Source organism: Pseudophryne corroboree, chromosome 3 (genome assembly GCF_028390025.1).
Source record: "Pseudophryne corroboree isolate aPseCor3 chromosome 3, aPseCor3.hap2, whole genome shotgun sequence".
NCBI classification, from domain to species: domain Eukaryota; kingdom Metazoa; phylum Chordata; class Amphibia; order Anura; family Myobatrachidae; genus Pseudophryne; species Pseudophryne corroboree.
This window is the reverse complement of record NC_086446.1, coordinates 659759562-659903740: the sequence shown is the minus strand read 5'-3', so window position 1 is coordinate 659903740 and position 144179 is coordinate 659759562. Positions and strand designations below refer to the sequence as shown.

General features: G+C 44.2%; 1 long non-coding RNA gene across 1 annotated transcript; it reads right to left on the bottom strand.

Moving 5' to 3' along the window:
- Positions 1 to 46548: 46548 nt before the first annotated feature.
- On the bottom strand, positions 46549 to 110463 carry LOC135058136 (uncharacterized). The gene is made up of 3 exons (XR_010244627.1): positions 110043 to 110463; positions 49662 to 49841; positions 46549 to 46992 (listed from the first exon to the last, which is right to left on the bottom strand). It is a non-coding gene; the product is annotated as an uncharacterized LOC135058136 (long non-coding RNA).
- Positions 110464 to 144179: the final 33716 nt, after the last annotated feature.

Sequence of the window (144179 nt, the reverse complement as noted above, 5' to 3'; positions counted from 1 at the left end):
AAGGCCTGGTTCTCATCTTGTTTTTTTTTACTTAAGATTTCTGCATAGAGATTCACTTAATGTTATCGTATGGCCCTTAAGTTGTTATCTATTCATGTAAACAGACTCAACACGCCCAAAAAACGCACCATAATGCTGTGTGCTTGTAGAAGGGAGAGGGCCGATATTGTGTTTCTCCAAGAGACTCACTTTACGGGCCTCCACTCGAAGCTTCAGGGTAAACAATTCACTCAAACCTCCTTTGCATCTGCTGACTGTAAAAAAACCGGGGAGTAGCCATTTTAATTCATCGTTAAATCCCTTATGTGCACATTAAAACTGTGATTGACCCGGAAAGGCCCAATATAATGGTTGTTGGCACTCTCCGCTCAGAGACCCTGACCATGATTTCAGTCTATGCTTTTAATCAGGATCAATCCCAGTTCTTTCAATCTTTATTTCGACATATTGGTAGGGTCGCTCGGGGACACATTGTCTTAGGTGGAGACTTTAATGCTGTAATTGACCCACTTGTTGATAGATCTACCCCCATTCCTCGTAAAACGGCTACTCCCTTAGTCAAGGCCTCTCGTACCCTTCTCTCCTCCCTCTGACAGTATAATTTATGTGACTCCTGGCGCCTGAAACATGCTCTAGCCAAATATTATACTCATTTCTCTGCCACACACCAACTTTATTCATGTATTGACATGATACATTTATCCCAATCTCTAACGTCCCTGGTCACAGATGCTGGGATTGCACCATTCACATGGACTGATCACTCAGGAACGTACATTTTCCTAGACATCTATGACACTCCCAGAGGAGATCGACAATAGCGTCTAAATGACTCTTTTAAAACATCCATCCACTCAAGCTGAAATAAAAGTAACCATTCAACACTATTTTGAAGACAACGCCTCTCCTGACATTTTCCCTGGAATTGTCTGGGAGGTGCATAAAGCCACTCTTAGGGGTCACTTAATGGCCGGGTCCTCTGCTGTTCGGAGACAAGCTGCATGGGAAATAGCGTTACTTGAATCTCGAATTGCCACTCTAACTTCTCAACATAAACAATCTCCCTGCGTCACTTTGCTCCAGCGTATAGACAATCTTAAAGGCCAATTAAACGCTCTCCTATCCCATCGCACAGCAATTATTTTACAAAAGTTGCACCAGCATTTTTATGACAAGGCTGACAAGATTGATACTGTTTTGGCAAACAAATTGAGACATAAACAAGCATTAGGTACAACTGATAAATTATAATCTGACAAATTGGGGTCCTTTACTTATGACCCTAAGGTGATGGGGGACGAATTTAAGGACTACTATGACTCACTTTACAACCTGTCAGACCCTACATCTTCCTCCTCCACTGGATATGAGGGAGTGTATTCATATCTTTCCACGGTTCCCCTACTCTGTATTACGGATGACCAGCTTTTAGATTTAAACAAAGCTATTTCGGAGGACGAAACTAATGCTGCTATTAAGTCTATGAGATCCTCAGCTGCACCAGGCCCTGATGGGTTTACAGCCCAGTATTACAAACTATTTGCCACAGACTTAGCCCCGCATCTTACTTCCCTCTTTAATAATGTTCTATTATGCTCCGGCTATGACCCAGGCTGATATCCTGGTAATCCCTAAATTTGACAGAGACCCCACATTATGCCAAAACTACAGACCTATTTCTTTGCTAAATGTTGATCTAAAGATATACGCCAAGATTCTAGCTTCTCGACTGGCTCCTCTTCTTCCCCACCTGATTCACCCGGATCAGGTGGGTTTCATTCCAGGACGCCAAGCGCCTGACAATACAAGAAGAACCATTGATCTAATTCATGCTATCCATAAACAAAAATTACCTAGAGTTATACTGGCATTAGATGCCAAGAAGGCATTTGACCGAATCTCATGGTCTTTTGCCTTTGAAGTTCTACGAAAATTATTATTTTCTGGAAGAATCTATGAGGGGTTTTCAGCATTATATCGTTCCCCTACAGCAAGGGTCTCAGTCAACCAATCTTCTTCCCCTATTTTCGGGATTGCCAATGGTACTAGACAGGGTTGTCCACTCTCGCCACTAATCTTTGCCTTAATAATGGAACCTCTAGCAGCAAGGGTCCGCTATAATGCTGCGATCACAGGGGTAAAGACGGGTCTTAAAGATAATAAAATAGCATTATACGCTGACGATGACCTCATTTCTCTTTCTGACCCTGCTCAATCCATGGCACCACTCTTCTCTGAAATCTACACCTACTCTACACACTCGGGTTATAAAATCAATACTAGAAAGATGGAAGTACTATTTTTATGTTCCAGCTCCAATTAAACATACTCTAGAAGTCATGTTTCAGTTTGCATGGAATAAACAAAAAGTCAAGTATTTAGGAGTTTACCTGATTCGTAATCATCACAAGCTAATTTTCCTCGATTGTTAGACCAAATTAAATTAGATCTTCAATCATGGTCTAACCAATTTATCTCCTGGATTGGCCGCGTGAACTCTGTGAAGATGAACGTACTCCCTCGGCTCCTGCACCTTTTTCAAACCCTCTCTATATACATCCCTCCTTATGTATTTAAATTCCTGCAATTTCATATATCTCATTTTGTCTGGGCCGGTAAATGCCCTAGGGTAAAACTGAGTGTTTTGCAGCATCCTTCTCGGAGTGGAGGCTTCGGTATTCCCGACTTTAAAAAATATTATTTAGCAGCTCAACTTGCTTATGGTGTGCAATGGTGCAATCCCGAGGATAGAAAGGTCTGGGTTGATAATGAGATGGATGATCTGGGCCTCTCCTCGATCTCTTCCTTGCTATGGCTCCCTAAGACACGTCGCCTCAGATCTGTGCTCTCTCACCCGATAGTATCACGCACCTTGTCTATTTGGGATTATGTCAATAGAAAATAAAAATTAACTCCCAGCCTGTTTTCTTTAATCCCTTTATTCCATAATCTTGATTTCCCTCTGGGTTTGAATAGATCAGCTTTTTCTCACTGGAAGAGGGGTAATATTCTGTATCTAAATGATATTACTAAAGATTCTGGCTTCCCCCAATTCTCCCAAAATTCAGGAACGGATTGAGTCCCCCTCCACAGATTTTTACCAATATCTACAGAAAAGACACTTCCACTCTAAGATGGGAGTTCTCCTTACTCAGAGGCCACTTACGGACTTAGAGACACTTTGTTGGAGGCGCTCCTCAACCAAAGGCTTAATATCTACACTTTCCGCACTGATGGTCGGAGAGACATCTACCATGGGGTACTCCCATGAGATTGCCTGGGGGAAGGACTTGGGCTTTGACCTGACTCCTGAAGAGTGGTCGGAAATATGGGATAATGCTGTCTCTAGCTCAATATGTGTTAAAACTAAGGAAAACATATACAGGTTGGTCTACAGGTGGTATTATGTACCCTCCCGGCTACGAGCTATGTTCCCAGATACCTCCGATGGATGTTGGAGGGGATGTTCTGCAGAGGGTACATTCATGCATATCTGGTGGCAATGCCCTAAGATCACCAGGCTCTGGATGGAAATTATATCCCTCATTTCACAAGTTCTTGAGGTCCCCGTACCCTGTGACCCTAAATACTTCCTTCTTCCACTAGGTTTGCTGATCTACATAGATATCAAAACAAACTAGCGCGACACATTATAAATGCTACAACTTGTCAAATAGCAGCTGATTGGAACAAGCCTTCTGCTCCATCTTTAAACTCTGTTAGGTCTCGTATTTGGTTTAATTATAAGATGGAATACATGACGAGCGTAATTAAACACTCTGCTAAATCTTTTGACAAAGTTTGGAGCCCTTGGTTGGCATCTCAGCTTGCCCCTTACCCTTTTTTCTGTTGATAATTTACATGTGGTCGAAGTGTGTATGTCTGTATGTATGTGTATGTATGTGTATGAATGTATATACTGTGAATGCCAAATTGCTTTCTCACAAATATCTAAAATGCCCACTCTAATATATATTTTAAACGCCTGCACCTCTTATTACCATATCCCATGAATGTGCGCTATATATCGCAAAACACTGCATCCCATAAGAGAAAAACAATACACCCACACATAATCTGAGTTAGAAAGCTCATTGATGTATATATTTGTTATTAAAAGGATATGGATTCAATATATTACAGAGTACAGTATACCTATAATTACATGATTACAACTCACACAGTAAGCAGTTAAAACATACAGTTACAGTTACATACGGTTACAGTTACATACGGTTACAGTTACATGCCAGCATACAATACCATTCCCTCAATGTATCTTATATCTCTCTCTCTCTGTAAAGTAATGCTGATACTCCATCTTCCTCTGAGACCAAAACAGGAACTAACCTCCTGTGTGGTCAGCAGTGTGTTATCTAGTTTCTGGGGGAGGGGGCTCACTCATTCATGATGAGTCACTAGTCTCTTTGTATATGCTGAACAGGTTCAGCCTTGGGGACGTCCAAAGGGGCTGGCCTGAGCTTCCTGTCCACTGTCCTAATAAGAGTGATTTTAGCTTTTATACATTTAATCATAATTATCCACTGCAATGTCCCACAACTTCACAACAAGCATCAAATGAATCTACACATCAATCGGGTTGCTTCAATAGTAAACATGACCGGTCTATCTTGTTTCGTTCAAATAATACACATACATGACATTACTTCATTATATATAATTTTAAATCATCATGATATCTTGCGCTTGATATTATTATAGTTATGTACTGTATGAAATAAGTGTCGAATCCATCTCTGTGGAATGTCCGTGTTAATGCGTGTGTTACCATATATTGCTGTGCTCGCTGCGCGTATTTGCAAGTATAGCGACTTATATGTGTGTAGTTTGTATGTTCTTTTTATGTAATATTTTTTTTGACTTCGACAGTCCACCCTTTGCCATCAATTATTAACATAAGAAAAAATATTTCATACCATAATCGGTGACCTAGACACAAGTGTGTATGCATTTCGCAAATCAGACACTAGACTATATTTGGGGAAGACAGGGAGGAGGACGAGACATACTCTATATGCACTCGGTGGTCACGGGACCACTGGTTGGTTGTGGGACAGCATTCAACCTATAGAGTATGCTGGGACAGTGCTTTGGCCTATCTTGTCTGATTTGCACGAACATTTCACACATACATGTACCTACGTCTTTGTGCACTGATGTTTGGATTCGATTGAGGTTCTGCTGGGTAGATGAAGAAGACACAAACAAATCGTGACAGTGACATATAAAATTTTCATGATCTACATATTTCTATGATTTTCTGAACAAGGGTTATAAGGGTGTCCTTCCTAAATAACATAAACCTTCGGAGTTCGGGGAGAGCCACTCATAAACCTTTCTTCCACATATATTAATGAGCTCTTTATCTGCAATGTGTGAATAGCCATTGTCTGATTGTTCCTGATTACCTCTGAACTCCATAACTACTAGAACTTTGATTTTTCTCTGACTTTAACAAACTGATCGGCTAATCCTGGGATCCTATAAGGAAATCACTCCTTCCTCCAGAACCAGTTCCAGTCCCACACTCGACTCCTCATAAAAAACCTCGCAAAAATAGAATATCCTGAAAGAAAATGTTTGTCAGCGGGAAAGAGAGAAAAGAGAAATAGAACAAAACAACTCTTGTTCATAACAAATGAATTACAATGACTGGTCTTTCTGCAATCCTTTAGTACGCTCAGGTAGTGTTCAACAGTACCGCCTCTCAGTCTTCACGGAACAGAGTCTCTGGTGATACTTTTGCGATCTCTTTGCCTTGCTCTTTGAACACACAGTTCACTTGGAACACACAAACTCGATGAATGTGAGTAATAAACTACTTTGTCACGAGTTCTCTCCGGGTCAGCGACCTTCTTGCAGTGGGACGAGTGGACCCAAGTCTCTCTTTCGGCGACCTTTAGTGCTGTCAACAAAACTTGGTATGGTCCTTCCCACCTGTCTGTTAGGCAACCTGAGCGTAAGAACAATCACACAGTCTCTTGGTTCACAATCAAGACAGTTAGCATTTGGCATACCAGGAATCAACAGTTTCAAGTTCTTTTGTCAAGTTCTCAAATGCTGGCTCATCTCAATAAAGTACTGTACTGTCACCTCATTGGTGTATTTCTGATCATTCTGATTGTTCCTGATTACCTCTGAACTCCATAACTACTAGAACTTTGATTTTTCTCTGACTTTAACAACCTGATCGGCTAATCCTGGGATCCTATAAGGAAATCACTCCTTCCTCCAGAACCAGTTCCAGTCCCACACTCGACTCCTCATAAAAAACCTTGCAAAAATAGAATATCCTGAAAGAAAATGTTTGTCAGCGGGAAAGAGAGAAAAGAGAAATAGAACAAAACAACTCTTGTTCATAACAAATGAATTACAATGACTGGTCTTTCTGCAATCCTTTAGTACGCTCAGGTAGTGTTCAACAGTACCGCCTCTCAGTTTTCACGGAACAGAGTCTCTGGTGATACTTTTGCGATCTCTTTGCCTTGCTCTTTGAACACACAGTTCACTTGGAACACACAGTTCACTTTGCTCTCCACCTTGCTCTTTGAACACACAGTTCACTTGGAACACACAGTTCACTTCGAACACACAAACTCGATGAATGTGAGTAATAAACTACTTTGTCACGAGTTCTCTCCGGGTCAGCGACCTTCTTGCAGTGGGACGAGTGGACCCAAGTCTCTCTTTCGGCGACCTTTAGTGCTGTCAACAAAACTTGGTATGGTCCTTCCCACCTGTCTGTTAGGCAACCTGAGCGTAAGAACAATCACACAGTCTCTTGGTTCACAATCAAGACAGTTAGCATTTGGCATACCAGCAATCAACAGTTTCAAGTTCTTTTGTCAAGTTCTCAAATGCTGGCTCATCTCAATAAAGTACTGTACTGTCACCTCATTGGTGTATTTCTGATCATTGTGCGGATCAATCATGACATGAGGTTGTCTTCCAAAAACAACAGAAAAAACACAAATACCAAAACCAAAACCAAAACAAATTTCGAAGAGGGTGATTCGTTGAGTGAAGATCTGGGAGTGGTTCCGAAGCTACATAATTCTAGTGGCAGTATCTGTGATCACAATAGTACAATTTCAAGCTTTGCTCCTACTTCTAGGGGTACCATTATCTACACACAAACTTCTGCGCAATTTTTCTTTGCGGTAAACACAGCAGCATCCATGGCGGTAGGAAATGCCTCTACCCAGTTTGAGAAAACATCAGTGCACACCAATACATAACAATAATTCCTAAAGGGTGTTAACTGTACGAAGTCGATTTGTATTTCCTGAAAAGATCCATCTGCAGGAGGGATATGGGATTGCTCTGTTGGTATTCCTTTACCAATATTCTTCCTCAAGCAAGCAAGACAGGTCATTGCTCTCTTACCTGTATGAGAATAGAATCCTGGCGCACACCAGTAGACTCTCATCAGCCTGCACCTACCCTCTTTGCCTAGATGAGTCAGACCGTGTGCCACCTCAGCTAGACTTGGAAGGTATGATCTGTGGGCTACTGGCTTACCGTGTCCACCTGCCCACAGTCCTGAGGACTCCTGGCCATACCCCTTTGTCCTCCAGACTGCCTTTTCCTGTAGGAAACACACATTTTTGTATCTTAATTTACTATCGTGTGTTTGCAATGTAGAGTACCATGAGCATAACTCAAAAAAAAAAAAAAAAATAAGAAAAAGGAAACATCTCTAGAGGAGAGAAAGAAGAAGAAAATGAAAAAGAAAATGTCAGGTTTGCCATTTACCAACAGGCATATCAGTGTCTATACAAAATTTCCCTTCACCAGTATTCCCATTCTCCACCCTTTGTGCATGACAAGGCACACTGCAGTAATACTGATGTCATCGTGCTGTTGAGATATACTGGGTTCGGGCAGAACTCTGAAGGACCTAGGCATGTGGAGTTTGAACTGTACTTGGGTCCATGTATTGTACTACCCTGTGTGAACGCAAAAGATGAAGAGGAAAACTGTAGAGAAACAGAATAGAGGTTGGTGACAGATGGGTTTGTAGCAGTGAAGATTATAAAAATTTGACAACTGGATTGGACACTACGGGGAAGTGATTCTCTACTTGGTCTATACCCCTAAAAAAAAAATCTGTGTGTCTTATCTCTACTGGGACTATCCCAGCCATCAATCCAGTGTCCTGTCCATCCTAAGTTCATAGGGAACCCGGTATCTGTGAGATAATTTGTGAGATAATTTCCTCTACCTGTGATGGACATACATCTAGAACAGTAGAATGCGACATTAGTCTTCAAGTTTTGTCAAAGGGTAATGTTGCATTTATTTTCTTCTTCCCATTAACCGAATCTGTGTTTTCTATATGGCTTATGATTCCTTACTATATGTCCCTTGGTCCCGTCTATGTGTTTAATAATGTGGCTTGTGTTTTCTGTCTAGGGGATCTATATTGACTATGTGTCCTACTACTCCTACAATCTCTGGCAAAATGCCCTTCCTTCCTACATATTATTGACCATTAGGGATCTGGGGTTTGGACTGATGGGTCTTTCCTGTATGTGCCAGTATACTTACCGTCCTCAACCTCTCCACCTGTTGTTCTCTGCGCCTAGCACTATTCTTGTGATGTTCAATAGCACACTATCTAAGATTAGCTACTGTGACCCCTTTCCAATTTTGCAAAGAAGTCTGCACCCTGACACTCAATGCCTTATTGAGCCCATCCATTTGCACAGAGACAGCCACCTCCCTTTTTGCCGAATTAGTGTTTACCAGTGGTCTTATCCAGATGGAGAGTTTTCTATTACTGCAAGAGACAAAAACAAAAAAACCAAAAAATTTTAACAAGCTTCTAGGTCATGCAAAGTATTTAATTCAATCCTTCTCATCCCATATTAAGGATCTGTACATGGTCCAACAAACATTTCCGAGCTCATCTTGACTAGGGGCATTACTAGGAATGAATACTTCTTATATGGTAACTGAAAGAAATATCCGGGGGTTACCTTGTCTCTGTCCGCTTTCCTACTGGCAAATACTAATGTGCGGACAGGTTTTTCTCCATTTCTGACGTTACTTTCTTGATTTTTTTGTTTTATTTTTGGGTTTTACTATATATGTACACGAATGATACCATACTTACCTGTTCCACTGGTCTCAGCCACTTCCCCCACAGGCTACTGCTCTTCTTTTACCGGTTGGATATTCCTCTGGGTGCATGAGAAATGGCTGAAAACAATCAGGTCACCTTCTCCTCCTAAATAAAACTTCAACATTCATTAGTATATATATAGGTTACAGTCATATTTTTCATATTTTTATTATTTTCTATAGTTTGTATGCTGGCTGTAACTGCTTCCACATCTACATATGGCGGTGTACTTGCATTCTCTTTTTTTTCCCCTACTTGTTTATTGTTGCTACAAGTTCAAACAGTTCTTATATTTTCATTTTTGTCTTATATGACTTTGGTTAAACATACCACCTGCAATACCTTAGGATCAAACTCACCAACCCCTCTTCCTGCCACAGGTTTAAACAATTTGTATGTCTGACCCTTTGTTTTTGGGATTTTATTAGACATATCCTTATCCTTAAGTTCTGCAATACCTCTGGTTCAAAGCTGCTCACCCTAGGGAATGGTACGCTATTTTTGTCATTCATACATTCCCATTCAGACAAAAAGTCTTCAGCGTGTGGACCATATTTCCCACACATAATACTTTTTCCTTTAAACTTCGTTGACCCCCTGGCCCACGGCTCTTCAACCTGAACCCTGGTTAAATTTCCCTTACTTGAGCAACTGGCTCCCATAATTGTGGGCCTTCTCCCACAAACACCAAAATACTCAATATAAGGTGACGGTGAAAGTTCTCCGAGCGCTCTTCACCCACTCATGCCCACGTTGGCCAGTACTACCATACACTGTCGATAGCAAAGGCAATGTACCCAACTTAGGGCCCCTATTGACCTATATTTACTGGAAGTTTTTAGGAATAACTTACCCTTTCCAGTAAAGTATCTGTCGTTGGAGATTTTCCTGAGAGACCAGCGAAAACTCCCTATGCGCTTTATTATCCACAAATCACGCTTGTGTATGCTCTATGCAGCGCTAATGATACAGTGATTTTACGCAAAAGCTCGTAAAAAGGATATCACGTTGCGCTATATATCGCACCCACAAACGCGCGGTCCAAACGCACAGCATATAGGTACTTGTTACTTATCTGCCGTACGACCACTGGAATCGAATCACAAGCTGCGAAACCTCAGCCGGAGCGTATCAAAAACTATATGGGTCACAGCACAATTCACAATTCCCTACCATGCTCCTGTGTAAGTCTCCTCACAACTTACGTATTAAACCTTATACTAACGTGAGTCAGCCGCCTCACGCCACCAAGCCTCCACTCACTCGGTGTACCACATGACGGGATCCCGAATTCCCTGGGTTTGAATATCCACTCACTCCTACGTTCGCTCACTCAAATACACTTTGTTTTTTCTGTAAAGAAAATTTTAATTCATTCAGATAGGTAGCTTTACCCCAGAGGCAATATAGTTTTTAAACTAAATTTTTTTTATACTAATCTGCTTTTGAACTCTGATAGTTATGTGCTATTGTATTAAATGTCTACTATCCCACCTTCGAACTAAATGACACTATTGTGTAATTTGTACTTAGCGCCTGCATTCTTACCCACTTTTTGCGTAAACACGCGACCGTGCGGGTCTCTTACGCTGCGTGCGCAGTCCTTTACTTTGTACGAGACACGTGTACAAAACCCTGTGTCCGCAATAAAACAAATGACACAGCTCTATAAATGTGAACAATACTAATTACTATTGCCCACTAGACACAACTTGTTCTGTACAAATTTTTATGCAGACCTGCGTTTGTGTCTTTACGCTTACTTCCTTAAAATACTGTTATTTCAAATTTACCTATAAATTTACCTATATAGCAACAAATGTATCCTATTTCACACAGATCTATAATGACTCTAGCAATAATCAATAATTTAAATGATATGATTCAGATTGGATAGCTATCTTGCAGAACATACACTGATATAAATATACACATAATTATAATAATATTATATATAATATATATTTATATATATATATATATATATATACCACTTGACTCTCATAGAACCCCCACACAGTACACACATACTGAATGAATGCATTTCCTTCAAAGTCTCTAATTTGCATATCAACAGAGGTTCATATGCCTGTTCAAGAGGGTAGTGGGACAGGTTAATTAATATTTCAATGGCTATCCTAAACTAGCAAGCAGATTTAACTAAATCCTGGAGGAAAAAGAAAAAAAAACTTTTTTTTATATCTGTGTGTAATTCTTACATCAAGTATTAATCTCACTATTAACTCTCACTAGGCCCAATTGAAACTATTTGTAATTGACTATGGCATGGGTTAAATAAATGGATTGGTAACTCATAAATGGTGCTTGATGTGACCAAGGAAACTGATTATTCTGAGCAGAGTGAAAATCAGCCATTTAGAAAATGACCTTCCCAAAATGGTCACTGCTCCTCCCCCTTCCACATCCATGAGGGTTACACAAAATGGTGGACAGGCCATGTGGCTAGTCCAAAATGGAGGACAGACCATGCGGCTTCCTTTGTCCCAAAGAAATCACACACCATACATGCACCAGAAGTTATTTTAGGCCTGAGTTAAAAAAAACACTATATCAAGGCTATGCAGCAACTTTTAAATGTACTTTTAACCCTACTTAGCAGATAAGCAATCCAATCTGAATCAAACACAATATGACTTATTTGAACTTTGTTTTGCAACAATAAAAATACATTTTAGCATCTTAAATATTATGAGAAACGCATTGTCCCTTGAAATTTCATATCATTGGCTTACTGATACCACTACAATACACGTGGATGTTATTTTCATCAGCTTCGCGATGCGTCCATCGGAGCCGGTCAATTACAGCTGCGTTTGTAATGTACAGTGCATCATTAAGACCCTGATATCCCGGACGAGCCCCATCTGTGAATGCCAAATTGCTTTCTCACAAATATCTAAAATGCCCACTCTAATATATACTTTAAATGCCTGCACCTCTTATAACCATATCCCATGAATGTGCACTATATATCGCAAAACACTGCATCCCATAAGAGAAAAACAATACACCCACACATTATCTGAGTTCCAAAGCTCATTGATGTATATATTTGTTATTAAAAGGATATGGATTCAATATATTACAGAGTACAGTATACCTATAATGACATGATTACAACTCACACAGTAAGCAGTTAAAACATACAGTTACAGTTACATACGGTTACAGTTACATATGGTTACAGTTACATGCCAGCATACAATACCATTCCCTCAATGTATCTTATATCTCTCTCTGTAAAGTAATGCTGGGACTCCATCTTCCTCTGAGATCAAAACAGGAACTAACCTCCTGTGTGGTCAGCAGTGTGTTATCTAGTTTCTGGGGGAGGGGGCTCACTCATTCATGATGAGTCACTAGTCTCTTTGTATATGCTGAACAGGTTCAGCCTTGGGGACTTCCAAAGGGGCTGGCCTGAGCTTCATGTCCACTGTCCTAATAAGAGTGATTTTAGCTTTTATACATTTAATCATAATTATCCGCTGCAATGTCCCACAACTTCACAACAAGCATCAAATGAATCTACACATCAATCGGGTTGCTTCAATAGTAAACATGACCGGTCTATCTTGTTTCGTTCAAATAATACACATACATGACATTATTTCATTATATATAATTTTAAATCATCATGATGTCTGGCGCTTGATATTATTATAGTTATGTACTGTATGAAATAAGTGTCGAATCCATCTCTGTGGCATGTCCGTGTAAATGCGTGTGTTACCATATATTGCTGTGCTCGCTGCGCGTATTTGCAAGTATAGCGACTTATATGTGCGTAGTTTGAATGTTCTTTTTATGTAATTTTTATTTTGACTTCGACAATACAATACAATACATACATATATATATATATATATATATATACGTATATATATATATGTTTTTGTGTGTGTATGTATGTATGTATGTATGTGAATATGTATTCTTCTTCTTTTCTTCTTTCCCTCTCTCTTTCACTACTTGCTTTCAATACCTTGTCCTCTTATGGTTCACTTCGCCGTCATGTATGAGGACACTCTCTATAAATAAAATGGATCACTCGGTTGATTGTAATGATTTAGTTTTATTTGCAAATTTTCTTGATATGTGAATATATGTAACAGTTTTACATATCTTTCTGTATCGTACTGTGATTTTTTCAATAAAAAGTAAAAAAAAAAATGCGGTAAACCTCCCAAAAACTGAGATTTTAACACATTTTCCCTTTAGTACATCCTGCCCAGGGAGTGAGAGAGGAAGTGTATTGCTCCTGTGATGCCCTACTAAGGTTTTCCATTCATCCTGCTCCTGTAATAAAGGGATAAAACTGCTATTCACTGCTATAGAACTGAATGTGTCACCTGCTTGCTATCCACTGCTATGGAATTGTATTTAGTTACTGCCATTCGCTAACATTAGCCGGCTTACTTCTGCTTGCTTCCTTAATAAGGGGACTGAACTGTAACATTGCATGCTTGCCTACCTGTAGGAGGGACTGAATTGTAAGCTACGTTCTTCTCTAACACAGAACTACTTAGCTTACTACTGCTTAATAACACATTGCCTGTCCCTTATTAGATGCCAAAGACATTACCTTGCTATTGCTTATTAATACTTTGCCGGTCAGCTATTGGATATCAGGGACCGAGTATAGTTACCAATAACCTGCCACCTGGTGGACATTGAGTATATTACTGTATTATTTAAAAAATACAAATAACAGCAAATGGTATGTTACATATTGCACCATTTGCTAAATGATATGCAAACTTGTTTTTACCTTACTCTAATGTGATTATGTATGTTTAGGAAGAATTAATTATTTTAACCCCAACTACGTAACCAAGTGAAATGCACAGCGGGGACCAGTTTTGTGCCAGTTAAATAAATATTCAGTCATCGTCCTAACGCCTTTTTTTTTTTGAGGTGGGGCCTGATCCTTTTGCCTAAACCCCGTATGTGAGGTCTGTAAGAGTTCGACATCGATGTTGACATGGAAACAGGTACGACCACCGACAGCACAACACCTTCACCCACACTTTACCTGTTATTACACATTCATACACAAACTTCATATACAGTATATATACTGTATATTTTATACATACTACCAGGGTCTGGGAGGTAGAAGCGGACTGGCGGCACTGTGAGGACGGATGGAGCTGCTGTGGCTGAGCATGTGTAGCCAGCAGCTTCCCCTGAACATTATAGCTACATAGAGTAGCTCTCTGTTGCTGCAGCAGCTCCGCGGTCGCGACTGAGATCGTGGCTTTTGCTGGAACGGAGACTCTACTGTCTCCATCTGAAAAATAAAAAAATTTGCTCACTGGAGAGGTCCAGATAATCCCATGCGTGCGCCACTGCATTAAGATGCATTCTAGATAGTTTAGAGAAAATCATTAATAGACAGAGAGGTAAGAGGGTCCTGCTCGCAAGTTTACAATCTGTAAGATAAAAGGAGTTTGATGAAGATTGCAAGAGCAAAAAGTGCTTAGTGGGCTACAATACACAGTCACACAGCAATGTTTGTCTGGGGCTAGAAAGTTATTTGAATATGAAAGAGAACATATGTAAGTTTTGTATCAACTGTGTAGAGCTCAGTTATTCAGATAGAAAAGCTGATGGTACTACTTACATAGGTTATTTTTGGATGTCGCAAAAAACGTCCTCTAAAGAGAATGTGAGAAGGTGATGAGTGTGGATGAGAGACGCAGATCTTGCACAGAGCGGAGAGGTCGAGTTGGGAGAAAGTTTGAGACAAGTGAAGAAATGTATGTTGTAATAGTGTTGTTAATGGCTTTGTATGTCAGTAGAAGTACAGATACTGTATGTCCTCACACATCTTTGTCCAAAATTGCAATATGGCGTGGCGTTGCCACGATGTGTACATATCACAGGACTGCGCACTGCCACCATCCCTTTTTATAACCTAGCATTCATGGGGTGTGTGCTCATGCACCCGTGATTGCCGCTGCAGAAATCCATCTGTAACTATGGCCATCGGGAGCTTAACATCCCGCTGCTCATATCCATACACTGCCGCTAAGTACACCTCCACCCGTATGGCAGCAGGAGCGTGCTAATCCCGCTGCCATGGAACGCACTAAGCATATAGTAGTGGGTGCGTGCTTATGCATTCACCCATGAACGCCATGTCGGGAATCTTTACCTGCGATGCATTTGTATCACAGGCAAAAATGTATGAGGACACATCTGTACTTTATATTGGATCCAGTAAAATACAGAGGCAACCAATGTAAGGACTGGATTGTAGGGTTGAAAGCCTGATTACAGAGGACCACAAAGGATGCTATTGCAATAGTTAATGCGGGTAATAATAAGTGCATGAATTCAGGGCCGGTTCTGGGGCTTTGCGCGCCCCAGGCGGCGTGGCTTCGTACAGGGGGCGTGGTCATTTATGCCCCCTGTACAGACTACTGTAGCGCTCTGAAATGTGCCACCCGCTGCCCGCTGCCCCCCGCTGCCACTGGCCGCTGTGAAGCCCTTCGTGGAGAGGTCCTTTAATGTGCGGTGCGCGATGACGTCATCGCACGCCGCACAGCAAAGGTCCTCTCCACGAAGGGAAACTAGACGCCAGTGGCAGCGGGGGGCAGCGGGCAGCAGGGGGCACAGCAGCAGCGGATCTTGCCCTGGTGCAGCGCCCTCCAGAAAGGCGGCGCCCCGGGCAATAGTCCTGCTTGCCCGTGGCAAGATCCGCTACTGCATGAATTGAAGATTTTGCAATAATAATTGAATACTGTCTTTTATTTACTGCGGTTGGGTAATCAGTAGGAACAGTCAAAAAGCTGCACACTAAAAGATAAGGTTCCCAACTATCCTCTGTAACTAAAAGCCTAGATTAAGCATGTTTGTGTATTTCTCAATTTCTGTTACGTCCTAGAGGATACTGGGAATCCATTTAGTACCACAGGGTATAGATGGTCCACTAGGAGCCTTGGGCAATTTAAGAATTTGATAGTGTGCGCTGGCTCCTCCCTCTATGCCCCTCCTACCAGACTCAGTTTAGAAAATGTGGCCGGAGGAGCCGGTCACGTCGCTGGAAGCTGCTGAAGAGTTTTCTGTATTTATTTTATCTGTTTGTTATTTTCAGGAAGGCTGGATTGCACCAGCCTGCCTGCTTCATTGGACTTAGGGTTGGGGGAACGGGCCAACCTCTTGATGGCTTAAAGGTCCCGTTCCCCACTGACAGGACATAGCTCCGGAGGGAACTATTCGCATGCCCCACCACGGCAAGCGTACAGTCCCGCAGCACGCCACCACCCCTAACAGAGCCAGAAGATAGAAGAGTGGTGAGTACTAAGCTGGCGTCTCGGTTAGCGGGTCACCGGTCATTATGGTGGCATGAGGGTACGGAGACGCACGGCTTCTACAGGGGCGGCGGAGTCTCCAGACTCAGTACACAGTGCGGACGCACCGCTTCTGAGGGAGCAAACTGAGTCTAAGTACACTACAGTTGTACACGGTACCCAGACTGACATTATAGACTTAAAAGGCGGCTGACTCCATTTTAAGCACTAAAAATCACCTCAGCCAGTATAAAAAAGTGGGAAGACTGTGCACCATTGAGGGGGCGGGGCTTCACTATGAGTGGATTCAGCAGCTCATCAGCACCATTTTCCCTCTGCAGTAGACACAGACGCTGACTGACAGGGACGTGCAGCTCTTCCGGAGAGACTCCAGTTACCTCAGTGGTACCAGTGGGTCATAGCAGGGGGGAAGCGCTTACTAGTGTACTATGGGGGTCATTCCGACCCGTTTGCACGCTGCTGTTTTTCGCAGCGGTGCAAACGGGTTGGTTCTGCGCATGCGTGGCTGCCGCAATGCGCAGGCGCTTCGTTGCCCAGCGACGGCTGTCGTCGGTCAACTACAAGAAGAACGAAGAAAGCAATCATTGCCACGATCGCAAGAAGATTGACAGGAGGAAGGTGTTCTGGGGCGTCAACCGACCATTTTTTTGGGAGTGGTGCTGTGAATGCAGGCGTGTTCAGGCGTTTGAAGGGCAGATGTCTGACATCAATTCCGGGACCTGCAATGCTGGATTCATTGCACAGGGTAAGTAACTCTTACCCTGGTATTGTTCTACACAAAACTTTTTTGCATAGCAGGGCTGCACAAGCATTTGCAGCCTAGCTATGCAAAAAACTCCTCCCCCGTAGGCGGCGTCTAGTTGATTGCATGGGCAGCAAAGAGTTGCTACATGCGATCAACTCGGAATTTCCCCTACAGATGTAGCCACCTTTATCTTAACCGATTCTCCGCCTAGATGTACGTTTAGTCACGCTAAGGTGATAGCTGAGTTTAATCACAGGCAGGCGCGTTGAGGTGATTCTAAATACTCAGCATACATTACACATCTCCACCACTGGGTGGCTAATGCTCCACTAATCCAGTACTTTCGATCGTACAGTATAGCGGCGGATTGATCTACAGCTCTGGCAATTGGTCAGTGATGACTGTAATGTTAATACTGTAGGCGTAAGGGGAGGTGGTGGAAAAATATGGTGACCTACTGTATGTGTATGGAGACGCAACTAATTGTGTAAAAGGAAGAATGTATAGTACAATGTATAAACACCGTGCTTTTAAAATACATGTACAGTACATGAGCGTCTGAGTTCCCTAAGGCATAATGGAAATGGTGGGCTAGCGGTGGAAAATACCGTGCTTTAGAAATGCGAGCGTCCGAGTCCCCTAAGGCATAACCAACACCAAAACAGCAGTTGTTGGATGGGATAAAGAAATTTTGGCTAGAAGTACTCACACCTGAACATTGTAATAATTATATAAATCACCTGTATAAAGTATTACCTGTTATAGTCGAAAGAAATGGTCAAGCCACAAATATGTAGTTCTGTACTGTATTTTCTGTTTAAAATTTAAAATTGGTGCATTATTAAAAATGTTTATAAAATTGCCTTTGTCTGATTATTGCATAAACTAATGTAGAATATTATACAGTAGTAATGTTATTGATGTGTATGAACAGTTATTTTCTGTTTTATAAGTCCTGAATAAGAGTACTGTACATTTTGATCAGTACAGTACATGCAATCGGATGTAGTAATAAATACTTTTTTTTACATTAATATTTATGCTTTTTCAATAAATATTCCATTATACAGTATGGTACGGTACAGTACATGGGGGTAACTGTACAGTATGATGTGCCGTTATGGGTGAGAAATACTGTATCCACTAAATGTACAGTAAAATGTTTTTTTTATTATTACAAACACACAAATGCATCCCAGATGGAAATCTGCTATACACAGCAGACAGCTTATGGTGACAGAACTTACCTACTGTATCCCCACCCATAGTCGTGGTATATTTTAGATTGCCTAATGAGACACTCCTGCAGCATTGCCAATGAGTCATGGAAAACCTGTGTGCAAACAGTATCTCTATTGAATGCAAAGTACAGTAAGAGTACAGTATACAGTATTATCAGAGCAATACCTGACCAACATGATGCCCTAGGCTAGATTTTAGCTGATGCCCTCTTGCACAGATGCTAGTTCCGACTCTAACCCTGCACCCCTTTCCCAGCACCATCACCCATTTTTGCGCTCCTACCCCCTATAATTTAAATAGGAACAATGTGCACATTTAGTGCCAGCCCAAAACAGTGCATGTTCTTGCTGGGAAGGGGCATGGTAACACAATAATACCCAAGATGAAATGACACAACACAGTACTGAAACTTTATTCACATTATATCATGCAGTAGTGTCTCTTATTCTCGTTACATCATATGATAGTACCACATTACTCCTAACAGTATTGCCCCTTATTTACATTACACCCCACCACATTGATCTTTATTTACATTAGACCACAGGTTCTCAAACTCAGTCCTCAGGACCCCACACAGTGCATGTTTTGCAGGTCTCACAGAATCACAAGTGAAATAATTAGCTCCACCTACTGTATGGACCTTTTAAAATGTGCAGTGAGTAATTAATACACCTGTGCACTTGCTGGTTTACCTGCAAAACATGCACTGTGTGGGGTCCTGAGGACCGAGTTTGAGAACCACTGCATTAGACCATGCAGTAGTGCCCTTTCCTTATGTTACGCCAGAAAATATTGTAGTACACCTTATACACATAATGCCGCACATTAGTAATAAATTTCATATTTACATTTTCAGATTTCATTTCATAGAGCCGCAGTCACACACAGAATATAGGCATGCACTGTAGCATCTCATTTTATTCAGCAGAAGCTGATTATTCCCGTTTGGCTAGTTTGCCACCTCTGTATATTACAATAGAAAAAAATAATAGTGTCAGTGAAAAAAACACCTCATGACAGATACTGTACACAAGCTCATGTCTAAATATACTGTAAGCAGTGATATTAAGCCTTAATGGCTAGGGGACTTGGCCGCTGACTTACTGTACTGTACCACATCCCTGACTTTCATGAACCACACTGTTGCTTAAGCTCCTTGTTTTGGGTCTGTATACTGTACATTATACAGCATTCATTATTTGATCATTCTACGGGACCTCATTGCCTCTGTGTACTGTTATTTTAGCGAGGGGATTGTGACGCTCCTTCAGCATTGCCCAGTAGCCTTCAAGACTTCTGCTATCTATCACTCGATCTCAGAGCGCTGCCTGCCACGTGGTGGGGGTTCAGGAGCGACGGCCATTTTGACAGTGTGCTATGCGATCGAGTCCGACATACCGTAATGTACATACAGTAGACCTCGCTTATCCCTATCGCCCCTGTGTATTTTAGCGATGGGGTTGTGACGCTTTTTCAGCATTGCCACGTAGCCTTCAAGACTTCTGCTATCTCCCACTCGATCTCCGAGCGCTGCCTGCCACGTGGTGGGGGTTCAGGGGCGACGGCCATTTTTTTTGACAGTGTGCTATGCGATCGAGTCCGGTGTACCGTAATGTGCATAGACATCGCTTATCCCTATCACCCCTATGTATTTTAGCGATGGGTTTGTGACGCTACTTCAGCATTGCTCCGTAGCCTTTGACGCCCTTGTGTGTTAGCAAGGGGATTGTGACGCACCTTCAGCACTGCCCCGTTGTCCGCAAAATATATGTCGTCACTCACTCCATAGCTGAGGGCCTCCATGGGGCAAGGAGTCACAGGCGCAGAGGCGTAACTCTGGGAGGCAATGGAGTCGGCTGCCGCCGGGCTCCTGCCCTGCAGGGGGCACCACTCCTCAGGGATGTTGGGTCCCAGCAGGCATTTGTAGCCATGGAGAGATAGAACCACTGTCATACCTTAGTGGTGCAAGCTGTCTCACTCTTCTGTGCCCCCTTCCCCCGGCAAGTACTACAATCACCTGTTGCTGGCCGTTGGCTGCCGCTATGCAGGGAGGATGGAGGTCTCTGCTGGTGGTTTCTGGCTCCTAAGTCTCCTCTGTGTGTTGTTCTGCTGCTGCCTGTCCCTCCTCAGACCCTGACCATCGAAGAAACCCTGACGGCTCCCATCACAGACACCCAGACCCCAAAATACAGGATGGGTGTTACTGTGTGAAAGTGTGGGGAGGGGGGGAAGGCTGTTTCAGACATAGGTTGCATGTTACTGTGTGTGTGTGTGTGTGTGTGTGTGTGTGTGTGTGTGTGTGTGTGTGTGTCAATCTCTATCTTTCTAAGGGGGGGCACCAACATTTATCTTGCCTCCAGGCGCCTGCGACGAACTTACGCCACTGCACAGGCGGTAGCCATTTCGATTGAGTCTGCCCTGCTACAGAATTGTATGTGTACCGTATGGTGCATAGAACCTTAACAGTACATCCGCTCCTGCAGCTTTGCCCTGGTTTATGTGAATAAAAAAAATTATAAAGTGTCTGGAAAAAACTAACATGCGTTCGTACTGTACAGTACTTTAGGAATCGAACACGGGACCCTGAGTATAGGAAGCGGAACACTTCACCACTTCGCCGTAGACAGATGAATAAATCCATTAGTTTTGATTAAGCCATAATGGCTACGGGATTAGGATGCTAACATACTGTACAATATTCCTAATATCATTAGGCAATAATGAACTTCTAACACGTCCATTTGCCTCAGTGTACACTACTGGGTTTATGTTGCTTTGTCTGCGGGATTCAGCGTAACGAGACGCACTAGTAAAGTAGTCCTTACTATCCAGTATTTCAGTATTGTATTTTACGGGAGCCCACACGCATGCGCAGTGGTGATTGTAAAAAGCGGCATCTGGTGAATGATCGCAGGTATTACACATAAAGGTAATGCCAAACACCAAACATCTGTCTCTGTGCGATTAGATAACCTCTCTGTGACTAGGCGAGCCTCCCTACGCCCCAGTACGCTGCGTATGCTCGATCAGGACAAACGCCTCAGCCACTCAAGATAAAGGTGGCTACATCTCAGTGACGTGTGGTGGGGTGAGGCTGGTGAGGCAGAGTCTTTCCTGTCATACTTACGTTTAAACCAGAGTTTTGACTGAATAAAGTATATGAAAAATACTGATAATTTGTTTGAAATATCTTCTTTGCATTATTTTAATAACTTTTATAGCCCAAACTCTGGAGTAAAAAGTCTATGGCAGGTGAGGCAGTGCCTCACCTGTGTATCCTTTCCACACATCTCTAATCAAAACTCACGAAATTTCCAGGAATTAATACTGATGTACATGCATATAATGCCCAGATGTACCCTTTGGCTTATATATTGCATATAAATCTGGCTCTGGGGTTAGCCAGTGCCTCCTGAGCCATTTAGCTCACCGCACGTCCCTGCTGCCATCTGTAAGTCCCCAATCTGGGTACTTAGTCTGCGACCCGGCTAAGCTTGGCATTAGCAGTAAAGGCGCTGTGTGCTGGCTCCAGACTATCTCTGTGTCTCTCTTGAAGGGCTCTTTGTAGGTTAATTGTGCATTTAACCTGTTCCTGTGTGTGCTGTCACTGTCAGACAAAGAGTGTGTTTCATGTAAGGCACAGTGTTCCTCCTCTCCAGGGGGTTCACTACAGTGTACTCAGTGCAGTGCACCCTCCCAGGCTAGCGGGGCAGAACCTGTTTGGCTGGATTCCATTAGGGGAAAGATCTCCAATAATTTTACTAAATTGTCCTGTAATGAGAAAGAGACTCAATACATAAGACAATCGATGACTGAGTTTATGAACAGAGACTCAGTCCCCTACCATTTGTCTGCAAAAACATCCTTTGGCCCATATGCTGCAATCTGACTCTGATGATGAGGGGTCAGACATGGAAGAGGGGGAGGTGGACGCAGAGATGGGGGAGGCTACTCTGTCACAGCGAATAGAGGCTCTCATATATGCTATCAGAGAAGTTCTACATATCCCTGATAAAATAACAGAGGAGACTGAGGAATCTTATTTTAATATAAAAAAGAATTCCTCAGCCACTTTTCCTGTGTCAAAAGAACTAAATACCCTATTTGGAGAACCGTGGGTTAATCCTGATAGGAAATTTCAAATCCCTAAAAGGCTGATATCATCTTTTCCCTTTACTCCTGAGGCTAGAAAAAAAAATGGGAAAATCCACCGATAGTGGATGCATCAGTATACAGGCTATCACGGAAAATTGTATTGCCTGTCCCTAGTGCAGACTCTCTAAAAGCTGCTGGGGTGGAACAGAGACCCACTATAGCATGTGGGTGGATTACTAAGGCCATCGCAAAATGCTCGGGTAACCTAATTGGGGGCTAAGGTACCTTGCCTAAGGGGGAGATTATCTTACTCCTGCAACATATACAGGACTGCAAATTTTATGGTGGAAGCCATAAAAGAAATAGGCTTGCTTAATGCATGCACCACTGCTATGGCAGTGTCAGCGCACAGCAGTGGCATGCAGTGAGGTCAGTGGCTGGTGAGGCATGCCCGCTAAAGCCGCCGCTATGGCAGCATGGGGACAGACTCTGCTCAGCTCCATTCTCTGCCAGCAGCAGCAGGTCTCCCAATAGCTGCGCTGCAGCTTGTGGTGGAGGCTGGACACAAGCAGAGTCATCCCTGGCCAGCAGTAACAGTTTAGGATTGGGCTCTACCTGGCGCAGTTAGGAACAGGCTGCAGGCAGGGAGGGTTGGGGGGGGGGGGGGGGTTGTCGGGATCCTGCACATCGGGATGATGCTGTCGGTATTCTGACCGTCGTCATCTCAAGCACCAGGATTCTGATACCATCTCTCACAGTGGTCAAAGTGGAAATTTTGAAGTGGGGGTATGGAAAAGTGAAGGTTGCAAGTATGTGCGCGCTCTGGAAAAGGGGGAGTTGCCACTGAAAAGAGGTGTGTCCCTCAGTATGGTTTTCCACAACATATACCCCTTATACACATTGGGGGTTATTCCAAGTTGATCGCAGCAGTATTTTTGTTAGCAATTGGGCAAAACCATGTGCACTGCAGGGGAGGCAGATATAACATGTGCAGAGAGAGTTAGATTTGGGTGGGGTGTGTTCAATCTGCAATGTGCAGTGTAAAAATAAAGCAGCCAGTATTTACCCTGCACAGAAATAAAATAACCCACCCAAATCTAACTCTCTCTGCACATGTTATATCTGCCTCCCCTGCAGTGCACATGGTTTTGCCCAATTGCTATCAAAAATCCTGCTGCGATCAACTTGGAATTACCCCCATTACGCACCACAATAGTAGGACCCCTTATACTATCTAGTACTGGTGCCCCTTTCACATTATAGCACACGGTATGAGCCAAAATTCACATTATAGCACACGGAATGAGACGAAATTCACATTATAGCACACGGTATGAGCCAAAATTCACATTATAGCACACAGTATGAGCCGAAATTCACATTATGCCACATGGAATGAGACAAAATTCAGGGAAAGTTACAGCAAGGACATAGGGACAGGGAGAGTGACAGAGGGACAGGGAAAATGACAGCAGGGACATAGGGACAGTGAGAGTAAAAGAGAGAGGGACAGCAAGGACATACAGTAGGGACTAGGGAGAGAGAAAGATAGCAGGGTAAGATTACCTCTTTAGCAGCGGCGGTGCTGAGGATGCTGTGGTCTGCGGTGCGGTGGATGAGGAGGCTGTGGTCGTCACGGTGCGGAGGAGGCGGAGGTGCAGAGAAGGACAGAGGGCGGCAGTGGGGCGGCGGAGCGGCTGAGGGCGGCGGGGCGCAGATGAGTGTAGTGGCGGTGTACTGAGGAGGAGGCAGAGGGTGGCAACGGTGCAAGGAGGAGGAGGCTATTGTCTGCGGCACTGCGACTCCTATGACGAGGCGCTACTATTTAAAATCTGCTGTGGACCAGCAGCCAATCAGGAGTGGCTGTGTGGCAGATTTGAAATGTGTGTGCTAAAAGTGTGTGCTATAATCTGCGGCAGATTTGAAATGTGTGTGCTATAATTTGCCGCGGACCGGCAGCCAATCAGGAGCGGCTACGCGGCAGACAGTGTATGCTACACTGATCATTTGTTGTGAGGAGTGAGCTATAGCTTACCATGTCCTTCCATGACCCCACAATGTCTCAGTGCAGCCAGGTCCCTACAGTGTCCCTCTATGTCGCCACACTTGTCTTCTGCTGCAGCTCCTCTGTTGTCCTGCTACATTGGGTGCGGGCGGTGTGGCGCTCAGTGACGTCATGCACCGCAATAAACAATAAAAACTTTATTTCACTGCCGCTGCCTGTGCAATAAGCACAGCTGCTCTCGGACCGGACCCCGCAGCTGCCGTGCTGATTATACTCAGTCCAGGCAGCAGTCTCGGCTAGGTTTGCCCACCGCTGGGGCCCCCTAGAACCTTGGGGCCCATCACATCTGTACCCTTAGTCCCCTCCTGTCGCCTGCCGGCAGTTGTCAATTGACTTCGATGACAGCCTGCTGGCAACGATGTATGCACACATGCACCAGCTAGCCGATTTGGCCCCATGGTGGTGTTAAATCCACTACTAGCCGCTGCCGCCACAGCCACTAATTCCCATTCGACTACTGTTGTCAATGCACATGAAGTCAGGGGAGCAGGAGCCGCCAGGGTCTCACCAGAAGTGCAGAGGGTCTGGCCGAAGGAATGGAAGTGGGACTCAGAGGTGTAGCGTCTAGCCACGGCGACCAGAGAATATGCGTGCTATACCCCCCCCCCCAGTGTGCATGTGGGGTTAAATTAAAGGGGTGTCTCCCCATGGCTACCTCACCCCTGTATCGCCCCAAGACTGCCTCCCCCCTGTATCTCCCTAAGACTGCCTCCCCCCTGTAACGCCCCAAGACTGCCTCCCCCTTGTGTATCCCCAAGCTGCTTCCCCCTTATGTCCCCATGGCTGCCTCCCTCCTTAAGGTCCCCAATGCTGCTTCCCTCCTGTGTATTCCCAAGGTTGCCCCCCTCCCCGAGTCCCCGCATGGCTGCCTCTCTCCCCTGTCTCTTCGACACCCCCCCCCCCCCATGTCTGGTCTCCGGCCCTCCTTGCTTGTCTGGGGTCACTGCTGGGGTCGCTGCTCACTCCCCTGTCTCTTCTCCCCTCTGTCTCCTCCCCCATGTCTGGTCTCCAGCACTCACTTGCTTGTCTTGGGTCATGCCTCCCGTCCCGCAGCGCGGCCGCCGAACTACAGCTGCAGCTACTGGCCGGCGGGACTGTGGCGCCCTTGCCAGAGAGAGGCGCCTGGAGCATGAGCTCCACTGATGCCGCCCTGGCTACGCCGCTGGCCGGGACTCAAGTCGGGAGTAAAGAAGCAGGCCGGTCAAGATGAATAGACAGCAAAAGTAGGCTGGACTCCAGGGTGGGCTCAGGATCTGGTGCCCAATCATATTTGCATCAGTGACAGGGGCGTGCTTTTATATGGGCTTGAAAGCACGCCCCTGTCACTGAGGCACTCATACTGGTGCCGCTTATACTTTTTTTTTTAATGGGCTGTTACAGCCCGCTCCTTGCCCCCCCCCCCCCCCGCTTCCAACCCTTTGTCATTAGCCACAGGAGGCACCGCTATCGGTGCCTCTAACACAAATTTAAACCTGGTTTCTCAAGTAAAAATTATTGCAATCATATAAAGCATATACTTATGACACAGAATACGTGTCATAAGTATCGTCTTTACATTATTATAATCATTAATGACAGGGGAGAATGACAGGGGAGGCACTTCCTCCCCTGACTGCACGTCCCTGGCGTGCAGAGGCTTATGGCTACACCACTGGACTGCTGACGCAGACTCCAGGAAAGTTGTGGAAGGCCTACCTCTCACAGGAGATGCCTTATTTGGAGATGAACTAGACAAATGGATCTCCAAAGCTACTGCGGGTAAGTCCACATATCTTCCTTCTGCATCTCCCCCAGCCAGGAAGGCTTACGCAGGACTTAATCCTTTCAGACTGCCAAGTTTGCATAGCTCGGCTGCACAAAGGTTCGTAGGCCCATAGGCGGCGTCTCGTTGATCGCACGGGCAGCATAAAGTTGCTATGTGCGATCATCTCGGAATGACCCCCAATTAGGACCCTGCAGTAAAAGGATTTTTGTTTTCCCTATCTACAGCGCAGAGACTTGTTGCAGATGCAGTGGCACACCGTCCAGCTGTAGCTTTTTGGCAGGTACAGGACCTTTTTTTTAATGGTCTGTACCGATTTTTGGCTCTCCAAAATTCCATTGAAAGTATCAGAAAAGGGGTGTGGCCACACCACTGTACCCGTGGTCACGCCCCCTTTTCGCATTTGTAGCGATTTTTATGTGTAAATTGTTGGAGGGTATGTTGCTGCAGATGCAGTGGCCCTATCTCGGGTTGTGGACCTGAAGCTGCAGCTCCATCAGCCCCATTGTTAATCCTGCTCTGTGAACACACAGCAGCCAAATGGCAGAACCTCCCATTGGATGTAACCTGTGTGGGAGGGCGTTTCTCGCCCAATCAGCTGTGGGCTGGGTGTGATAGACCTGCTGCTAACCCAATGAGAGCTCCTAGCCATGCCCAGCGTTATCCACACAGTCACAGAGTGACAGATCTGGGCTATTATATAGGAGATACCTATGCCTGATGATAGAATACTCAGTGTTAGAAATTACAATCAATGTACTAATATTGCATGCTGACAGTAGATAATCCCTACTGACAAGGAAATTCCACTGAATGGTAGAGAACCAAATAGGTATATATGATGATAGGATAGTTACACTAATGTCCGCTGACCACTTTCATTTATATCACCGAATCTGATTTACTACATTTGAGCCAGTGAAAATAGTGACAATTAGAACCCTGTCACAGATCCTAAACTCTGTGTCAATTATCACAGATACTGACTGCATTATGTAGGTCATATTGTTTCCATACAATGTAGTTACATTGAAGACATGTTTAGAAAATCAAGTGGCTGCAATAACAATAACATAAATGTATCAATGTTGTAGCAAGTGAATTGGCAACATTTAAAACCAGACAGCAGCTGTGTGATCAGAATATTGAAACAGTAACTACTGGGAGAGTGTGTATAATAACAAAGGCTGCAAAGTTTATCAGTATTGAATAGATATCCAACAAATATACAGCCAAAGTTAGAATACACACTACAGCACCACAAAAGACATTATTGAGATATTTATAATTCTCTATTATATGTTGAACTACACAGTGGTAATTACATATTATAAAGGGCTAGGATGCATTGGGGTTGCTTTATACTCTTATACCCCTTTTACACTCGCACTCCCGGGTCACTCCCGGGTTGCTTCCCGGGATGCGTCCCAGGATGCCTTCCCGGGACTGACCCCTTTCACACTGCACTAAGACCTGGGATCGACCCGGGACAGCCCCATTTACACTGATCCCGGGATATCCCTGCAAATGCACATGTATGTCATTAGAAATGGCCTTTTCTGGCTCACATTGATGAGGTCACACTAGTCAACAAAGGGAGGGGTGGTGCCTGCACACACCATTGCTGCAGTCATGGCCGGAGTACCAGTGTGTATGCCTGAGCTCATGATTCTTTCTGCTTTGCAGATGTTTCATACAGCCACTGACAGCATGATGCAGCTTGTCACACTGTGCAGTATACTGCACATATATTTTATGAGGAGGAGGAGGGCGCAATTTATGCTGGATAGGGCTGCTAGTCGCCGCCAATATTTGCGCAGGAGGAGAGCCCTCATATCATCCAGGATGAGTACCATACTGAGCGTGAGTATGGGCCCTAACCGCTCATTTTGGTCCAGAGATCGCCGGCACGGAGAAGCCTTTATGAGGACCGTGGAAGCTTACCAGGATGAGGAGTGGATGGCTAATTCCGTGTGTCTCGTGCAACCTTTAACTACTTCCTGGAATTACTTACCCCAGCACTTGACATGCAGACCACCAGGCTTAGGAGACCCATCAAGGCACGCAGGAGATTAGCTATTGCATTGTGGTGGTATGCTACCCCAGGAGAGTACCGCTCAGTCTAATGCTTGTTCAGTGTTGCGATCTCCACCTGCTGTGTCATAGTCCACCAGGTGACTAAAGCAATTGTATCTACCTTATACAAGCGCTTCATATCTCTACCACAAGGACAGCGCTTACAGGATACCATCATTGGATTTGTGAAGCGAGGCTATCCGCAGTGTGGAGGAGCGATTGATGGGACACACATCCCCATTATTGCCCCACGTGACAACCATGCTGACTATTTTAATAGGAAGGGCTGGCACTCCATCATATTACAGGCTGTTGTGGACCACAAACTATTGGTAAGTGTTTATTTTTGGGGTGGTGAGATGAGTTGCATGTGTGAGTTTTACATTCTAACTTTTTTCAATTTTACTGTTCTTTAGTTTCCTAGATGTGTTTATTGGCTGGCCAGGCCGATCTCATGACTCCCGAGTACTTGCCAATTCTGACCTGTACAACATCGTAGAGGAGAAGCAGGGAGGCTGGCTGTACCCCAAAGAGTGTGCAAAGATTGTGAATGGGGTGGAGATCCCTGTCCACATCATCGGGGATGCTGCATACCCTTTACGCCCCTGGATTATGAAAGGCTACACCCAACAGGTCCAGTTAACCCCAGAGCAACAAACCTATACTCACCAGGGCCGAAACTAGGGGGGGGCTAAGGGGGCAGGCGACCTGGGCGCCGGATTGGAGGGGGCGCCGAGACCCCCTAACACCCGCCGCGGCAATTTTATAACTTTGAAACCCCCTTCTCCCGAGTGCCCAGCTCAGGGGGCGGGGTTTCGCGGAATGACGCAATTGCGTCGTGACGTCACGGCGCAAACGCGTCATTCCACGAAACCCCGCCAGAGGAGGGAGAAGGGGGAGCCGCGCAGACCGGACGAGGAGGGAGAGGCGGCTGAAGAGCGGCGAGAACCGCTTCAAATGTAAGTCAGCCCCTCTCCCTTCCTCTCTCTCTCTCTCTCCCTCCACCACCTGCCGCAATGTGTAAAATGGGAACCTGTGCCTGCCGCAATGTGTAAAATGGGGACCTGTGCCTGCCGCAATGTGTAAAATGGGGACCTGTGCCTGCCGCAATGTGTAAAATGGGGACACTTTTTCCTGCCGCAATGTGTAAAATGGGGACACTTGCCAGCGTACTGTGTAAAATGGGGACCTGTGCCTGCCGCAATGTGTAAAATGGGGACACTTGCCAGCGTACTGTGTAAAATGGGGACCTGTGCCTGCCGCAATGTGTAAAATGGGGACACTTGCCAGCGTACTGTGTAAAATGGGGACCTGTGCCTGCCGCAATGTGTAAAATGGGGACACTTGCCAGCGTACTGTGTAAAATGGGGACCTGTGCCTGCCGCAATGTGTAAAATGGGGACACTTTTTCCTGCCGCAATGTGTAAAATGGGGACCTGTGCCTGCCGCAATGTGTAAAATGGGGACACTTTTTCCTGCCGCAATGTGTAAAATGGGGACACTTGCCAGCGTACTGTGTAAAATGGGGACACGTGCCTGCCGCAATGTGTAAAATGGGGACACTTTTTCCTGCCGCAATGTGTAAAATGGGGACACTTGCCAGCGTACTGTGTAAAATGGGGACACGTGCCTGCCGCAATGTGTAAAATGGGGACACTTTTTCCTGCCGCAATGTGTAAAATGGGGACACTTGCCAGCGTACTGTGTAAAATGGGGACACGTGCCTGCCGCAATGTGTAAAATGGGGACACTTTTTCCTGCTGCAATGTGTAAAATGGGGACACCTGTCTGCCGCAATGTGTAAAATGGGGTCACCTGTCTGCCGCAATGTGTAAAATGGGGACACTTTTTCCTGCCGCAATGTGTAAAATGGGGACACTTGTCTGCCGCAATGTGTAAAATGGGGTCACCTGTCTGCTGCAATGTGTAAAATGGGGAATGGGGACACTTGCCTGTCGTACTGTGTAAAATGGGGACACTTTTTCCTGGATATGAAATTTATGTTAGAAAAGGCAATCTTTCAGGTAAAAAAGTTCTGAAAGAGATATATATATATATATATATATATATATATATATATATATAAAATATTTTTATTCATGTATTTATTTATTTTATTTTTTATTATTTTTATTTATTTATTGTAAAAGATTTTTATTTTATTTTTTGCGGGGGGGGGGGGGGGGGGGGTGTCAAATGACTACCTTGCCCCGGGTGACAAAAATCCTAGTTTCGGCCCTGTACTCACACCCTGAGTTCAGCAAGGATGGTGGTTGAGAACGCCTTTGGCAGGTTAAAAGGAAGATGGCGTTGTTTGATAAAGCGCAATGATGTGGACCTAAAGAATATGCCTAATGTAGTAGCTGCGTGCTGTATACTGCACAACATCTGTGAACTGAAAAATGAGCTATTCCTTCCTGAGTGGACTGTGCAGGACCCTGAGGTTATAAACCCACATGTGGAAGGTGCTTTGTTTGGGACTGCCTCAAACTCCGCTGCAGAACAAATACGCCACACTATTATGTCCAACCTTGCAGCACTGGTACAATAGTGTTTAAGAATCAGCACAACATGTTTGGTGAATTAAATTTTTTTTATTTTGTATTCCACCTTTGATCTTTGGTTTCAATATTTGTTTTTCCAAAAAAACCACATTGCCACAAACTTTGTATATATGCAGAAACAATGTAGAAAACACTGCAAACATGGTCTACTGTTACGCACAAATGGGAATGTTATGCATAGATTTGCAAACAAGTTTTGTTTGGCATAAAAAAAAAAAAACAACACTGGTAGGCTTGTAGATACAACACCATAAACCACAGTGTCCCTGCAGTATATTATTACTGTGTAAAAAATAAATAAAAAGTGCTTTAATGTAGACACTATACAAAACAGAACATAAAAAAAAGAAAGAAGGCACAAACAGTTGTGCATAAACAATGACCACACTGTGGTTATTTAACAACAAATAACAACAAAAAAAAGAAATTCACTGTGTTTCACGGCAAATTGCGCAATACAGTAAACTCTGTGCTTTGCGCACTAGATGGTGCAGTATTTGGGGCATAGTATGGACCAGGAGTAAATGATGAAAAACCCTGCTCAGGGGGGTATTGTGAGTTGTGGTGTTGGATAGGTGCTCTTGAGGTATTGGTCATACGCTCATAGAACGCCATGTTCATTTGGTGCAATTCCCTGTGGTGGTCATACTGCTCTCTACTCATGCGTTCCTGCATTGTCATGACTTGGGAAAGGAATGCATCATGCATTTGGCGTTCTGCCTCTAGAAACCTGTCGAGCCTTGCATCCTCCTGTGCGGACATTGTAGCGTCCATCTCTCGGAGTTGGTCGACAAGGACATTTGACATGGCTTTAGCCACTTGCTCCGCTCTGTTCAATTTCTTCCTTCTAGGCGGTACGGTGTAAACTGTGAAGAGAAGAAATACAAAATGAGCGTATATAAAAATAGCAGCGTTAGCAAACGTGTTTGTGGCATTATAATCCACCTACACACTAGCTACTCTGCAACATTGAACTATTTATAAAAATGCAAAGCCCCCCTGGGTGGGGGCAGAAATTGCAAAGCGTGCCACCGTGCCAGCAGCGTGCTGAGCGCAGTGATCCTGCAATGGGCTCATTTGCGCTCGCCACGCTGCCGCCACACTGGCCACTCATACTACACACATAACCGGATGATTAACAATTGTGGATTTGTGCTATGAGTAAACATGTACTTACTGTTTTTCTGTAAAGTTGGGGTGACGGTGACGGCACTTTGTACAGTCCCACTGTCACTGGTCTGAGCTTCCACAACGTCTTCAATGGTTGCAGTTATGCTGTCGTCGTTTCTGGATGTGTTTATGGACGGCTGGGAGGATGTGTCGCTGTCCTCAGGTGTGTCGTCAATTAACAACGGGGATGACGGACAGACGTCACTGCTTGTCTGTGTCTCTTCTGGAGTGCCTTCTGTAGCAGTGTACTGTGAACTGGAAGACAGACTAACCGAACTGCATATAGCTGTGTTTCCAAAGATATTGGCACAGATGTCATAGTACTGCCAGTCGATACGGCCAACACAGCTCTTTTTCCTGTTGTTGTCATGCACCTTCAGAAACTGCTTTTTAAGAGTTTTCATTTTGTTTAACACTTGCTGCTGTGTGCGGATGATTCCCCTGGCTTCCAGCATCTTGGAGATGTTTTTATAAATGACTGCATCTTGTATATTTTAGCAGTGTATGTAATTGTATTTGTAGAATATTAGTACTTGCTTATAGCTGATATTATCTCTTGTATAGATGTGGGTCAGTGGAGTGGAGTTTATTAGCATACATGGCCTGGTGTTTACTTAACACAGGGTAATATAATTCCTTTGATTAGATGTCCAATTAGCTTCAGCTGAAGCCTTTGTAAATTAGAACTAGTATATGTTAGCATTCAGTTATGGGGCAGTTGTCTACGGGGCAGTTGTCAGAAGTTTAGAAATATACGAAGTTTGGAAATTACAAAGTTAGGAAATTTTAAAAAGAACAGTTAAACCAACAGTTAGTCAAACATTGAAAAACATTGGAAAGCAGGTAAATCTACCATTTAATTAACAATTTCCATAAGTATTTTCCTATCTATACTTTACTCTTTATAAACACCATGCTCCACTAACTGTTTTTCTTCATAGCACTTCATGGTATCCTCTATAAAATGACATCGTCCTTCACTATTCCTGTTATTTATCGCTCTGTACACATTGCAGCCTCATTAATCCACTCCCCTCTTATTAACACTCATGAGCTTTTAACCTATCTATATACACTAACTGTCACATCCTCTACCTGTCACCATAAGAAACTATCACACACCTCCCCTAACTATACCTATCTCTCTCTTCTTCTGCTTCTACTAGCTGGTGACATATCCCCAAATCCAGGTCCCATCCACATACCACGCTCACATTCAGCTGATTCACAACAGAATATAAAATCAACAAACCTTATCAACATCACTTGTCTCCCATCTACCTCCAAGTCACTAAAATGTGCTTTATGGAATGCACGCTCTGTTTGCAACAAATTAACAGCTATTCATGACCTTTTCATAGCAAAAAAATTAAATATGCTGGCTATAACAGAAACCTGGCTCACACAATCAGACACTGCCTCCCCTGCAGCACTGTCACATGGTGGCCTCCACTTCACACACACCCCCAGGCCTGGTAACATCAAAGGAGGGGGTGTTGGAATATTACTATCCAAATGTTACACGCACATTGTTTTACCACCTGTTCCCTCACTCACATTTACATCCTTTGAAGTACACTCTATTAGGATTTTCACCCCTTTCTCTCTGCGTGTTGCAGCTATCTATCGCCCACCTGGGCAACCCAAAAAGTTTCTGGAAGATTTTTCTGCATGGCTCCCTCACTTTCTATCCTCTGACATCTCCACCATCATTATGGGTGATTTCAATCTCTCTATTGACAGTCCACAATCTCCCCATGCCTCTAAACTACTTTCTCTAACCTCCTCTCTTGGCCTCTCCCAATGGACTGACTCCCCTACTCATCAGGAGGGCCACTGCCTTGATCTTGTATTTACCAGACTATGCTCTGTTTCTGAACTCACTAACACTCCTTTCCCTCTCTCAGATCACAACCTTATCACATGCATGCTCTCCTCCATTACTTCAAACTCCATGTCCCTAAAGTCTACAAGGACACCTCTTACCCGCAGAAATATTAACGCTATTAATTTTCAACAACTATCTACCTCTCTGCAACCACTGCTTTCACCAATTTCTACATTCACCTCTCCAGAGACTGCTGTGTCACACCTTAACCAAACTCTAGTAACAGCACTTGATGAAGTGGCTCCAGCTACCCATCACACTCCACGTAGACTTAGATGTCAACCGTGGCACTCTAAATACACTAGACACTTACAAAAACTCTCAAGAAAAGTTGAACGCCAGTGGCGTAAATCTCGTAGTTCAAGTGACTTTCTCACATATAAGACCACCTACCACTCTTATCGTACTGCTCTGGACACTGCCAAACAAACATATTTTCAATCTCTCATCTCTGCTCAAGCCTCTAACCCCAAGCGACTTTTTAATACATTTAAATCACTTCTTGTCCCTCCCTCACCTAACCCACCAGCCGCTGTCAGTGCGCAAGATCTTGCTTCCTATTTCAAGGACAAGATTGACAAGATCCGAAATGAAATGGTATGCTCTTCCACAGCAAGTGACCTGCTCAATTCCCTGCCTGAACCCTCTAACACCTTCTCTTCCTTTGATCCTACAAATGAAGATGAAGTATCTGCACTCTTTTCATCTGCCTACTCTAATACCTCTCCCTTTGACTCTATACCCTCACAAATTAGTAAAGCTCTGTCTACTGTGCTCATCCCAACCTTAACGAAAATCAGTAATCTCTCCCTGTCTACTGGTATCTTTCCTTCTCTATACAAGCATGCAGTGATTACTCCCATTCTGAAAAAACAAAACTCTGACCCGAACTCTCTCTCTAACTACTTCCCATCTCTCAGCTCCCATGCCCCTCCAAGCTACTGGAGAGACTTGCCTACACTCGCCTCACACACTTTCTTAACTCACACAGCCTACTGGACCCACTTCAGTCAGGATTTCGTGCCCAACACTCCACAGAGACAGCACTGACTAAGGTAGTGAATGATTTGGTCACTGCTAAATCTAAAGGACATTTCTCTCTCCTTATTCTCCTTGATCTCTCTGCTGCTTTTGACACTGTTGACCACTCTCTTCTCATACAAACACTACAATCCCTAGGTATTCAGGACACAGCCCTTTCTTGGTTCTCATCCTACCTATCTAATCGCTCCTTCAGTGTTCGTTTCTCTGATTCCACCTCTACTTCGCTACCTCTCTCAGTTGGAGTACCGCAAGGCTCAGTCCTAGGTCCTCTGCTTTTCTCTATCTATACCACATCTCTTGGCAAACTAATTAACTCTTTCGGATTTCAGTACCATCTGTATGCGGATGATACTCTAATCTACCTATCCTCCCCTGATTTGTCACCATCTGTATTGGGCCGTGTCACTTAATGCCTTTCTGCCATTTCATCTTGGATGACATCTCGACACCTCAAACTTAATATTTCCAAAACAGAATTAATTATATTTCCACCGGCAAATAGTAGTTTCCAACCTGATATCTCTATCACTGCTGAGAACTCTGCAATCACCCCTACCCCACAAGCTCGCTGCCTAGGTGTCATTCTTGACTCTGAACTGTCCTTTGTTACCCACATTCAATCTGTCTCAAGATCATGTTACATACATCTAAGAAACCTATCCAAAATACGCCCTTATCTTACACAAGACACAGCAAAAACTCTAATCCATGCTCTCATTATCTCCCGCATTGATTATTGTAATAGTCTCCTGACCGGTCTTCCCAAACATAGGCTCTCACCACTACAATCCATTTTGAATGCAGCTGCGAGGCTAATCTTCCTTGCCAGACGTTCATCGTCTGCAGATCCGCTCTGTCAGTCCCTCCATTGGTTACCGGTATTCTGCTCTGCACAAGATCTACGTCTCTCATCCACACGCATTACTTGTTCACACTCAAAATTACAGGACTTTATCCGGGCTTCACCCACTCTGTGGAATGCCCTCCCAAGCACAGTAAGACTCGCCTCTAGTCTCAAAACCTTTAAATGTTCCCTGAAAACTCACCTCTTCAGACAAGCCTATCAAATTCCAGACCCACCCACATAACCTTCAGTGCTTCCCTATCTAATTACATCCTCTGTAGAGTATTCATAACATCACATATCTTGTCTTTCTTTAGTCTCACACCCTCCTGACACTTGGATAACTTTGTGGGGTATCATCATACAACCCATTAAGAACCTAGCAATCTGGTGGACCATTATGCAATAGGTAGCATCTATCCTTGTGTATCTATGCCTATTTCCCTATAGATTGTAAGCTTGCGAGCAGGGCCTTCCTACCTCTATGTCTGTCTGTTTTTACCCAGTTTTGTTCTATTACTGTTGTTCTAATTGTAAAGCGCAATGGAATATGCTGCGCTATATAAGAAACTGTTAATAAATAAATAAATAAATAAATAAATCTTTAACTGTGCCTGTGATCTGCCTCATTATTTCCTCCTCTCCCCTAATGCTGAGCAGCTCTCTCACCTCCTGGTCTGTCCAGGTCGCCATGCTGCCTTCCTCACACGCATCAAGGACGCTCCCCAGGGCTCTGAAAGATGACATCATCTTTTCTGAGCCCATGAAAGCTCCAATCGGATGCCTTTTAACAGTCCCGGGTAGTGAATCCCTGGACGGGCCCTTTCACACTACCCAGCTTCCCGGGACGGTCCCGGGTTCAACCCTGCTTTAGACCTGGGATGAAATCCCGGGATGCTCGACCCGGGAAATTGTCCCTGTACCCTTTCACACTGACAGAAATCCCGGGATGATGCGCGTTCACGTGCAATATCCCGGGATTTTCATGCGAGTGTAAAAGGGGTATTACTGGGACTGCTATATCCCTGAATTCTGTATACTTTCTAATGAAATTAATAACATACAGTGAGTTCAATCTGTTCTGATATAGGAAAGTGTATATTCTAGTAGAATGTAATCCTGGTTCATACAGACAAGTATTATATAATAAGTGGGGTTGCTATACCCCTAAGGGAAATAATAGTCTCTATACTCTGTCTGTTAAAATAGGACCAATAAAGGTTTGAAACATATGTGGGTTTCTAGATATTAAAATTGGGATTTCTATATCCCTTAAAGCTCCACACTATTATTGGGACTGCCATATCCCTTAAGCAACCTTCCCCTACAAGCATGGTTGAACTATCCACTGTAATTTATGCAATAATATAGATAGCGAGTGTGAGATATCTGTGTTACACAGAAATTCATTTTCCAGCTGATTCCTATCTAGGACCACATACATCAGGGATATACAGTGGTAATAATTGGCGACATAAGCAATTGAAGTAACTCTTAATTGGAGTCAATCTATATACTGTACTTACACTTATTTATACTCACAGTCTCTATATGTGGGGTGGTTTCCTGGGAGATATTTCTGCTGAGTAAATGGCGTATAAGTGATAGGACTAATTATTTAAAATTCCCAATTTGGACAGAGAGATCCACTAGTATTAACTGCGACAGCCGATATATAATTAATTTAAAACACTATAAGTGACTGAATTTTGGTAACACTGGAATAGGTATAGTAATCTTATAAGTGCTATAGACAGAAAACACACGCGGACACGGTTTTTAATTCTTTATTCACATTTTTCAATCTATTAGGATTCACATATATGTTAGTCTGTCTGATTTTAACTCTTATGTTTCACTGTAGTCTGGGTCGATTAAACATAATACATTTTAATATATACTCAATAAAGGTTATATTTTATGATTAATTAATTTCTCTTTAGTGAGTCAACCATACAGTTTCTTTCTAATTTTTCCTCCCTATTTCACTGAGGTAGAGGGAAAGGGGAAGTTGATCAGTGGGATCGCCCCCCAACCCCCTCCTGCATACTGTACCTCTCAACTGTCCCGATTCCAGCGGTACAGACCTGCTATTCGGACACTGTCCCGCTGTCCCACTCACAGGTCGCAGTGTCCTGCGGGTGGGAGGTGGCAGTTGGGAGATACTTTGATCACCCACTGATTTGCTCTGCAAAGCAGCAAGTGATCACTGAATAGATGTCGTGCGCATGTGCATGGCATCTGTTCAGTGCTGGGAGGTGAGCAGGTTACTGCCCAGCTGCTGTGGGAATGCTGGGCATGTCCCTAAAAGTATAGAAAATGGGTCCATTTGACGAGGCCAGTCCCACTCAGCTAAGGCTACACCCCTCCCGCTTGAGGTCACGCCCCCAGTCTGGTTTGCACATAGCTACACCGTGCAAGAGTCCCAGAACCATGATTAGAAAAGCTGTGCCAGCAGAGGAGACTGCTGCTGATTAGTGGCAGCAGCCTTCCTGACCTACTGCAGCCCAGTACACAACAGCGTATTCTGGGCTAGAGAAAGGCTGGCGCTGACAGGTAAGGGAGAAGCAATAGCCCTGGACCCCTCCAACAAGCTTGGGACTGGGTAATAAGCCAGTTTCCTAAAGGTTAAGGTTCTTTACAGCGCCCCTCTCGGAGTCCATGTAGAGAACCTTAACCTTTAGGAAACTGTCACTTTTTCTGGCATTTCCTTGCCGGTACATTGGTTCAGATAATGTAATTAGCTAAAGACAGGTACTGTAATTCATTATTTAAAATAATCAAGACAATATAAGATCTAGAGATGAGACTTAAAGAACTTTGACGGAATATTGGACAGAGCAGAGCAATGGTGTCATTGTGTCCCCCCAAACTCCCCCCTCCACTGTCCATGAGACACTGTCGCCCATGGGTGGGACTGCAGGATAGTGCCTGAAAAGCAGGATTAGCCTACAGAAATGGGGATTGTTGAGAGGTATGTGTTTTCACAGCATAACCTTTCAAAGTAGAGGGAAAAAAATTCTGTGTCCAAATACAGTGTCAATGATCTATCTGTATCAATATCTGATCAGTGTCAGCCTTTGTCCAAAGTCAGCATTGTCACTGCTGTAATATACAGCTGTCCTAGCTTACCAAAAAAACTCCTAACTTAGCATGTTTTTCTTTAAGAATTAAATATACTGTCAAGTGTTATCTTTGTGAGGTGCATTAGTTCCAATCACAGTTGTATAAGCAAGTGGCAAAAAAAGGTGTCATATAATTTATTAAACTGAAATCCTATCTCCCACTACTATACCACCGTGTTTCTTAGGTGTCGTATATGTTATTAAACTGTCATGTGTTTGCGCTGCAGCTCGGTCCTATTTTTAGCTAGCCAGCTCGCTCAGCCTTTCACTTCTATATAAAAAATAAATAAAAAAAATGACAGTTGAGAGGGGGTCATTTGAAAATGTACTTTAAATTACTTTTAATGACTATAAATGAATACTAATGGTAGAAATACTAATGTGGCAATAGAAAGAGACCCAAACTACATGATATTACAGGTATTGCAGATAATTATGCCAGTAATGGTACTGGACTGGCATGTGTTAATCCTGCATGGAGGCAGTTCCATCTAGGCATGCCTGTTCCTCCTGCAGCTGCTCTGCTTAGGTGAATGATCCTTCATATGACTTCACACCTTCCCCCCCACCTCCGATCCAATGCCTCACCACCACCCCGATCCTCCGCATTCCCTCTCACCTTCCCCTTATTCTCCTAATTACCTCTCACCTTCCCCTGAGGTTCCGCATCACCTCTCACTTTCCCCTGATCTTCCACATCACCTCTCACCTTCCCCTGATGTTCCGCATCACCTCTTCCCCTCCTCTGATCCTCCGTATTGCCTCTCAGCCTCCCCTGATCCTCTGAATTGCCTCTCACCCTCTGACCAGCCGAATCACTGGGACAGGAGGGAGCCACTAGCCGCCACGGAGAGCACTGGACTGCAGATAAGCAAACACCAATTATGGAGTCCACCGGAGTCTCCCAGAGGGTGTAGAAAGAGGTAATCCACCACTGCAGCCAAACTGGAACAGTTACTTTCACCAAAAACAGGAAAAATCAGCAGGATAAGTGCAGCAGAGCTGAAAAGCACGTCTTACACACCGCTACTCCAGGCCATGCACCCTAGAACAAATTTAGTACAATAACCCCCTCTGGCAGATCATCTCCCACTAGCACAGAATAAAGGTCAGTACACCTATCCCACCGCTCAGCACAGTGCGATGTGTGCTGAGCGAGGGGGGGGGACACGGGGGGACGGACGGGTCTGCTCATTTCCCCCAGCAGGTGAAATGAGCGATGTGCTAGATCTAGCACAACAATGTGTCAATCTAGCACCGGCAATAGCAAAGTGTGGGGCCACACATCGCTATCGCTGGGGGGCATACACACGAGAGATCCGTGCTTAACTTCTAAGCAATCTAGGCAGATTGCTTAGATTTTAAGCACGGATCTCTGTGTGTGTACCCCCCTTAACTCCTCCAAAATAGATCATCTCCCCGTAGCACTAAACAACCCCCTCCCCCTCAGGCAGATCATCTCTCCCTAGTACAGAATAACTCCTCCCCCCGCAGGTAGCTCTCCATCTCCCTCTATCAGCCAGTGCAGCTATGCAGGCAGACTGTCAGTCTTAAAAAAAATGTCCTGCAAGTAACAGGTGCCGATGACAGCGCTGGCCTGCAAATTGTTAGACAGTGGATCACTCTGTGGTCTGTCTCCGTTCCCAGCACTAGAGGCAGCTTCACCTCCTAGTGTTAGCTCAGTGCAGGAGGAGGTACTTAGTGCACAGTCTGAGATCGTTCTTCCTGGAAGAGACAACTGCACTGAAGTGCAGCATCTGCTTTCCTTAGTGTGTGACCTTGTCTACCCTGTGTGTATGCATCTGCATCCTGTGTGTACTGAGACACTGTGTCACCATGTAATGCATCACATGTATACTGTGAGTTCCTGCTGCTGCAGAACATCTATATACTACAAGCTGTAATCTCTGTTATATGAATGAACCAATCATTCTGGTTAAGTGCCGTTGTGTGGACTAACTTCCCTATCCAACACCACAGCACTCTGCCAACAGGTTATGGGCCCAGGACCTCAAGTCGGAAAGGCATTCTAAAACAGAGGTACATAAGAAATAAAAGTGCAGCTGACTGAAAAAGGAGTACTTTTATTAAATATAGAGAAGAATGTACAGTACAGGGAACAGTGTGAACTTTACAAAACTAGAAGGCTCAGAGAATTATACAAAGTGGAAATTCGCCATGGAGATGCAGCTTTAGCGGGAAAAGTTGTGTAAAGTCACAATTGAGCCAGGAGCAGACCCAAACCCAGTTGAAGTGGATAGAGGCATCGGGACGATAGACTTGGCCATGGAACAATACGTCTACTCCATTATCAGTGGGAAAGTGTCAGCTAAAGACATGTGGGCAGCTCTGCAAATGAGGACAAAGGTCTGATGTGGAGAATAAACTTGAGGAGTATGCGGTATGGGACAAAGTTAAGTGCCTGTAAAGACATGAACGATCATGTAGATAAAATACTGTCAATATCTCAGCAGTTGGCATCTGTGGGGGCACTGGTGTACGACGAGGAAGTGGCGGTGGTGATGTTATAAAGTCAGACTCCAAAGCTACTACCAGGAAGTCAAATTCTGGTGTCAAATGATACCAAGCTGACAACAGAAATTGTAAGAGCCAAGCTGCTGCAGTTCCAAGAACGTATTCCTGTTGAGACTCATGCTGATGGTTCTGCCTTATTCACAAAAGGTACTAAGTCCAGAAAGCTCAAGTTCAAGTGCTTTATATGTCACAAGGTGGGGCACAAGGCCTCAGATTGCAGACTGAGAAATTGCAGTGGTACGCAGAAGAAGCATGACAAACCAAATGAGTCAGCATTGAATGTAGCAGATAGTCACAAGAAGGATTGCTGGTACATTGACTCGGGGGCCACGAGACATTTCAGTTGTAATCAGGAATGGTTCAATTTACTGACAGCATGTGAATCCATTACAGTAAAAGGGATTGGAGACAATGTCCTTATTGCTTCAAAATTTGGGACAATCACAGTGCATCTAAGAATTAACGGTCAAACAGTTATAACGGACATCCAAGATGTCTTGTTAGTGCCAGAATTGGGAAGCAATCTCATTGCTATAAGCGTTCTGGAGAAAAAGGGTTACAGATTCCAGTTTGCAAAGGGAAAATGTATTCTGCAATGGTGGCTTCTGATTCAAACCAGTTGATGGAGCTGTGGCACAGGCACCTAGGTCATCTGGGATATGACAACATCCAGAAACTACTCAATGGAATGGCAACTGGAATCACTGTGAGTAATACTGAGAGACCTGTGTGTGAGAGTTGTATAAAAGGAAAGCTGTCTCGCACCTCATTTCCTAAGTCTAATTGTAGAGTGGAAATACCACTAGCCCTAGTGCATACTGACGTATGTGGTCCGATGGAGATGAAATCAATGAGTGGCTACAGGTATTTTTTTTTTATTCTTTATTTTCTGAAAAAGGTTTTTCAGAACAAATCAATCATATAAAAACATACAATATGATAATGCAGACATGCACCTTACAGTTGAATAAATATAGAGACTTAAGAACACAAAGTACAGTCTCCCGATATACAGATCCATAAAAGACAAAAAGAAAAAATCACTAACGTATATGAGTCTCATAAGAACAAATATAATAAAAAAAAAACATCAGGTGCTAGAAGATATAAAGATAAAGAGAAAAAACAATTAGAAGCGGGAAAGAAGAAGAAAGTGAGGGGTGAAACCAAGAACAAGGGGAGGTATGAAAAGGGATAGAGAGAGAAGAGAAAGAGAAATCCACTCGGCTGAAGGGAGCCATCAATAAGGGTATAGTTAAATCAATAACTAACAATGCTAAGAGTACATAACCAATCACAAGAAGGGGATGAGGGAGAGAGTAACAGGGTCCCAAAATTGAACTAAAGACATGGTAAACCACAGCCTAAACTACAAACGAGGTGACTCAGGAACTATAGCCAGAAAGGACGGCGATCGTTTAAATTCCAACCAGTTGAGCCACACAGCCACATATGTACCATGTCTTTCGAGTGTTGAATAATATATTTCATCCATGGACATATAAAAATTAGTGATGTGCACCGGAAATTTTTCGGGTTTTGTGTTTTTGTTTTGGATTCGGTTCCGCGGCCGTGTTTTGGATTCGGACGCGTTTTGGCAAAACCTCCCTGAATTTTTTTTGTCGGATTCGGGTGTGTTTTGGATTCGGGTGTTTTTTTACAAAAAACCCTCAAAAAAAGCTTAAATCATAGAATTTGGGGGTCATTTTGATCCCATAGTATTATTAACCTCAATAACCATAATTTCCACTCATTTTCAGTCAATTCTGAACACCTCACACCGCACAATATTATTTTTAGTCCTAAAATTTGCACCGAGGTCGCTGGATGACTAAGCTAAGCGACCCAAGTGGCCGACACAAACACCTGGCCCATCTAGGAGTGGCACTGCAGTGTCAGACAGGATGGCACTTCAAAAAAATAGTCCCCAAGCAGCACATGATGCAAAGAAAAAAAGAGACGCAATGAGGTAGCTGTGTCACTAAGCTAAGCGACCCAAGTGGCCGACACAAACACCTGGCCAATCTAGGAGTGGCACTGCAGTGTCAGACAGGATGGCAGATTTAAAAATAGTCCCCAAACAGCACATGATGCAAAGAAAAAAAGAGGTGCACCAAGGTCGCTGGATGGCTAAGCTAAGTGACACAAGTGGCCAACACAAACACCTGGCCCATCTAGGAGTGGCACTGTAGTGTCAGGCAGGATGGCACTTCAAAAAAATAGTCCCCAAACAGCACATGAAGCAAAGAAAAAAAGAGGCGCAATGAGGTAGCTGTGTGACTAAGCTAAGTGACCCAAGTGGCCGACACAAACACCTGGCCCATCTAGGAGTGGCACTGCAGTGTCAGACAGGATGGCACTTCAAAAAAATAGTCCTCAAACAGCACATGAAGCAAAGAAAAAAAGAGGCGCAATGAGGTAGCTGTGTGACTAAGCTAAGCGACCCAAGTGGCCGACACAAACACCTGGCCCATCTAGGAGTGGCACTGCAGTGTCAGACAGGATGGCAGATTTAAAAAATAGTCCCCAAACAGCACATGAAGCAAAGAAAAAAAGAGGCGCAATGAGGTAGCTGTGTGACTAAGCTAAGCGACCCAAGTGGCCGACACAAACACCTGGCCCATCTAGGAGTGGCACTGCAGTGTCAGACAGGATGGCACTTCAAAAAAATAGTCCTCAAACAGCACATGAAGCAAAGAAAAAAAGAGGCGCAATGAGGTAGCTGTGTGACTAAGCTAAGCGACCCAAGTGGCCGACACAAACACCTGGCCCATCTAGGAGTGGCACTGCAGTGTCAGACAGGATGGCAGATTTAAAAAATAGTCCCCAAACAGCACATGATGCAAAGAAAAAAAGAGGTGCACCAAGGTCGCTGGATGGCTAAGCTAAGCGACACAAGTGGCCGACACAAACACCTGGCCCATCTAGGAGTGGCACTGCAGTGTCAGGCAGGATGGCACTTCAAAAAAATAGTCCCCAAACAGCAAATGAAGCAAAGAAAAAAAGAGGTGCAATGAGGTAGCTGTGTGACTAAGCTAAGCGACCCAAGTGGCCGACACAAACACCTGGCCCATCTAGGAGTGGCACTGCAGTTTTCTAGCAAGAGGATGAGTGCTTCCATCCTCATGTGAAGCTGAACCACTAGCCATGAACATAGGCCAGGGCCTCAGTCGTTCCTTGCCACTCCGTGTCGTAAATGGCACATTGGCAAGTTTACGCTTCTCCTCAGACGCTTTTAATTTTGATTTTTGGATTTTACATGCTCTCTACTATGACATTGGGCATCGGCCTTGGCAGACGACGTTGATGGCATTTCATCATCTCGGCCATGACTAGTGGCAGCAGCTTCAGCACGAGGTGGAAGTGGATCTTGATCTTTCCCTATTTTACCCTCCACATTTTTGTTCTCCATATTTTAATGTGTGGAATTATATGCCAGTATCAATAGCAATGGCCTACTACTATATATACTGCGCTCAACTGAAATGCACCACAGGTATGGATGGATAGTATACTTGACGACACAGAGGTAAGTAGAGCAGTGGCCTACTGTACCGTAATGCTATATATTATATACTGGTGGTCAGCAAACTGTGCAAAACTTAAATGCACCACAGGTATGGATGGATAGTATACTTGACGACACAGAGGTAGGTAGAGCAGTGGCCTACTGTACCGTACTGCTATATATTATATACTGGTGGTCAGCAAACTGTGCATAACTTAAATGCACCACAGGAGTGGATGGATAGTATACTTGACGACACAGAGGTAGGTAGAGCAGTGGCCTACTGTACCGTACTGCTATATATTGTATACTGGTGGTCAGCAAACTGTGCAAAACTGAAATGCACCACAGGTATGGATGGATAGTATACTTGACGACACAGAGGTAGGTAGAGCAGTGGCCTTCTGTACCGTACTCCCATATATTATATAGTGGTGGTCAGCAAAATTATGCACTGTACTCCTACTATATACTACAATGCAGCACAGATATGGAGCGTTTTTCAGGCAGAGAACGTATTATACTGGTGGTCACTGGTCAGCAAAACCCTGCACTGTACTCCTCCTATATAATACTGCTGGTCCCCAGTCCCCACAATAAAGCAGTGTGAGCACAGATATATGCAGCACACTGAGCACAGATATGGAGCGTTTTTCAGGCAAACAACGTATACTGGTGGTCACTGGTCAGCAAAACTCTGCACTATACTCCTCCTATATAATACTGCTGGTCCCCAGTCCCCACAATAAAGCAGTGTGAGCACAGATATATGCAGCACACTGAGCACAGATATGGAGCGTTTTTCAGGCAGACAACATATACTGGTGGTCACTGGTCAGCAAAACTCTGCACTGTACTCCTCCTATATAATACTGCTGGTCCTCAGTCCCCACAATAAAGCAGTGTGAGCACAGATATATGCAGCACACTGAGCACAGATATGGAGCGTTTTTCAGGCAGACAATGTATAATACTGGTGGTCACTGGTCAGCAAAACTCTGCACTGTACTCCTCCTATAATACTGCTGGTCCCCAGAATAAAGATATGCAGCCCCTTGAAACAAAGTGAGAGGACGCCAGCCACGTCCTCTCACTATCATTTCCAATGCACGAGTGAAAAATGGCGGCGACGCGCGGCTCCTTATATATAATCCGAATCTCGCGAGAATCCGACAGTGGGATGATGACTTTCGGGCGCGCTCGGGTTAACCGAGCCATACGGGAGAATCCGAGTATGCCTCGGACCCGTGTAAAATGGGTGAAGTTCGGGGGGGGGTTTCGGATTCCGAGGAACCAAACCCGCTCATCTCTAATAAAAATGCATGCATAGGCACCAGTCCCATACAGTAGGGAGAGGGCTAAAGGTATTTTAAAACATTTATTGATGATGCCACAATGATGACACATGTATATTTCATGAAAGCTAAAAGAGAAGTTGTCAATAAAATTGGGGAATACAAGAACCTGGTTGAGACTAAAAACAGGTCTGAAATTAAAAGTCTTGAGATCCGACAATGGCAGAGAGTATGACAACAAAGTTTTAGCACAGTTCCTGGAAAAATATGGTATACAGCATCAACTAACAATTGCTTACATGCCAGAACAAAATGGTGTGAGTGAGTGTGCAAATCATACAATTGTTGAGAGAGTACAGACAATGTTGAGTGACGCAGGCATGGAAAAAAGCTTTTGGGCGGAAGCAGTATCTATTACAGTATATCTTAAAAACTGTGTGCCCACTGTAGCCATAAAAGTTAAGATGCCCCTGGAGGCGTGGTCCAAGAAAAAGCCAGCTCTCAATCATCTCCGTGTCTTCGGCTGTAAAGCTTATGCACATATACCTAAGGAGAAAAGACGTAAATTAGATCCAAAGTCATTGGAATGTATTATGCTAGGATACTGTGAAGAAAGCAAATGATACAGGTTTTGGGACATTACAAACAAACATCTTCTAAAGTCTAGAGATGTGGTGTTCCTTGAGACAGCAACAATCACTGGAACAGTGGAATAAGAATTCAATAACAAAACAAAATAACCTCATCCTGATGAAGCCTGCTTAGACAGGCGAAACTAGTTGATCTGAGAGCACCATACCACGTCTGCCGGCGGACGCTTGATGCTTTGGTTTACTCTGATACACGGATATACAAGTTGTGGTGAATCCCAACTTCCTAAACTGACTTCTAACCCTTGTTCATTAATGACTTGGAATAATTTATGGACTTTTAAGAATTTAATCTGATATAAGTTCAAAAAGGACACTTCAAGATATTTTGGACATATATTTTACATCGTATAATGGATATAATTATCTGGCATTGAAAAATCTGTTGCCATTTATAGGTGAATAATTCGCTAAGGCGTTTCACCTACCATATTAACTATATGTTATATGTTGTTTTATCTATATGTAGTATACCGGTACTAGGACTCACTATTTCATATACTTTGATATTTTTAAGATCATTTATGCAATTAATAAATGATCGACTACGGAGAGATCTTTTCGCCTGTCGCAAGGTACAGCACCTTAAAGTTAGTTATTGCCATTGCTACACTTCATGATTTATTGTTATACCAGTTAGACTTTGATTCTGCATTCCTAAATGGTGAACTAATTGAGGATATTTATATGGAACCACCTGAGCATTATGACGAGTGTATGTTCCAAGAGGGAAAACTTTGGATCTTAAAGAAATCTTTGTACAGCCTAAAGCAAAGTGGTCAATGTTGTTATGTAAAGCTGGATGCTGTGCTGCTAGAGATGAACTTTCTTAGGTCAGAGACTGACCACTGCATATATCACAAAACTATAGTAGAAAAGCGGTTTATCATAGTTGTGTATGTGGATGATCTATTGCTAGCAGCTCAAGAAGAGTACATTACTGATGTAAAACAGCAGCTGAAATAAAGATTCAAGCTAAAAGATTTAGGCCCTGCAAATCATTTATTAGGCATGAGGATTGTACAAAACCTGAAAGATGAGACTGTTACAATTGATCAACAGACATGTATGGAAGCAATACATTGCAAGTAACATTGCAAGTATGGAGTGTCTGATGCAAATCCAGTGATCACTCCTATTGACAAAAGCATAAAGATGGTAAATGCCATGTCACCAACCAGCCAGGAGGAGATAGAGGAAATGAGAGAGGTTCCTTATCAAAATGTTGTTGGTAGCTTAATGTATGCAAGTATTGAGACTCGTCCTGACATCACATATGCAGTGAGCCGGGCAAGCCAGTTTGCAGATAACCAGGCAACACTGGATTACAGTCAAAAAAATATTAAGTTACTATACTTAAAAGGTACAAGTTCATTAAAGTTGGTGTTTACAAAGTCAAAAGGTACGACTTTGGAGTTTTCTGTGATGCTGATTGGGTATCAGATGAGGATGACCGTCGTTCCTACATGGGATACTTGTTCATTTTGGGCGGTGCAGCCATCAGCTGGGCGAGCAGAAAGCAACTCACTGTTGGCCTATCCACCACTGAGGTAGAGTACATGGCACTTACAGAAACTGCAAACAAAGCTTTATGGATAAAGGAGATTTTATGTGGGCTTAGCTTTCTTTATCACAGTGAGACTATCAACATTGCGTGTGATAACAAGGGAGCAATTGATTTGTTTTCCAGCACCAAGCATTATGGACTGTCCAAACACATTGCCATTAGACATCACTTTATCCGTGAGTTAGTAGAAAACAAGTTTATCAATGTGGATTACATAGCAAGCGAGAGCAATGCTGCTGACATGTTGACAAAGGGACTGTCATCACACTTGCTGAATATGTTAATGACAAAATGTGGACTGGAATACTTTTGAGAAAGTTGATTTGTTGTACTGTTTGCTTACCATGCTTTATTAATGTGTTTTTGGTTACAGGAAAACTTTATTGAGAAATGTTTTGATAAAGTGTATGTAATTGGAGACAGACTTGAGCGAGGGGGGGGGGGGGGGGGTGTTAGACAGTGGATCACTCTGTGGTCCGACTCCATTCCCAGCACTAGGGGCAGCTTCACTGTACTAGTGTTTTCCCTTCTAGTGTTAGCTCAGTGCAGGAGGAGGTGGTGCTTTGTGCACAGTCTGAGAGAGTTCTTTCTGGGAGAGACAACTGCACTGACATGCATCTTCTGCTCTCCTCAGTGTGTGACCTTGTCTAAACTGTGTGTATGCAGCCGCATCCTATGTGTACTGAGACGCTGCGTCACCGCTGTACTGCATCACATGTATACTGTGAGTTCCTGCTGCTGCAGAACATCTTCTATTTACTACAAGCTGTTATCTCTGTTATATGAATAAACCAATCATTTTGGTTAAGTGCCGTTGTGTGGACTAACATCCCTATCCGACACCACAACACTCTGCCAACACAAATTGCAATCAGACTCATTAACTCTTGCCCTGTCTGAGTCTCCCAGCCAGCCCCGATTGTCTCCACTCCCTGCACACTGGCTGATGGCGACCCGGGGAGCACAGTGCAGACCGAGGCTGCGGAAGTTGAACTTACCTTTGCTGCTGGGCGCGTACTAAATCTTCCTCCAAGATGCATGACGTAATCGCCGTTTGTGGAACACGTAGCCCTCTTTCAGCTGGGGGACTTTTCCCTGGCCATGTCCGACTCCTCCTCCTTAAGCTGGGCATACACTATACAATTATCTGGCAGATAATATGTGGATGGAATGAAAACCTGGTAATGGATGAGAGCAATTAACAATTAACCATTTGCTACCAAACACTGGAAATTGGACAAAACTTTTATACAAATTGTATAGTGTATGTCCAGCTTTAGTCTCAGTGTTCTTATGCCACTGCGCGATGACAGAGAATCTGACAAGCATAGTAGGCATTTTAAGGATGCTGAGAGAGGCTCGTCAGGGCGCTGTTTTTTACAGCAGAGTGGCGGAACAATGGAGGAGTGCTTCCTTGAATGCCCTGGCCTGCTGGCACACTGTTTGTCCTGATCTTGAGCCCTCCCTGAGCCTGAGGTGTGTGGACTGAGAAGGCTGTGAGTGACAGTGACTCTGTGTGAGGCCGAGAGCATATTATTATCATTTATAGGGGCCTGCTGCCCGGTGGTGGGGGAGATCTGGTCAGACAGACTGAGACATCATGTGATGATGTGGAACAGCCATACAGTATGCCATATTTTTGGTGGAGAGAGAGCTACAGTGCAGTCTTGCAGGCAGAAGATATTATGGGGCAGTCTGGTCTGACTGAACCTGGACCTGGTGCATATTATTTGCTATTTTTTATTTATTTTGACCTATTTCTTGTTAATGAATATTCTGGTTTTATTTTACAATATTTGTTGAAAATGGGAGAGGCATAACAAAGTGGGAGGAGCTATGTGTGGAGGGGAGGGGTCAGTATTATTGAACCGCCCCCATAATAGTAACGTCTAGATCCGCCACTGCTCCAGTATACAATGGTAGAATGTGCTATTTATACCAATATTATTTCCAAAAGCAGAACTGATTTTAATATGGATTAGTTGCATTCATTATACAGTAAATATGTTTCTTACATATATGTGAATAATTGTTATTTTTTTTTTTTAAATGAAAGGACATTTTACAATGTTATTTTTTTTACATATAAAACTTGTTCATACTGGCCCAGCGTGGGACCAGGTATTTCCACGGCGGTCTCCCTGCTTTAAATCTCTCTCTACTAATGTAGGGAAAGGGGTTCCATGCGGCAGGTTGGTGCCTGGTGGGAGAAGCATCCGACTGTCACTGCAGAGAAGAAACCAGTATCTAACAGGACATGCCACGGGGTGGAGGAGGCGGAGCCCAGGATGAGTAATAGATATCCTTTGATTTTGTGTCTGGAAAGTGATGATTGCTGGGAGTATTGGTAAGGGCTTCCACACAATCATTTGTGCATCACAGTGTTATCTGTCCATTACCCCTTCATTGTCAACTGCTTTTGTATCAGGACTGTGGAATAGAGGAATTTAGCACAAGGCTCAGAATAGATGAAAGACAGCTAATTACTAGGCATTATCACAAGGTGTGTGTCTGTAGCTAAGCTTGGCTATTAAGATCCCTTTTCCACAAGCTAGCACAGGTCGCAGCCGGGAGCCTGACACGGCTGCGACCCGTGCTAGAGCCCCCTTCTACGCTGAGCTCACCAACCCGGCATATTGCCGGCTTGGTGACGCTGCTGCTGACGTGGCAGGGGCTGCGCTGTGAGATCACATGATCTCCCAGCGCCGACCTTCCATACACTGTGAATGGGAGCCGTGTCCCATCGACATGGCTTCCGTTTACACTATACAGCTTACCGGGTTGAACATGTGTTCAATCCGGCAAGCTACCCGGTTAGGATTCCTGGATCACTTGATCCGGGAATTTGCAGGGGGGACCGTTTCCACTAGAAAAAAACACGGGTAAATTTGTGCCCCCGCGCATTTAACCGTGTTTTTAGAGCTAGTGGAAAAGGGGTATAAATGTGCAGAGATCAATGGGGGTCATTCCGAGTTGATCGCTCGCTAGCTAGTTTTAGCAGCTGTGCAAACGCTATGCCGCTGCCCACTGGGGAGTGTATTTTAGCTTAGCCGAAGTGTGAACGCATGTGCAGCCGAGCTCTGCAAAAACAGTTTGTGCAGTTTCAGAGTAGCTCTGAACCTACTCAGCGCTTGCGATCACTTCAGCCTATTCGTGTCCGGATTTGACGTCATACACCTGCCCAGCGAATGCCCAGCGAACACCTGCGTTTTTTCAGACACGCCTGCATTTTTGCAAACACTCCCTGAAAATGGTCAGTTGACACCCAGTAACGCCCCCTTCCGGTCAATCTTCTAGCAGCCGCCAGTGCAAAGTAAAACTTTGCTAGAACCTGAGCACAACCACAAAGGGCTTTGTATCCATACGTCGCTTGTGCGCATTGCGGGGCATACGCATGTGCAGAAATGCAATTTTTTCACCTGATCGCTGCGCTGCGAAAATCGGCAGCGAACGATCAACTCGGAATGACCCCCAATATCTGACAAATGGATTTAAAATAACAGATACGATCTTCCTGTTCTTTTAATTAATTTCGGGATGGGTTAAATTTGCTGGCGTTTGGGATGCCGGCGGTCAGAATACCGACCACGGCATCCTGATGGTCGGATTCCTGACATGGGAAAGTAAGTATACTTACCTTCCCCTACTGGTCCCCTAACCCACCCTCCCTGCAACCTAAACCTTGCCTCCCCCCCTCCTCCGCAACCTAACCCTAACCCTCCCTGGTAGCGTCTAAACCTACCCCTCCTCCCCGCAGACTAAACCTAACACCCCCCTGCAGCCTAAGCCTAACCTCCCCCCAGGCGCAGCCTAACTCTAACCCTCCCCCCGCAGCCTAAACCTACCCTCTCCCCTCCCCTCCGCAGCTTACCTCTCTGGAAGCCTGGTGCCTGCTCATTCGGCATCCCAGGGAAACTATTCAGGATACCGGTGTCGGCATTCTGAATAGTGTCAGGATTCCGGTGTCTGTATTCTGACTGTTGGGATCCTGACAGCCAGGATTCTGACTGGATCCCTTTATTTCTTTATGTAATTACAATCCAGTGCGACCTACATATATAGCTAGTAGTCTATTACAGAATTACTCACCTACAGTATGTACCCACTATGTATTGACCGTGGAAAGGTAAGTAAAAAAAAATGTAGGGGTACTAGATGGAGGGGGGATTCAGAATCATTGATACTGTACTTATGTACTTAAGAACAGCAGTAGCAATTCTTCAGCAGCAGGGCAATGTCCATACATTGTCCACTTAGGAGTCTATTTACTAAGCCTTGGATGGAGATAAAGTCGCTGGAGATAAAGTACCAGCCAATCGGCTCCTAACTGTCATTTTTCAAACACAGCTTTTGGCATGGCAGTTAAAGTACCAGCCAATCGGTTCCTATCTCCAGCGACTTTATCTCCATCCAAGGCTTAGTAAATAGACCCCTGTGGGGGCAGATTTATTAAGTTCGGTGAAGTGATAAAGTGGAAGGTGATAAAGGACCAGCCAATCAGATCTTAACTACTATGTCACAGGCTGGGTTTGAAAAATGCCAGTTAGGAGCTGACTGGCTGGTACTTTATCACCTTCCAATTTATCACTTCACCGTGCTTAATAAATCTGCCCCTGTGTTCCTTACAAGATAAATCTCTCACCTGTAACAATCATTGATAGATTGATATGACTTTCTACGGCACGCACAGTCTCCCTAACCAGGTGTTTTCGTCGTCCTTAGTGTCCATCAATTACCTATCTGACGTTCAATTACCTGTATCCTCCAACCTTTTAAACCTGTTTTATATCACGTTTATTATTTAGTAATTGACTTGATCTTTAGAATGAGTTTTGTTGGCTTTCTGTAAACACTACATAAAATATGGAAGGAAAACTATTATAACAAGAGCACAAGCTCTGGAAAGTTTTCGTTCCGGAGCTTGATGTATACCGGCGCATCTCAACCCCATAGCTTTCTATACAAACTGCAGTACCACCGCTGACCACTTTAATGCATATGGGGATTACAGCAAACTTCCATGGTTTTACTGCATTTTGGAGTTTAGTAAATCCCTCCCATAGTCATATTTCCCCCAGTAGAGCGCAGATTATATTGGCATTAAAAAACAGATTGAAAAGGTTTCAGTGAATCTACAGAGATTGGTAGAAAATATTGCTAGAAGTCAGTTAGACGACCGCGCATGCACAATAGGAGTCCCGGGTCATAAACCCAGAAGTCCTTTCTTCACAAAGAACACCTGTTATTGGAAGGACTGTTCCTTGTGTAATTATTCATGCGCATTATAAATCACACTCGCAGGTTATTGCTTATTGATGAACCTTTTTATCTTACACTGAAAAATGAAAAACCAAATTTCTAGCCTTCCTGTAACCATACTATTGGACCTATTTTTCAATAATCGTGACTTGCTCTAGTTAGCAATACATTTCAATGTGTGTCACATTGACAATAATTTTTTTTTTGCTATTTATCATTGGCTCAGAGCTGGAACAGTACTGAAAACCTGTTTATCCTGTTTATCCCATGCCTACAGCAGAAGAGGAGCCTTGTGGATACAAAGACAATCCAAAGCTTGATCCCCAATCATGCAACATCTCCAGTCTCCCAAACGTAACACCTGGTGTCACAACACCATTCAGTGTTGTCCCATGATGTACAGTCCCATGATAAATAAGGAAATCCTTATTCTCTCAGCCACTGTCTCTCCATCAATAACATAATGTTCTTGGTGCAGTAGCATCACCGTCACCACCATCACCACAGCCATCACCACCATAGAATAGACTTGATGCCTTAAAACAGATGAAGCATTATTCCAGCCATGGCTATCCCATGGTAAGCAATTTACTGTAGTCATGACTGAGCATGGCAACTAACAAAATGCCTCTCCCACAAGTCTCATTGTTTATGAGCTGATGAGTATGCATTTTCTATTTTTATTTAGCATTATTAAATTTCAACAGATACAAGTTGCAGACTTTGGATGGTATGTAATGAAGTCCGAGTTCGGACTGGCATCCCGCACAGCCACCAAACTTGGGCATCATTACATCCTGCTATCATTAGAGCAGAGTCTTAATTCCATAAATCTAATCATTCCTTTGAGAAAGTACCTCAAGATAAATCATTTCATGACTCAAAATTAATCCTCTAGGTAGAGGTTCTGTTATACACAAATAATACAATTAGCAAGTAACACTACCCTATTGTTGCATTCATTATATGGACCAAGCGTCTATAACTTTCCAAAGTAGCTGCCCTACCACCTAGGTCAATGGCATATCTACATTGGTTACAGGTTCTGTGGGCTCATTGGTCAAAGAGAAGGCCCCATACCATACACGTTACAATAAAAACAGGCCCAGCTGGTGCTGTGCAGTGGATCACCCACTCTGTGATCTGCAGGCAGCGCCGTTTTACCGGTGATATCTTCAGAAACATGGCTTTGGCGCAGGTCTAAACAAAGACTCTGGCACTGTGGGAGAACCTTTGATATCTTCTGCACATGCGCCTTCTTCCCTGAAAATATGACGGGACTGATGTTAGGGGAGGGGGTCTATGCTTCAGACCTTTGTAAATGATTCGGTTTACAGCGCTTGCCAAAAATTGGGAGATCCAAGTAACAGCTGCATAGGTCAGAAGCTGCTGGGTGTTTCAACTTTATGTAATCGGCTGTTGCTTTGTGTGATGGAATTAAATCCCTGGGTGTATGTCACTCATTAAATTTATTAAGCATCTCCCACCCATTGGTGTCCTAGGCCATCACCAAGGTTCGCCTAATGTTAGCACCAGCCCTGGTTATTCCTCTTTATTATCACCAGTTCCTTTCAGCTGCTAAAATTAAATTTTATTCCACAACTTTAAATTCTACAGCCCAAAACAGTGCTGCACTGGCACACACAAAGGGTAGCTACACATCAGTTTGTTCCTATGGGGTCTTTAAACACTTTTGCCATAAATAGCACCTGGTAAAAGTGATGACACACTCTCGCATGTACAGCACAGCCATTTTAAAGCTGGCAATGCCTACTATTAATTTGCTAGGATGACTACAAAGGGTTACCTGTGTTAGAAAGGTGATGGGACCCATTCAGCAGACTGCATTCTGCAGAACTGGATGACATCTAGCTACAAGCTTTGGCTTCCCAATAAAACAGTACAACAATCCTGATATAATTACTACTATTGAACTGGGTCTAACTTTATGGTGCTCCAGTTGACTCAGTCAATTGATATTGTAGCTGCTGATATTGAATAAAGACACGCTCCAGTTTAATTGAAGCGCCGTTATGTTGATTCTAGGGAAGGTAAGCAAACATCTATTTTCTCTGTGCATTTCAAGTAGGTTTCTGTATACCCTCAGGGTCCTATCCTGCTCAGGTAGAAAGCAAGCAAGCTGTAATGAGATGTTTTATAATGTGATAAAGTTTTTCTGCCAGAGAAGATATTAAACATATTGATTTATTACTCACATCCATATACCAAGTCTGTAATGAAAGCATTTTACTGCACATCAATATCTACCCACAGGCAAAAGAAGACTAACTAATAACAAGCATAGCTTTATATAGTACCCCCTGGGCATCACTGGTGGCACCTACTGTATGCCCATAGATGTGCACTCATGGGCAAAGTGTTACTCTGGTCCAGCAGATTTGGGAGAGGGGTGGTGGTGCTAAAGACAGGGAGTACCCGATAAACAGATCACAAGGATTTTATTAGTAGCTTCAATTTATTTAAACTAAAATACAGTATACAACCTAAACAACAAGGCCCAGTAAGCTCTAAGGCAGGGGTGGCCAACCAGTCAGTGACAAAGAGCCAAAAAACCTTGTTAGGTACGTCAAAGAGCCGACATCAAGCCGATGGCGCGCATGCAAAAATGGAATGTGGCCTTGTGCTTGCTAGACCACGCCCCTGGTATAAAATACATTGAAAAAGCCAGAACGACATAAAATAAATTTTTTAAAGCCATATCCATTAAAAAAGCCACTTTCACATAAAATAATTGAAAAAGCCAGATTCACATAATAAACTTCAGCTCCCCCATGTGTCACTCCAGCCAGCTCCCCCATGTGTCACTCCTTCTAGAACGCTTCTGTCACTCCAGCCAGCTTCCCATGAGTCACTCCTGCCAGCACCCCCCCTGTGTCACTCCAGTCAGCTTTCCCACATGTCACTCCAGCCAGCTTTCCCATGTGTCATTACTGCCAGCGCCACCGTCACTCCAGCAAGCTTCCCATGAGTCACTCCTGCCAGCACCCCCGTCACTCCAGCAAGCTCTCCCATGTGTCCCCCTTGCTAGTACCGTATTATGTCACTCCAGCCAACACCCCCCTGTCACGCCAGCCAGCTTCCCATGAGTCACTCCAGCCAGCTCTCCCATGTGTCCCCCTTGCTAGTACCCTATTATGTCACTCCAGCCAACACCCTGCTGTCACTCCAGCCAGCTCTCCCATGTCTCACTCTTGCTACCACCCTCCTATGTCACTCCAGCCATCTCTCCCATGTGTCATTACTGCCAGGACCCTGCTGTGTCACTCCAGCCAGCTCTCCCATGTCTCACTCTTGCTACCACCCTCCTATGTCATTCCAGCCATCTCTCCCATGTGTCATTACTGCCAGGACCCTGCTGTGTCACTCCAGCCAGCTCTCCCATGTCTCACTCTTGCTACCACCCTCCTTTGTCACTCCAGCCATCTCTCCCATGTGTCATTACTGCCAGGACCCTGCTGTGTCACTCCAGCCTGCTCTCCTATGTTCCACTACTTCCAGCACCCTCCCACGTCACTCCTGCCAGGACCCTCCTGTGTCTCTCCAGCCAGCTCTGCCATGTGTCACTCTAGCCCACCCTCATGTGTCACTACAGCCCCCCCATCAACTCATGCCATTGCAGCAGCCCCTAATGTGTTCTCTGTTTGCTGATGGGTGTCTCTCACCTCTAGTATCTGGCTCCTTCAGTTTTCAGTCCCTGTAGTGCTGCTGCATGTCTGGCTGGAGTGCAGTGGATTCTGTATCTGTTGTGGTCACATGATTTTGAGTGTTGGGAGCCACATTTGAATAAAGAAAGAGCCACATGTGGCTCAAGAGCCACTGGTTGGCCACCGCTGCTCTAAGGGACTTATTTTCTAAGCCATAAACGTCAGTTTTCATAGTATTATGTGAAGTTTAAGCTTCACTTCCATCAACTACACCACTAGCACTTGAGATATCACAGATATCTCCATCACTTACTACAGTAGCGCCAGCCGCCCCCCCCCCCCCCCCAATTTTTGTAATAGGGACATAAGGTGCATGCCCCTTGGGGGATCTATCGATCTATCTATCTATCTATCTATCTATCTATCTATCTATCTATCTATCACACACACATTTGTAGAACACTGCAATCCTGGGCACATCAGTATCTCGAAATGCAATAAAGGACAGTGCGACTGAGCAACAAAGAGCTCTCAAGTCAAGTCCATGAATGCTGCATAGGTATTAGTGACAAAAGAAGTTGAGGTAGGAGACAGAGGTGGTCAGGAGATGCTGGGCTTCAAAAAAGGGGGAAGCTGCAAGTGAATGTAATTAAATTATTCATAATTGACGAGCGCTGCCAACAGTGCCCCCTATCCTGCAGCGCTATTTGCAGCGCACACTCCGCACACACCTAGTTACAGCCTTGAGTAGCGCTATTCCCATAGTTCTCTATGGGGACAATATAATATTGGGCTATTTAAAGTTATCTTTTTGGAGTTTAGCCCCAATAGCTATCTTTAAATTGCAAAAGACATTGTGGGCCTAGTTCAGATAAAATCGCTGGGCTGCTAACCCAGGACTTACTCCTCCAGTGCGATGAGAACGGGCTGATCGGGGGCGGAGCTGACACCAGACACCCTCCCTGAAAACGCTTGGGCACACCTGCTTTTTCCTAAACACTCTCAGTAACTACTCAGTTGCTACCCACAAATGGCCTCTTCCTGTCAATCATCTTGCGAAAGACCGCGCAATCTGATTTTTCACACCATCCCGTCACTGACTGACGATGCTCAATGTTGCTGTCCGATGCGCGTGCGCTTTGCAGTGCATATGCTTGCACACTTAGGATCTGATCTGTGTGAAAACGCACAGCAGCGATCAGATCTGAATTACCCCCTGTAGCTTGTAGGGTACATTTTCGCCAGAGGCGGGGTGTGCAATAGGCAAAATCTGTCCCTTGAGATTAGCAGCAAAACATCACATTTTGCCTTTCAGTGCATGTGTCCTGACGTGAGCAGATTGCTAAATTGCCTCAATAAAACATCTCTTATGCCTGCGTATCGTGTTGATAGAAAACACTAGTTATCAGTGGAAACAGTTATAAAGAGTTTTACTGAAAAATACCTTAATCATTTTTAATGTAACAATATGTATCCTTCCATTCCAGAAGGATGAGGAAGGATTGAAGACGTGCACATCTTTTTAGAAGGCAATTCATTACTATTTTTCCACAGAGCCAGATTAATATCTAATGAGGTACATTTTGGTCACCTTCTTTTCCTTCTCTAGCCTCAGGGTCACACATCCATTCATCAGCACATAATTAGCAATCTGCTGAGATGCCCAAAAACCATGGCAGCCAGAAGAGTCTATGAACAATAATGGAGTCCCGATCCCACAGGCTGGGAATGACTGGTCACTGGATAGAAGAGGCAATGTTCGTTGCTGAGCAATAGGTGACATCAGTGTGACCACAAATGGTAAAGTGGTAGAGGAAACAAAATCTCAATGCTGGCATGAGAAGCCCTGGGTCCAACAAACAAGTGCAACGGGTAGTCGTGTCCTGGCCCTTAACACCTGCTGGATCATATGTTCTTGCCTAGGTTGCCTAATGTGTCCTCCTGCCCTACCTTTCTTACTAACTGGCCACATGCTAGGTATTCACTTGTACACGATACACGAGTAAACTTACAGTAAGCCTGATTCAGAGTTGTGCGCAAACCGGATGGTGGGTGGACTGCACATATACAGAATGGCTCCTGCATTGTTGCATGCAGTGCCCCCTAAGTCACAACCCTGTTTGACAAGGCTGCCGCTGTTTAGGGGTGGGAATGTTGTGGTGCCGGGCAGCATTCCTGAAAACGGGGGATGGAGGGGCAGGGTGGAATTGGGGTGGAGTTTGGGGGGAGTTGTCATCTCCGTTTTCTTGGAGTACCAAGGCGAGGGTCTGCATCTTGCGGCACAGATTTCCTGGCCCTACCTGAGTAAAAACACCGGCCATGCAGTGTAACCTGAAGGTCACTCAGATGGCTGATGTTTTTGCTGATGCAGCAATGGACCACAAAGGCCGGCAAGATGCGTCTATTTATACAAGATGTCTCCTATAGCATTCGCTTATTTTCACATATCCACTGCATACGTGACTGCAGCTGCGAATGCATTACCATACATCTCTGAGCAAGGCCCACATTTCTGAAACTGTGCATCTCATTCACAACTGTGAGTACACACACCGTGGGATGCATGCGCAGAACAAAGGTTTAGGGATTTTGTGCAGTATTAAACAATTGTTAACTCTGTCACTGGCGTGCGACTCAGAATAGGGACCTGAATTATCTGATACAGGCTCCAGAGCCTATTTAATGGCTTTTGTAGGCTCTGTGCAAAGCAATGCACTGTGGCCCTATCCCAGCCATTCAGAGGATTAAATAAAAAACAATATAATTTACCCCTCCTGTGGTCTCATGCTGTCTCTCCATGCTTCCATACAGTTAATGGCTGTCAGCAAGCCAACAGCCATTGACTTTCTAGCTTTGTGCTTGTAGGCAGGTAGAGAATGCTGCACTCTTACTGGCGGATAGCTCCAGTCATCCACCAATCAGCATGCTAACAGCCATTGACGGCTTGTAGTGAGGTAGAGAATGCTGCACTCTTACTGGCGAATGGATCCAGTCATCCACCAATCAGCATGCTAACAGCCATTGATGGCTTGTAGTCAGATAGAGAATGCTGCACTCTTACTGGCGGAGAGCTCCAGTCATCCACCAATCAGCATGCTAACAGCCATTGATGGCTTGTAGTCAGGTAGAGAATGTTGCCGGGCCACTCTGATTGTGTGCAATCCTCACCCTGCCTACCAAGAGGCTCCAGAGGCACCAGCCCGGGGGGCAGATGCCCAGCCCACTCTTGTTCGGTGGCCTCTAGCATTGTGGGACCCTAGACAGCTACCCATTGTGCCTATATGTTAAGATGGCCCTGAGAGGCATTTGGCTCCACATATATGTTTCAGGTTATGCATAGGATCAAACATGGGGGGTCATTCAGACCTGATCGCTCGCTAGCTGGTTTTTGCAGTCCTGCGTTCGCATAGTCGGTGCCCACCGGGGAGTATATTTTAGCTGTGCAAGTGTGCGATCGTATGTGCAGCCGAGTGGTACAAAAAAAAAACTTTGTGCAGCCTCTGAGCAGCCCAGAACTTACTCAGCCGCTGCGATCACTTCAGCCTGTCTGGAGCTGGAATTGATGTCAGACACCCGCCCTGCAAACGCTTGAACACGCCTGCGTTTTTGAAACCACTCCCTGAAAATGGTCAGTTGCACCCACAAACGTCTTCTTCCTGTCAATCTCCTTGCGATCGGCTGTGCGAATGGATTCTTCGTAAAACCCATCACACAGCAACGATCCGCTTTGTACCCATGCGACGCGCCTGCGCATTGTGGTGCATACGCATGCGCAGTTCTGACCTGATTGCAGCACTGCAAAAAATGCTAGCCAGCAATCAGGTCTGTATGACCCCCATTCTTTCCTGTTCTTGTAGCTCTACAGTCAATGAGTAATATATAAAAACAAATCACAATAATAGTCACTCACAGTGGTTAAGACCAGCACCTCTACCAATATAGCAAAGTTTATTCTTAAATATTGTATTTAATAATAATCCACAGTAGGGGTGCAGTATAGTATATACTCATGCTTCTTATTATATCGTAGAGTGACATTAAGCTTTACTTATGTAACACCAGGCATTGGAGTTCACTCTGATTCCACTGTGTACTCTCATAACAGTTTGGTTCACAGTGTAAATCATAATCCAATCAATACAATTCATGACCAGTGCTGACATTTTAATAGGCAGACACTGAATGTAAAATTGGTGATCAAAAGATGTGATCTAGAGTGATTAATACTGAGCCTGGGAGCTGAAGTGTTGTTTTCCTGGAAAGGGAGTTTGTGTAGACCACCTCATGCATTCTAGGGATAGATTACTCTCAAAACTAGAAACACTTACTTTACAGGCAAGAAAATGATTTTTCAGTAATCATAGAGACCTTCATTAGTTCTTCAGCGGAGTTTACGCCATTTCATACATCTCTATAGTCCCGACTGTGGCAGGAGTATTACTGGACTGGACACTGAAAGGAACATTGATTATCGTAACAAAAGGTGCCTCACAATTAAGGTTGCAGCTGTCTAGATTTAAGATGGGTTTGGGAAGCGACAATGATAAGGTCTCCATGTGGGCGATACTTTCCATACATACTATGGAGTCTTTGTAAATTCGATATAAATAAAATTGTTTGCTTATTTTGGCCCATACAGATATGTACACATATACCTTTTCTATGTTGCTCTATTTGGCATACCATGCATTGCATGGCTAATTTTTTTTCTACGAGTAGCAGATGGATTTATTTTAAAATTGAAGTCTGCCATAATAGAATACACTATGTATAAAGTAGCATATTAAAGAAGAAAATTAAGAAAAATCACAACGCATGGCTAAATCTCTAGTCTTTGCCAATTTACAGCATGGATTCACTGGGGGTAGATCATGTCAAACAAATCTTATTGACTTTTTTGACTGTGTGACTAAAGTGATGGATAAAGGTGGAGCCATGGATATAGCTTATCTAGACTTTTGTAAGGCTTTTGACACTGTTCCACATCGCAGACTGCTAAATAAACTTGGAATCTTGGGATTGGATACTAGGATTATTGAATGGATAAAATCTTGGTTGCAGGATAGAAAACAGAGAGTTGTGGTAAATGGAGTGCATTCACAGGAGGGAAATGTTACCAGTGGAGTACCCCAGGGATCTGTACTTGAACCAGTTCTTTTTAATATCTTTATTGGTGACATTGCAAATGGCATTAAAGGGAAAGTATGCCTTTTTGTCGATGACAGAAAGGTATGCAACAGGGTAGACACACCAGGTGGGGTAAAACAAATGACTGAGGATCTAGGTAGACTAGAGAAATGGTCAAGAGTGTGGCAATTACAGTATAATGCCCAAAAATGCAAAATCATGTACTTGGGTATCAAAAATCCAAAGGCTAAATATAGTATTAATGGCACTATACTGGAACTACTGAGGAGGAAAGGGATCTAGGAGTCACTATTTCAGGTGACTTAAAGTAAGCAATGTAACAAAGCAATGAGGAAGGCTAGTCAAATGCTTGGCTGCATTGGGAGAGGAATCAGCAGCAGAAAGAAAGAAAGAAGTAATAATGCCATTGTATAGGTCATTGGTACGGCCTCATCTATCTAGAATACTGTGTTCAATTCTGGAGGCCATATCTTCAAAAGGATATTAATGCATTAGAGACTGTACAATGAAAGGCAACTAAAATTGTGCATGGCCTGCATTACAAAACACACCCAGAAAGACAAAAAAAATCTCAACATGTATAGTTTGGAGCGGAGAAGGGAAGGGGGGGGGGGGGGGGGCATGATAGAAACTTTCAAATATATCAAGGGTTTTAACAAAGTCCAGGAGGGAAGCATTCTCCATATTAAGAGAAGCAATAGGACACAAGGACATGCACTGAGACTGGAGGGGGGGGGGGGGGGGGTGGAGGTGCAGGAGAAATATGAGGAAAAATTACTTCACAGAAAGGGCAGTGGAATGGTGGAATAGCCTTCCATCAGAGGTGGTAGGAGCTAAGAAAGAAATAAGGATCAAATAAGTTTTGAGATAAAAATGTGGCTAAAAAAAAAAGGGGCACCGCAATGCGCACGCACTTCGGACAGCAACAATGGGCATCCCCGGGTCAGTGACGGGATGGTGCAACAAAAATACGATCGCATGGGCATTCACAAGGTGATTGACAGGAGGAGGCTGTTTGTAGGTGGTAACTGACCATTTATTGGGAGTGTCCGGAAAAATGCAGGCGTGCCCGAGCATTTTCAGGGGAGGGTGTCTGACGTCAGTTCCGGCCCCGATCATCCTGTTGTGATCGCACAGAGACTGCACACACTTGCACGGTGACTATACACTCCCCCTGTAGGCAGTGACTATCTAAACGCAGGACAGCAAAATTAGCAGCTCAGCGATCAGGTCTGACTCACCCCCTAAGTGTGTTAGTTGCACACTGATGCTGATGATGACTGTGACTGATTACAGATGCGCGCTCATGCACCATTGCGGCAGTCGCACCAAACAATCTTTCTCAATGCAATAGGTCCCGCTTGACTTGACCTTGCTGAGCATCTTATTTGCTCCAAATTTGTGTCTTACTGTAGTCTCACTATAAAACAACTGGAATTAACAAAACTATGTAGCTAGTCCGCACTGATCAGGCCTGACTCACCCCGTAAGTGTGTTAGTTGCACACTGATGCTGATGATGACTGTGACTGATTACAGATGCGCGCTCATGCACCATTGCGGCAGTCGCACCAAACAATCCTTCTCAATGCAGTAGGTCCTGCTTGACTTGACCTTGCCGAGCATCTTATTTGCTCCAAATGTGTCTCTTATTCTCACTATAAAACAACTGGAAGTAACAAAACTATGTAGCTAGTCCGCACTGATCTATTTTAGAGATGTGCGGCGGGCACTTTTCGTGTTTTGTGTTTTGGTTTTGGTTCTAATTCCACTTTCGTGTTTTGGTTTTGGCTTGGTTTTGCCAAAACCACCCTTTCGTGTTTTGGTTTTGGTTTTGGATCTGGATGATTTTTGAAAAAAACATAAAAAAAGCTAAAATCACAGAATTTTGGAGTCATTTTGCTCCTGCGGTATTATTAACATCAATAACAATCATTTCCACTCATTTCCAGTCTATTCTGAGCACCTCACACCTCACAATATTGTTTTTAGGCCAAAAGGTTGCACTAAGGTTACTGGATGACTAAGCTAAGCGACACAAGTGTGCGGCACAAACACCTGGCCCATCTAGGAGTGGCACTGCAGTGGCAGACAGGAGGGCAGATATAAAAAAAGGCCCCTAATGGCACATGATGCAAAGAAGAAAAAAAGGTGCACCGAGGTTCCTGTATGACTAAGCTAAGCGACACAACCACCTTGCCCATCTAGTAGTGTCACGCAGTAGCTGAATGTTGAGAGTGGACTGCAATTGTTCGGTCCACTGACAGCATCTCCAGCACGCTCCAATCATTTAAAAAAAAATCTGCAATTGGTGGACTTATACGGCAGTACCCCAGGACTAATACAGCAGTACCCCTGGACTCATACGGTAGTGTCAGACAGGATGGCACATTTCAAAAAGTAGGCCGCAAACAGCACCTCATGCAAAGATGTCGAAGAGGTGCAATGAGGTAGCTATATGACTAAGCCAAGTGACACAAACAATTCCAACTGGAATTATACGTCCAAATCACTGGAATTATACGTCCAACTCAGTGGAATTAATTGGCAAGATCACTGTAATTATACGTCCAAATCACTGGAATTAATTGGCAAGATCACTGGAATTAATAATTATACATCCAAATCACTGGCATTATACTGCAAAATCACTGTAAATATACGTCCAAATTACTGGAATTAATTGGCAAAATCACTGTAATTAATATTTATACGTCCAAATCACTGGAATTAAATGGCAAAATCTCGGTATCGCCTGCCTAGTGAAGTGGAATCTAGGGCACATAATACCTTCATCGATTGTCTAAATCCCACTGCACTAATGGCGGATACCGGACGCACGTCTAACACCAACATAAGTGTCAAGGCCTCAGTAATGAGGGCTCCATTGTCATGTGAAGCTGAACCACTAGTCATAAACATAGGCCAGGGCCTCAGCCATTCCTTGCCACTCAGTGTCGTAAATGGCATATTGGCAAGTTTACGTCAGACCATTTAAATTTATTTTTTGGGGTCTTTTTACTGAACTTTGGCTTTTTGGATTTTACATGCCCTCTGCTATCACATTAGGCATCAGCCTTGGCAGACGACAATTGTATTTCATCGTCTATGTCATGGCTAGTGGCAGCAGCTTCAGCACTAGGAGGAAGTGGTTCTTGATCTTTCCCTATTTTATCCTCAAATTTTTGTTCTCCATTATGTTTCACTTTCTGGAGTTATATAATACAATATGCAGCACAGGAATGACTGATGGTCAGGACACTACCACTGGTCTGATGCAGCACAACACAGCAACACTGTGAGGGACTTGTTGTTGTTATTATTATTATTATTATTATACGTCAGCAGTGGAAATATAGCAGCAGCAGCAGCGTACACCCCTGTGACTGCCTGGTTACTGGAATGACTGGCCAGGACACTACCACTGGTCTGATGCAGCAAAACACAGCAACACTGTAAGGGACTTATTATACAGCAGCACTGGGCATATGGCAGCAGATGACACCACCACTGTGAATGGTTACTGGACTGACTGTTGGCCAGGACACTACCACTGGTCTGATGCAGGACAACACAGCAACACTGTAAGGGACTTATTATACAGCAGCACTGGACATATGGCAGCAGATGACACCACCACTGTGAATGGTTACTGGACTGACTGTTGGCCAGGACACTACCACTGGTCTGATGCAGGACAACACAGCAACACTGTAAGGGACTTATTATACAGCAGCACTGGACATATGGCAGCAAAGGACACCACCACTGTGACTGATGCAGCACAACACACCACCACTGAACTGATGCAGCACAACAAAGCACCACTGGACAGCACTGGACATATGGCAGCAGAGGACACCACCACTGTGATTGATGAAGCACAACACACCACCACTGAACTGATGCAGCACAACACAGCACCACTGGACAGCACTGGACATATGGCAGCAGAGGACACAATCACTGTGACTGGACAGATTGAGCACCAGTCACAGACACTGAGAGAACGGAGACACATCCTCTCTGTACACACTCCAATGCCGGAGTGAAAATGGCGGGGATGCGCGGCTCCTTATATGGAATCCAAATCCCACGAGAATCCGACAGCGGGATGATGACGTTTTGCCTCGTTCTGGTTTCTGAGTCAGGCGGGAAAACCTGTGCCTGGCTTGGAAGCGGACTCGAATGGTGAAGTTTGGTACGGTTCGGTTCTCTGAGAACCAAACCCGCTCATCTCTACTATTTATGTGCCAAATTTGTACTTTTGTGTGCATCTGAATCTTTATACAAAGTACTACGAAGCAGCCACCATGGTTCTTACTCCTGCCAAGCTCCATTGTGCGTCAATTGCATCTTTGTAGTACATGGTTAAAACTAATTCCTGTTTGGTTAAAGTCGCAGCCCAGTGTCTAAAGTTCAAACTGAGCTGAGTTTTGCTGCATGTAAAGAAATAGTCGCTATCCTATACAGCACAGTGTGGCTCAGTCATGCCAGGTGTATCATGCTTTATGATATACTGAAGCGAGGTGTATGAGGACACAGCTTTAGTTACACATGTTTCAAATACAGGTTGAGTATCCCTTATCCAAAATGCTTGGGACCAGAGGTATTTTGGATATGGGATTTTTCCGTATTTTGGAATAATTGCATAACATAATGAGATATCATGTTGATGGGACCCAAGTCTAAGCACAGAATGCATTTATGTTACATATACACCTTATACACACAGCCTGAAGGTAATTTTAGCCAATATTTTGTATAACTTTGTGCATTAAACATAGTGTGTGTACATTCACACAAATCATTTATGTTTCATATACACCTTATACACAAAGCCTGAAGGTCATTTAATACAATATTTTTAATAACTTTGTGTATTAAACAAAGTTTGTGTACATTGAGCCATCAAAAAACAAAGGTTTCACTATCTCACTCTCACTCAAAAAAGTCCGTATTTCGGAATATTCCGTATTTCGGAATATTTGGATATGGGATACTCAACCTGTACACCCTTTTATACAAAAGCACTGAAACTGTTGCAGGTGGGTTTTAAGAGTTATTTTACACTACACAGAACACTTATTTTACACAAGTAAAGAATGCTTCATACTCATTTGGGAATCCGCTCCCCGATGGTCGGGATCCTGACTGTCAAAATAGCTTTGCCGGGATCCCAACACAGCTACAAAGAACGGCGCTGGAATCCTGAATGAGATCATAATCCTGGAGCCGGAATACGACACCCGGCGTCCCAATTGCTCCTCTCCCAGCATGCAGGACAGGAACGTCCTGGGCGGAGTGTGTGTGTGCTAGGTTTAGGTGGTGGGAGCAGTGTTAGGGTTAGGCCGCGGTAAGGGGGGGGGGTAAGGTTTAGGCTGGGGAGAGGGGGGTTAGGCCCCACCAGGGAGGGATGGTTAGGCTCTGGGGTACTAGGTTTAGGCTTTGGCAGTGGGGGGGGGTTTAAGATGCTCCACTCAAAAGCACGTGGTAACTTGTTATTTGCCAATCAGTCAGTAACAGTACTGCATTGTGTACTGCAATTTTTAGCATTTTAAGAACTCACCCTGGTAACACACTTTTAGCCGTGCTCCAGCTGCATCATACCCAGGTATGTGAGGGGGAGGAGACATATCTACAGATTTGTGAAAACAACCGACTCTGAATAGGTCCCAGAACTGCAGTTTTTTTGCAGATATAGGGGTATATGCAATTAGCGGCGAATCGCGGCAATTTTTCGCCCGTTTTTTAATTCGACACAATTCGACCGTCTAATTTCGGCAAGTGGGTGCCGAAATTGACCATATTCAATAAAAAACGGATTCGACAGTCCCGCTGTCGAAAAACGGACGATTTGACGGATTTTGATCCGATTTTTAAAAAACGGGAAAAAACGGTAAAAAACCCGAAAAAAAATGGCGTGGGGTCCCCCCTCCAAAGCATAACCAGCCTCGGGCTCTTCGAGTCGGTCCTGGTTCTAAAAATCCGGGGGGGAAATGACAGGGGATCCCCCGTATTTTTAAAACCAGCACCGGGCTCTGCGCCTGGTGCTGGTGCAAAAAATACGGGGGACAAAAAGAGTAGGGTCCCCCGTATTTTTTACACCAGCATCGGGCTCCACTAGCTGGACAGATAATGCCACAGCCGGGGGTCACTTTTATACAGCGCCCTGCGGCCGTGGCATTAACTATCCAACTTGTCACCCCTGGTCGGAGTACCCTGGGGGAGTGGGGACCCCTTCAATCAAGGGGTCCCCCCCCAGCCACCCAAGGGCCAGGGATGAAGCCCGAGGCTGTCCCCCCCATCCAAGGGCTGCGGATGGGGGGCTGATAGCCTTTGGAAAAATGAAAGAATATTGTTTTTACCAGTAGTACTACAAGTCCCAGCAAGCCTCCCCCGCAAGCTGGTACTTGGAGAACCACAAGTACCAGCATGCGGGAGAAAAACGGGCCCGCTGGTACCTGTAGTTCTACTGGAAAAAAATACCCAAATAAAAACAGGACACGCACACCTTGAAAGTACAACTTTATTTCACACCTGCCGACACACACATACTTACCTATGTTGACACGACGTTCGGTCCACTTGTCCAAGTAGAATCCGGGGTACCTGTGAATAAAATTATACTCACCTCAATCCAGTGTCCAGGTTATAACCCACGTACTTGGCAAAACAACAAAACGGCAACCCGGACCAAATGGACTGAAAGGGGTCCCATGTTTACACATGGAACCCCTTTCCACGAATGCCGGGACCCCACGTGACTGCTGTCACAGAAGGTCCCTTCAGCCAATCAGGAAGCGCTACTTCGTGGCACTCACCTGATTGGCTGTATGCGCGTCTGCTGTCAGACAGCGCATCGCACAGCTCCCTCCATTAGTTTCAATGGTGGGAACTTTGCGGGTAGCGGTGGGGTTACCCGCGGTCAGCCGCTGACCGCTGGTGACCTCACCGCTGACGCAAAGTTCCCACCATTGAATATAATGGAGAATATAATGGTCCCGGCAATTTTTCTCCCGCATGCTGGTACTAGTGGTTCTCCAAGTACCAGCTTGCGGGGGAGGCTTGCTGGGACTTGTAGTACTACTGGAATAAACAATATTCTTTCATTTTTCCAAAGGCTATCAGCCCCCCATCCGCAGCCCTTGGATGGGGGGGACAGCCTTGGGCTTCACCCCTGGCCCTTGGGTGGCTGGGGGGGACCCCTCGATTGAAGGGGTCCCCACTTCCCCAGGGTACCCCGGCCAGGGGTGACTAGTTGGATATTTAATGCCACGGCCGCAAGGCGCTGTATAAAAGTGACCCCCGGCTGTGGCATTATCTGTCCAGCTAGTGGAGCCCGATGCTGGTGTAAAAAATACGGGGGACCCCTACTCTTTTTGTCCCCCGTATTTTTTGCACCAGCAACCAGGCGCAGAGCCCGGTGCTGGTTTTAAACATACGGGGGATCCCCTGTCATTCCCCCCCCCCCCGGATTTTTAGAACCAGGACCGACTCAAAGAGCCCGAGGCTGGTTATGCTTTGGAGGGGGGACCCCACGCCATTTTTTTTCGGGATTTTACCATTACATAAAAAAAAAAAAAACATTTTTAAAAATATATAAATAATACTTGTGCCTCCAAAATAGACAAACCAAGTACCTAATCCCTTCTAATATAAATAGATATGCTATTACCAATTAAAAAAACATGTTTTAAATTTTTTTTATTAGATTCCCCCACCAAAGTGTGGCGGATTGAAAATGACGAATTTACTGTCTAAAAGCACTGTTGTCGAATTTCCAATCTTCAATTGAATATACTTTTGGCGAATTGCTGCATTTGTACCATTACAGAAATGTCGAATTTGACAAATGTTGAATTTCAAAAAGTCGAATTTTGAAAGTCCGTTTTTTTGACGAAAAGTACTAAATTGCATTGTCGATTTTTTTTTTTGGGCGAAAAAGTCCAGTTTTTCGACAATTTCGGGAATTCGACCGCAATTGCATATACCCCATACTGTATTACGGAATTACGATGGCTTGCACTAAGGCCCATAATGAGAGCAAACTGCATTCTAAGATCATTAGTGGCTTTAACTAATTTAACCAATTAATTATCGCACTTGTTGCACTCAAAAGCACAGAGTTTTTGCCACTGCTTGCCACCACAGGAGGGTGCAAACATATACTGTATATGGGTGTCAGCAGCATTGACCGAACGTGTTGGGGCTGTGTTACCAGCCCGGCAGTCAGCATCACAATGCCGGGAACTCCGTCGCAAAATAGCGGGGGGCGAGTGGAACAAAGACCCTTGTAGGCTTGCTGCGCTCGCCACAGGATCTATACCCACTCTATGGGTGTTGTGGACTCTCGGTATTGTGAGGGTTTGGGATGCAGGGGAAGTTATTGTGACCGTCGGTCACATAACTACATCCCGCCCAACCACAGCAAAAATTCAATTGCTCCATCGGCACCCATTAGTTAAAGCTGCAATAAAATCCATTTAATTCCCCTCTAGGGTAGTGTTTTCATGATTTATTTTTGAAATGGGTGATGTATAAGCAAAGATTTAACAAAATAAAACACAATTCTGCTACAACATATATCACTGCCAGTGCCAACAGAGCAGTTTGTTTAATGATCTAAAATTAGATCCGAACAAAGCATATGGCAGCACACAGTGACCAAATTACTCCTTATTAACATTTACATAACACCAGCCTATGACACAGCACTCTACAGAGAATGCTTAACCATTCATATCAGCCCCTGCTCCTGTGGAGCTTACAATCTATGTTGCCTACAACACCAACTCGTACAAACACTGGTGTACATTTAGTCAGAAGCCAATTATCCGTACAGGTGCACTCACAGGATGACCACACAAACATGGGAGGGAATAGAAATGCCACACAGAGGGCCCTGTATGGAATTGAACCAATGACCCCAGTGCTGTGAGGCAGTAATGCTAACCACTGTGCTACCCATATCATTTTGCAAACAAAAGAGACATTAGGGCAGGGGTTCTCAAACTCGGTCCTCAGGACCCCACACAGTGCATGTTTTGCAGGCAACCCAGCAAGTGCACAGGTGTATTAATTACTCACTGACCCATTTTAAAAGGTCCACAGGTGGAGCTAATTATTTCACTTGCGATTCTGTGAGGAGACCTGCAAAACATGCACTGTGTGGGGTCCTGAGGACCGAGTTTGAGAACCTGTGCATTAGGACATTCAAATATTGGAAAATGGGGTTTAAATTTGCCAGCAATTACAGTACTTCTACTATTGTTGAATGATCTGTGGCGCAGTTCCATTCTACCTGGGGTTTTCTTTCAAAAGACAAACCATAATCAAAATACTGTTTAACATGGTGTGCACATTACATATAGTTGTAGTTTCCAATGAATTTCATTACAGATGGCCTTATGTGCTTAGTATTACATTGATTGGGTTGCTGCACTGCCCCTCCTCTTCGTATAGTGTGGCTTTCAGTCACTGACTACGCTTTCGTGAGAAGTCGTCAGTGCCTGCAGGCTATAAGAAAGAACATAACACCCAAATAACAAAAACGGATAAGCACCACAAGGAAGCATTTAAATAAACACATTAAGGTTATTTTTCTTATACTTTGAAAAGGTCAATTATGTTTAATTTTACACAAACTTTCGCTTTGTGAAAATTGTCCTTTAAATGGGAAACACGTTTATTTTTCAGTTACTGATTGGAAAGCTGGCAGCATTTTTTTGTTTCATGAATTTTTAATATCATCTACTTTAGTTAAATCTCTGGTGTTACATTTGATTCGCTTTGGGCCACAAAATCCCAATATAGTGTTTCAGTAATTGTCTTTTAAAATTTAATAGGGAAGAAGGGGTATTAAACAAATCTGTCTTTAACTCTTCCAATTACGCCACTGTACAGAACAGGTACAAAGAGCAATAAAATAATGTCAACCAAGGAATAATAGTAGAAAGTACTGGACTGAGGGGCCGGATAAGTATTACAGCAGTTTTTCTTAAGAATGGTTATCAATATTTTGCAATTGGGTTTCACTGTACTGTACTGTTATCAGATATATAAAAATTACATAACAGTGATAAAACAAATGCAGTCAATCATTATGATATTAATACAAATCACACTTAGGAAACATTTTTGAGTGAGCCCAAGGATATCTAGTTAAGTGAGCCCAAGGATATCTAGTTAAGTGAGCCCAAGGATATCTAGTTAAGTGAGCCCAAGGATATTTAGTTGAAAGCCACACGGAATTGTTTACAAAAGGTGCATAAAGACTTTACTTTCTTATATTCTTTTAAAGGGCTTGTCCATGACACAGAATGCTTTTAGGCTGAAGACAAGCCCATGGATACATTCAAAGACTTAAAGATTAACAGAATTCTAAGTTGTATACTCCTTGCTCGGTTCTTTCATAAAATTCATCCCACACAAAGAAAGGGCGAGTGATCATTTTGAACTGCTTGAATACAGATCTCTATATGCAGAGGCATAGCGTGGAGACATGACATCACGGCGCCCCCACCCACCCACCACCACACATACATACAAACATACATACATAGATTCACACACATTTAGGCACAGACATACATAAATAAACACACAAATATACACAGATATATACACACACACACACACACACACACACACACAACACACAAATACACACACACAGATATACACAGACATACACATATACACACACAGACATATATAAACACACACATATACTGTAAACAAAGATATATATATATATATATATATATACATACACATAAACACACACATACATGTATACACATTAGCACACACACTTTTACACACAAACACAGACATATACACATAAACACACAGTATACACACACACATAAACACACAGTATACACACATTAATTCTCACCAAGTGGGCAGCAGCAGAGCAGCTCCTCGTTACAGCCTGGAGGGGCGGAGCTTCTATGTGATTGACAGGCTGGACCTCGTGGGTAGAAGGAAAGGACTGAGGAAGGGGAAAGGGTGGCCACTACACTGCTTGCATGTTCCAGATCACTGAATGCAGATCCCTAACAGCCAGGAAAGTTCTTCTGACAAGCTTGCAAACCTCCCCACTTCCCTAACAACACACCACACTAGACTGCACTGCACTGCACTAGACTCTCTGTCTGTACTGTGCAATCAGTGATATGAAACATGCAGGCAGTGTGGTGGCCACCCCTTCCCTCCCTTCTAGTCATCTCCTCCTACCCCTGCCCGAGACCCGGCTCTCAGCTGTGCAGTGAGCCGGCGCCTTCTGTCCCCAGCGGTGCCTGGAGCTCAAGCTCCACTTGTTCCACCCTCCCTATGCCCCTGTCTATATGCACTTTGTCAAAGTCGGAAAAATATCATGCTACACGTTGCCATATATTCACCTCATGCGCTTGCCCGCTGCACGTGCACATTCTCTCCCGTGCGTGCGGATACTCGCAGCTGCGTGATGGCGCCTCCTCGGCCATGCGCTCGAGCGCGTGGTATGTGCATTTACGGTAGAGTTTGTGTGCGTCTAGCGGGCGACTCAATCGTTACATAGTAAATCCAAATAGTATGTTTTATAGATAATGTTCCCCTTAATAATAACTGAAAGTTTGTTTATTGTGACTGGTCCCTGGACAGAGGTATTCCTCTTTGCATGATACGAAGGGTCAGATAGGATTTGAGCAGTGGTGTTTGGTACCTAACTAAAGAACATTTTATTAGAAACAATCCGGTGCTGGTTAGGTAAAGATTAATCACTCCTGCGTATAGTTATGTCTATTAGTAGATTCTGGACATTTATTCATTGTCCATGTGTTGGAAATCCTGAGTTTCCCTCCCACCTGAGCAGTCTGAAATAGTCACAGCCCACCTGTTCAAACAAACCTATGACCTTTTGTTGTAATATGAAGACAGATTCCTGTGTCCAATGAACAATGAGATTATAGGTCCCTTTGTAGTGTACTGTACGCAGTGTATATAAGGACAGCCAGCCTGGCCAGCTCAGTCTCTCACTCCACAAACGGTTTTCATCTTGACTAACTCGAAGCTGGTACCAGGACTGCGCAGCGAATCATTCCCCAGTGTGTGTAAGTTATTCTCTGTAACCAACTTATTCCCTGTTTGTATTTGCCATACTCTCTCTCTCTCTGTTATTGTATAAGATTGTGACGCTATTGTATATTTATGTGTAGTTATTCTGCTTAGATATTGATGTTAGTTTGTAGTGTATGCATTGTTAACTGTTTTCTCCTTTTTACACAGCTAGATATTGTTAGTAAAGGTTTTGGAACCTTAGCAAGGTATTGTGTGTTTATTACATTGCTGAGAGTATTCAGAGCGTCTCAATCGCTCAAGAGGCTTTCATACAATAGAGGTTAATTAGCATTGCATTGTGCTCACATTACAAAACCAAGGTTTACAGTATAGGCTCAGCCTTTCATTGAGTTGCATACAAGGTTTACTGAGTGTCATCCCGTGAGCATCTGCGCCGCTCCTGTTCCCCTCATGGTCACGAGCGTCCATTACGCTGGTAGCGTAGCATTACGGCAGTCGGCCGCCTATAGCGTGCTCGACACCAAGCGTTAAGCTGTGAGCGAGCGTGCCGCATGTGCGTCTCGACCACGGCTAAGCGTCTGTTACGCTAAGTGCGTATCCTTACGGTACCCCATACGCCAATTGCGTACTGAGTCTCTTACCCATATATTGTGAATGTTATAAGATAAATATTTAGCTTTATCAATTGGGGCCTCGTCCTTCCTCCACATATCCGCACTAGCGAACACAAGCAGACTTTATCTGTCAGCAAAGGGGGAAGGTAGTATCCCTTGGTATCCGTGTTGGTGGTTGGGGATACAGTAGTGCTGACTAGATAAGCGTCTGCATCGCTACGTTGTAGGAGTGCTGGTGGAATCCGGGAACCGAAGAAGGTAAGAACATTAAGCTATTGTCTTTGTAAATCTGTTTTTTATTTCTATTTGGTGCCAACTGCACACGCAGATTGGATGGCTTGTCTGTTTAAATAGGTTTAAAAGTATTTTTAATCGCTCTGCATAGCGTGATAGTTTTTACCCAGGCTTAAAAAAATAACTTCAGGGGCTGGCATGATGATTTTCTTTGTGACAAAAGGAGCCGCATGGTCTGTCCTCCATTTTGTGTAACCCTCATGGATGTGGAAGGGGGAGGAGCAGCAGCCATTTTGGGAAGGTCAAAAAAAATTTTTTTCTAAGCAGCTGATTTTCAGTTGACTCAGGAAATAATCAGCCATCCATTGTCAAAAAGAAATCATCATTTAATGAGTTTTTAATGCATTTGTTTAGTCCATGTCATGGTCAATCATGAGTGGTTCAGATAGAGTTTGATATAAGTTAATAGTGGAATGAGTATTTGATTTAAGAATGATACACAGATAAAACAAAGTTTTTTTTTTTTTCTTTACCTCCCTATTCTAGGATTCTCTGCTTGGTGTAGGATAGCCATTGAAGTGCAAATTAACCTGTATAACTGGGTTTTGGTTTTTTTCCCTCTCCCAGCAGTGAAAGAAATTGCACATTCATATGCAAATTAGAAGCACTGAATAGGGTCTCATATATGTAATAGTGATTAGTACATATATGTAATATCTATATGTGCGTGCTTACATCAATGTATGTTATTAGATTAATTTAGAATTGCATTTTCATTTGTGTATTTTCACATATCTCACTTTCCTGTTTGCCATTTATAATTGATAACGGGCTGAGAAAGATTTGTTGCTATTAGTAGTTAAAAGTAAAAATAATACGTTAAGGGGTAAATTGTAAAACATGCACACGGCTTTGCCTAAAGATACAAGGAAAGATCTGTGTGGTGCTTGGTAGATGATTACAGTTAAAGATCATTTACATTGATATAAACGTGTTAGTTGTGTTACTGTGGACATATCTGCCCTGCGTACACGTGTCTCTAACAAGGGGCAGAACGAGCGTACGCGACGCAAGGGCCGACGCACGGAGCGTATATTACGCAACGGAGCGTCTGGGTATGCCCACGTGATACAAATCACACGATAGTATTGTTTTAGTTAGGCGATAAGGAGGCAACGCGATAATAGCGCAAGTCAAATCTCAGTGTCCAAAATTTTAAGCTAATAGATCCTTCTCTAGTTGCAACTCCTCGGGATTAGCCTGCGATACTGAATGAAAGGGATTTCTGCGCAGAAACGAAAGTAAAGAGTATATGAGGTGAAAGTGTGTGTATACATATATATAAGTTTCTAATTTTTGGGTGGAACCACAGGAAATCATCGAGTTCTCGTGAGGTACATACGTGTAAGTGACGGCACAGTGGCTTGGGAGGCATCCCTTGTTAAACATATTAAAAGAAGAGCATTAGAGTATAGCAGACCAGGAGGTCCAGAAACAGACCAGGAGGTCTAGGTACAGCAGACTAGGAAGTCCGCTATAGATAAAGGAGCACAACACCAGGAAGGGTTGGTGCAGTACCCATATAGGCCATTAAGCTCTGGCTGAAGGAATTCGCAGCCACAATTTTCGATTCCACTGGTCGCTCCGCACATAAGATTAGTTGCTTATGTGCAGAACGATTGTACCGCACGTAATTGTGTGCATTAGTTAGTAACTTGACCCAGTACCATTTGCGTACGCTAGAGGGGTCATAAACGCTATTTGTACATTCTAACGTGATTTGTGTAATTTTTTTTATTTTAAGGGAGGTTCGCTGGTCACTCGGGAATTCTCTAACAACCAATAGTTACTGGAAAGGGTTAAGTGCTCTTCGGATCACACCCACATGTTCCAGTAAATAAAGGTTCATAGGGGCCCTAGGTTGGGTACAGCAGCTCTGAGTCAGTGATTGCAGTACTGGCCAACGTGGGCGAGGAGTGAGTGGAGGTACTCGGTAAACTTCCGCCACCGGCCTACCCCGGACATCTTGGTTTTTGTAAGGGTTCGCTGAAGACCCTGATTTGAAGGTCAGAGGTAGTGAAAGCAACACCTGCAAAGATGGGGGCCAGTTGTTCAGGTAGGGGGCGATCAACCTCGGTTCAGGTTGACTTAGTAAACCGACCAATCGGGTCGGCAAGGTATGTCATGTGTGAGAAATACGGTTCACACACAGAGGTTTTGTGCGATGAATGGGAAAGAATGACTGTGCATGATGGGGAAAAGTTCCCACGGGTAGGCAGTTTTAGTCCCGAGGTGTTACAAAATCTAAGGAGAAGAATAGGTCTCATTAAATCTGCAAAGAGACGGATCAAACATTATGATTATTTACAGTCATGGCAACGGGAAAGTGCGATACAAAGGGAATTAGCTTACACAGCTGACTCTCACTTTGGTAAGAAAAGTATGGCAACAGGAGAGAGGGTGGTTACAGAGAGTGGCACACTGGGGTATGATAAACATGCACTTAGCAACTGTATTATTAATGATAAAAGTAACAAATGTGACAAAGATAAAAGTAAAACTGTTAAATGTACAATTGTTAACCCGTGCAAGTTGCACTCCATGTTAAACTTCCCTCAGGATTACCAGCAAGAAAGTGAGCCCAGCACGATGTCGGCACCTTTTCCAGCAGCCATCATACAAGACATCCAGGTGGACGCGACCAAATCGGTAAAGGCAGTAATCAAACCCCCTAACGGAGGGTCAGGTGAGGTCGTGTCCACAGGTACGTACGGTGTTATATATCACGCACAAACAAATGTACCTCATATTGTAGAACCAACACAAGATGATGTAGTTGAACTTAACCCTGTCAGGGTGATCACAGACCCAAATGGACAGACTGACGCTCAGGGAGTCATTCCCGCCAGGGACAGTGCAATGCGCCGTCCCTGGTCCCGGACAGAATTAAGGACAATTATGTCTGAATTCCCTGATCCTAGGAAAGAGCTAGTTGCATGTCAGAGGTTTATTAAAGAACTAGGAAACTCCACAGAACCCACCAACAAAGAGTGGCGGACAGTGCTGAGGGCATGTTTGCCCTCCAGTATTGACCCTGCGAAGTTTATTACTGATTGTAAGTTAAACACAGAAGTACCTCGTACGGAGGAACACAATCAGGAATGTATTAAGCACATCAACCGACAGTTAGGAGTATATTTCCCAGCCGTTGTCGAGTGGAACAAAATCTTCTCCATAAGACAAAAAGAAGGGGAAAGTACTTCTAATTATTTCAATCGAGCACTGCAAGTAATGGCTAGAAACACTGGGATCACGGACATCAAAACAAATGTACATCATAGGGAGGTAGCTGTGTCCGTATTAATGGACGGCTTAAAAGACACACTAAGAATCAGGGTACAGACCTCTCTACCTAACTGGAGAAATATCTCGGTGGCTGCATTAAGAAAGTCCGCTGTTGGGCATGAGCAAAACATCACCAGACACAGGGAGTCGCAGAGTGATAAGCTGATGGCTGTACGTATACAGGCCCTGACCACAAGGCCACCTCAGTATAAGTCTCCGACCCCTGTGGGTAAGTCAAATGTGGTAACTTGTTATTACTGTCATAAAGAGGGACATTTTGCACGAGACTGCAGATTGAAAAATGCACAAAAGTCATATCAACCCCCTAGACAAAAACATGAGCAAAGTCATGACACACGAAATTGTAATCAGGGATCACATAGGAAGAAGTTTGGGCAGCACCTGTAATATGCAATCAGGAAAGGTGATCATTAGGGCTGATAGTAAGCCTGAGGTTACAGTTAATGATGTTAGGAGGTCATTCCGTGTAGACGCAGGAACGGCCGGGTAAACTTTGTAATTTATCTGTAAATGTTTCTTTCTCCCCATCTCTGACGTTCATCGGCAGAACTCAAACATCACATAGCTACTTGGTCTTTGCAGAGGTCTACCTAACCCCAGTGTGACCTACCGACATCGGTGTGTCCTGGCCAGGCACAAAAGGGTGGAGTGTGGAAATACTGGTGGGGAGAGGACTTCGCAAAGATACCAGTGGATGTGTTGGTGTGACAGCCTGATGGTGAACGGAAGATCTGACAATGGTTTTTTGTTTGTTGTTTAATGTAAAATGTGATGAATTGTTCTCTCTCTCGTTTGTTTTTGTTTGTTTTCTCTCTTCTCTCTCATGTTCTTATGTTTTAAAGATGGTATGTCACACATCAGTTAGACAAATTGTAATGCAAGATTTTTGCTCCTTACAGAAAGATCGCAGATTTGGAAGAAATATTGTATCACCGGAATGTTCGTTTGGAAGACTGAGAGACAGCACCTTTGAGATGACAGCAGAGCAAGAGGAACAACAAGACTAGAGGACATAAGACATCGTAACATTTTTCTTTCCCCTCAAAGTATTTTTTTGTACCCCCATTACAAATTTCTCTTTCTCCTCCTGTAAGATGGACTCGCCCCAAGAGACTGCAGTCCGTGTTTTCCTGTTGACCATGATGTTGACCAGAGCAGTCTGTTTCGGTGAGAGTACCAGTGAGGTCGAGAAAGGATCTGGAATGGGTTCTGATGACAGAGACGGAGGTGTAAATTTCCAATAGAAACACAATCACCGAGCAAAGGCGAGTACCAGAAAACGATCTAGCAGCCATGTTATTTATAGACTGTCAAAGTCGGAAAAATATCATGCTACACGTTGCCATATATTCACCTCATGCGCTTGCCCGCTGCACGTGCACATTCTCTCCCGTGCGTGCGGATACTCGCAGCTGCGTGATGGTGCCTCCTGGGCCATGCGCTCGAGCGCGTGGTATGTGCATTTACGGTAGAGTTTGTGTGCGTCTAGCGGGCGACTCAATCGTTACATAGTAAATCCAAATAGTATGTTTTATAGATAATGTTCCCCTTAATAATAACTGAAAGTTTGTTTATTGTGACTGGTCCCTGGACAGAGGTATTCCTCTTTGCATGATACGAAGGGTCAGATAGGATTTGAGCAGTGGTGTTTGGTACCTAACTAAAGAACATTTTATTAGAAACAATCCGGTGCTGGTTAGGTAAAGATTAATCGCTCCTGCGTATAGTTATGTCTATTAGTAGATTCTGGACATTTATTCATTGTCCATGTGTTGGAAATCCTGAGTTTCCCTCCCACCTGAGCAGTCTGAAATAGTCACAGCCCACCTGTTCAAACAAACCTATGACCTTTTGTTGTTATATGAAGACAGATTCCTGTGTCCAATGAACAATGAGATTATAGGTCCCTTTGTAGTGTACTGTACGCAGTGTATATAAGTACAGCCAGCCTGGCCAGCTCAGTCTCTCACTCCACAAACGGTTTTCATCTTGACTAACTCGGAGCTGGTACCAGGACTGCGCAGCGAATCATTCCCCAGTGTGTGTAAGTTATTCTCTGTAACCAACTTATTCCCTGTTTGTATTTGCCATACTCTCTCTCTCTCTCTGTTATTGTATAAGATTGTGACGCTATTGTATATTTATGTGTAGTTATTCTGCTTAGATATTGATGTTAGTTTGTAGTGTATGAATTGTTAACTGTTTTCTCCTTTTTACATAGCTAGATATTGTTAGTAAAGGTTTTGGAACCTTAGCAAGGTATTGTGTGTTTATTACATTGCTGAGAGTATTCAGAGCGTCTCAATCGCTCAAGAGGCTTTCATACAATAGAGGTTAATTAGCATTGCATTGTGCTCACATTACAAAACCAAGGTTTACAGTATAGGCTCAGCCTTTCATTGAGTTGCATACAAGGTTTACTGAGTGTCATCCCGTGAGCGTCTGCGCCGCTCGTGTTCCCCTCGTGGTCACGAGCGTCCGCTACGTTGGTAGCGTAGCATTACGGCAGTCGGCCGCCTATAGCGTGCTCGACACCAAGCGTTAAGCTGTGAGCGAGCGTGCCGCATGTGCGTCTCGACCACGGCTAAGCGTCTGTTACGCTAAGTGCGTACCCTTACGGTACCCCATACGCCAATTGCGTACTGAGTCTCTTACCCATATATTGTGAATGTTATAAGATAAATATTTAGCTTTATCAACTTGTATAGATATTATGAGGGAGATGTACTAAGCCCTAAGAGAGCTCCTGTCATGTTACAAGTTTGAAAAATGACAGGAGCTGATTGTTTGGTACTGTACTTTGGGCCTAATTCAGACCTGATGGCACATCTGCGAATTTGCAAAGGTTTGCAATCAGATAGTCGCCGCTGCAGTGCAGGAAAGGCAGATATAACATGTGCAGAGAGAGATAGATTTGGGTGGGGTGTGTTCAAACTGAAATCTAAATTGCAGTGTAAAAATAAAGCAGCCAGTATTTACCCTGCACAGAAACAAAATAACCCACCCAAATCTAACTCTCTCTCCACATGTTATATCTGCCCCCCCTGCAGTGCACATGGTTTTGCCCTTTAGCTAACAAATTTGCTGCTGCGATCAGATCTGAATTAGGCCCTTAATGACCACAGTAGTAGTGCCACACATAACACCCACAGTAGTAGTACCCCTTACACATAATACCACATAGTCACAGTACTTACTTATCCGAAGCCCTGCTCCTGCTCTAGCCGCCATCAGACAGCTCCTCGCGCTTGGCACCACAAATAGCAGCAGCAGCCCAGCACATAGAAGACTTTCCCCACAGCAGCCTCTCTCTAGACCACCCACCCTCACAGCTGCGTCTATCACCCCCCCCTGCCCCCATCACAGCTGCGGTTATTTCTCTCCAGCCCTCCTCGATCACAGCTGTGGTTAGTTCTCCGCTCCCCCTCCCCAATCACTGCCGTGGATATCTCTATCACCCCCACCTCCCCAGCTGCCTATGGCAGGGAGCAAGTGGGCTGCACAGGCAAAAGTGGGCCCAGCAGCTCCCTGTTTAGGGGACCGCTGCTGGCATAGCTGCATGTCATACAGTGTGATAGGTGCAGCAGCGGCCAGAAGCATTAGATAGTAGCAGGCTATGGAGTGGGGAGAGCGCCTCTCATGCCAGACGCCTCCCTTCCCTGCATCACCTCGCTGAACGTGTTGCACCAGGCTTGGCCGTGGGGATATCCGTTTGTTATTATCATTGTAGGAAGGCACACCGGCACATTAATAAGGTTTCCGGAGTGTCCTTCTACATGCTTTTATATATATATATATATATATATATATATATATATATATATATACACTGCTCAAAAAAATAAAGGGAACACTAAAATAACACATCCTAGATCTGAATGAATGAAATATTCTTATTAAATACTTTGTTCTTTACATAGTTGAATGTGCTGACAACAAAATCACACAAAAATTATCAATGGAAATCAAACTTATTAACCCATGGAGGTCTGGATTTGGAGTCACACTCAAAATTAAAGTGGAAAAACAGACTACAGGCTGATCCAACTTTGATGTAATGTCCTTAAAACAAGTAAAAAATGAGGCTCAGTAGTGTGTGTGGCCTCCACGTGCCTGTATGACCTCCCTACAATGCCTGGGCATGCTCCTGATGAGGTGGCGGATGGTCTCCTGAGTGATCTCCTCCCAGACCTGGACTAAAGCATCCGCCAACTCCTGGACAGTCTGTGGTGTAACGTGGCATTGGTGGATGGAGCGAGACATGATGTCCCAGATGTATCGTACTGGGTGTATACACAACCGCCCCCACACTGGAATTGTGTGGACAGGTGTGTATACTCTCAGGCGCCAGTTACTGCCGGACTGAAGGAGATTTCAATAATAGCAAGGACTGCTGCTCCTAATTATAGGGATAATTGCAATCCCTATATTTAACAAAACACACAAACTACCCACAAGGGTGTGACCCCCTGTGGAAAATCAGGAGCGCTGACCCTACTAATTATTTATTTGTCTCCAATAATTAGTAGGGTCAGCGCTCCTGATTTTCCACAGGGGGTCACACCCTTGTGGGTAGTTTGTATGTCCCAGATGTGCTCAATTGGATTCAGGTCTGGGGAACGGGCGGGCCAGTCCATAGCATCAAGGCCTTCGTCTTGCAGGAACTGCTGACACACTCCAGCCACATGAGGTCTAGCATTGTCTTGCATTAGGAGGAACCCAGGGCCAACCGCACCAGCATATGGTCTCACAAGGGGTCTGAGGATCTCATCTCGGTACCTAATTGCAGTCAGGCTACCTCTGGCGAGCACATGGAGGGCTGTGCGGCCCCCCAAAGAAATGCCATCCCACACCATTACTGACCCACTGCCAAACCGGTCATGCTGGAGGATGTTGCAGGCAGCAGAACGTTCTCCTTGGCGTCTCCAGACTCTGTCACGTCTGTCACATGTGCTCAGTGAGAACCTGCTTTCATCTGTGAAGAGCACAGGGCGCCAGTGGCGAATTTGCCAATCTTGGTGTTCTCTGGCAAATGCCAAACGTCCTGCACGGTGTTGGGCTGTAAGCACAACCCCCACCTGTGGACGTCAGGCCCTCATACTACCCTCATGGAGTCTGTTTCTGATCATTTGAGTAGACACATGCACATTTGTCGCTTGCTGGAGGTCATTTTGCAGGGCTCTGGCACTGCTCCTCCAGTTCCTCCTTGCACAAAGGCAGAGGTAGCGGTCCTGCTGCTGGGTTGTTGCCCTCCTACGGCCTCCTCCACGTCTCCTGATGTACTGGCCTGTCTCCTGGTAGTGCCTCCATGCTCTGGACACTACGCTGACAGACACAGCAAACCTTCTTGCCACAGCTTGCATTGATGTGCCATCCTGGATGAGATGCACTACCTGAGCCACTTGTGTGGGTTGTAGGGAGGTCATACAGGCACGTGGAGGCCACACACACTACTGAGCCTCATTTTGACTTGTTTTGAGGACATTACATCAAAGTTGGATCAGCCTGTAGTGTGTTTTTCCACTTTCATTTTGAGTGTGACTCCAAATCCAGACCTCCATGGGTTAATAAATTTGATTTCCATTGATAATTTTTGTGTGATTTTGTTGTCAGCACATTCAACTATGTAAAGAACAAAGTATTTAATAAGAATATTTCATTAATTCAGATCTAGGATGTGTTATTTTAGTGTTCCCTTTATTTTTTTGAGCAGTGTATATATATATATATATATATATATATATATAGAGAGAGAGAGAGAGAGAGAGAGAGAGAGAGATTGGCGCCTAGGGGCTCAAGCTATACCCAATTGATTGTCACACCCTCAGATGGATTTCCATATGTACAGAGGTGAAATAAAATCTTTAAATGAGGAGTAATGGTATACAGTGTATCTGTCTGAAACATTTTATTAAAATTCTCAAAGAATAAAAAAACAGTGTGAATGGCTTATCGCCGAATACTGTGAAAATCAGAGGCGCTGCTATGTATAGATGTCCACGGCGGCTCATCTCGGCAGAAACCTGGGACATAGAATCATTTCAGTGCCTCTGCCTTCCTCATCTCCTCCCAGTCTTCCAACCCCCGGCGCCTCTTTGCCATTCTCAACTCACTCCTCTGCCCACCTCCACCTCGTCTCCCTTCTTCACTCTCTGCTCTTGACTTTGCCACTTACTTCACATCCAAAATTGACTCCATACGTCAGGACATCACATCACACCAGACCATCAATAACCAGCCTCCTCCCATCCCTTACCACCCCTCCCCATCCCTCCCACCAACTCTGACATCTTTCGTCCATGCATCTGGAAAGGAAGTCATGGCCCTCATTTGTTCCTGTCCCCTCACCACCTCCCCACTTGACCCTATCCCCTCCCGCCTCCTCCGCTACCTCTCTCCTTCTGTCTGTTCCCATCTTTCCCACCTTCTCAATCTCTCCCTCTCATCAGCACTGTCCCCTCTGCCTTCAAGCATGCACTCATCTCTCCCAATCTTAAAAAACCCTTGATCCAAACACTCTCTCAAGCTACCGACCCATCTCTCTCCTCCCTTTTGCTTCCAAACTCCTTGAGCGTATTGTCTACAACCACCTTACTTCCTTTCTTTCCGCACACTCACTGCTTGACCCATTCCAGTTTGGCTTCCATCCTTTCCACTCCACTAAAACTGCCCTTACAAAAGTATGCAATGACCTCCATGCTGCTAAATCTAAGGGACACTACTCTCTACTTATTCTACTTGATTCTGCCCTCTCTTATCTGTCTTCCTACCTCTCTGCCCGTTCATTCTCTGTCTCCTCTCATGACTCCACCTCCCTCTCACTTCCACTAACTGCAGGTGTACCCCGATGTTCTGTCCTTGGTCCTCTTCTTTTCACTCTCTATACGTCCTCACTAGGTAAGCTCATTAGTTCTTTTGGTTTCCAATATCATCTCTATGCTGATGACACCCAAATCTATATTTCCTCTCCAGACCTCTCCCCTGCTCTCCTCACTCGTATCTCCAACTGTCTCTCTGCTATCTCTTCCTGGATGTCCCAGCGCTTTCTTAAACTTAACATGTCTAAGACCGAGCTGATCATCTTCCCTCCCTCCCGCATAACCTCACCTCCTACAATCTCATTATCTATTGATGGCACTACTATCTCCTCTAGCCCCCAAGTGCGCTGTCTTGGAGTAATCCTTGATTCCTCCCTCTCCTTCAAACCACACATTCAGCACCTCTCACAAACCTGCCGTTTTTATATAAAAAATATTTACAGGATCAGACCCTTTCTGACCCAGGATGCTACTAAGACTCTTATCCACTCACTGGTCATCTCCAGACTGGACTACTGTAATCTCCTCCTGACTGGCATTCCTGACAAATACCTCTCTCCACTCCAATCTATACTCTATGCTGCTGCTCGGCTCATTTTCCTCACCAAACACACAACGTCCACCTCTCCTTTCTTACAAGACCTTCACTGGCTCCCCTTCCCTTTCAGAATCCATTTCAAGCTTCTCACATTCACTTACAAAGCCTTCACCCACTCCTCTCCCATCTACATCTCTGACCTTATCTCCCTTTACACTCCCACCCGTCCTCTTCGCTCTGCTAATGCACGCCGACTCTCCTGCCTACAGATTACTTCCTCCCACTCCTACCTCCAAGATTTTTCAATTGCTGCACCACTTCTCTGGAATTCCCTACCTCTCCCCCTCAGACTCTCCACCTCTCTACAAAACTTCAAATGGGCTCTCAAGACCCACTTCTTCACCAAACCCAGCCAAATTTTATCCTAACCCTCTGTTCTGCGCTCTCTATGTACCCCATCTGTGTCACCCGTCTGTCTACCCCTCCTCTTTAGAATGTAAACTCTCACGAGCAGGGCCCTCTTCCCTCATGAGCTTATCCTTTTTCTTTCTTTAATAATCTTCAACTGCATCAAATCCAGCAGTCTTCTGCCACCTGATACTTATTTCAGTGTCATCTGCTGATGTAGCTATGTTTATTTACCCTGTACTTGTCCGTTATTGTCATCAACTGTAAGTTGCTGTTTTTCTGTTTGATTATTTGTTTATGTACTCTGTAATTGGGCGCTGCGGAAACCTTGTGGCGCCATATAAATAAAGGCTAATAATAATAATAATAATAATAATATTAATAATAATAATAAAGTTCAATTATCGGACTATCAAGGTTTTTATTTTGCTTATTAATATTGCAATTAATATTGTGTCTAATTTCAATCCTTTTCATTATGGTAATCTCAAACCAATCAAGAGTTTTGATAGGGGGTAACTGATAAGTTCAATTTACTTCACAGTTTACCATAAAAATTGCTATTTTTAAGGTAGCCTGTGTTTATTTTATCTTTATGTTGGACATAAATAGAAGTTCTTGATTTAGGGCCTAATTCAGCATTGTTATTCTGAGAAATTGCATTTGTCTGCAGGTAGAAAGGCACCACCCTGAGAAGAAGAAACCCCCCCTGCAAGTTTGCGAATGCATCACAAATCGCTATGCACTTGCAGATGCATACGCAATTTCCACAACATTGAAGATTTTTTGCCATCTGAGCAAATGTGAGTAGGTCTGAGGCTGCCACTAATCTGCAACTGAGACGGCCTGGAACTGGTCTGCGCTAATGTCAGAGACCCTCCCCAAAACACCTGGGCACGTCTGTGGTTTTTCTGACACACCCAGAAAACAGCAGGTTTCCGCCCAGAAACGCCGGCTTCCTGTCAAACAGCGACTACATTGCGATTATGATCTGTACGCAATTTTTGTCACTATTACCCCATGCACAGTCTTTCGATAAATGCTCAAATTGCAAATTTTCTAATCAGTTATTTTTTTTTAGATATTAGCCGGCTAGGTGTTTAAAACCACTTTGGGGCTGTTATGAATTTTCATGAAAAAAATTATGCTACATTACCTTATAACTACATTATACCAAGATTATAGTACGTCTTAAATTAATAATGCATTTCAACACTATTTTAATTAATTTTTATTATCCAGATATTGTCTTTATGAGCTGAATGTTGCATGCTCCGATTTATTTCCCCCCCCCACCCCCCTCCCCTGGCTTAGTGGGTTAGATGGAAAAAATCTATAAAGGATGGTGAAAGGACAGTTAAATAAAACATCACGTAATGATGATTGAATGAAGAATGTTGCATTAGTTGTCCATTGTTCCTGAGTAAATGGTAATTATGTGTGTAATCTACATAGACAGCGTTGCATAACGAATGTCTCACCATCATAGGAGTGCCAGCTGTCCTTCCATGGCAGGCTTCACCTTCACAAATAATAACAGAGCAAGACTAAAATAAACCACATTAGCGGAGAGGATTGTAGAGTCTTCAGAAATCCCCAGGCATCCTCACCTTTTGTTGGCATAATGGAAAGTACAGTAAGTCCTGCATTGTCCCTTACTCCCGCCAGTCTGTGCATTTAACCTTGATATTTAGTGAAGGAATTTTGGGATTCTTCAATCTTCAACTAGTATGTTTTCATCTATTTATTGGAAAATGTTTTACAGTATTACTGCTTTATTTTCTGCCAATCACAGTGGATGTAAACCATATGCACTACAAGGAAACAATCTCCAAACAACAAGTCTCATTATAAAGTGTCACAAATAAAAGGACCACAAAACCTAAGATATCTTATAGAAAATAGCTAGTAATAAATAACTATCAGATACTGTATATATTGTAAGTAAATGTTTCTGCATTTTATCAGAATGGATGATATTTCAGGACCTGATCACAGGAGGAGATTTTTTCCTGCACAGCCCCCTTACTGCCATTAATAATAACAGCCCTACTGAAGGACACAGCAGCCCCTGACTTATAGCAGAAAGCGGCTGACAACAATACAATGGCTGTGTAGCACATTTATCAGATGCCACAAATACTGTACAAGTTAAATGTTTACATATATAAAAGAGCTTCTAATAATAAATACTCACAAATGTACAAGGCAACTTTTATTTTGGTATTAATATTTTGGTTTTGATATTCTTTAAACGCAATATATATTAATTTAGAACTTTATCACAAAACACTGTATGCTAACAAAAATCTATCATCATTTTTTATTTTACTGTACCCGCTAAAACATATATACTGTTATGGTGGGTTATAAGTAGAGATGTGCGGCGGGCACTTTTCGTGTTTTGTGTTTTGGGTTTGGATCTGGACCCCAGCTCGTGTTTTGGATCTGGATTGGTTTTGCCAAAACCACTCTTTCGGGTTTTGGTTTTGGATCTGGATGATTATTGAACCCCCCCCACACACACAAAACAGCTAAAATCATAGAATTTGGGGGTAATTTTGATCCTATGATATTATTAACCTCAATAACAATCATTTCCACTCATTTCCAGTCTATTCTGAACACCTCACACCTCACAATATTGTTTTTAGGCCAAAAGGTTGCACCGAGGTAGCTGGATGACTAAGCTAAGCGACACAAGTGTGCGGCACAAACACCTGGCCCATCTAGGAGTGGCACTGCAGTGGCAGACAGGATGGCAGTTTTAAAAAGTAGGCACCAAATAGCACATAATGCAAAGAAAAAAAAGGAGGTGCAAGATGGAATTGTCCATGGGCCCTCCCACCCACATGTTGTAAAAACAGGACATGCACACTTTAACAAACCAATCATTTCAGCGAAAGGGTCTGACACACAACTGTGGTTGAAATGATTGCTTTGTTTGGGACCCCACCAAAAAAGAAGCAGTTAATATCTAGTTGCACAAACTGGCTCTACAGTGGCAAGATGTCCTCATCCTCAGATCCCCCTTCAGTGTTTACATCCTCATCCTCACATCAAAATAATATTCAAACAAAACCACATCATTTAAATGTCAGTGGACTGCTTATGCTATTACCCAAAGTTTCTGAACTTGACACTGACTTATGATGAATGTGCTGCAGGTGACGTATAAGGGAGGATGTTCCTAGGTGGTTAACGTCCTTACCCCTACTTATTATGGATTGACAAAGCTAACAGATCGCTAGACACCTGTTGACCGGATTTGTGGAGAAATAATTCCACACTGAAGAGGTGGCATTTTTGGTATTTTGCCCAGGCATGACATTGGGCTTTTTCATCCCATGGCTAACAACTGTCTCCACTGGTGCCTTATTCAAACAAACCACATCACCATCAGAATCCTCATCGTCAACTTCCTCCGCAACGTCAGCTACACCCATAGCCTCCTCATCCTGGTGTACTTCTACAGTGACATCCTCAATCTGAATATCAGCAACTGGACTGGCGGTGCTCCTACCAGCACTTGCAGGGGGCATGCCTCCTCTTCCCATACAGTGTTGTGAAGGTCAGGCCTAGACAACGCAACCGCAGACAGTGCCAGCACCCTTGTATTTTCACAACACCCCTGTAATTTTACAACATACAAGACAGGGCCAGTGTACATTGATTTTCACTGCACTTTAGAATAATTACAGCATACAAGACAGGGCCAGTGTACATTGATTTTCACTACACCCTAGAATAATTACAGCATACAAGACAGTGCCAGTGTACATTGATTTTCACTGCACCCCTGAATTTTTGCAACATACAGGGACAGTGTAATGTAATTTGAACAGCAACACCCCTATATTTTACAGCATACAGCAGTGTGCTTTTAATTTTTAACAACTGCACCTCTGAATTTTTACAACATACAGGGCCAATAGTACCCCTATATTTTCCAGCATACAGCAGTGTGCTTTTAATTTTTAACAACAGCACCCCTGAATTTTTATAGCATACAGGGTCAGCGTAATGTTAATTGAACAAAAACACTCCTGTATTTTACAGCATACAGCAGTGTGCTTTTAATTTTTAACTGCACCCTACATTTTTACAACATTCAGGGCCAGCAGCACTCCTATATTTTACAGCATACAGCAGTGTGATTTTAATTTTTAACAACTGCACCTCTGAATTTTTACAACATTCAGGGCCAGTGTTATGTTATTTGAACAGCATCACCCTTATATTTTACAGCATACAAGAGCAGTGTGCTTTTAACTTTTCACAACTGAACCTCTGAATTTTTACAACATACAGAGCCAGCAGCACCCCTATATTTTACAGCATACATCAGTGTGCTTTTAATTTTTAACTGCACCCCTGAATGTTTACAAAATTCAAGACCAGCAGCACCGCTATATTTTACAACATACAGCAGTGTGCTTTTAATGTTTAACTGTACCCCTGAATGTTGCCAGCAGCACCCCTATATTTTCCAGCATACAGCAGTGTGCTTTTAATTTTTAACAACTGTACCCTTGAATTTTTATAGCACACAGAGTCAGCCTAATGTTATCTGAACAACACTCCTGTATTTTACAGCATACAGCAGTGTGCTTTTAATTTTTAACTGCACCTCTGAATTTTTACAACATACAGGGCCAGCAGCACCCCTGCATTTTATAGCATACAGCACTGTGCTTTTAAGTTTTAACAACTGCACCCCTGAATTTTTACAACATTAAGGGCCAGTGTTTTGTTATTTGAACAGCATCGCCCCTATATTTTACAGCATACAAGAGCAATGTGCTTTTAATTTTTAACAACTGCACCTCTGAATGTTTACAACATACAGGGCCAACAGCACCCCTATATTTTACAGCATACAGCAGTGTGCTTTAAATTTTTAACAACTGCACCTGTGAATTTTTACAACATACAGTGCCAGTGTAATGTCATTTGAACAGCAACACCCTTAAACTTCACAGCATACAGCAGTGTGCTTTTCATTTTTAACTGCACCCCTGAATTTTTACATTATTCAGGGCCAGCAGCATCCCTATATTTTACAGCATACAGCAGTGTACTTTTTATTTTTAACAACTGCACACCTACATTTTTACAACATACAGGGCCAGTGTAATGTCATTTAAACAGCAACACCCCTATATTTTACAGCATACAGCAGTGTGCTTTTAATTTTTAACAACTGCATTTCTGAATTTTTACAACATACAGGGTCAACAGCACCCCTATATTTTACAGCAAACAGCAGTGTGCTTTTACTTTTTAACTGTACCCCTGAATGTTTACAACATTCAGGGCCAGCAGCACCCCTATTTTTTCCAGCATACAGCAGTGTGCTTTTAATTTTTAACAACTACACCCCTGAATTTTTATAGTATACAGGGTCAGCATAATGTTATTTGAACAACACTCCTGTATTTGACAGCATACAGCAGTGTGCTTTTAATTTTTAACATCTGCACCCCTGAATTTTTACAACATTCAGGGCCAGCAGCACTCCTATATTTTACAGCATAGAGCAGTGTGATTTTAATTTTTAACAACTGCACCTCTGAATTTTTAAAACATACAGGGCCAGCAGCACCCCTATATTTTACAGCATAAAGCAGTGTGATTTTAATTTTTAACAACTGCACCTCTGAATTTTTACAACATTCAGGGCCAGTGTTATGTTATTTGAACAGCATCACACCTATATTTTACAGCATACAAGAGCAGTGTGCTTTTAACTTTTCACAACTGAACCTCTGAATTTTTACAACATACAGAGCCAGCAGCACCCCTATATTTTACAGCATACATCAGTGTGCTTTAAATTTTTAACTGCACCCCTGAATTTTTACAAAATTCAGGACCAGCAGCACCGCTATATTTTACAACATACAGCAGTGTGCTTTTAACTTTTAAAAACTGCATTTCTGAATATTTACAACATACAGGGCCAACAGCACCCCTATATTTTACAGCATACATCTGTGTGCCTTTAATTTTTAACTGTACCCCCTGAATGTTGCCAGCAGCACCCCTATATTTTCCAGCATACAGCAGTGTGCTTTTAATTTTTAACAACTGTACCCCTGAATTTTTATAGCACACAGGGTCAGCCTAATGTTATTTGAACAACACTCCTGTATTTTACAGCATACAACAGTGTGCTTTTAATTTTTAACTGCACCATGAATTTTTACAACATACAGGGCCAGCAGCACCCCTGTATTTGACAGCATACAGCAGTGTGCTTTTAAGTTTTAACAACTGCACCCCTGAATTTTTACAACATTAAGGGCCAGTGTTTTGTTATTTGAACAGTATCACCCCTTTATTTTACATCATACAAGAGCAGTGTGCTTTTAATTTTTTACAACTGCACCTCTGAATGTTTACAACATACAGGGCCAACAGCACCCCTATATTTTACAGCATACAGCAGTGTGCTTTTCATTTTTAATAACTGCACCTGTGAATTTTTACAACATACAGTGCCAGTGTAATGTTATCTGAACAGCAACACCCTTAAACTTCACAGCATACAGCAGTGTGCTTTTCATTTTTAACTGCACCCCTGAATTTTTACATTATTCAGGGCCAGCAGCACCCCTATATTTTACAGCATACAGCAGTGTACTTTTTATTTTTAAGAACTGCACACCTACATTTTTACAACATACAGGGCCAGTGTAATGTCATTTAAACAGCAACACCCCTATATTTTATAGCATACAGCAGTGTGCTTTTAACAACTGCATTTCTGAATTTTTACAACATACAGGGTTAACAGCACCCCTATATTTTACAGCACACAGCAGTGTGCTTTTACTTTTTAACTGTACCCCTGAATGTTTACAACATTCAGGGCCAGCAGCACCCCTATTTTTTCCAGCATACAGCAGTGTGCTTTTAATTTTTAACAACTACACCCCTGAATTTTTATAGTATACAGGGTAAGCACAATGTTATTTGAACAACACTCCTGTATTTGACAGCATACAGCAGTGTGCTTTTAATTTTTAACATCTGCACCCTGAATTTTTACAACATTCAGGGCCAGCAGCACTCCTATATTTTACAGCATACAGCAGTGTGATTTTAATTTTTAACAACTGCACCTCTGAATTTTTACAACATTCAGGGCCAATGTTATGTTATTTGAACAGCATCACACCTACATTTTACAGCATACAAGAGCAGTGTGCTATTAACTTTTCACAACTGAACCTCTGAATTTTTACAACATACAGAGCCAGCAGCACCCCTATATTTTACAGCATACATCAGTGTGCTTTAAATTTTTAACTGCACCCTTGAATTTTTACAAAATTCAGGACCAGCAGCACCGCTATATTTTACAACATACAGCAGTGTGCTTTTAACAACTGCATTTCTGAATATTTACAACATACAGGGCCAACAGCAGCCCTATATTTTACAGCATACAGCTGTGTGCTTTTAATTTTTAACTGTACCCCTGAATGTTGCCAGCAGCACTCCTATATTTTCCAGCATACAGCAGTGTGCTTTTAATTTTTAACAACTGTACCCCTGAATTTTTATAGCACACAGGGCCAGCCTAATGTTATTTGAACAACACTCCTGTATTTTACAGCATACAGCAGTGTGCTTTTAATTTTTAACTGCACCATGGATTTTTATAACATACAGGGCCAGCAGCACCCCTATATTTTACAGCACACAGCAGTGGGCTTTTAATTTTTAACTGCACCTCTAAATTTTTATAGCATACAGGGTCAGTGTAATGTCATTTGAACAGCAACACCCCAATATTTTACAACATACAGCAGTGTGCTTTTTATTTTTAACTGCACCCCTGAATTTTTACAACATACAGGGTCAGTGGAGTGTTTTTTGATCAGCAACACCCCTATATTTTACAGCATACAGCAGTGTGCTTTTAATTTTTAACAACTACACCCCTGAATTTTTACAACATACAGGGCCAGTGAAATTATATTTGAACAGCAACACCTCTCTATTTTATAGCATACAGCGGTGTGCTTTTCATTTTTAACAACTGCACCTCTGAATTTATACAACATGCAGGTCCAGCAGCACCCCTATATTTTAAAGCATACAGGAGTAGTGTGCTTTTAATTTTAACAACTGCACCCCCGAATTTTTACAACATACAGTGCCAGTGAAATGATATTTGAATTGCAACACCTCTATATTTTATAGCATACAGCAATGTGCTTTTAAATTTTAACTGCACCTCTGATTTTTTTTTACAACATTCAGGGCCAGCAGCACCCCTCAATTTCACAGCATACAGCAGTGTGCTTTTAATTTTTAACAACTGCCTCTCTGAATTTTTACAACATACAGAGCCAGTGTAATGTTATTTAAACAGCAACACCCCTATATTTTACAGCATACAGCAGTGGGCTTTTAATTTTTAACAACTACACCCCTGAATATTTACAACATACAGTGCCAGTGAAATGTTACTTGAACAGCAACACCTCTATATTTTACAGCATACAGTGGTGTGCTTTTAATTTTTAACTGCACTCCTGAATTTTTTACAACATTCAGGGCCAGCAGCACCTCTGAATTTCACAACATACAGCAGTGTGCTTTACATTTTTAACAACTGCACCTCTGAATTTTTACAACATACAGGGCCAGCAGCACCCCTATATTTTACAGCATAAAGTAGTGTGCTTTTAATTTTTAACAACTGCGCCCCTGAATTGAACCAACATACAGGGCCAGTGTATTGTTAATTGAAAAGCAACACCCCTATACTTTACAGCATACAAGAGCAGTGTGCTTTTAATTTTTACCAACTGCACCTCTGAATTTTTACAACATACAGGGCCAGCAGCACCCTTACATTTTACAGCATACAGCTGTGCCCTTTTAATTTTTAATTGCACACCTGAATTTTTACAGCATACAGTGCCATCAGCACCCCAATATTTAACAGCATACAGGAGCAGTGTGCTGTCAATTTTTAACAACTGCACCCCTGAATTTTTACAGCATACAGGGCCAGCACCATCCCTGTATTTTAAAGCATACAGGAACAGTGTGCTTTTAATTTTTAACAACTGCACCCCTGCATTTTTACAACATACAGGGCCAGAAGCATCCCTATATTTTCCAGCATACAGGAGGACAATGCCCCTGCTCCTTGTACCACACAGTGACAGCCAGGACAGCAACACCCATGTACAGCTGCAGCAGTACATAAAACACCAGAGATAGCCAGTGATACCCAGGACAGCACCCCTAACACAGCACAGGTACACCACAGTGACTGCAGCAGCACCCGTCTCCCTCACTCTCCAAGTCCGAAGTGAAAATGGCATCGACGAGCGGCTGTTTATATGGGATCAAAATTCCGTGAGAATCCGACAGCAGGATGATGACGTTTTGCCTCGTTCTGGTTTCCGAGTCTGGCAGAAAGTCCCGAGTCAGACTCAGATCCGGGCTCGGAGCATGAAGTTCAGGGGGGTTCAGTTCTCAGGGAACCAAATCTGCTCATCTCTAGTTATAATTATTTGATGCTACAGACGGCACCTTAGGGCTGCATAAACCTTTGTAACAGGAACCAGTATGGGAATATCGGTCATACAAGCAATGGGTTCATACGACATTGACTAGTACATTTGCTACTGCTTCCATGTCCAGCAGAGCCACAATTAGAGGTGTGCAAGCAGTGCCACTGCACAAAGCCAGTATCACTGCTGCCATCCGAAGCGTCCTTTGGATGCTCCAGACATGCACACTGCATACTGTGCAGCCCCCGGAGTATCCTGAGGATGCTTCAGCAGTGCTTTTCTTCTCTGAGGCTGTCAGCACAGTCCCCTTGGCATGACATCAGGTGCTGAGGGGGCGTGGCTAGCACAGTCCTGTTACAGAGATGATGTCCAGTGCATACATAGGTCCAAGTCCCAAATCACATAAAACTGCTCCTCTTGCCATGTGAGCTTCACTCTGCTGCCCTGAGAAATATGGGGAGAAAATTTCAGTCAGGATTTCGTGCCCAACACTCCACAGAGACAGCACTGACTAAGGTAGTGAATGATTTGGTCAATGATAAATCTAAAGGCCACTACTCATTACGTATTCTCCTTGATATCTCTGCTTCTTTTGACACTGTTGACCATTCTCTTCTCATACAAACACTATAATCCCTAGATCTTCAGGATATAGCCCTGTCTCCTCTTTCTCATCCTACGTATCTACTGTAATCGCTTCTTCAGTGTTCGTTTCTCTGATTCCACATCCTCTTCGCTACCTCTCTCAGTTGGAGTATCACAAGACTCAGTCTTAGGTCCTTTGCTTTTCTCTATCTATACCACATCTCTTAGCAAACTAATCAACTCTTTTGGATTTCAGTATCATCTGCATACAGATGATACTTAAATCTACTTATCCTCCCCAGATTTGTCATCATCTGTATTGGGCCGTGTCACTGAATGCCTTTCTGCCATTTCATCTTATATTTAGTGCTTTTTAATATATTTATTGGTGACATTGCAAATGGCATTAAAGGGAAAGTATGCCTTTTTGCAGATGACACAAAGGTATGCAACAGGGTAGACACACCAGGTGGGGTAAAACAAATGATTGAGGATCTAGGTAGACTAGAGGAATGGTCAAGAGTCTAGCAATTACAGTTTAATGACAAAAAATGCAAAATCATGCACTTGGGTCTCAAAAATCCTAAAGCTAAATACAGTATTAATGGCACTATACTGGAAACTACTGAGGAGGAAAGGGATCTGGGCGTCACTATTCAGGTGACTTAAAGGCAGGTAAGCAATGTAAGAAAGCAATGAGGTAGGCTAGTCAGATGCTTGGTTGCATTGAGAGAGGAATCAGCAGCAGAAAGAAAGAAGTAATAATGCCACTGTATAGGTCATTGGTACGGCCTCATCTAGAATACTGTATTCAGTTCTGGAGGCCATATCTTCAAAAGGATATTAATACATTAGAAACTGTACAAAGGAGGGCAACTAAAATGGTGCATGGCCTACATCACAAAACATACCCAGAAAGACTAAGAAATCTCAATATGTATAGTTTGGAGCAGAGAAGGGAAAGGGGGGACATGATAGAAACTTTCAAATATATCAAGGGTTTCAAAAAAGTCCAGGAGGGAAACATTCTCCAAATGAAGAGAAGCAAAAGGACACGAGGACATGCACTGAGACTGGAGGGGGGGAGGTTCAGGGGAAATTTGCGGAAAAATTATTTCACAGAACGGGTAGTGGACAAGTGGAATAGCCTCCCATCAGAGGTGGTAGAGGCTAAGACAGTAGAGCAATTGAAACATGCATGGGATAGACATAAGGATATCCTTACAAAGAAATAAGGATCAAATAAGGTTAGAGATAACAAATAATATTAAAAAAAAAAAAAAAAAAAGGGGCAGACTAGATGGGCCAAGTGGTTCTTATCTGCCGACAAATTCTATGTTTCTATGTTTCTATGTTTCTATGACATCTCGCCACCTCAAACTTTATATTTCCAAAACAGAATTCATTATATTTCCATCGGCCAATAATAGTTACCAACCTGTTATCTCTATCGCTGTTGATAACTCAGCAATCATCCCTACCCCACAAGCTCGCTACCTAGGTGTCATTCTTGACTCTGAACTGTCCCTTGTTCCCCACATTCAATCTGTCACAAGATCATGAAACATGCAGCTAAGAAACATATCCAAAATACGACCATATCTTACACAAGACACAGCAATAACTGTAATCCATGCTCTCATTATCTCCCGCATTGATTATTGTAATAGTCTCCTGACTGGTCTTCCCAAACATAGTCTCTCACCACTACAATCCATTTTGAGGCTAATCTTCCTCGCTAGACATTCATTGTCTGAAGATCCACTCTGTCAGTCCTTCCATTGGTTACTGGTATTCTACCGTATTAAATATAAAAAACTTTTACTTACATACAAGACTATTAACCAAACTGCACCAACATACATCTCTTCACTCATCTCAAAATATCTCCCTACCCGACCTCTCCGCTCTGCACAAGATCTGCGTCTCTCATCCACACATATTACTTGTTCACACTCAAATTACAGGACTTTATCCGGGCTTCACCAAATCTGTGGAATGCCCTCCCACGCACAAAAAGACTTGCCTCTAGTCTCCAAACCTTTAAACGTTCCATGATAACTCACCTCTTCGGTCGAGCCTATCAAATTCCAGAACCACCCACATAACCTTCAGTGCTTCCCTATCTAATTACATCCTCTCTGTACAGTACACATAACCTTACATATCTTGTCTTTCTTTAATCTCACACCCACCTGACCCTTGGCTAACATTGCTGGGTGATCATATCATACAACCCATTAAGAACCTAGCAATCTGGTGGAACATTATGCAATAGGTAGCATATATCCTTGTGTATCAATGCCTATTTCCCTATAGATAGTAAGCTTACGAGCAGGGCCTTCCAACCTATATGTCTATCTGTTTTTACTAGAGATGAGCGGGTTCGGTTTTCGGAGAACCGAACCCCCCAAACTTCACCACCCAAGCCCGGATCAGAGTCAGGCTTGGGTTTTCCCGCCTGATTTGGAAACCAGAACGAGGCAAAACATCATCATCCCGCTGTCGGATTCTCGTGGGGTTTGGATTACATATAAGGAGCCGCGCGTCACCGCCATTTTCACTCCGGCATTGGAGAGTGTAGAGAGAGGATGTGTCTCTGTCCTCAGTGTCCTGCATCAGTTCAGTGTTAGTGTCTTGTGCTGCATCAGTCCAGTCACAGTGGTTGTGTCCTCTGCTGCCATGTGTCCAGTGCTGTTGTATAAGTCCAGTCCAGTGGTGCTGTGTTGTGCTGCATCAGTCCAGTGGTGGTGTTTTGTGCTGCATCAGTCCAGTCACAGTGGTGGTGTCCTCTGCTGCCACATGTCCAGTGCTGCTGTATAAGTCCAGTCCATTGCAGTGTTGCTGTGTTGTCCTGCATCAGTCCAGTGGTGGTGTCCCTGTGCTGCTGTATATGTCCAGTGGTACTGCCGTTTATATGTCCAGTGATACTGCCGTATACAGTATGTCCAGCGGTACTGCCGTATAATTCCAGTGATTCTGCCATATAATTCCAGTGATCCTGCCGTATTATTCCAGTGGTACTGGCGTATAAGTCTAGTCCAGTGATACTGTCAAAGTCAGAAAAATATCTCTATGCACACTGCCATATTTGCACCTCACACTGGTCCGCGCTGCGCATGCGTGCGCTCTCCCGTGAAGGCGCATACCCGCAGTTGCGTGCACCCGCTGGTGCACGGTATGCGTATTTACGGTAAAGTTTATGTAATCGTAGCGTGCGACTCAATCGTTACATATTTTCATTAATAATGTATTTTGTAGATCATGGTCCCTTTGATAGATTCTGAAAGTTTGGTTAATAAAGCATGTTCCTGAACAGAGGGATTCCTCTTTGTATTGTGCGAAGGGTCTAACAGGGGTCATACAGTGGTGTTTGATACCCATCGGAAGAGTATTTAAATAGCAATATTCCGGTGTTGGTTTGGAGCGGATTAATCGCTCGTGCGAATAGTTATGGACATAAGAAGTTATGTCCATTTATTATTATTTGTTCTTACTTAGTCATGCACCTGAACAGTTGGAGACAGGTATCAGTGGGTCTCAAATGGCTCTTTGACCTCAGAGATCCCCCAAACAATAGTTTGCATGTTGGGAGGGCCTCATATCTTCACATGCATAAGGTAAGCACAGGAATAGTAATTGAAGATCAATTGTACTCCAAATCAGTATCTTTCCCGCAGACGGAGTACAATAGCCTTTAATTACACTGAGCTTTGAGACTCAATGAGGAGGGCCAACACCTGTGTTTACGAATGGAAAAGGGTTTGTATCCAGGAGAATGAGGGCTGAGATGTCATTGTCTCAACTGAAAGTGGACATCATGAATATAGAACAAAGCCCAGAGAAAGGGCTCTGTTTTGTATTCGCCAAACAATAGCTCTCCAGAAGACAGGAATGTGTTGGTCATCACCCATTGTGTTGCATAACCAAGGCCACTGATACAAGACAGCCCACCTGTATGAATCAACCTATGACCTTTGTTATAATGCGAAGCCGAATTCCTGTGTCCAATGGACGATAAGATTGTAGGGACCATTGGATTGCATTGTGTGTGGAGCATAAAAGACGGGCCTGTGGCATCCAGCTTACACTTCTCTTCAAACGATTATCATTGCTGATAATCGGGAAGCTGGATGTCCAGAGGCGCTTGCGATCGTTTCCCCTTGTGCGTAAGTTCTCTCCGTAATCATATTGTCTTACTGTGAGCCATCTCTCTCTCTCTCTCCCTCTCTACTCTTTCTCTCGTATTTTCCCTTGATTAGATTGTATTGTATTTATAGTGTAGTTATTTGGTTAGGAAGTCTCTGTTATATTGTAGTGTATCATTTGTACTGTGATTCCTTTTTACAAGTATATTAGTTATAATACATTTAATAGGCTTTGGACCCTAAACAAGTATCTGTGTATTTTCTCATAGTGTTAAGTGTTCACAGAGCGTCGGTGACGCTCAAGCAGCTTTGTAGTTAATCAGGTTACACCAGGTTGCACTTACACACTGTCTCTACATAAAGGTATACTGTGTATCTCATTGTTAAAGGTATAGATATCAAGGTATAGCGTTGTGAGCATCTGCGCCGCTGGTGATCTCCTCGTGGTCTCGAGCGTCCGCTACGCCATAGCGAATCATTACGTTTGTCTGTAGCCAATAGCGTGCCAGTCTGTGATCTCTGGGCCGTGAGCGAACGCGACGCTTGAGCGTCTCGCCTACGGCTGAGCGATCGTTACGCAAGTAGCGTACCCTTACGGTACTTCTTAAGTAAACAGCGTACAGTGTTCTTAGACCTCATAAAGGGTTGTTTATACGATAAAGGAATTCAGCTTTATCAATACTGCCGTATATGTCCTGTGGTACTGCCATATAAGTCCAGTGGTACTGCCGTATAATTCCAGTGATCCTGCCGTATAATTCCAGTGGTACTGGTGTATAAGTCCAGTGATCCTGCCGTATAATTCCAATGATCCTGCCGTATAATTCCAGTGGTACTGGCGTATAAGTCCAGTGATCCTGCCGTATAATTCCAGTGGTACTGCCGTACAAGTCCAGTGGCACTGCCGTATAATTCCGGTGATCCTGCCGTATAATTCCAGTGGTACTAGCGTATAAATCCAGTGATCCTGCCATATAATTCCGGTGATCCTGCTGTATAATTTCAGTGATACTGCCGTATATGTCAGTGGTACTGCCATATAATTCCAGTGATACTGCCATATATATATATACCCTGTTGCAAAGTGGATTACTGAGGCCATAACAACTATGCTGGTGTTAGACGTGCATCCGGTATCCACCATTAGTGCAGTGGGACTGCAGTGCCAAACCTAGATGGGCCAGGTGTTTGTGCTGCACACTTGTGTCGCTTAGGTTAGTCATACAGCTACCTCATTGCCCTCTTTTACTTCTTGGCATGATGTGCTGTTTGGGTACTATTTTGTTTAAGTGCCATCCTTTCTGACACTGCAATGCCACTCCTAGATGTGCCAATTGTTTGTGTTGCTTAGCTTAGTCATACAGCTACAGATGGGTCCTCAGTTATCTTGACTGTTTCTGCGCCTAGACGGAGGTTTAGTCACGCCTAGGGGAAAGCTTAGGTTGCTGAGTTTAATCACGGACAGGCGCGTTGAGGCGTGACTAGATACTCAGCATGCAATACACATCTCCACCACTGGGTGGCTAATGCTCCACTAATCCAGTACTTTAGTTTGAATAGCGGCGGATTGATCTACGGTACAAGCTCTGGCAAATGGTCAGTGACGACTGTAATGTTAATATACAGTCCTGTACTGCATAGTGTACACACAGATGGTGACCAATGGTCAGACGGAGAGAGTAAATAAAAAAAAAGTTTATTCAGACGCAAACGAACGTGTTAAAACACTTGTGTATGCAACACAACTAATATGTGAACACTTGTGTATGCAGACGCAACTAATGTGTGAAAGGAATAATGTAGCTAATTGAATTTACAGTATGTACAGTGCACAAAATGAGCGTCCGAGTCCCCTAACAGCATAAACAAACACCAATGGGATGGAATCGCTGTTGCATTACTTTTACACATGAACTTGTGTATCTTCCATGCAGCGATGTACAGTAAGCTAGTGGTGAAGGCTCCCACCTCCCACACTGAGGGTTCGATTCCCAAAGTGTCAATCTATATATTTTTTTCACCTGACATTCACTTTATTTTATTTTTTTGTGTAATCCATTGTAAAACATTCAATGGAAGGATGCACACAGGTTTCACATAAATCAGGGTAAATCTGCAGGAGTGACTCATTCCGCTATGTAACAGCAGTAATGAGCAGCTGTAGACATACCAGTAAATATAAATTAGTGTATTCTGACGCAACTATCTGTTTGAGCAACACAGTACTGTAGATCGTCGGTGTTAGAGAATCTCTGTCATACTTTATACAACTCGGTATTTACTAAGAATTTGTATTATCAATCACGGCCGACAATAGGCAAACACTGCCGGGAAAGCACAGAATTCATTAAAAGAAAATGAGCTTTCAAATAGACCTGCTTTTTCTGGCGTGTTCAGATAGTCATGCAAGGATTAGTGAGATTAAACTTGCCACTGTACGTTACAAGCTGTTCGTGCTAATTAGTACACTAGTAGAACATACTGTACAGAGATAATAAGGACGGTGATTTGGCATCCAGGAACTTAGGGAGGAGCTTTTATCTCTCTCCATTATACATAGAAAGATTAAACTTGCCACTGTACGTTACTAGCTGTTCATTCTAATTAGTACACTAGTAGAACATACTGTACAGAGATACTAAGGACAGTGATTTGGTATCCAGGAATTTAGGGAGGAGCTTTTTTCTCTCTCCATTGTAATCTTTCTATCTCTCTCCATTATACTTAGAAAGATTACAATGGAGAGAGATAAAAGCCCCTCCCTAAGTTCCTGGATGCCAAATCACCGTCCTTAGTATCTCTGTACAGTATGTTCTACTAGTGTACTAATTAGCACGAACAGCTTGTAACGTACAGTGGCAAGTTTAATCTTTCTATGTATAATGGAGAGAGATAAAAGCTCCTTCCTAAGTTCCTGAATTCCAAATCACCGTCCTTAGTATCTCTGTACAGTATGTTCTATTAGGGTACTAATTAGCTGTTCATGCTAATTAGTACTCTAATAGAAAATACTGTACAGAGATACTAAGGATGGTGATTTGGCATCCAGGAACTTAGGGAGGAGCTTTTATCTCTCTCCACTGTAATCTTTCTAAGTATAACGGAGAGAGATAAAAGCTCCTCCCTAAGTTCCTGGATACCAAATCACTGTCCTTAGTATCTCTGTACAGTATGTTCTACTAGTGTACTAATTAGAATGAACAGCTTGTAACGTACAGTGGCAAGTTTAATCTCACTGATCCGTGCATGACTATTTGAACATGCCAGCAAAAAGCAGGTCTATTTGAAAGCTCCTTTTTTTTTTTTTTACAAATTCTATGCTTTCCCGGCAGTGTTTGGCTATTGTCAGAGGTGATTGAGAATACAAATTCTTAGTAAATACTGAGTTGTACAAAGTACAACAGAGATTCTCTAACGCCGATGATCTACAGTACTGTGTTGCTCGAACAGTTAGTTGTGTCAGAATACACTAATTTATATTTACTGGTATGTCTACAGCTGCTCATTACCGCTGTTACATTGCGGAATGAGTCGCTCCTGCAGATTAACCCTGATTTATGTGAAACCTGTGTGCACCCTTCCATTGAATGTTTTACAATGGATTACACAGAAAAAAAATTAATAAAGTGAATGTCAGGCAGAAAAAAAAATATAGCTTGGCACTTTGGGAATCGAACCTGGGAATCTCAGCATGGGAGGTGGGAGCCTTCACCGCTAGCCTACTGTACGTCACTGCCAGAGGCAGAACTAGTGAGTGGTGGGCCCAGGTGCGACAAAATGCTTTGGGCCCCCCCCCCCCATCCCATCCAAGTCCACCCCCTCACCCCTGGAGAGGATCTGGAGAGGGGGGCCTGCTCAGGGCCAGAGAAATGGATACCTAGCAACAGTGCCGTAACTAGACATTTTAGCACTGTGTGCAAGAAACGGCATCGGAGCCCCACCCCTGCATGCAAAACAGGGGCAGTGCGCGCCGTAGGCGTGCGCAAAAATACATAGTGGCGTGGCTTCATGGGGAAGGGGTGTGGCCACAAAATAATACCAATTCATAAAACGGTGATCAGTAGTCTCCATTATTCAAATTACGCCACACAGTAGCACCACTACACCAGGTAGAGACCCTTTTACACCTTACGGCGGACAGATTCCTCTTTTTACAAATTACAGCAGACAGCGTCCCCTTTTTACACATTACAGCAGACAGCGTCCCCTTTTTACACATTACAGCAGACAGCGTCCCCTTTTTACACATTACGGCAGACAGCGTCCCCCTTTTTACACATAACGGCAGACAGCGTGCGCTTTTTACACATAACGGCAGACAGCATGCCCTTATTAAACAGCGGCAGACAGCGTACACTTTTTACACATAACGGCAGACAGCGTCCCCTTTTTACACATTACGGCAGACAGCGTGCCCTTGTTACACATTACGGCAGACAGCATCCCCCTTTTTACACATTACGGCAGGCAGATTCCCCCTTTTTACACATTGCGGCAGACAGCGTCCCCTTTTTACACATCACGGCACACAGATTCCCCCTTTTTACACATCACGTCAAGCAGATTCCCCCTTTTTACACATCATGTCAGGCAGATTCCCCCTTTTTACACATTGCGGCAGGCAGATTCACCCTTTTTACACATCACGTCAGGCAGAATCCCCCTTTTTACACATTGCGGCAAAGATTCCCCCTTTTTACACATTGCGGCAAAGATTCCCCCTTTTTACACATTACGTCAGGCATATTCCCCCTTTTTACACATTGCGGCAGACAGCGTCCCCTTTTTACACATCACGGCACACAGATTCCCCCTTTTTACACATCACGTCAAGCAGATTCCCCCTTTTTACACATCATGTCAGGCAGATTCCCCCTTTTTACACATTGCGGCAGGCAGATTCCCCCTTTTTACACATTGCACCAGGCAGATTCCCCCTTTTTACACATTGCGGCAGACAGTCCCCCTTTTTGCACATGGAAAGAAAGAAAGAAAGAAAGAAAGAAAGAAAGAAAGAAAGAAAGAAAGAAAGAAAGAAAGAAAGAAAGAAAGAAAGATTATACTTACCCTCTCTGTTGGCTCAGGCTCCTCAGTGCAGCTTCTGATCACGATTCCCAGGCAGGAGAGAAGGAGGAGGAGGGAGGTGGAGGAGGGAGCCGCAGCAGCGCTGTGTTATTGGTGGAGGCGCTGCTGCTGCTGTCCCTCTGCTTCACTATAGGCTGTTCTCGGAAGACAGCCTATAGTGAAGCAGAGGGACAACAGCAGCAGCGCCTCAACCTGTAGCAAAGCGGTGCTGCAGCTCCCTCCTCCTTCTCCCCCGTACCGCTGCGCTCCTCTCCTCTCTGTCCGGGCGGCTGTGTGCTGCGGGCAGCGGTTGCCCGCAGCACACAACGGCATGTAATGAGTCAGTTTGACTCATTACATGCTTTGGGCCCCTGGACAGTGGCGGGCCCCAGTGCAACGCACTGGTTGCACTGGCGGTAGTTCCGCCTCTGGTCACTGCATGGAAGATACACAAGTTCATGTGTAAAAATAATGCAACAGCGATTCCGTCCCATTGGTGTTCGTTTATGCCGTTAGGGGACTCGGACGCTCATTTAGTGCACTGTACATACTGTAAAGTCAATGAGCTACATTATTCCTTTCACACATTAGTTGCGTCTGCATACACAAGTGTTTTAACACGTTCATTTGCATCTGTATAAACTATTCACACAGTGATTTGGCATCCTGGAACTTGGGGAGGAGCTTTTATCTCTCCCCATTATACTTAATACTACGGGATTTGGATGCTCACATATCCCTAACATCAATAGACCATACTGTATCTGTAAAATGTTTGTTTGCATCTGTATATGCTGTACTATTTGCATCTGTACTGTACATACTGTTATATACTGTATGACATACTGTAGCATAATGTAGCGTAATGAGATGCACCAGTAAAGTAGTTCTTACGCTGTAGTTCAGTATTGTATTTTAATGTAGACCACACGCATGCGCATTGGTGATTTTAAAAAGCGACATCTGGTGGATGATCTTAGGTATTACACTCAAAGGTGCGCCTCCCTTCGATTAAGTGCCCAGGCACGCTGCGTGTGCCCAATCTCGACTAACACCTCAGTCAGCAAAGATAACGGAGGACCCATCTGTACCTCATTGCACCTATTTTCATCTTTGCATGATGTGCTATTTGGGGCCTTTTTTATATCGGCCATCCTGTCTGACACTGCAGTGCCACTCCTAGATGGGCCAGGTTTTTGTACCGCACACTTCTGTCACTTAGCTTAGTCATACAGCAACCTCGGTGCACCTCTTTTTCTTCTATGCATCATGTGCCGTTTGGGGCCTAGTTTCTAAAACTGCCAGACTGTAACTGCAGTGCCGCTCCTAGATGGGCCAGGTGTTTGTGCTGCACACTTGTGTCGCTTAACTTAGTCATACAGCCACCTCCCTGAAACCTTTTGGCCTAAAAACAATATTGTGAGGTGTGAGGTGTTCAGAATAGACTTGAAATTAGTGGAAATTAATGTTATTGAGTTTAATAATACCGTAGGATCAAAATTACCCCCAAATTCTGTGATTTTAGCCATTTTTATGTTTTTTCAAGAATCATCCAGATCCAAAACCAAAACACAAAAGGGTGGTTTTGGCAAAACCAATCCAAAACACGAGCGGGGAGTTAGAACCAAAACCAATACACAAAACACGAAAAGTGCCCGCCACACATCTCTAGTTTTTACTCAGTTTTGTTCTACTACTGTTCTAATTGTAAAGCACAACGGAATATGCTGCGCTATATAAGAAGCTGTTAATAAATAAATAATAAATAAATTCAGGTCAAAGCATATTTTTTAACCTCTGACCCCCTCCCCTCCACCCCTTATTCCACCAAGTGATCATTACAGTATTACCTCCCAACATTTCAACTGTGTAACGTAGGACAAGGCCACGGCACACCGTGCCAGAAACTCACTCTAGGTGTGTGCCCATGTTGTCACAATGGGCATAGTCACTGTCTAGCGATTCTAAAGCACCTATAATTCCCTAGAGTTGTCACAGCGCCGTCATTTATTTCTTGCCCAAGTTTGAGAAGCTTCCTGTTTCTTTAAACCTGCAGATTTATTACAATGCAGACATCATGAGCTCCCTTCTTGCTCTTGCTTCAAGGGCAACTTTTGTTGTTAGCTACAGTATATCTATTTATTGATTCTGTCTCAAATCTCTAAAGTATTGTAAATTGGATGATTCCTTGTTAGCCAAAGATAGCATTGGTTTTTCCTAACCAAGAAGTAAAGCAGGTTCCAAAGAGCCAAACCATGGACCTAATTCAGACCTGATCGGTGCTGTGTTTTCACACAGCAGCCAATCAGGTCTAAACTGTGCACCAGCGCACCAGCCCATGCCAGACAGCCGACGGCTGTCTCAGCCCTGCGATCACCTCTGCCTGATTGACAGGCAGAGGCGGTCGCTGCGAGGTTGCGGGCGGGCCGGCGGTGTTTGGCCGCCGTTTAGGGAGCATGGTCCAGGCAACGCAGGCGTGCCCGGACTGTGCGGGGGAAGGGGGGGGCCTCGGCAGCTGTGTAACATCACACGCAGCCACTGCAACCGGCACAGCAACAGGTAGCTCCCTGCCAGCACGCTGCCAGGGAGCTACTCTTCAAGTACAAAAGCATTGCCGCTGTGCGATGGTTTTGTACTTGTGCGGGGGGGTCGGGCCTGACATGCGGGGTGGGCTAGCCTTCTGCTGGGCGTCCCCCCGCATGTCTGTGTATCTGATTGTAGATATCCTACATTTAGCACATCTATGATCAGGTCTGAATTAGCCCCCATGTGTAATAGAACTGAGCAATGAGTTATATATAATGTTCGTGAAGTAATTAATCAAATTTTCCTGGAGCCAAAGAAGGAAACATAGCCTATCTTCGTGTATAAGGGCTTTCTCGGTATCTACACATTTCAGGACTGGCATACCATAACTCTGTGAGTGACCCAAGCCACCTTATTTCTGAAAGACGGGTAATTAAGGTAGTATATAGCAAGGTGGCACCAAAGAGACTCAAAATTGAAGCTCATGGGTGGGCAAGATGTGCTAAGCATTGTAGAGCATTAAAGTGGAGAGAGATAAAGTACCAATCTATCAGCCCCTGACATTTTTTCATTCACAGTTAGGAACTGATTGGCCGGTACTTTATCTCGCTCCACTTTATCACTCTACAAGGTTTATTACTTCTCTAGTCTTTTATTGTGTTGAGAAAGAGAGCAAAAAACTCTGATTTGGAATTATTGATTTATACCCTGAGAGGGCTCCTTATTGATCCGGTTCATAAATAGGTTAGGGAGTAACATTTTTGGGTTGGTAAGGGTCAGCAATACATCTTCTGCAAACAGAGAGATTTTATATTGGGTCTATAATTGTTAATTTTAGTAGGGTCTTTATTAGGTTTGGGAAAATGATAGTATGAGAGTGGGTTGTGTCAGTGGACTTTACCTCAATGCATTATATAACTGAAAGCTTGCACGAGTGGGCAGTAGTTTATTTGAAAGCTTTGCGATATGACATAGGGAAGCTACTAAGTCCAGGGGCACTGGAAGGCTTTTGTGATTTTAACTCTGCTGCCACTTCTCCTGTTATTTCGCAATTTAGCTTATGAAACCTGTGGTGCTTTGCATACAGACCACTTTACTGCAGCATTCTATGTAATACTGTATATGAAGAATAATGCTAACCTCTTGTGGCAGGGGCAGTGTAAATCCACATGATGAATGTGGAATGTCCAAATATCCCAGGTTTAGCAGAGCAAAAGCAGCAGAACTGACGTGTCCAGTCCAGGTGTTGCCTCAATCAGTTCTCAGCCATAAGCTAGGCTAATTAATTAAACTGCACCTGTGATCAGCCTTTAAGTATGTGTTCGGGGCACAGGGACTTTGCTTCTGATGGTGACTAGCATCAGTGTCAGGACCACTGTGTCACGAACCGATCACTCACCTCTGCGGGTTCTGGGGTCTGTCCGTTGCAAGCGCGGTTGCTCGCGGTGCTGTGCGGCCATGTGGGGATGCGGCGTGGTCAGCAGCAGAGGTGATGCAGGTTCTGGGAGCCGGGAGTGCGGGGACCAAATGGCCAAAGGCACCGCTGTGTGTCTACAGTATAGGAGGCGGCCATGTTGGAGACCAAATGAGCACCTGGGAGCACTTGTGAAACACCTGTGGGTAAGTGTTAGCCAATCCCGTGCTTGTGCTGCCTTTAAGTAAGCTGGAAGTATGTTATTCTGAGCCAGTGCTTTGTTGTAACTACTCTGGCCTCTAGCCGTGGGTTTCTGTGTGATTCCAGTGGTCCAGATATCGCCTCCGCTCCCAGAGGCCTGCCTGCAGCCTTCACTGCAAAAGATCCACCAGCTCCCTGCTGTGCAGTCAGTCAATCGCTCTTCCCATGGAACCAAGTGGATTTCCAGAGTCTTTTGAGAGGTTACCCTGTCTGCCTGCTTCAATCACACAGCCTTAGGAGGATTCTACTAAACGCAGGTGCTCGTTTAACCAGCTCTCAGTTTAACTCATTCTTCACCATTGTCGTCTGCTACAGTTTCACAGTGCTTCAAATGTTATCTTCACAATTTGCAAGTATTCTGTTCAGTATTGTATTTTCATTGCTGCTGCAATCAAGGACAATTCTTCACAGCCTTCCAGTTTAAGCTTCAGTACAAGTCTCTACAGTTATTCATTTATGTCTGCAATACATACTTGCCTACCTGACCCTCTCCATGAGGGAGAAAATACTCTGTTCCTGGTAATGTATGATTGCCATCACCTGTGATGAGCTAGTTAATGGATAAGAAAGGTGTTTCACCACAGGTGATGGCAATCAAACATTACCAGGAAAGTCCAGGAACAGAGCATTTTCTCCCTCATGGGGAGGGTCAGGTAGGCAACTATGCTGCAATATCCAGTTAACACTCCTTACAGTTTGGCACCAGTCATTGCTTCATTTGGACAATTCTACACAAGCCTGTTTAAACTTGGTTGTATGAACACTTCTTCAATGCTTCTTTAAAACTGTTCCCGGATATCATTATACCATTCATTGCAATACACGTATGTATGTATTTATTGTCATTTAACTCATACTTGCCTACTGACCCTCTCCATGAGGGAGAAAATGCTCTGTTCCTGGACTTTCCTGGTAATGTATGATTGCCATCACCTGTGGTGAGCTAGTTAATTAGTAAGAAAGGTGTTTCACCACAGGTGATGGCAATCGTACATTACCGGGAAAGTCCAGGAACAGAGCATTTTCTCCCTCATGGAGAGGGTCAGGTAGGCAAGTATGATTTAACTCCTTACTGGAATTGTTGCCTTTAATAAATATATGAAACGGAACTTTCTTTGTCCTCCCTGCTTTCATCATACACCAGCACCTACACCTTTGATTGGACCAGGGTTAACGGGTTCACAAAAACACTCTGCCCTGACACACTGATCCTGTGCTGCTATGCTGCTTTGAACCTGTACTGCTGTAACATATGCTGTTTGGAGAACTGCCTACTCATCTGAAGTGCAAGCCTGGTGTCTGTAGTGGCAATAAAGAGTGTTGGACTCTTCATCCTGTTTATGTGATTTCTTGTCACACTCCCAACTGGCTGGCATCAAAGAAGAATAGCTGCGTGTGCTGAAGGTGCGCACCTGGATTTATGGGGCTTGGCCTCGTGACTAGGGAGCATGACCTCATGAGAAGGGGAAGTGCTTGGCATCCCAGCGGTTGGGATGCTGGTGGTCATGTGATCAATGCCAGAATCCCGACACTCCTCCTGAGACCGACACCAGGACACGGACAGCTTAAATCCCGAAAGTGAATATCAGGGTGGGGTTTAGAGTTAGGGACAGGCACTAGGGGGTGGTCAGGGTTAGACACTAATGGGGAGGATGCTAGCCATAGCCAACATCCCCTGAGGGTTATCTGTAGCTGACACCTCAGGAGGGTTAACCCTAGCCGACACCCCCAGAGAGTTAGGGTGTCGGGATTATCACTGTCGAGATGACACGGTCAGTCATGTGACCGCCAGCATCCTGAGTGCCGATATTTAATATCCAACTCCATGGGAAGTATTGCAATCGTCAGCCATGTCCCAGTTTTCATCATTGTGAGGTCATGCCCAGCCATGTCTCCAGTCCCTCTCTCCTGGTGAACAGACACTGGGGCAGACAGTGCGGACCGTAGGCAACTGTGTCAGTAACGTGGCAGGTGCCTGCTCTGCACACTGTCACGGTTGCTGCAGCATCAGACTGAGCCCCATCCCCCCCCCCCCCCCCCCTAGGCAGTTCCCATGGGGCATTGTGTGCGACATACCACCGGATGACTAAACTGTCCTGGAGACGGAGTTGCTGGTGTTTCCTGGGATAGGTGTGTGTCACGTGTTGTGTGTGTGTGTGGTCTATGTACCTGTGTAGGGTGTGCTGTGTGTACATTGTGCATGTGTTTTTAGGGGGACATTTGATAAGAGCGGAGAAGGGAGCCAGTGGAGTAGTTGCCCATGGCAACCAATCGGCACCGAAGTAACCTCTATAATTTGCATACTTTCAAATGATACAGAGCTGATTGATGGGGCAACTTCTACACTGGCTCACTTCTCCGCTCTTATCACTGCTTAGTAAATGTCCCCGTTAGTGTGCTAAGGATTTGTGTTTGTGCAATGTATGTATCTATTTTAGATTTGAGTGGTCTATTTTTTGACTTGCGGTCTAACCCTGAATAGCCCCTCTGCGTTGGCTCAGAGCATTCTGTGTGTATAGACATCTGAGTGACTAAAGGAAGACAAAGGAGTAGAGCGTATATTATGTTGAGAGCAAGGGTAGAATATATACTTTAATACACACAATCAAAAAGAAGGATACATATAATAAAGAAAAAGGGGAGGGGGGGGGTTTGCTGTGCTACTGCTTAGGTTATTTAGAGACTAGTGTCGGAAAGTAAAAGAGAAAAAGCAGAATATACAGTATGACAAAGAGGTCAGATTAAGTGCAGAATGCTAAACCTTGTATCTGCTTAATTAGATGGTTCACTGACGAAAACAAATGCGCCACATAGTGAGTGCATAAAATATGTTAATCTTTATTGCTGCTGGAGACCTGCAGTGAATGCCAGAAGTATTTTCTGATGTGACCTCTAGATTAGAGCTATTACTGTGATTAGAGCTATTACTGATTAAACTACAAAATCTATTCCATGCAATACTTGGGAGCTCCTCGTTTCACACCATTAAATCAGTAGTTTTAAAAGTGCATAACAACCTTTTTATTGTGGAAGGCTGGAATTACACAGGTACCTGTAGATAACTGCAGGATAAGGGTATCTATCATGGCTGACAACCTATTTCCTCACAAGCGCTACCTGTTAAAGGGACACTAACCTCAGATGTTTGTTGTATTATTTGTGCGTAACACAGAGGAATGTATATACAGTACTAACATACTATTAGCTTTCCTTTTGGGTAGGCTGTGAGTAAAAACAGGGTGGGGGGAGGGAATTAATACAATGTAGGATAGAGATAAACTGGAGAGATAAAGGGACTAATTCACATGGTTTTGCCCAACTGCTAACAAATTTGCTGTTGCGATCAACTCTGAATTACCCCCAAAGGACCTTATTCAGTAAGGATAACAAAATACCACCCCACATGACCCTCTCCAGGAGCGACAGAATGCTCTATTCCTGGACTTCTCCCTTAATGTATGATTGCCATCACTTGTGTTGAACTAGTTATTTGATAAGAAAGGTGTTTCACCACAGGTGACGGCAATCATTAATTAAATGGGAAGTCCAGGAAAAGAGCATTCTGTCCCTCTTGGAGAGGGTCATATTGGGGGGTGTGCATACTAATAGACAATGGTTAACGGAAGCCTTACTGCTTTGTGTTTGTAGCTAACAAATAAAGCTATAAGTGCACTGAATCTGTTTTGGAAAATCAATTAGGTGAGTGAGAATACCACATAATGCAAAATAGGGGACGTGGAGAGGATTCCACATAATACAAAATGGTTGGGGGACAACTACTGTACATCATAGTTGCCAACGTCTGGGTTTGGCTCAGCTGGGGGCCAGTGTGGGGGTGTGACAGAATAAAGGGGCAGGGTGGAGGCATACCTAAACAATGGAGGTGGTACAGGAGGCATGGTAGTGGCGATCCCATCATTGTAGCCACATCTTCCTCCCTACAATGCAGAGATTACCGGCATTATACAGCAGGGGGTGTGGCTACGATGATGCGATTCAGCAAGAATTGCGTCATCGATCATCCAGGCCACCCACATTTCTCGCTAAGTGTTCAGCCAGGCAGGGGGTGCCACAGAAATTGGGAGACTTGCCTGTTCTTCTGGGGTGACGGGAAGGCCACCCGATTTTCGGGAGCCCCCTGGCCTTTCCAGGAGAGTAGGTAAGTATGCTGTAAATAATACAAAATGAGAGAGGGAAGAATATTACATAATTAGAAATGTGCAGGCTCCGTTTTACTGAAAACCAAGCCCACCCGAACTTCAGGGATCCAAGTGAATCTGAGTCCAGATTCAGAAATCCCCGCCATTTTAAGATCCTAAAACAAGGTAGGACGTCATCTTCCGGTCACCATATATTGCATGTTTTGGATTTGATATAAGTCCCTACCACAGTGATTGGGCGCCATTTCAGCAGTATAGACCATATGGAGATGGGCTGAGCATCTCTTAGGGACATTTTACCCAAAAAATCAATAAGTAGGACTGGAGAGGGTGTTGGTACTGGGGTGAGTATCTTAGGGGCACTTTACCAAAAAGTTTGTTAAGGAGCACTGCTGTGCAGGCAGTGGCACTGTGTACTGTGGGGCAGTGGCACTATGTACTGTGGGGCAGTGGCACTATGTACTGTGGGGCAGTGGCACTATGTACTGTGGGGCAGAACCTTCAGACAGTTAAAAAATTAGGTGCCAGTGTGTCTATAAGCACGCAAGTCACGGCAGTGTACAAAAGAAACCTCTAACAAAAAAAAACAACCACTTGTGTGTATTCTGGTCCATGCAGTGACACTGTCTTAAGGTAACGTTCAGTAGGTGCCATGACACGCTTTAATATTAGCACTGTGAATCAATATGGATCACGATTAGGCAATGAAAGAGCAGGAACAGCAATTTCACAATGTTAAGAAAGTGGTAGAGGTATCATCTTTATAACCGGCAAATTAATGACCAAACAAAAGAACACTGAGGCTGAAGAACAAACTGTGTGTTCATAAATTCCTTAGGAGAGTCTAGGGGTGTCCATGTTAGCTAAGTGTGACAGACAAAGAAAAAAAAGAAGATATTCCCAAATGCGCTGTCAGCAGCAGCTGGTATAGGGATGGTCAATAACCCCAAACGTATATAAAGAGCAAATACAATGGAAACCAAATAGTTAAGTATATATAACGGCTTGTTGATATATTAACACATTTATTAAAAATACATGATAATAAATTTAAGAAAAATTCATATATAAAAACCCTCACATATATGTGGTATCAATGTAAATGGCCACTCAGGATATCACTAAGTTCAGTTTCTAAATTTCTATCTGGGTAGGACTCTCCCCTAATAAGAAATTGCAGATCACTGTATTCAGCAACAATAATTTTTACCAGATAGTTGTTGCAGCTCTGATGGAATACCAAGTCATATAAGAAAACCGGTGTTAAGGGGGGTACACACGGAGAGATCCGTGCTTAAAATCTAAGCAATCTTGCTAGATTGCTTAGATTTTAAGCACGGATCTGCCGTGTGTATGCCCTCCAGCGATAGCGATGCGCGGTCCCGCGCATCGCTATCGCCGGTGCTAGATTGAGCCTGCATGCAGGCTCAATCTAGCGGGTCGCTCACTTCACCGTTGTGTGAAGTGAGCGGCCCCCCGTCGGCTTTCCCCCTCGCTCAGCACATCGCGCTGTGCTGAGCGGTCTGTGTTAAGATCGCTCAGCACACATCTCTCCCGTCAGTACCCCCCTTTAGGCTTTTAGGAATAAACAGTACCCATAAAAGGTCTTTTGGCAATAAATCCTTTCAGTGCTGATGGGGTATTCAAATCGCAGGTACACTGCAGCAATTCTTCCAGGAATAGGCAATCCCCATAAAAGGTCAATTGGCAATGAATCCTTTCAGTTCTGTTGGGGTATTCAGGTCGCATTTACACTACAGTGATTCTCCAAGACAGGGGGAAAGTCCAAATGAATGCCAGAAAACAATCTATCAGATTCCTGGTGGTTGTAAATCAAGCTCAATGCTTATCCAGCTTCCTCAGGAGCATATGTGGTGTATCTGAGAGTGGGTAACCCCACATATGCTACAACCAGTGAAACACATTGAACTTGATGTCCTGAGTAGCCATTTACATTAATACCACATATATGTGAGGTTTTTTATATATGAATTTTTCTTGAATTTATTATGTATTTTTAATAAATATGTTAATATCAACAAGCCATTATTTATATATATATATATATATATATATATATATATACTTAACTATTTGTACAGCCAGCGCTGGTTTCCATTGTATTAGCTAAGTGTGAGTCTGACATTTCTCACACTGTTCTTGTAGAGAAGCCTCCTTCCACCATTTCTGCACTCTCTGTAAATGTGGTAATGAGCAGTACAAGTAAAGCTAGTGATAATGATGATGACAGTATAAATTGAGGATGCTAGTGTGGAAGTCCACAGGATGAGGGGGATATTCATGTACTATCTGATGCTAATGAAGATATTGATGATAAGAATGTTGACGATGTTGGTTGTGCAAGCAAGCCACCAGCAGCAGCAGTTCTTGGGCATAAAAGCAAAAGTGATGCTTGGGGAAAAAAAACATAAAAGCCACCTCTTAGGTGTGGGATTATTTTTACCCAAATCCTGACAACTGTGTAAATGTATCTCAGTGGCACACCCAGGGGGGTTTCTGAGTACCCAGAAACCCCCCGATTGACCAAATCAATTTATTGCTAATCGCTGCTTGCGAGTGTAGCTCTGCCCACTCGCTGCATTAGGCTCCACCCTCTCACGGCATTTTGCCGCGGTTCGCGGACCCGCTGGGTAGAGCTACTCACACTAACCTCCCTCCAGCCAGCGGCAGGTGAACCAGAGCTAATGGTCACAAGTCTTGTGAGGCTGCCTAATCTGAATGTGACCACCCCAGACTGCTCCCTTCCTAGCTGACCTGTGTAAGGAACCTCTGTCTCCAATCAACCATCGCTTCATATTCATAAGGGCTTTAAACACAGTATACCAACATTTTTTACATGTGCACCAATTTATTAGCTTTATGCATTATATTTATGTATACAGTGTGTGTGTGTGTATATATATATATATATATATATATATATATATATATATATATATATATAGAAGGAAGACGGGCACTCCACTTTCCCAAACTTAACTGCCGCAGGTGCTCAGCTCCAGAGAAAGACGTAGCAACACAGGATGAGAGGCACTCCGCGGTCTTGTATAAATAAACAAGCAGATACCACAAGTGGCAAAGCGACGTTTCGGATTTTACTCCTTTTTCAAGCAACAAAACATACCGTATGTTTTGTTGCTTGAAAAAGGAGTAAAATCCGAAACGTCGCTTTGCCACTTGTGGTATCTGCTTGTTTATTTATACAAGACCGCGGAGTGCCTCTCATCCTGTGTTGCTATATATATATATATATATATATATATATATATATATATATAAAATCTTTTTCAAGCCAAATTGACAAGGTTAATAGCAAGAGGAAAAACAAATGGGAACATAACTATTTGAATACATTATTTAAATATAAAGAGTAAATAATAATATAAAAATGAGATTATATATATATATATTGTAACACTGTAGGGGTGCAAGGTGCCTTTTCCTGGGGAATATGGCCGCACGCAGCAGCTGAGGAACAACACAAGTCCAGTTTCTGGTACAACTGACCCCGGCCAGTTTTATTGAAACAGAAAATAAAACAAACCCCAAAATAAAAATACCTTGCCTGTCCGGCACTAACTAAACATAAGATGTTCCTAACTGTCACTAAACAAAACACAGAGTTCTTCAGTACATACTGTATAGCTTACTTGCATCAGAAAGCGTGTCTCTCACACACAGATCCTGCAGCCTTCCCAGGCAGTCTGCCCATACTAATCAGGTTAGAAGCACTATATCACTCTTACACAGCTGAAACCCTGATTAGCCCTCTGTGAGGCCAAAGACCCGAACTGGGCCCAATGTCTAGAACTCGCCTTATCTCTCTCTCAGAGCCTTTACCCAGCTTTTACAGCAAACTGAAAAGGTTCAGACAAAACAAAAAGCATTTTTCCTAGAAGTTAACATTTTCTAAAACATGTAAGACAAGAACCTGGGACAAATATACCTGCCCTCAAACACTATCCCAGTGTTCTTGTCACATATCCCCCTCCCCTGTTTCGACCTAGGGGCCGGAACACTTGTAGCCCCCAAACAGAAGATGCGAGACAATGCATCTGCGTTGGCCAATTGTGTTCCCGGTCTATGTTCGACAGTAAACTTAAAGTCCTGCAACGCTAGAAACCATCTAGTTACACGAGCATTCTTGCCTCTATTTACATACATCCATTTTAAAGGGGCATGGTCTGTCACTAGTCTGAATTGTCTACCCAAGAGGTAATATCTCAAGGTATCTAGTGCCCACTTAATGGCCAAAGCCTCCTTTTCCACAATGGCATACCTTTTTTCATGCTCATTGAGTTTCCTACTCAAATAAATGATAGGGTGTTCGTCCCCATCTCTGGTTTGGGACAGCACAGCACCTATCCCTACCTCTGAGGCATCTGTCTGTACCACAAATTCTTTTGAAAAATCTGGTGTTATCAACACCGGTTGTGAACACAAAGCCACTTTTAACGCTTGGAACGCCTTTTCTGCATCAGGGTTCCATTTCACCACATTTGACTGCTTCCCTTTGGTAAGGTCTGACAACGGCACCGCTGTGGTCGCAAAATTAGGAATAAACCGTCTATAGTACCCAGTAATTCCCAAAAAAGCCCTTACCTGTTTTTTATTCACTGGACGAGGCCAGTTTTGAATAGCATCAACTTTATTCAATTGGGGCCTAATCAGACCTCTGCCTATGGTGAAGCCCAAGTATTTGACCTCCTCCATTGCGAGGCAGCACTTCTTTGGGTTAGCAGTTAACCCTGCCTCTCTGATTGAGCCCAGTACTGCTTGTACTTTAACCAAATGGGACCCCCAGTCTGTACTGTGAATTACCACATCATCCAAATAGGCAGCTGCATATTTTCTATGGGGCCTCAAAATTTTATCCATCGCCCGTTGAAAGGTTGCTGGAGCCCCATGCAACCCAAAGGGTAACATCTTATACTGGTACAGCCCCTCCGGAACCGAAAAGGCTGTTTTTTCTTTGGCGCTATCAGATAAAGGTATTTGCCAGTAACCTTTGGTCAGGTCCAATGTGGTGAGAAACCTGGCTGTTCCCAGCCTTTCTACAAGCTCATCCACACGGGGCATGGGGTATGCGTCAAACTTGGACACCTCATTTAATTTACGAAAGTCATTACAGAAGCGTATGCTACCGTCGGGCTTCGGGATGAGCACTATGGGACTGGACCACTCACTGTTAGACTCCTCTATGACTCCAAGTTCTAACATGGTTTTAACTTCCTTAGAAATAGCTTCTCGCTGAGCTTCAGGAATCCTATATGGCTTTAAATGAACCCTGACCCCTGGTTCTGTGACAATGTCATGTTTTATTATGGTCGTTCGGCCAGGCAGCTCTGAAAATACCTCCCTATTTTGGATGAGAAATTCTTTAACCTGATTGTTCTGATCAGCTGATAATGTCTCTGACACCTTCACTGCGGGAAGCAACCGGGGTGAAGACACCGAAGGGCAAGGCTCCGCTGACAGAGACAACCTATCTTTCCAGGGTTTGATTAAGTTAACATGGTAGATCTGTTCGGGTTTTCTCTTTCCCGGCTGGTATACTTTGTCATTAACCTCATTCACTTTTTCCCTAATCTCAAATGGACCCTGCCATTTAGCTAGGAATTTGCTTTCCACAGTGGGTACCAAAACAAGAACTCTATCTCCAGGAGCAAATTCCCGTATCTTGGCACTCCGGTTATAGACCCTCTGTTGAGCACTTTGGGCCTGTTCCATGTGCTCTCTGACAACAGGTACCACGGCTGCAATCCTATCCTGCATTTGTGTTACATGCTCAATAACGCTTCTATAAGGAGTGGGCTGTCCTTCCCACGTCTCTTTGGCAATATCCAACAGCCCTCTGGGGTGTCTACCATACAACAAATCAAATGGAGAAAACCCGTAGAGGACTGAGGAACTTCTCTGATGGCCATTAACAAGTATGGCAACAAACAATCCCAGTTTTTCCCATCTCTCTCAACAACCTTTTTTAACATACTTTTTAATGTTTTATTAAACCTTTCCACCAACCCGTCAGTTTGGGGATGGTAGATGGACGTCCTGAGGTGAGTGACCTTAAATAACTTGCACAACTCTTTCATGATCCTTGACATAAATGGAGTACCTTGGTCAGTCAAAATTTCTTTTGGTATTCCCACTCTACTAAATACCTGCACCAGCTCCCTAGCTATCGCCTTGGTTGTGATAGTGCGTAAAGGGACAGCCTCAGGATATCGAGTGGCATAGTCCATAATTACCAGGATATACTGATGGCCCCGAGCAGACTTTAACAAGGGCCCCACGAGATCCATGGCTATTCTGTCAAACGGGACCTCTATAATAGGCATGGGAACTAGTGGGCTCCTGAAATGGGGTCTAGGGGCATGATACTGGCATTCAGGACAGGAAGAACAATATTCAGACACTTCTTTATAAACCCCTGGCCAAAAGAACCTTTGTAAAACTCTTTCAGTGGTTTTTTCTGCCCCTAAATGTCCTGCGGTAACGTGACTATGAGCTAAATCTAGTACCGTTCTCCGATAAGGCTGGGGAACTACCAGCTGTTCCACCACATCCTCACCCCTTTTGACAATGTGGTACAAGAGCTCATTACAGATGGCCATGTGGGGATACGTAACCCTGTCACCTGGTACCACAGGTTCCCCATTAACAATCTTAACATTCTCTCTAGCCTTTATTAAGGTAGGATCCTTTAACAGTTCAGACGCAAACAGATCCTTCTTTACCTCCAGGTCAGGCACGCTTTCAGTTCTAACTACTATGTCTCTGTTCCCGGCAAGAGGGTCCTCACTGGACTCCCCATCTGTCACTTCCCCAGCCAAACTAGCAAAAGGCAAAGGGCCAGAAAGTTCCGAAGACCCACGTACATCCATAAAATCACCGGTATTATCAACTGGCTTTTTACTTCTCACATCTGTTGATAACCGTGATTCCCACAGTTTCCAAAAATGAGGAAAATCCCTCCCTATTATGGCCTCATGCACCAAGGTAGGGACCAGTCCCACTTTAACCATTGCTGACCCACAACAAGTTTCTATATTCACCTCAGCAGTGGCATAATGTTGGGTATCCCCATGTATGCAAGTTACCCCAATAGGTATTTGCTGGACCTTTAAGGGGTTCACTAACCCAGCTTTCACGAGGGTAACTAAACTTCCTGAATCTAGCAAGGCCTCTACCCGGTTACCTTCTAAGAACACATCACACATTTGTTTTTCCAGCTCAGGTGAAGGTACCACAGTACAGGCTAACCTAGCAAAGAAAGACATTCTGCGACATTCAAAGGCAGCATCACATTGCATGGGTTCTTGCGTGACTGGGCAATTGGCAATAACATGACCTGGCATACCACACCTAAAACATTTAATTACACGATTATCAACCCATTTGGGCAGCATAGACCGTTCTAGCCCCATTGGCCTGTTTCCAGGGCCAGTGTTTACAGTCTCTCCAGCCTTGCGTTCTCTTAACCGCCCAGCAACGTTTTCCCACGGAACAGTCTTACCAGTCTTTACTGAAGGGCGCTGTCGAGGATCTATGGGTTGCTGGGTGGTCATCAGTAGTTCCTCTGCTGCCAAATACCTCTCTACCATGTCCACTAATTGGTCAGCAGTACCCGGGTTTCCATGGCTCACCCACTTGCGCAGGACCATGGGCAAAGATCTCAAGTAGCGGTCCATGACGACTCTTTCCACCATCTGGGGACCAGTTAATGTCTCTGGCTGTAGCCATTTTTTTGTTAGCTGAATAAGGTCGTGCATCTGGGAGCGCGGAGGCTTCTCCATGGCGTACAGCCAACGGTGCACCCGTTGTGCTCGTACTGACAGCGTGACTCCCAGGCGGGTCAGGATCTCAGTCTTTAGTTTATCATAGTCCCGAGCCTCAGCAGGGCTTAAATCAAAGTAAGCTTTTTGGGGCTCACCTGACAGGAAAGGTGCCAGCAGACTGGCCCACTGTGCTTTCGGCCAGTTCTCACGCTCGGCAGTCCTTTCAAACGTGGTCAGATAGGCCTCCACATCATCAGCCTCTGTCATTTTCTGCAGGAAGTGACTGGCTCGTATAGAACTAGAGCTGGTTGGAGCACTGACGGCCACATCTCCAACCCGAGCTGCAAGTCTCTGCACCACTTCTGCTAAGGCCTCTCTATCCTGACGCTGTTGCCTGTAAAGTTCATCAACAACTGCCTGCTGTTGTCTCTTATTTTCCTCCATTGCCACCTGCTGCTGTCTTATATTTTCCTCCATTGCCACCTGCTGCTGTCTGTTGGCCTCCTGCTGTAGTCTCCAATTTTCCTCCATTGCCACCTGCTGCTGTCGGTTGGCCTCCTGCTGAGCCGCTGTAGCTTGCAGCAAGGCTTTAAGCAGATCCTCCATGTCAACAGATTTTTCAGGCGGCTTTGTAGCTGCTTTCACCCAGGACATATATCAAACCCTCAGGGGTGAGTCTCAGTAACTTCACACTGGGCTGTATCTGCATAAACCACCGTTTTCTGCAGGCCTCACAAAGCTGCTGCTTTCACTTATGCGCAGAACGGCCTGCTCGCATTCTCCACCAAGTTGTAACACTGTAGGGGTGCAAGGTGCCTTTTCCTGGGGAATATGGCCGCACGCAGCAGCTGAGGAACAACACAAGTCCAGTTTCTGGTACAACTGACCCCGGCCAGTTTTATTGAAACAGAAAATAAAACAAACCCCAAAATAAAAATACCTTGCCTGTCCGGCACTAACTAAACATAAGATGTTCCTAACTGTCACTAAACAAAACACAGAGTTCTTCAGTACATACTGTATAGCTTACTTGCATCAGAAAGCGTGTCTCTCACACACAGATCCTGCAGCCTTCCCAGGCAGTCTGCCCATACTAATCAGGTTAGAAGCACTATATCACTCTTACACAGCTGAAACCCTGATTAGCCCTCTGTGAGGCCAAAGACCCGAACTGGGCCCAATGTCTAGAACTCGCCTTATCTCTCTCTCAGAGCCTTTACCCAGCTTTTACAGCAAACTGAAAAGGTTCAGACAAAACAAAAAGCATTTTTCCTAGAAGTTAACATTTTCTAAAACATGTAAGACAAGAACCTGGGACAAATATACCTACCCTCAAACACTATCCCAGTGTTCTTGTCACAATATATATATATATATATATATATATATATATATATAAACTGCTGTAGGCTACTTGATTGAGGGGGTAATTCAGACATGATCGCTCGCAAGTGTTTTTTTGCTGTCCTGCGTTCAGATAGTCGCCGCCTACAGGAGAGTGTATTTTTGTGTGCGATCGCATGTGTTGCAGAGCTGCACAAACTGATTTTGTGCAATCTCTTAATAGCCCAGAACTTTCTCAGCCACTGCGATCACTTCAGCCTGTTCAGGACCGGATTTGACGTCAGACACCCTCCCTGAAAATGCTCGGACACACCTGTGTTTTCACTGACACTCCCAGAAAACGGTCAGTTGCCATCCACAGACGTCCTCTTCCTGTCAATCTTGCGATCACCCGTGTGATCGCTTTTTCCGTACCATCCCATCGCTATGCACCAATGCCCGGTGCAGTTTTACGACGAGCCTGCAGATTGCAGTGCATACGCATGCGCAGTTCAGACCTGATCGCAGGCTGTGAGAAAGCGCAGCCTAGCGTTTAGGTCTGCATTACTCCCTGAGATACAAATATATTAAAATAGCACCTGAAGTCTAAAATCATAGCATATAGCAAGTGAGGTGTAGAAAGGGGTTCAGTATTTATTACCGGCAGATGGGTTTCCGGCTGTCAGGATCCTGACAGCGATATCCCGTCCTCCAGAATGCCGGTAGCGGAGCGAGCGCTAAGAGTCCCCTTGCGGGCTTGCTGCGCTCGCCACTCTGTGGGCATCCACGAGTGGAATATCGTGTGGAAATTTGTCTGATGGAAACCCCCCTTTACAAATCCTGTGTTTGTCCCTGTATCTGCTCAATTTGTGAGGCCAAAGTGAGTATAGGTAGGAATGTTCACTGTCTAGGAACCTTCCCACATGTGCGTTGAGTTTATGAATTGGAATTATTATTATTATTAATAATAATAATAATAATCAACCTCCTCACAGAGGTAGTCCTTCCAAAAAAATTGGTTTGTGGGGACCAAACAAACCAAGCACTTCAACCACAAAAGTGGCAGTCCCTGACACTTAATTGCTTGGTTTGTTAAACTGTGCATGTCCTTTTTAATATATATAATAAGGGTTGGGAAGGCCCAGGGATAATTCCATCTTGCATCACTTTTCTTTTCCTAATGGGCTGTATTTTTGGTGTAGTGGGGGCATTGGGGCAGTCTTTCCTGCAGAGATATTTTTTTTACTGGTTATTGATATAATACTAATTTGCAACACATTTTCTGTTGCTTAGTTTAGATAGCCAGCCTTTGGCCAATATTGGTGAAGAATATTGTGAGCTGTGAAGTGTTCAAAGCTGACAATTAACTGGAAGTGACTGGAAATGAATGTTATTGAGGTCAATAAAACCATAGGAACAAAAACAGGGCTTTATTACTGTACATGATTTTAGTGTTTTTTGGCATTTAAAAAAAAAAATACACATCCAAATCCAAACAGGATGAGGGGAGGTTTTGCAAAACCAAAAGCAAAATACAAAAATTAATCTAGATCCAAAACAGAGGGTCGGCACACATCTCTAGGAGGGGGGGGGGGGTGTCGGGGAATAATACATAATGCAAAATTGGGAGCATAAAAGCAGACCCTCCAACATGATCTCTTCCATTAACTACAAAATGTTCTGCTCCTGAACTTTCCTCTTAATTTAGGATTGCTGTCACCTGTGTTTGGTGACAACACTCATAAATTAAGAGGGATTTCCAGGAGCACAGCATTTTGTACCTGATGGAAGGGGTCATGTTGGAGGGTCTGCAAAAGGGGCATGTAGATAAGTGTGCTAGCATACTAGGTGGCATAAATGTGGCATGTGGCATAAAGTGGGCATGTAAAGGAAAACGAAATGTATCAATTCTTGGAGAGAGATAAAGTACCAACCTATCAACTACTAACTGTCATTCTACAGGCTGTGTATGAAAAATGTCAGGAACTGATTGTTTGATACTTTATCTCTCCACTTTACATCTCTCCAAGGTTTACTTCTCTCCAAGTGTGATGATGTGCAAAGGGCATGGAGTGGTCTCACAACACAAAAGGGGCATAAAGGCATAGGCAGGCTCCAGATGTCTTGGCTTCACATTACACCTCCAGTCAGTGCCTGCAGCAATAAGCATCTATCATAGAAAATGGGGAAGAAAGGGCAGGACAAAAAAATGGGATCTTAATCAAATAGATGAAAACTGAAATTAAAAAAAGAATAAATTATATGGGTGGGAGTTTTCCATATGTGGCTCATTGACAAATGCTTTTATGGCAAATTGTAGCTAGTTTCAGAACATTAAATAAACAGCCCACAGCATGTTCAATTCACTCTGCCTAATAAAAATTTAGAAGTAAGATTATTGGACAATTATCCAGCAACATTACACTCTAGAATGTGGAATAATCATTTAAATGCAACAGATGGACAAGTAAAAATGTAACAGTCCATGAAATGTTTAGGGCATTTGCATGTTAATCAATACCCATCAGCAGTAGCCCGAGATAATGTAGATGGATCTTCAAGAGGTAAACAAGGAATTGATTATATATTGTCCTTTTAGACCCAGTCATACAGGAGTAGATGAAGGTATCTGTAATGCAATAATACAGTATAAATAGGGTTAATTAGCACGATTATAACAAACAGAAACTTAAAAAAAAAATGCCTAAATCCCAAAAATCTGCTGTGATTGCTGACTTGGGGGGTAATTCAGACCTGATCACTCGTGTTTTTTGCAGCGCTGCGATCAGGTCAGAAATGCGCATTCGCGTATGCACCGCAATGCGCAGGCATGTCGCACGGGTACAAAGCTGATCGCCGCTCAGCGATGGCTTTGTGCGAATAATCTATTCACACAGCCGCTCGCAAGGAGATTAACTGGAAGAAGGCGTTTGTGGGTGGCAACTGACCATTTTCAGGGAGTGGTTGGAAAAACGTAGGCGTTCCCAAGCATTTGCAGGGACGGTTCTTGATGTCAATTATGGTCCTGAACAGGCTGAAGTGTTCGCAGCGGCTGAGTAAGTCCTGAGCTGTGCAGAGACTGCACAAGATCTTTTCGTACAGCTCTGCTACACATGCGATCGCACACTTGCAAAGCAGTAGGCGGTGACTATCTGTTCACAGCAGTGCAAGAAACCCCTAGCGAGCAATCGGGTCTGAATTAGGCTCCTTATTGCTTTGTGTGGCTCTTACCTCCCATGCCACACGGGTCAGATACATTCTGTTCAAATGTTTTAGAACCCCCCCCCCCCCCCCGCCCCTGTTTTTCCAGGTTTTCTTGAAAGTAGGCAATTCAAGTCCAATGTACAACCTGAAATGGTACAAAGGTAGATGGGAAAAATATACAGGTGAAAAGAAAATTGTATAGGCAAATCTGAAAAATAATACAATTTCACAGTTATAAAAATAAAAAAGAGCTTTTTCAGGGAACAAGTAATGGGTAAAGAAATGACAGCTGTTCTGCAGCAATTAGGAAAAGGCTTGTCTGCAACACTGGAGCAGGGATAACTGCCGCCTTGTATGAGCCTCAAACACATGACGACGCAAGGGGGCGGGCCTACTAGCAGGAGAAAGTGGAGAGCTGAATGGACACTCTGGGTGCCTCTACACCAGTGTTTCCCAACCTCGGTCCTCAAGGCACACTAACAGTCCTTGTTTTAGTGATATCCAGGATTGGACACAGGTGACTTAATTAGTACCTCAGTTATTTTGAATTAACCATCTGTGCTGCAGCCTGGATATCACTAAAATCTGCACTGTTGGTGTGCCTTGAGGACCGTGGTTGGGAATGCCTGCTCTACACACTGCAGGGTGCTGTCCGGAGCATCCTAAAGCAGCACTACTGACCACAGGGTGCTGTCCCAGGCATGGTGCTAGCCAAATGCAGGGGCCGTTGGGCAGTGATGTTGCTACTCCCAGGGCTCTGCGTGATAACACTGCTCGCAAACACCTCCCTATGACCCTGCTTCTCTGGGCTATGAAACACCGCCAGTGGTCTACTGAAGACTGGAAGGAGGTTGTATGGGCAGATGCAGGGCTGCCATCAGAAATTGTGGGGCCCGAGACTGACAAAATAGACAGGCCCGCCCCCCGAAAAAAAAATTATTCTGCAACACCGCTCCACACCTATGTGATGTCACACATCATGACGTTACATATAGGTGGAGCATTGTGGACCTGCAGGAACGATTTACAGAGCTGATATGCATGGAAGGTTTGTTTTAGGTCCTCACTGCTCATCAGCCCGCTGTAGGAGCCAGTGGTGGGCCCCCCACTCTATAAGGGTCCGGGACTCCAGCCCCCACAGTCCCCCCCGATGGCTGCCCATCTTATCTTATCTTATGCATAATGGCCCTCATTCCGAGTTGATCGCTCGCAAGGTGATTTTAGCAGAGTTACACACGCTAAGCCGCCGCCTACTGGGAGTGAATCTTAGCTTCTTAAAATTGCGAACGATGTATTCGCAATATTGCGATTACAAACTACTTAGCAGTTTCAGAGTAGCTTCAGACTTACTCGGCATCTGCGATCAGTTCAGTGCTTGTCGTTCCTGGTTTGACGTCACAAACACTCCCAGCGTTCGGCCAGACACTCCTCCGTTTCTCCGGCCACTCCTGCATTTTTTCCGGAAACGGTAGCGGTTTTTCCCACACGCCCATAAAACGGCCTGTTTCCGCCCAGTAACACCCATTTCCTGTCAATCACATTACGATCGCCAGACCGATGAAAAAGCCGTGAGTAAAATTACTAAGTGCATAGCAAATTTACTTGGCGCAGTCGCAGTGCGGACATTGCGCATGCGCATTAAGCGGAAAATCGCTGCGATGCGAAGATTTTTACCGAGCGAACAACTCGGAATGAGGGCCAATGTGTAGTCCACACATCCTCACGTCTTCTCATTCTATGCAATAGATAGCACCTTTCCTTGTGTACACATGCCTATTTCCCTATAGATTGTAAGCTTGCGAGCAGGGCCTTCCTACCTCTATTTCTGTTTATCACCCAGTTTGTTATTGTTACTTCAAATTGTAAAGCGCAACGGAATTTGCAGCGCTATATAAGAAACTGTTAATAAATAAATAAATAAATAAATAATGTGTACTGGCAGCCCTATAATGTGACGTAATGTGGACTAGGACACTACTATTAGTGATGAGCACCGGAAATTTTTCGGGTTTTGGTTTTGGGTTCGGTTCCGCGGCCGTGTTTTGGGTTCGAATGCGTTTTGGCAAAACCTCACCGAATTTTTTTTGTCGGATTCGGGTGTTTTTTTCAAATACCCTAAAAAACAGCTTAAATCATAGAATTTGGGGGTCATTTTGATCCCAAAGTATTATTAACCTCAATAACCATAATTTCCACTCCTTTTTAGTCTATTCTGAACACCTCACACCTCACAATATCATTTTTAGTCCTAAAATTTGCACCGAGGTCGCTGGATGACTAAGCTCAGCGACCCAAGTGGCCGACACAAACACCTGGCCCATCTAGGAGTGGCACTGCAGTGTCACGCAGGATGGCCCTTCCAAAAAACACCCCCCAAACAGCACATGACGCAAAGAAGAAAAAAAAGAGGCGCAATGAGGTAGCTGTGTGAGTAAGCTAAGCGACCCTAGTGGCCGACACAAACACCTGGCCCATCTAGGAGTGGCACTGCAGTGTCACGCAGGATGGCCCTTCCAAAAAACACCCCCCAAACAGCACATGACGCAAAGAAAAATGAAAGAAAAAAGAGGTGCAAGATGGAATTGTCCTTGGGCCCTCCCACCCACCCTTATGTTGTATAAACAGGACATGCACACTTTAACCAACCCATCATTTCAGTGACAGGGTCTGCCACACGACTGTGACTGAAATGACGGGTTGGTTTGGACCCCCACCAAAAAAGAAGCAATTAATCTCTCCTTGCACAAACTGGCTCTACAGAGGCAAGATGTCCACCTCATCATCATCCTCCGATATATCACCGTGTACATCCCCCTCCTCACAGATTATCAATTCGTCCCCACTGGAATCCACCATCTCAGCTCCCTGTGTACTTTGTGGAGGCAATTGCTGCTGGTGAATGTCTCCACGGAGGAATTGATTATAATTCATTTTAATGAACATCATCTTCTCCACATTTTCTGGATGTAACCTCGTACGCCGATTGCTGACAAGGTGAGCGGCAGCACTAAACACTCTTTCGGAGTACACACTTGTGGGAGGGCAACTTAGGTAGAATAAAGCCAGTTTGTGCAAGGGCCTCCAAATTGCCTCTTTTTCCTGCCAGTATAAGTACGGACTGTCTGACGTGCCTACTTGGATGCGGTCACTCATATAATCCTCCACCATTCTTTCAATGGGGAGAGAATCATATGCAGTGACAGTAGACGACATGTCCGTAATCGTTGTCAGGTCCTTCAGTCCGAACCAGATGTCAGCATCAGCAGTCGCTCCAGACTGCCCTGCATCACCGCCAGCGGGTGGGCTCGGAATTCTGAGCCTTTTCCTCGCACCCCGAGTTGCGGGAGAATGTGAAGGAGGAGATGTTGACAGGTCGCGTTCCGCTTGACTTGACAATTTTCTCACCAGCAGTTCTTTGAACCCCTGCAGACTTGTGTCTGCCGGAAAGAGAGATCCAAGGTAGGTTTTAAATCTAGGATCGAGCACGGTGGCCAAAATGTAGTGCTCTGATTTCAACAGATTGACCACCCGTGAATCCTTGTTAAGCGAATTAAGGGCTCCATCCACAAGTCCCACATGCCTAGCGGAATCGCTCTGTGTTAGCTCCTCCTTCAATGTCTCCAGCTTCTTCTGCAAAAGCCTGATGAGGGGAATGACCTGACTCAGGCTGGCAGTGTCTGAACTGACTTCACGTGTGCAAAGTTCAAAAGGTTGCAGAACCTTGCACAACGTTGAAATCATTCTCCACTGCGCTTGAGACAGGTGCATTCCACCTCCTATATCGTGCTCAGTTGTATAGGCTTGAATGGCCTTTTGCTGCTCCTCCAACCTCTGAAGCATATAGAGGGTTGAATTCCACCTCGTTACCACTTCTTGCTTCAGATGATGGCAGGGCAGGTTCAGGCGTTTTTGGTGGTGCTCCAGTCTTCTGTACGTGGTGCCTGTACGCCGAAAGTGTGCCGCAATTCTTCTGGCCACCGACAGCATCTCTTGCACGCCCCTCTCGTTTTTTAAATAATTCTGCACCACCAAATTCAAGGTATGTGCAAAACATGGGACGTGCTGGAATTTGCCCAGATTTAATGCACACACAATATTGCTGGCGTTGTCCGATGCCACAAATCCACAGGAGAGTCCAATTGGGGTAAGCCATTCTGCGATGATCTTCCTCAGTTGCCGTAAGAGGTTTTCAGCTGTGCGTATTCTGGAAAGCGGTGATACAAAGCGTAGCCTGCCTAGGAAAGAGTTGGCGTTTGCGAGATGCTGCTACTGGTGCCGCCGCTGCTGTTCTTGCGGCGGGAGTCCATACATCTACCCAGTGGGCTGTCACAGTCATATAGTCCTGAGTCTGCCCTGCTCCACTTGTCCACATGTCCGTGGTTAAGTGGACATTGGGTACAACTGCATTTTTTAGGACACTGGTGAGTCTTTTTCTGAGGTCTGTGTACATTTTCGGTATCGCCTGCCTAGAGAAATGGAACCTAGATGGTATTTGGTACCGGGGACACAGTACCTCAAACAAGTCTATAGTTGGCTCTGCAGTAATGATGGATACCGGAACCACGGTTCTCACCGCCCAGGATGCCAAGGCCTCAGTTATCCGCTTTGCAGCAGGATGACTGCTGTGATATTTCATCTTCCTCGCAAAGGACTGTTGGACAGTCAATTGCTTGGTGGAAGTAGTAAAAGTGGTCTTACGACTTCCCCTCTGGGATTCCGATCGACTCCCAGCAGCAACAACAGCAGCGCCAGCAGCAGTAGGCGTTACACGCAAGGATGCATCGGACGAATCCCAGGCAGGAGAGGACTCGTCAGAATTGCCAGTGACATGGCCTGCAGGACTATTGGCATTCCTGGGGAAGGAGGAAATTGACACTGAGGGAGTTGGTGGGGTGGTTTGCGTGAGCTTGGTTACAAGAGGAAGGGATTTACTGGTCAGTGGACTGCTTCCGCTGTCGCCCAAAGTTTTTGAACTTGTCACTGACTTATGATGAATGCGCTGCAGGTGACGTATAAGGGAGGATGTTCCGAGGTGGTTAACGTCCTTACCCCTACTTATTACAGCTTGACAAAGGCAACACACGGCTTGACAAATGTTGTCCGCATTTCTGTTGAAATACTTCCACACCGAAGAGCTGATTTTTTTGGTATTTTCACCAGGCATGTCAATGGCCATATTCCTCCCACGGACAACAGGTGTCTCCCCGGGTGCCTGACTTAAACAAACCACCTCACCATCAGAATCCTCCTGGTCAATTTCCTCCCCAGCGCCAGCAACACCCATATCCTCCTCATCCTGGTGTACTTCAACACTGACATCTTCAATCTGACTATCAGGAACTGGACTGCGGGTGCTCCTTCCAGCACTTGCAGGGGGCGTGCAAATGGTGGAAGGCGCATGCTCTTCACGTCCAGTGTTGGGAAGGTCAGGCATCGCAACCGACACAATTGGACTCTCCTTGTGGATTTGTGATTTCGAAGAATGCACAGTTCTTTGCTGTGCTTTTGCCAGCTTAAGTCTTTTCATTTTTCTAGCGAGAGGCTGAGTGCTTCCATCCTCATGTGAAGCTGAACCACTAGCCATGAACATAGGCCAGGGCCTCAGCCGTTCCTTGCCACTCCGTGTGGTAAATGGCATATTGGCAAGTTTACGCTTCTCCTCCGACGATTTTATTTTAGATTTTTGAGTCCTTTTTTTACTGATATTTGGTGTTTTGGATTTTACATGCTCTGTATTATGACATTGGGCATCGGCCTTGGCAGACGACGTTGATGGCATTTCATTGTCTCGGCCATGACAAGTGGCAGCAGCTTCAGCACGAGGTGGAAGTGGATCTTGATCTTTCCCTATTTTTGGAACCTCAACATTTTTGTTCTCCATATTTTAATAGGCACAACTAAAAGGCACCTCAGGTAAACAATGGAGATGGATGGATACTAGTATACTTATGGATGACGAGCGACTGCCGACACAGAGGTAGCTACAGCCGTGGACTACCGTACTGCGTCTGCTAGTATAGACTGGATGATAATGATATAAAATATATATATATATCACTACTGCAGGACAGGTATATATTGTATAATGACGGACCTGCTGGACACTGTCAGCACTGCAGACTCCTAAACTACTAGTATGAAGAAGATAGAAAAAAAAACCCCCACCACAGATAGGTATACAATTATGGACGAGCGACTGCCGACACAGAGGTAGCTACAGCCGTGGACTACCGTACTGCATCTGCTAGTATAGACTGGATGATAATGATATAAAATATATATATATATCACTACTGCAGGACAGGTATATATTGTATAATGACGGACCTGCTGGACACTGTCAGCACTGCAGACTCCTAAACTCCTAGTATGAATAAGATAGAAAAAAAAACCCACCACAGGTAGGTATACAATTATGGACGAGCGACTGCCGACACAGAGGTAGCTACAGCCGTGGACTACCGTACTGCGTCTGCTAGTATAGACTGGATGATAATGATATAAAAAATATATATATATCACTACTGCAGGACAGGTATATATTGTATAATGACGGACCTGCTGGACACTGTCAGCACTGCAGACTCCTAAACTACTAGTATGAAGAAGATAGAAAAAAAAAAAAACACCACAGGTAGGTATACAATTATGGACGAGCGACTGCCAGTGCCGACACAGAGGTAGCTACAGCCGTGGACTACCGTACTGCGTCTGCTAGTATAGACTGGATGATAATGATATAAAAAATATATATATATCACTACTGCAGGACAGGTATATATTATATAATGACGGACCTGATGGACACTGTCAGCGCTGCAGACTCCTAAACTACTAGTATGAAGAAGATAGAAAAAAAAAACCCACCACAGGTAGGTATACAATTATGGACGAGCGACTGCCAGTGCCGACACAGAGGTAGCTACAGCCGTGGACTACCATACTGCGTCTGCTAGTATAGACTGGATGATAATGATATAAAAAATATATATATATCACTACTGCAGGACAGGTATATATTATATAATGACGGACCTGCTGGACACTGTCAGCACTGCAGACTCCTAAACTACTAGTATGAAGAAGATAGAAAAAAAAAAACCCACCACAGGTAGGTATACAATTATGGACGAGCGACTGCCGACACAGAGGTAGCTACAGCCGTGGACTACCGTACTGCGTCTGCTAGTATAGACTGGATGATAATGATATAAAAATAAGAATTTACTCACCGGTAATTCTATTTCTCGTAGTCCGTAGTGGATGCTGGGAACTCCGTAAGGACCATGGGGAATAGCGGGCTCCGAAGGAGGCTGGGCACTCTAGAAAGATTTATGACTACCTGGTGTGCACTGGCTCCTCCCACCATGACCCTCCTCCAAGCCTCAGTTAGGACACTGTGCCCGGACGAGCAGACATAATAAGGAAGGATTTAGAATCCCGGGTAAGACTCTTACCAGCCACACCAATCACACCGTACAACTCGTGATACTATATCCAGTTTGACAGTATGAAAACAACTGAGCCTCTCAACAGATGGCTCAACAATAACCCTTTAGTTAACAATAACTATTTACAAGTATTGCAGACAATCCGCACTTGGGATGGGCGCCCAGCATCCACTACGGACTACGAGAAATAGAATTACCGGTGAGTAAATTCTTATTTTCTCTAACGTCCTAGTGGATGCTGGGAACTCCGTAAGGACCATGGGGATTATACCAAAGCTCCCAAACGGGCGGGAGAGTGCGGATGACTCTGCAGCACCGAATGAGAGAACTCCAGGTCCTCCTCAGCCAGGGTATCAAATTTGTAGAATTTTGCAAACGTGTTTGCCCCTGACCAAGTAGCTGCTCGGCAAAGTTGTAAAGCCGAGACCCCTCGGGCAGCCGCCCAAGATGAGCCCACCTTCCTTGTGGAATGGGCATTTACAGATTTTGGCTGTGGTATGCCTGCCACAGAATGTGCAAGCTGAATTGTACTACAAATCCAGCGAGCAATAGACTGCTTAGAAGCAGGAGCACCCAGCTTGTTGGGTGCATACAGGATAAACAGCGAGTCAGAGTTTCTGACTCCAGCCGTCCTGGAAACATATATTTTCAGGGCTCTGACAACGTCTAGCAACTTGGAGTCCTCCAATTCACTAGTAGCCGCCGGCACCACAATAGGCTGGTTCAGGTGAAACGCTGACACCACCTTAGGAAGAAATTGGGGACGAGTCCTCAATTCTGCCCTATCCATATGGAAAATCAGATAAGGGCTTTTACATGATAAAGCCGCCAATTCTGACACTCGCCTGGCTGAAGCCAAGGCCAATAACATGACCACTTTTCACGTGAGATATTTTAGATCCACGGTTTTTAGTGGCTCAAACCAATGTGATTTTAAGAAAACTCAACACCACGTTGAGATCCCAAGGTGCCACAGGGGGCACAAACGGGGGCTGAATATGCAGCACTCCTTTCACAATGCCTGAACTTCAGGTACTGAAGCTAATTCTTTTTGAAAGAAAATCGACAGAGCCGAGATCTGTACTTTAATGGAGCCTAGACTTAGGCCCATATTCACTCCTGCTTGCAGGAAATGTAGAAATCGACCTAGTGGAAATTCCTCTGTTGGGGCCTTTTTGGCCTCGCACCATGCAACATATTCCCGCCACATGCGGTGATAATGCTTTGCCGTAACATCTTTCCTGGCTTTAATAAGCGCAGGAATGACTTCTTCCGGAATACCCTTTTCCTTCAGGATCCGGCGCTCAATCGCCATGCCGTCAAACGCAGCCGCGGTAAGTCTTGGAACAGACAGGGCCCCTGCTGAAGCAGGTCCTGTCTGAGCGGCAGAGGCCATGGGTCCTCTGATATCATTTCCTGAAGTTCCGGGTACCAAGCCCTTCTTGGCCAATCCGGAACCACGAGTATCGTTCTTACTCCTCGCCATCTTATTATTCTCAGTACCTTTGGTATGAGAGGCAGAGTAGGGAACACATAAACCGACTGGTACACCCACGGTGTCACTAGAGCGTCCACAGCTATCGCCTGAGGGTCCCTTGACCTGGCGCAATATCTCTTTAGCTTTTTGTTGAGGCGGGACGCCATCATGTCCACCTGTGGCCTTTCCCAACGGTTTACCAACAGCAGGAAGACTTCTGGATGAAGTCCCCACTCTCCCGGGTGTAGGTCGTGTCTGCTGAGGAAGTCTGCTTCCCAGTTGTCCACTCCCGGAATGAACACTGCTGACAGTGCTAGTACGTGATTTTCTGCCCATCGGAGAATCCTTGTGGCTTCTGCCATTGCCATCCTGCTTCTTGTGCCGCCCTGTCGGATCACATGGGCGACTGCCGTGATGTTTTCTGACTGTATCAGTACCGGCTGGTTTTGAAGCAGGGGTCTTGCCTGACTTAGGGCATTGTAAATGGCCCTCAGTTCCAGAATTTATATGTAGGGAAGTCTCCTGACTTGACCATAGGCCCTGGAAGTTTCTTCCCTGTGTGACTGCTCCCCAGCCTTGAAGGCTGGCATCCGTGGTCACCAGGACCCAGTCCTGTATGCCGAAACTGCGGCCCTCTAGAAGATGAGCACCCTGCATCCACCACCGTAGAGACACCCTGGTCCTTGGAGACAGGGTTATCATTTGATGCATTTGAAGATGCGATCCCGACCACTTATCTAAGAGGTCTCACGGGAAGGTCCTCGCATGGAACCTGCCGAATGGAATTGCTTCGTATGAAGCCACCATTTTTCCCAGGACTCGTGTGCAACGATGCACCGATACCCATTTGGTTTTAGTAGGTCTCTGACTAGAGATGACAGCTCCTTGGCTTTCTCCTGCGGGAGAAACACTTTTTTCTGTTCTGTGTCCAAAATCATCCCCAGGAACAGTAAGCGAGTGGAAGGAACCAGCTGTGACTTTGGAATGTTCAGAATCCAGCCATGCTGTTGTAGCACCTCCTGAGATAGTGCTACTCCGACCAGTAACTGCTCCCTGGACCTTGCCTTTATAAGGAGATCATCCAAGTATGGGATAAATAAAAACTCCCTTTTTTGAAGGAGTATCATCATTTCTGCCATTACCTTGGTAAACACCCTCGGTGCCGTGGACAGTCCAAACGGTAGTGTCTGGAATTGGTAATGGCAATCCTGTACCACAATCTGAGGTACTCCTGGTGAGGAAGGTAAATAGGGACATGCAGGTAAGCATCCTTGATGTCCAGGGATACCATGTAATCCCCCTCGTCCAGGCTTGCAATAACCGCCCTGAGCGATTCCATCTTGAACTTTGTTATGTAAGTGTTCAAGGATTTCCATTTTAAAATGGGTCTCACCGAACCGGCTGGTTTCGGTACCACAAACAGTGTGGAATAGTAACCCCGTCCTTGTTGAAGTAGGGGCACCTTGACTATCACCTGCTGGGAATACAGCTTGTGAATTGCCTCTAGCACAGCCTCCCTGCCTGAGGGAGTTGTCGGCAAGGCAGATTTGAGTAAACGGCGGGGGGGAGACGCCTCGACTTCCAGCTTGTACCCCTGAGATACTACTTGAAGGATCCAGGGATCCACCTGTGAGCGAGCCCACTGATCGCTGAAATTTTTGAGGCGGCCCCCCACCGTACCTGGCTACGCCTGTGGAGCCCCCGCGTCATGCGGTGGACTCAGAGGAAGCAGGGGAAGAATTTTGATTCTGGGGACTGGCTGCTGGTGCAGCTTTTTCCCTCTTCCCTCGTTTGACCCGCCTGCTTTTTTGAAGCCGAAAGGACTGTACCTGATAATACAGTGCGTTTCTTAGGCTGTGAGGAAACCTGAGGTAAAATATTTTCATCCCAGCTGTTGCTGTGGATACGAGGTCCCAGAGACCATCCCCAACCAATTCCTCACCCTTATAAGGCTCTATGTGCCTTTTAAAGTCAGCATCACTTGTCCAGTGTCGGGTCTCCAATACCCTCCTGACAGAATGGACATTGCAATAATTCAGGATGCCAGCCGGCAAAATATTCCTCTGTGCATCCCTCATATATAAGACGACGTCTTATGTTCGCAAAATAGTATCCCTGTTTGAAAGGGGTACAGACCACGCTGCAGCAGTCTGCAGGTCTCAGTCTAGTACCTGAGTGTGTAATTACAGACTTCAGGATAGCCTCCTGCTATTTATCAGCAGGTACCTTCAAAGTGGCCGTATCCTAAGACGGCAGTGCCACCTTGACAAACGTGTGAGCGCCTTATCCACCCTAGGGGATATCTCCCAGCGTAACTTATCCTCTGGCGGGAAAGGGTACGCCACCAGTAACTTGTTAGAAATTACCAGTTTCTTATCGGGGAAACCCACGCTTTTTCACACTTCATTCACTCATTTGATGGGGGAACAAAACATTGCCTGCTTTTTCTCCCCACACATAAAACCCTTTGTTTTTAGTGGTACTTGGGTTAATGTCAGAAATGTGTAACACATTTTATATTGCCGGGATCATGTAACGGATGTTCCTAGTGGATTGTGTATATGTCTCAACCTCGTCGACACTGGAGTCAGACTCCGTGTCGACATCTGTGTCTGCCATCTGAGGGAGCGTTGATGGCCTTTGAGACGTCTGGGCAGGCGCGGGCTGAGAAGCCGGCTGTCCCATAGCTGTTACGTCATCCAGCCTTTTATGTAAGGAGTTGACACTGTCGGTTAATACCTTCCACCTATCCATCCACTCTGGTGTCGGCCCACAGGGGCGACATCTCATTTATCGGCATCTGCTCCGCCTCCACATAAGTCTCCTCATCAAACATGTCGACACAGCCGTACCGACACACCGCACACACACAAGGAATGCTCCAATGAGGACAGGACCCACAAAAGCCCTTTGGGGGGACAGAGTGAGAGTATGCCAGCACACACCAGAGCGCTATATAATGCAGGGACTAACTGAGTTATGTCCCCTATAGCTGCTTTTATATAATTTATACTGCGCCTAAATTTAGTGCCCCCCCTCTCTGTTTTAACCCTGTTCTGTAGTGTAGACTGCAGGGGAGAGCCAGGGTGCTTCCCTCCAACGGAGCTGTGAGGGAAAAATGGCGCCAGTGTGCTGAGGAGATAGGCTCCGCCCCTTTTTCGCAGACTTTTCTCCCGCATTTTTATGGAATCTGGCAGGGGTTAATATACATCCATATAGCCCTGGGGGTTATATGTGATGTATTTTTGCCAGCCAAGGTGTTTATATTGCTGCTCAGGGCGCCCCCCCCCCCCCCCCCAGCGCCCTGCACCCATCAGTGACCGGAGTGTGTGGTGTGCATGAGGAGCAATGGCGCACAGCTGCAGTGCTGTGCGCTACCTTGGTGAAGACTGATGTCTTCTGCCGCCGTTTTTCCGGACCTCTTCTTGCTTCTGGCTCTGTAAGGGGGACGGCGGCGCGGCTCCGGGACCGAACACCAAGGACTGGGCCTGCGGTCGATCCCTCTGGAGCTAATGGTGTCCAGTAGCCTAAGAAGCCCAATCCGGCTGCAAGCAGGCGAGTTCGCTTCTTCTCCCCTTAGTCCCTCGCTGCAGTGAGCCTGTTGCCAGCAGGTCTCACTGAAAATAAAAAACCTAAATCTATACTTTCTTTCTAAGGGCTCAGGAGAGCCCCTAGTGTGCATCCAACCTCGGCCGGGCACAAGATCTAACTGGGGCTTGGAGGAGGGTCATGGTGGGAGGAGCCAGTGCACACCAGGTAGTCATAGATCTTTCTAGAGTGCCCAGCCTCCTTCGGAGCCCGCTATTCCCCATGGTCCTTACGGAGTTCCCAGCATCCACTAGGACGTTAGAGAAAAATATATATATATCACTACTGCAGGACAGGTATATATTATATAATGACGGACCTGCTGGACACTGTCAGCACTGCAGACTCCTAAACTACTAGTATGAAGAAGATAGAAATATAATGAATGACGGACCTGCTGGACACTGTCAGCAGAATGCGTTTATAGAATAAAAAAAAAAAACACCACACGAGTGTTTAACTTTTTCAGGCAGACAATATACTGGTGGTCACTGCTGGTCAGTCACACTGGCACTCTGGCAGCAAAAGTGTGCACTGTTAAATATGTACTCCTGCTATAACTGCTCCCCAGTCTCCCCCACAATTAAGCTGTGTGAGCAGTGAGCACTACTCAGCACAGTCAGATATACATAGATGATATTATCATGCAGCACACTGAGGCTGAGCACAGATATGGTATGTGACTGTGTATCGTTTTTTTCAGGCAGAGAACGGATTATATTAAATAATAAATAAAACTGGTGGTCACTAGTACAACTATCAGCAAAACTCTGCACTCTCTGAGTACTCCTAATGCTCCAGTAAATCAAGTGTCTCACTCTCTATCTAAACGGAGAGGACGCCAGCCACGTCCTCTCCCTATCAATCTCAATGCACGTATGAAAATGGCGGCGACGCGCGGCTCCTTATATAGAATCCGAGTCTCGCGATAGAATACGAGCCTCGCGAGAATCCGACAGCGGGATGATGACGTTCGGGCGCACTCGGGTTAGCCGAGCAAGGCGGGAAGATCCGAGTCTGCCTCGGACCCGTGTAAAAAGGCTGAAGTTCGGGGGGGTTCGGTTTCCGAGAAACCGAACCCGCTCATCACTAACTACTATGGCTCATAAAATAAACCAGGGCCCTACTATGGGCCATTACATTAACTAGGGCACTATTATGTTATATTAAAATTAACAACTGCTGCAGAGAGGTGTCTCTCTAGAAGCACTGGGACAGGGGCCCCTTCAAAATGTTGCTACAGGGTCCACAAAGTTCTGGCTGTGCTCCTACCCTGAACCAACAGCGTTGAAACAGAATTTTGCAGTGCCATACAAAACCCTCTGTTCTGTGCCTAGTTGGTCAAGGGCTCAGCCTACAGCATGCTAATGGCGGCCATCGCATCGCTGAATAAGGGAAGCAAATCTGCCTGCGCCGCCTGGCTATAAAGTCAGTCTGGCCGCCACTATTTTCCTCATCGCAGTGGCCGCGCGTGACATCATCGCGTGAACCCTCCATATCCACACCTCCGCAACGCCGCTACTCAAAAGCCTCTGCCTGTCAATCAGGCAGAGGGGTTCACATCGATACCACGCAAATACATTGCCGGGCTTGCACACGCCGAGATCGGGCACTGTGCGTGCACACTCATCATAGAATCCTTAGTATGGGATCGCATCTCAGATGCAATCCATACTGAATAAGGTCCTATATCTGCAAAAGGTGATTAAATTGAGCAGTAAAAAACTCAGAGAGAGAGAGAGAGAGAGAGAGAGATGTATCCAACGTTAGAAAGAGATAAATTGGAGCACTTGCCTAAAGCAACCAATCCAGCTGTCATTTAATTTAATCATACTCACCTCTCCGTCGGCCCAGCACTTGGAAATATCACTTGGAAAATGGACGCCATGGCTATTTTCAGGTGATGTGTGCAAGCGCAATAAAGATGTCCCCAGGAACGCAGCTTGGGCGCAATGTTCCCAGAGATCTGCATATGCGCAGTAGACTGTGGCACAATGCCAGAGTCTACTGCACCGCCGGAGAGGAGGGCGCCCAATGAGAGCGTGCACACGGGCCCCCTCCTTTCTTAAAACGCCTCTGGCCATTGCCAGCGTTATACACCCAGAGCCGGATTAAGAGGGGGGTCCCGGGGATAAGTACCCCAGGCCCCCTTTTTTCAAAGGGCCCCCCGTCGCCGCTGCAGATTGGAACAGAGATCCGATCTGCCGTATTGCGCTGCACTCCCGGGAGCCGGCGCCACACGCAGTGGCAGTGACTTCACTGCCTCTGATGGAAGGACAGCTGAGCGACGGCTCAGCTGTCCAATAACGTGAAGAGCAGCAGCCTGCAGCTCAGTCATTGGCTGCCGCTGGGCGCGCAGGCTGCTCAGCCAGCTCTCAGACTTCTACAACACTGGCTGTCCCGGTTCCCCGCTTCCTGTCTCGGCTCCCCACCGGCGCTACACACAGGACAGCTGAGTGACAGCTGTCCAAAGAAAGTAAGTGTGGCTGTAGTTAAAGTGTAGGTTCTGGTTATACATAATATATACAGTTTGTGTGTGTGTATATATATATATATGTATATATATATATATATATGTATGTATGTGTATATATATATATGTATGTATATATATATATATATGTATGTATATATATATATATGTATGTATATGTATGTATTAATATATATATATATATATGTATATATATATATATATATGTATATGTATGTATGTATGTGTATATATATATATGTATATGTGCGTGTGTGTCACTCTATGTGTGTATATATATATATATATATATATATATATATATATATACACACACACATATATATGTGTGTGTATATTTATATTATACTTTGTAGTGATTACGATTTTAATATTACATTTTAGGGCCCCCCCTGTCGTAAGTACCCCAGGCCCCCCAAAGCCTTAATCCAGCTCTGTATACACCTAAGGGATGACACCATTGCTGTCCTGTGGCACCTGTATTTGGCTGATAAGGTACCTGAAGTCATTGAAAACACATAGCAAAGGTTGTGCTCTGTAGCTGGTTAGATTGTTTGTACTGGAATGTGCTGGTAAGCAGCTAGATGTGCTGTAAATGTGAGTGATACTTTTAATTTGCTGATTCAAATTATTTATGTACTTGATTTGTGGAAGTCTTTTTGTTTCTGTGGCAGTGTGCTCCTGAATACAAAAGCTTTGTTTTGTCCTAGGGTACCGATTTGTATATTGACTGCTCTTTCTCTACAGATTTGCTTCAGTCTTTAGTTGACTGTTCAATTGCTGGACAGGAATTGGTAGTTTTGCTCTCTCAGGGCATTTACACTGATGGCAGAGAGGGGACTAACTTCTGGTTAGCTCCATTGCTGTTTTTGTCTTTCCTTTTATAATAAAATACACAGGTATAGAGCAGCTTTAGGTGCAAAATTAAGTGAGACCTCAAACTTCTCTCAGGGACAGCATTGCATATCAGCAAGCTTCCGATAAAATACAATCAAATGTTGTGATGAAGGAGGGATCACAGTCACATTCTTATTAATGTCTATTGCTAAACATACTTGCCTACTCTTGAAAACTAGTTTCAGGGAGATTCCAGGTGGTAGCAGAATGGCGCGCCATTGAAGAGGCTTGTCATGCTCCACCCAAAGGGTGTGTCTAACTCAGGGCCGTAACTAGGTGTGTGCGGATGGGGCACCGCACATAGCACTGCAGGGTAGGGGGTTCTGTTGGAGGCACTAGTCAATTATTTGTTTTGATTACATTCACTTGCAGCTTCCCACTTTTTGAAGCCCAACATCTCCAGACCCATTACCTGTGGCATTGCAGTCAGACAGTCTATTCATTGAGCTATCTGCCCTTGCATAGAAAGGTAGATCTTAGCTAGAGAATTCTAAGGATTTGAAACTTAACTTATACTTTGTGAATAAAAAATAATCAGCATTGCGGCTGAGCAGATCTATGTAGTGTGTGGCTACAAGAGATTGGATGTGTGACTGCACACTACATAGCTCTGCTCAATTGCAATGCTGATTAATTTTTTTTACAAAGTACCAGTTGCTTCATACTATATACTGTTGATACTTTTTATGCCTTGATCAAATAGCTCAATGAGTAGGGTGTTTGATTAGAATTCAAGGTTATAGGGTTGAATCCTGGATATGGCAGTATATTGAAATGTGTAATCTAATAAAGGGTATTGTAACTGAACAACAATGAGCTGTCAAGGTAAGTGCATGAATGTGGTACAAAGAGGATTTGTGACCAAATCCATTTCTTACAGTGGTCTATAGATCTAAAAAACTCCTTGCGCTAATTTGATGATTAATTAGAGGCAACAGGGCATGAACATACTCAATACATTGATTATTTTATAATATTTTTTAATATCTATGAAATCAATCATATAAAACACAAAAAAAACATCACAAAATAGTAAAAATAAAAAGTGGTCTATAGATGTGTGTGTAATAAATATATATATATATATATATATATATATATATATAGACAGATAGTATGAGCGCAAACAACAAGGTAATAAACTTTCTTTTATTTATATATATATATATATATATATATATATATATATATATAAAAAGTCCCGTGGAACTACAATTCCAGAGAATTGAACAAGAAGCAATGTTCCTCAAACTCGCTGACAGCCAATATTGTTTGGTAAAGAAGACTTGTCAGTGTGCACTTCTGGAACTTCCAGCTGTCGCTTCCCCAATGTTACCCGATCCCGCACGGGTGGTAGTCCTGCCAAAAGATTGAAGAAGCAGGGAGCGCCAATAGTGCATTAAAAGAGTACAGTGATTTTTATTTTAAAAATCCAGATCGGTCACAAGTAAAAAACCCGTACCAT